Source organism: Megachile rotundata, chromosome 7 (genome assembly GCF_050947335.1).
Source record: "Megachile rotundata isolate GNS110a chromosome 7, iyMegRotu1, whole genome shotgun sequence".
Classification (NCBI taxonomy): Eukaryota; Metazoa; Arthropoda; class Insecta; order Hymenoptera; family Megachilidae; genus Megachile; species Megachile rotundata.
Window position 1 is genome coordinate 6,319,718 of NC_134989.1, and position 144,179 is coordinate 6,463,896.

The 144,179-nt window shown below is 31.6% G+C and overlaps 2 protein-coding genes across 11 annotated transcripts; one reads left to right on the forward strand and one right to left on the reverse strand.

The window, feature by feature from the left end:
- The first annotated feature begins 1,360 nt into the window (after positions 1-1,360).
- Positions 1,361-3,759, forward strand: LOC105662325 (uncharacterized). Of its 7 annotated transcripts, none has more exons than XM_076533823.1 (5): positions 1,361-1,591; positions 2,138-2,313; positions 2,404-2,543; positions 2,681-2,941; positions 3,187-3,759. In XM_076533823.1, the coding sequence occupies exons 3-5, from the start codon at positions 2,462-2,464 to the stop codon at positions 3,453-3,455; spliced, it is 612 nt and encodes a 203-aa protein (XP_076389938.1). In that variant the 5' UTR covers positions 1,361-1,591; positions 2,138-2,313; positions 2,404-2,461; the 3' UTR covers positions 3,456-3,759. The 7 variants fall into 7 exon arrangements, with proteins under 7 accessions (XP_076389938.1, XP_076389940.1, XP_076389939.1 ...); XM_076533825.1 differs by having other exon boundaries at positions 2,424-2,543; XM_076533824.1 differs by having other exon boundaries at positions 2,177-2,313.
- A 140-nt stretch (positions 3,760-3,899) lies between these two features.
- LOC100877118 (uncharacterized) lies at positions 3,900-65,225 on the reverse strand. Of its 4 annotated transcripts, XM_076533820.1 has the most exons (7): positions 64,931-65,224; positions 59,254-59,712; positions 38,728-38,886; positions 30,109-30,297; positions 28,249-28,385; positions 16,496-16,663; positions 6,167-6,285 (listed from the first exon to the last, which is right to left on the reverse strand). In XM_076533820.1, exons 3-6 carry the CDS (start codon positions 38,854-38,856, stop codon positions 16,507-16,509), a joined length of 612 nt encoding a protein of 203 aa, XP_076389935.1. In that variant the 5' UTR covers positions 38,857-38,886; positions 59,254-59,712; positions 64,931-65,224; the 3' UTR covers positions 6,167-6,285; positions 16,496-16,506. The 4 variants fall into 4 exon arrangements, with proteins under 4 accessions (XP_012139160.1, XP_076389935.1, XP_003699529.1 ...); XM_012283770.2 differs by lacking the exon at positions 16,496-16,663 and having other exon boundaries at positions 3,900-6,285; positions 64,931-65,225; XM_003699481.3 differs by lacking the exon at positions 6,167-6,285 and having other exon boundaries at positions 6,287-16,663.
- Between the last annotated feature and the right edge of the window lie 78,954 nt (positions 65,226-144,179).

Genomic DNA, 144,179 nt, shown 5'->3' on the forward strand with positions numbered 1-144,179 from the left:
TTGTATTATTTGCAGTAATAAAATATTCAATACTTAAAAGCTACTTCTTAAACTGGTACGGAATTTATTTATATTAATATACAGCATGACTTCCATAACCGCAGGAGATCGCTTTCAATCTTTAGGGGGTACTTAATCTTATTACATTATGCTAATTGAAGCCATTTTCGAAATCGATAAATAATCAAATATACACAATGCTTATTTTAAAAAAAGCTGTTTTATTGTATATTTTAGAAAGAAGATTTAAGAAAATATCAAAATGTTAAAAATTTTATTCATTGCGTTATAAAAAGGTTTACATTGTAGAATATAACGGTTTATTTTAAAGTAATTCATATAAAAACTTAAAAGTATTTTTATAGTTTCATTCTGGCATGAATTGTAGAATTTTGTATGCATGTTAAAGTTAATTAAGCCAATAAAATCAATTTTAATTGAATTTTTACAAAAATGGAATAAGTGGTGCCATCTCTCCGTCGAACAGGGTGAACTACACACTTTCGAAATTGCAGTTTAATTAGTTCCTATTTTCTACCGCTAGTTGGCAACATATAAGACCGAAATCCTCAGGCTAATTAGGATTCGTCTAACTATTTTAAAAAATTGATAATAATTTGGTAAAGTCAAAACAATTCAAAGATAATTGGCCTTGCACTACAACGTAATTTGATTCATATTATAATCAAATAAATTAATAAAGTCAACTATATTATGTATGCATGTAATTATTAAAGCCTTGAAATGAGCTCATTCGCCGAATTACATTTTATAACATAATAAATAATGATGTAATTATAAACATAACACTGATCTAGATATACAAAATTTATAATAAAATCTGTTAATAATAATAAAATCTGTATAATAAAAATCTGTATAATAAAAACTATATTAACCGAATTGAAACGAGAGAAGATACACATGGCGTCATCTATCGATAGTGTGTATGAACTAATGAAGCTGCTGTTTCAAAAGTGTGTAGTTCACCCTGTTTGCCGGAGAGATGGCGCCACTAATTCAATTTCCGTAAAAGTTCAATTAACACTGATTTTATTGTTTGAGTTCACCATAATATGCATGAAATTAAATAAATAAAAAATTATTTGCACGAAAAATATATTTAACATATATTCAATATTTAACAATGTTTTCCTACGGAAATTTCATTTAAATCTCTGTTATGTATCTTATTGCTTTTATACTATAAAGTACTTTAGTTTTTCATTATCCCCATAAAATATACCAATGTTCACTGTTAATATCAGGTACATCCTATATATAAAAATGTGTTTCATATTACGATATTGCAAACGTGCATGCGCGTTGCTCTTTATCGCCAAGCGTAGTCGAACCAATCACAATTAAGGTGTGCAGATCAAATGTGAACTCGTACACGTGATCTGCATTGTCCTTATGCCTTATAGTTTCTATTTAGAGAGTGGGTTTCTATAAACAATGTTCATTGTAGCCGTTGAACGAGATGTGATTGAACTCGAAACAATTTTTCATAGTTTACTGTGCACGTCTACGATTAGTTTTGAATATATTTGACAGCACGTCGAAGTACATCTACATAAAGTCAGAAGGGGTAGGTTTACGATCTTTGTTTACATGGATATTGTGCGATTAGTATCTACACTTTTTCTGAATTTTCCATTAAATTAGCTGAAAATGAAAAACTTAATTTACGGCGGATAAAGATGTTAATTAATCGTTTGTTTAATTGTTTACAAATTCAGTTCTGTAGCAGTTCATTTTATCCACAAATGCAATTTCGCGGTTCAAACATTTTGAAACAAAGAAACCCATATTTTTGTTAAACAATATTCTTCATGTAATTGTACATAGTACAGTAACGATTAAGCAAGATAATATTCTTTTACACGTTACTTTAATTTTCTAAAGTAATAAATATTTACTTTCATTATAGTAATGAAAGTAATAATTAATTATAATTAGTCATTTTTTTTAATAAAAAAATTAGTTGTAGTTGTTACTGTGATAATGTGTGTTGAATATTAATTAAGAATAGTAGGAACATTTGAAATTTTACAATGTTAATAAGTAATTACCAAGAGTTTAATATTATTTAAGGCAGAAATTTATTTATGCTTAATTGAAACTATAATTAAAGGTATCAAATAGATATCGTTGTTACATGACGATACTTCAGTGCCCTATTATTCCTAGATGCAAGGATAAAATAAGCTAAAAGCTCCGATTGATTTTAATGAACGAACGGTTGGGCCAATGACCATAGCAGTCGAGGCCCAAACGATAAAATCAACAACGAACGGTTACTGTTTGCAGGTAGAAAGAATACATGACTCCTATTCTAACCTTAAATCTCCTATTCTGCGACTGTATCGGTTGCAATCAATCAGACTATCTTCTTTTCAGCTGTTCGATTACACTTCTAGATTTCAAAAGAATTAACTTCCGATTTCTTCGTGCAACTATGTCCATCAAACTTCTCAGCGTTTTCCTACTGCTGTTCGTTGTACAGAACATCTATAATGCTGTGAGTTATGGTGAAAAAGGTTCGTAATAAAATGAAAAAGAATTGTTTAAAAGTTTGGAAAATGAATATTTTTTACATACAAAAAAAATTAACTACTTTAAGATCGGTAATGTCAAATGTGACTATACCATTAATGTATATTCGTTTTGTTGACAGATGAAAATTGGTTGAACTCCGTTTACTACAATTGGAAAACCGGATTAAAAGACAAGTTGAACGCCGCAGAATCTACCATATGTCCCCATAATGCTCCTTGTTACTGCAAAAATCTAACCTGCAATTGCTGCGCAACTTTGGACATACCGAAGATCGTTAATGGGAAAACGTGCGTTGCAGTTACCTACCTACCACAAGACCTTGGTATTAAAATACTACTGACTCTAGACGGGAAAGAACTTTTTTCACAGACTATTTCAGGTAATCATTTCTATTTAACATAATGTTTTTTAATATTCTTAAAATAAAAATTGAAAGTTAAATAATTTTCCTTCAGTGAAATTTACAGACTATTTCAGGTAACTCTTTCATCTTAATTTCTATTTAGCATAATACTTATTTGTTTCTCAATATTCTTCAAATAAAAATTGAAAGTAAATTTTCCCTCAGTGAAATTGACCAAAGAATTTGCTATCGATTTTATCAGCGATTTCAATTTATTACAGTGAGAAATCCACCACCAATTTGCATAGTGATTCCTTATGTACCAGTCGGAAAAGTCTGCGTTCGCGTCTACGATATCGAGGTCGTTGGATATAAAGTGCACATGTGCGTCGACCTGGTGGCACCACGGGTCAACTACGTACTGCATTTCGATTGCTTTGAAATTGGATTCGGCGGAATCCCAGAGCTGCTTTCTGGATACGCAAGTAACGTGAAAACGACGCAGGCAAAACCGCAAATTAGTCAGCCGGAAATTAAAATTCAACCGTAGCGAAATGCCATTACAGAATGTAAACGTTTTAGCCATCGATTTTTGAAAACTACTCTTATGCAAGGGATGTTCGTTTTCAAGTTTCACGATGTTACGCAGTACTTTTAGCAGTATTTTGCGAAATCACAACTGTACTTTTTATACTTTTATATATACTATAGCAATAATTATTAGTTTCTAAAATAAGCCAAAGTTGAATCAAAGATCTGATTTTTGTGTTGGATTATAAAATGTATTACGTTTTGAATATACGAATGTGTATAGATATAATGTAATAAACAAATCATTTTATTGTTCAATTTAATATTGATATCTTTATTCTTCTCTGTTATGAACAATAATTGTTTTTGTGCAGTTTGAAGTAGTTTAAAGATGACGTTAATGTTATTAAATAATAAGAAAATATTGAATTTGAGAAAGGTTTAAAAATGAGAACACGTGTCCTTACGTAAAACAGGGCTTGCAGAGGCCAGCTCATTTTATTTAGGAGGCATATATTTCCGTTTTGTACACAAATGTATACGTACACATGTATACTGAAAATGCTCTATACAATCTTTAAAATAAAGTTATCCATGTTTTCACTGTCATTAATGAGGTTTGTATTCGTATAATCGTCTAGATTCTAGACTTTAGCATAAAATTAACATTAACAAGAGTCACATTTCTTTCTTTCTTCGTATCATTTTTTTCCATTTTCATCTTTTCTTGTAACTGTATTCAATTTTCGTTCAGTCGTTTTTGTGGGTTCTAAAACTATCCGTTGAAAAATTAATCTAAACATCATTTTTAAATACAATTCTTCGAAGCAAGTGTAAATGTTAAAAGATCAATACATACGTACGATAAAAAAAAACAGTGCACCCTGTTACTTTCAGAAATTAAGTACCTTTAGTAACATTAGCGAACGAATCTGTTTAAAATTTCGCTTCCATACCGTTTACAATATGTCGGAAAATGTATATGCGTGTACTTTATATATGTATTTCTTAAAATATTAAATGAGTAGTGGCCGTTCGAGGGACAGTTTCTCGCCTAAGTTCTTTGAATACGTACGTGTACATACATATAAATTTCGATCAACACGTATTTCGCTTATTCCTGTATTCGCAACTTTTCCCGCTGGTGCAGGGCCGAATTAAAGCTTCTAGGGTCCCCAGACTATTGCAAACTATACACGAGTTTGAGACCTCAAAATTTTCTAATGTACAGTTTAAAATTCACAAATTTTTAATTTACAAATTTTGGGAATTGGGAACTTTGGAACATAGGAGATGTTAATATGAAGAGTTGGGACTTTAGGATTTTGCTATTTTGAAAAACTGGGTTTTAGAACTGTAGAATTATTAGACTTTGGGACTTGGTAAATTTGGGATTTTAGAATTTTGCTATTTTGCAACTTTGGCACTTTGGGATCTTGGAATTTTGGAATTTTGGAATTTGATAAATTTGGGGTTTTAGGACGTTGCTATTTTGGAAATTTGGCATTTCTGGACAGTGGAATTTTGAAATTTTGAGACTTGGTAAATTTGGGGTTTTAGGACTTCAATATTTTGGAAATTTCGAATTTTTGCATTTCGGAATTTTGAAATTTTGGGACTTGGTAAATTTGGGGCTTTAGAATTTTGCTATTATAGCAATTTGGATTTTTAAGACTGTGGATTAGTCAAATTTTGGGACATGGCAATGTTGGAACTATAGAACTTTACTATTTTGTAAATTTGGCATTTTAGGATCTTAGAATTTTTTAATTTTGGGATTTTAGAACTTTGGAATTTTTTAATTGTGGGGCTAGTACTTTTGGGACTTAAGGAAATGTTATATTGAAGATTTAAGACTTTAGGATTTCACTCTTTTGGAAATTTATGACTTTCGAACTCTGCCATTTTGGATATTTGGGACTATAAAATTAAAAGTTTTTAAACTTTGTAATTTTAGAACTTGAGGGCTCTACTATTTTGCAAATGTGGCTACATTTGGATCGTGGAATTTTCGAATCTTGAAACTTGGTAATTTTAGGACTTTACTATTTTAAAAACTTTGGATTTGGGAATTTTTCGGACTTGAGCATTTTATTATTTTAAACTTGGAACTTGTGGAATTTTTGGAAATGTACTTTGTAAGTTTAGAACCATAAAACATAAGTTTTACACATGACTTAAATTGTGGAATTTTCAAACACACAATTCACAACAAAAACCTCAATTAATGGTTAACCTCAACCTTAATGGTTAACCCTAATCTTAATATTTAATTCGGCCCTGCGTCGATAAACGTACGTACGCTAGTAAAATTCTGTAATTCATCAGGCTTGAACGAAATAGAATTTATAATAGTAACAACGGATATCGATCGACATTCGTTACGATCCATTGAAAATATGGCGTCCACTAAGTTAACACGTGGTTATCTTCCGCCAACTTAGCGGACACATTTTCGCTTTCCGTTAATCATTGAACGACGATCTTAATAACAAATAGAAAGCATAAATGTTCTATTACAAACACTATTTTCGTTCACTTCCCTTGCATTATTCACGATAAATAATGTCATGAATCTGTACCGTTAAAGAGTTTGTACGGTACATCGAACGACTCTAAATGACAAGAATTGTACTAACGTGATATTAAACAGTAGCAATAAAATATTAATAATATTAATAATAATAATAATACAAATCGTAAAATAATCATAGCAATAACAATAATATAGTGCGCGATAAGAACTAATATGTGGCATAGGAATATGTTTCTCTTGAAATATGCAATTCTGAATATGAAATGTAATGGATGGTAAATGTGAATCACCGTTAGCTTCGCTCGTTATTCCCCTAAAACAAAGTATAACACATTTATAAAACCATGAAAAATATGGCGCGGAACTTCTCGCATTCTCTACGATTCGAAAGATTTGCCGTCGATTTTGCACGAACGTTTTTCTCGCTGAAATAAGAAATGCTGGGAGAAAAACAGAGAACGATATTTAATCCTAAATGAAAATCTCTAACGCTTTTAAAATGTCGCGATAACTTAAGTTTTATTTGTTGCGCACGGAAGGAAGTTCCCGCATTTGAGACTCATTATTGTAAGACAGTACGTTTCCGTTTCTTGCATGGTCGCATCTATCATTTAAGCGTGCGGCTGTGTGAGTGTGCGTAAACAACTCTTTCCGCACACGTACCTGTGTTTACGAGTTCGTACACTGTCCTCGGATTAAATGTACACATTCAATAATCTCTTATAGCGTTGTATTGTGGGTACCAGGAACTTGTTCATACAGAAAGGTTGATTCGCTGCTTTCAAAAGGATGCGATCGTGAAATTAAATTTTACTAGTCTGATAATAATTCATGAAATATATTTTTCATATAATATCTTTGTTCCGTATTGAGTTTCAATTTTTAGATTTAATGTTTTCGTGTTTTTAAATGTGCAAATTTATATATTTTTGGAGTTTCAAATTTTTTAATTTGGAAAGTGGATTTTTAAATTGTTAACTTGCAAATTATTTCAGTCTCGAGTAAATCTACGAATTGCACAGATGTTAGATGCAGAATTTGCAAATATGTTAATTAGGGGATTTTCGAATTTCTGAACCTAAATTTTTATATACTCAAGTTCTTAAATTATCAAATTTGCAAATTAGTAACTATTTAAATTCCACAATCGAATTTATCGAATACAAAATTTTCCAATTTTCTAATCATTCAATTTTAAAATTTTTCAATCATTCAATTTTTAAATTTTCAAATCTTCAAATTGGAAAATTTTCAAACTTTTAAATTATCAAGTTTTCCAATTTCCAAATTCTCAAATTTTCAAATTTCCAACTTTCCAAATTCCCAAATTACTAGATTACCAAGTTCATAAGCTCCCAAATTCCCAAATTCCCAAATTCCCAAATTCCCAAATTCTCAAATTCTCAAATTACCAAGTTACCAAATTCCCAAATTCCCAAATTTTCAAATATTCAAATATTCAAATTTCCAAATTTTTAAGTTATTAAACTTCCAGTTATTAAATACAAAATTCTCAAATTTTCAAATCATAACATGTTCAACATTTAAATTTCTAAATTTTCAAATCCCCAAATTCTCCAACTGCGAAATTTTTAAATTTCTAAGATTTTAAATACAAATCATTAAATTTTCAAACTTTTAAATTATCCAATCCCCAAATTTAAAAATTTCCAAACCTTAAAATTTTCAAAAATTCTTTCATCTTTAAAGACGTTAGTTTTTAAATTCCTAATTTCTGTATTTTTCTATAACATGTTTAATGATCTAAGGAATTTATTGAATGTTTAGTACATAATCAGAAAAAGATTAAAAAAGGAAAATATTTACTTCGTTTAATGATATTTAAGAGTATCATGTTTTGAACGTGCTAAGTTCTGATAAGATATGTAGCATTTTGAATTCTTTGCTAAATTAAATCATGTATTTTAAGCATCTGTAGTGATTTTAAATTAGTTGGTATTGGAAGATGATGATTTATATTTTATATACATATATGCGTGAAATTTGGAAATTTTGGAATTTTAGTATTTTGGAGTTTTGGAGTTATGGAATTTTGGAATTTTGGTATTTTGGAGTTTTGGAGTTATGGAATTTTGGAATTTTAGAATTTAAAATTTCAGAGAATTTTGGAAATTTAGGGATTTATTAAATTGAGCATTTAGAAATTTACAAATTCACAAATTCAGAAATTTGAAAATCTAGAAATGTGATCTGAGAGTTTACAAAGTTGGAAATTTAGAAATTTGGAAATCTGAAAATTTTTGAAACCTAATAATGTGGGAATATTGAAAATCTGATAACTTGGAAATTTAGAAGTACGAAAATTTGAGTATTCAAAAATTCTGGAATTCAGAAATTCAGAAATTCAAAAACTCAAAAATTCAGAAGTTCAGAAATTTAAAAATTCAGAAATTCAGGCATTGAGAAAGGTGTAAATTTCAAATAGTAAAAATTTGGAAACTTCAAAAATTGAAATTTACACATTAGCGTTCCCAAAATGAAAAGTGAGTGATAAAACTCCTCTCCCAAGACAAATCGTAATTCAAAGGAAACTATCCTTGCACCCAAATGTACATTATGCATATAGAATTCTGTTAAGTTCATATATCTGTGTTTATATCTATTGTTTCCTATATTCTCTTTTTTAACGGTACAAACATATACGATATCTGTATATATTATATTGTATTGTATATATATATGTATATATATATATTTATATATATCTATACGCACAACCACTCTGTGTGTCCAATTACACACGGCTACATACAAAATCGTATGCAGAATATGGTCACTTATGAAATTCATCCGTTTAAAAAATATACATATATATGCATGTGCGCGCATGTGTGTTATAGATAATTCTGCGTATGTGTGTACACGTACATAATGTATGATACATGAAAACATAATTCAAGAATATATATATATATACACACTTTTCTTTTTCTTTATACTTATTTATATCTTATGGTATTTAGTGGGGTATAATCGGTCTTTAATTTTATCGATGAACACTTCTATGACGACGTTTAGAATTGTATTTCTATTCTTTATATTCCAAGTCCTACATTGTTTATACGTTAATATTTTTTATATTATTGTTTTCAAATTTTCTACTTTTTACCTACTTTTATCACTTCTGCATAAATTTATAGGTTCATGAATATTTTAATTTTTGAATTTTCATTTTGCAATTTTTTAAATTTAGGAATTCAGAAATTGAGACATTTAGAAATTATGAAATTTAAGAATTAAAAAATTTGGAAATTTTGAAAACTGTGTAACTGTAAGTATAGAAATTTGGAAACCTAGAAACTTAGAAATTAAAAAACATAGAAAGGTAGAAGTTTAGTAATCTAAAAGTCTAGAAATCTAGAAATTGACAAATCGAAGCATGTAGGAACTAAAAAATGTACCAACACCAAATTAAGAAATTTCCAAATGTAGTAATATCAGGCTCCCAAATTTCAAAATTATCAAATTACCAAATTACCAAATTACCAAATTATCAAATTACCAAATTACCAAATTACCAAATTACCAAATTACCAAATTACCAAATTACCAAATTATCAAATTACCATATCAAATTTCCAAATTTCCAAATATAAAAAATTGAAAATTTATAATATCGCAAATTGAAAATTTCTTAAATTTTCCTTTAGTGACTTGGAAATATAGAAACATAGAAATGTAGAAATTTTGAATTCTCAAGCTTTAAACTTCCGAATTTATCTCAAAAGTTTATCAAAATTTCTATATTTTGTTCTTCTTTCAATTTATATATCTTCAGCATATGTAAACATCGTCGAAGAAGTTTCTGCTAAATCGATTGAATCCACGTACATGCTTAAAAATCCTTAGTAATTCAATAGACACTGTTTATAACAATTACACAATAACTGTTACGCACAAGACACAATTCTCTTCATGATCTTTAAATACAATAAAAATAGTATGAAATACACAAAAATGATTTGATTCTTTCTTCAAACTCCTTTAAACTTTAAACGATCAATTTTCAATCAAGCATTATTTCAATCACGATTAAAAATTGAAACAATGATATTTGTTACTAAGGATTCGACACACGTAAACATAATTTTTTTCTCATATAAACAGCAATGTTATTGTGCTTCACGACGGATAAATGGAAGATTCGTTTTATGTTTCAATTTCGATCAAGTGACACCAATTCTCTGCAGTTCCATTATACTTATTTTAGATATTGTAGCATGATTAACACTTTGAGTGCCACTTTAAAATCATAGTAAACTTCTTCATTTAATTAGTTAGTGATTTAATTTTCAATGAATCTAATCAATTAATTTTAGAATGTGTTGTTACTTTTTATTGGACAAGCTTTCACGTATTTAACAAAAGCGTTCATAATTTATAATTCATAATTCATAATTTATAATATATAGTATATAATATATAACATATAATATATAATATATAATTTATAATTTTATAATTTATAATTCATGATTTAGAATTTAGAACCCATGAGTTATAAATTGTAGTCCGTGATTTATGATTTATAATACATAAATTATAATTTAGAATCCACGATGTATAATTAATAATACATATTTTATAATTTATAATTTATAATATACAATTTATAACTTATAAATTATAATTTATAATTTACGATTTGTAATTTATAATTTATAACTTATAATTTGTAATTTGTAATTTTTAATTTATAATTCATAAATTGTAATTCAAAATGCATAATATAAAATGTAGTTTAAAAATTTAGTAACAGCCCTAATTTATAATTTTTCAACGAAACAAACAAATATCATAATTTATATGTAGTACTCATGGTACTCAAAGTGTTAAAAGATATCGCAACAGTTGGAATGGTTAGAACTATCTGTTGTCTATGTAACTACGATCAAATTCACAGAGAATGAACGAACAAGCATTTATAAATAATATATAATTGAAAGAAGACGATTGCACGGTTACGGCGATAAGGCGATGCAACTGGATAAATTTCTATCGATATTCATCGTTATCAATTTCTAAGTCCAGCCATAAATGCTACTTGCACTTGTATATAAATATAGTTAAGGCTAGAGATTTCCAGGTATAAATTGAGTCTATTCAGAAAATTGTAAAATCAGAAAAGGTTCATGCAATGTTGGTGACATTGGAAGACTTGCAGCGATATGGAGACTGTTTTCATGTTTTACATTTTTCACGTTTTTCGATCATTTAAATTTGAGTTAATGCAAAATAAAATATTTGAAGATCAAGTCCTTTTGAAATAATATAATCAACTAATGACATCAATGAACTGAAAACTTGAGAATTTGGTTAATTGGAAATTTGGAAAATTGGGGATTTCAAGTTTACGGACATAGAAATTTGGAAATATGGAAATTATGGAATTTTTTAATTTAAAAATTCTAGGGTTTGTTAGGTTAAGGATTCGGGAAGTGGAGAGATTTGAAATTTCTAGATTTGTAAACTTGAAAAATTGAAAATTTAGGAATTTAGGTACTTTGGAATTTCTGAATTTAAAATTTTGGAGGTTTTGAAATTTAGAGATTTAGAAAAATAAGAAACCAGAAATTTCAACTAAGACACTTAAAAACTTGTAAATTTGAGATTTTGGAAATTTAAAAATTTTACAAATTAAGAAATTGATAAATTGAGAATTTGCAACTTTGAAAGTTTGAAACAATAGAAACTTGCACATTTAAAACTTTGGAAACATAGAAAGTGGAGCTATCACCATATTGCTGCAAATTTACCAATCATCAAGAGATAAATAAATAATTTGGTCCCTGAATGAAACCAACCGCAACGTTGAGAAGAGAATATTCTCATAAAAATGTTGAGTACTCTGAATCGAAACTCTGAGGCTCGGTTTATTCTTTCTCCAACAAAAAACCGAGATATCACAATTTTCATGTACCTCACAAGAAGTCACTGTGAACGGTACATTCTGAAATTTGATACAAACCTAATTCGTGGACATGATCGTCACCAATAAACTCTCCGCAGCATTCCTTTCACGAGACTTCTCGTGAGGCACAGTCGGCACATCGTGTATCGTGAAACGTAGCGATTTTCTCGTTACTTTCTTCGTATTCCAGCCATTTCACTTTCACTTTGGAAACTCGTTCGTTAACTTGAACTCACGTAACCGAATACTTAAATAATGTTTTTGCTCGCAACGAAAGAATAACCGCGAGCGATTCGTGCACTTGTATCGGAACGAAATTCGTAGACGTTCGGGTAGAAAAGCAAGAAGAATGAGCTCGAAGAAACGGTACGGCAATAGTTAAACGAAAAGTAGCGGAAATAGAAATTCGGGGCGATGAGAAGTTCTTACGTTATTTTATGAGTTTAGGAAGAAAAATGAAAAATCGTAAAAGTCTGGCTTCGTGCATCGGCCATCATGGCCAATTAAATGCATCGTCCTCGTCTTTTACCGAAGAAGGGAACGCAAACTTCTTAATCGATTACACGAAGCTAGTCGAAAGTACTTTTTATGAATCCCGCCATGTTGGCGAGATTTGGTAACTTAAGTCGATGTGTCTGGTCCCCGTTCTCGAGATAATAATACAGTAAGTTATTATATCGTCACATCCCTGATCAATATCTATCGCATTAATCATTAATGTGCTAATATAACACACACACGTATATATTAATATATATGTATATATATCTAAGGTACGCGTTATACTTCGAAGTCCGTGTTTTCGGATATAGTCCGTTTCGTTCTATTCGAAAGAAACAATTAACGGAGTTTTTACTTTCCCTTACACACCTTTCGTGATCGTTTAATGTACTTAATGTTAATTTACGAAACGATTTTTAACATTTACTGCGCAAGCTTAATGGTAGTTTGTATTGCACAAATTTTCGCGTCTGACATTTACAGAATTTTTGATATATATTAATTATGAACATTTTAATTATTCGGTGAAATAACTTTCAGTGATTCTAATAACTTTCATAGATTGTATTTAAAACTTAATTATTTGCCTTTAATTTTACGTTTGTCGAAGCTGATTCACGAAATAACTCCTTTAGGCGCCGCCATTTGTTAGCAAAATACCGCGAAATTTGATTCGTAAAGAATGATGTGTTTAAAAGTTGAATAGAGACGAATAATAATAATACATTATTCTATGTCATTGAAGTAACGTTTGATATAATTTTATATAATCAAAGTAACATTTAATATAATTAAAGTGGCACTTATATATATCAACAATTAGAAAAACAAATAACAATTGCGAATAATGTAGATATAGATATTAAAATGTAATTAAAAGGGTCTTTTAGTTTTCGTGTAAAATACGGTTTTACTCATTTGGAACCGTAAGTTGAAAATAAAATTGTCTGCAAAAATTTGTTATTTTTAAATGTAACATTGCAGTTTTGTTATTCTTAAGTATAACATAAGAAACATAACGAATAAATAAAATATTTTGATTGTAGATATGAGCAATTTATTATAATGTGGCAACTCCACTTTCTGCATAACAATAAATAAATTGTAAACTAAAATTTTATATTTAATAAAACGTGAAATAAAATTTTTATTATAAATGGAGTTGTCTAATGTTTGTAATAAAATACTCATATCTACAAAATGAATAAAATTTATTATTTACATAACATTGGAGTACACCATTGTTTATAAATTAAATTTCGCGCTATTTTATTGAAAATGGCGTCATTTAACTTTGTTGACTATTTTATTGACTCTTATTAAAGAGTTTTTAACGTTAATTTTTAAGTGAATTTTTGAAATATCCGCCATACTGATCTGAACTGAATGTGAACTGAGTAGCGGCAAAATTCAAATCTGTTTATGCAAAGATGAATTGTTATAGTGGAATAAATAAAACTGTTATAGTGAAATAAATATTCTTAATAAAATAGATGTTTGTTATTGATTTAATCTGCAATAGAATCAGTTTTAATCTTATATTAATTTCAACATTTGTATGTTAACGAAATTTTATAACAAAATAACAAAATTAATGTCTTTATCTATTTACAACTATTATTATCATTGATTATATAATAGAATAAATTTTAGTATTTATACGAAATGCTTCAATTTATTCTGTTATATTATCAATTTTGTGACAAAAATTAAATAATATTTTTGAGTATGCATTTATAACTCTTTTCTTGAATCAACGTTTGACCTCAACTTTTATCAAATATAAATTAAACCGATAATAATTTCTTTATCAATTAAAATGAATAAAGAAAATTAATGCTGTAATAAATTTTAGTATTCCATATTAAATTGATACATTCATTTTGTCACTTCGCTATGTTATCTAATAAAGTTCTTGCCATTTCTAGATTATCTAATCTTCATTATTCCTACATATATTTTGAGAATAATAACTAATAAAAAGACGCAAGAAATATTAAACTATAAGAAAGTTTAAAAGCATTATTCCATTAATGAAAAAAAACTTTTACTAATTGAATTATATCATTTAATCTTTTTTGAAACGGAAAAAACTTTTTGAGTTACTCGATAAAAATTAGTTCTCATAAAAACATCAAAACTAAAATACAAAAAAGTTGAACCAAGATTAAGACTGATTCTGTAAAGATTCTTATTTCATCATCTACAAAAATATATTTAATCATTCTATCATGAAAATTTCTATAAATTTGATTTGAATTTCCCGCCATTATATTCCTTCTGTGTCTTTCTGTTCAGATCAGTATAATGATAATTAATTAAAAACGTGGACACAGTTTCTTATTCCCTAGAGAATTACTAATAAGTTTGAGAAGTCATCAAACTTATAAGTTCTATAACTAATGCTGCCCGTCCGCTGGCGTCATCTTAAGGCAAACGCAGAAAAAGTACATTTAAAAACTCGACCGTGGTACTTACGAATACGATCCAAAGTGTGTCAGGTATGAAGTGTAAGCTGTGGCTCGCAACCGTAACTTGATATCATAATTACAATTACAGGGTAATTAAAGTTATTCTCCGTTTGATATTTAGGTCGCATAGAACGAACCGGATTTTCATTTCCGCGATCACTTCCACGTTTCCTTTTACCGTTTCTTTTTTTATTGTCGGCCAGTCGTCTTGTTCGGCGGTGAACATCTCCAACAACGATTCTTGGCTATCCAGCTCGCAGACCGTGGACAATTACCACAAAGAAAAAACAAAAGTATTTACGTAGTACAGTGTCGCGCGCAGGACGATGCGGAACGAGGTTCTAATACGAAATTCTATCACAGTTTCTCAAACTTTCGCGTCGCACTGATCATTACCGTTGCGGATGCGATCCGATCTTTCGGCGTCGACCTCGAGATCCTCCATATTGAAAGCAATCGAGGCGTGAACGTTTCGTGCGTGCTTCGAATAAACAATTATTCGAAATATTCGAATAATATAAATATTCTTTGTATTATGTTCTGGCTGTTCACCTTTGGCACGTGATTGACATATCGGTCATCAAACATGGCGGACTTTAAATTCGCGGCGAAGAAATCGACCAGGGCCTTCAATTCTGGTGCTTTCTGCAATTTCAAAAACACCTGGAAACAGGAGAAATACAGGGTGTGCTAATGTGCGAAGATATTAAAGATGGCAAAAATAGTATGATGATCATTTAAAATATTCATTTTAAAATTGCTACTTAATTCATTCAGTGACTCGTCACTGAAATTTTCAAATATTGTGACTAATTTCCTGAAGCCCTACTGAAGTCTTTTAGTTTCTTTTGGACTCAGTATCCTTTGTTCAGATATAATTCTTTCGATCGGCACTAAAACTCATTGATTTCACAATAAAGTGCCATACGTTTTATTGGCACACCCTGTACACTATAGGACAATAATATCATAAGAATAATTGCATTTCGTTTGCAAATGTTTTCAGCTGAATTTTATATTTATAAAAAAGAATTATTAATATATGTTAGGCTATTAGCCTAATTGTAAATGCAGCCCTGGATCGACGGTTTAATATCTGCGTCGCGTTTCAAGGTAACGGTCCAATGTCACCAGAAAAGCAAAAAAAAAAAAAAATACGATAAAAAGACCACGCGAGAGAAAAAAAAAGAGAAGAGAATCTTCCAGCCTGACTGGCCGTGAAGTCAGTCTTTTTTTCTTTCTCTGTCAACCTCACGCCTCGTTGGCCTTCGAAAGATCTCCAGAGGTCGACCTTGGACGGATCATTTCGTAAAAGCCGAATTGCATCTTCTTCGATAAATCTCGAACGGTTGTTCAACGACTACTTTTGCGACGACGATTCTCTATTAGTTCTCTCTACCTTCCCCTCCCTCTCCCCTTCACCGATCCTCTTTCCTTATTCTTCCATCGGATTCGATCAAGTCTTAATATCTTCTCGTTCTTCGCTTCTTTTTTTCTTTTCTTCTCACGAGATTCATTCGCATTTCTTTGCTCGTGATCGATCGAAAGAAGACTGTTGTCACGAATACGATTTATGGAATTTTCATTCAATCCAACGAGGATCGATCGATTTTACGTACAATCGAGCGAGCTACGGTATCCTGCGTTCTAAATCTTCGTGAAGCAAACTATTGTTGTTGGTTTCGTGCATCGATGCCGGGGATGCCTCTTCCGGTTGTTCACCGCCGCTTAGTTCTAATTGGCCTGTACTGTCACCGCTGCTGGAACCACATTCCCCGTCGACGAATCTGAAAATCAGTTTCTTCCTCTTAGTTTTCTGAACAAAAAGCTCGCGATATATGTTATTAATGCGTGGTTGGAACGTAGGATCTCTTTTCCTCAAACATTTTACGCTTCAACATAATAAGATCTTTGACGTTTCCATTTTCGCGACGGTGTTTGAAGAGATTTGTGCAAAAACATTTGATTGATGGCGAGAATTGTATTGTGATAGCTGATGTGCGAGAGACGGGAGTATTTGGAATGAGATTAAATATGCTTAAAAGATTTGAATACTTTTAATCTCGCATTTTTAATCTACAAAATAATTTTGTAAACTGCATTGATACTTATTTGATTGAAGTAAATTCGGGATTTTTTAGAAGGACAAAATATTTGTGACTATAGAATGAGTAATTTATTATTAGATTCCGAAGAATTTTTCAAAAGTCGACTAACTATTATTGATAACAATACTGAATTTGTTAATTAATTTATAGTAAACAGCACTATGTTTTAAGTGAAATTTAAATATTCTATAGTATGGAATTATTTGATGAATTCATTAAAAATAATTTGTAAAGAACGTATTGTATAAACAATTTTTATAAACATATAATATACTTTCAGAAAAACTGTATATAGAAATAGTTTTTTATACGTCCATATAAAATATATAAAATTATGTTAATATTAGGGGTACCGAAAAGTAATTAAAATTTTGTTTGCTGGCGAAAAATATTTATTTATTAAAGAAATCTTAAATCAACAAAATAATTTCCATCACTTTCTAACGCTTTTTGCCAGCGTAAATACAATTGTTCCCTACTTAAAAAAAGTCCTTCGATTTTTCATAGAAAAGCTTTGAAATCATCGAAGAAATTTTGATTACTTTTCGGTACCCCTAATATGTAAATACCGATTTCTATTATGATTAGTTAAATTATGATTAGTCAAAGTTATAAAGCATATTATTTTCTTTTCTTAAATAAAATAGGTGGAATTGTAAATTACTGTTTGAATGACATTTAACAGTGACAGTTTATTAATTGAACATTGCACAAATTCTATTTACTTGCAAAAAAGAATCGTAAAGAGTATTAAACCATACATGATCAGAAATCGAATATCGAAAAGTTTTATGTGCGTTTAGAGATATATATATGACGAAAATTGACATGAAAGTTGAATGATTTCACAGGGTCAATGAGGCGCGAAGATAAATTTTCAAAGTCAAACTTTTTCGGAGTAATTAAAATCATCGATGTCTTTGCAAACAAAGTTATACGGCTTTATCTGGTGAAAGATTAAGTTCGATAGTTGACGATTGAATTCACAATATTTGTGCCTATTTGTAAGAAAAGGAACGATAAAGTTGTTACAAAAAGTATCAACTTGTTTATCTTGTGTAACTTGAGTAATTAATTGGTCGATGTTAATATATGTCTGTACGTGCATGTTATAAATTAATATATTATTAATATACTATTAAATAAAATTGATATGCTACATTAATATATTACAAATTCATTTACGAGTACATTATAATACTGAACTTCTTTATTCAAAGTTATAAATGAATTATACTTCCATTATGATTTATAATGTTATAAATTAACACACATGGTATTATAATTTGTATATACGAATTAAGATATATGTTATATATATTATTAATTATATGTAATATATTTTATATGTTACATAATGTTACTTACAGTATTTTACATTAATTATATGAAGTAATATACATATATGTAATATATACGTAATATACATATATGTAATATATGTGATATATACATATATATATGTATACCTATATGTATATGTGTAATAAATATTAATTTATAATACTGTACATTACAATGTGCATATATCTATACATTATTGAATATGTAATAAATTACAAGTGCACATGTGTGCACACAAATATAATTTATTAATAAAAAGCACATATATTGTTTTAAACTAAAATACACAAAATTACATTTCAAAATACTTATCATTTGCATCTAATTTGTGTTATGATACCGTAAAACTTCAACCTTGAAAATTATTGCATATCTCAGACATACAAAATATGTATTCAGTTGATAATAGTAGATAATTATATCTGTATATAATTTGTTTTTTTACTTTCGTTTCATCAGATTACGTTTTATTTACAAAACTTTACGCATTTTATGTAATATTTTTGTATTATTTTGGATTTGTAAACAGAACGATAGTCTGTTTAAAGATGGCGGAATAAATGAAGATGTTTATGAGGTTTCTTTATAAATGTACTATTTATAAATTTGGAAGTGCAGAATTTTATAATTTAAGATTATTGGAAATTTAAAACGTTGAGGTCATAGAATTTTAATAATTTGGGACTTTGAAATTTTTGAATTTTGCCGTTTTAGGATATTTGAATTTTAGAATTTTAGGATGTTCAAATTTTGGAATTTTAGGATATTTAAATTTTTGAATTTTAGGATATTTAAATTTTGCAATTTTAGGATATTTAAATTTTAGAATTTTAGAATATTTGAATTTTGCAATTTTAGGATACTTAAATTTTAGAATTTCAAGATATTTAAATATTAGAATTTCAGGACGTTTGAATTTCTGAATTTTAGCATATTTAAATTTTATAATTTTTAGATATAAGTTCAGAAACTTGAGGCTTTGAGACTTTTAAACTTGTTAAATTTGGCGCTTAAAATACTTCTAAGGCTTTGGCCCTTTAGAATGTAAGCATTTCAGAAAGTTTCAAATTTTTGCAATTTTGGTACTTGGCTTGATGGAAGATTAGAAATTTTGACTTTTAATATCATTGAACTTTAGGGTAATTATTTATTTCTGTCAAAATATATTTAAAAGTAATTTCGTAATAATACAAGTTTAATTTATTATTTCTGTTACCCTAACAAGATTACACTTGTAAATTTAAAAATTCTGTAAATTTTATTAAAATCCTTTGTAATCCCCTCGCGTATTTCACAAAAGCCCATACGTGGTATAAGACAATATTCGAAACATAACGAACCATAATGGAATTAATTGCCGTGACCTTTACGCAAGAAGAAGAAAGAGGTAAACACGCAATAAAAAAAGAAGGAAAGAATGAAGTAAACCTATCTCTTGTTTTCCTTAGCGAACGTACTCCGTTAATGAGACTTGTTTTCGCGAGTTAAACAGCACCTCCCCGCGATAAATCGTGTTATCGTAACTTATCGCGGTTTACGAAAAATACTTCAAAATTATATTTCGTTAATTATTACGGATTTCGGAATAGATTTCGCGGTGCAGGCGAGATACGTGCGTTCGTTTTATCAGACGCAACCGAGAGCGATATAACCAGAGACATCGCAAACATTCGATCGCTCTTCGACTTCACCGTTTATCGTTGAATTTCTTTCGATCGATGCTTCTTCGAATCACGAAACAAAATGTACACGTGTCAGGCGACCGACTTTCGATATCGTTCAATATTTACCGCCGTTGCATTTCAACCTCGACGGCTGTGATGCAATTAACTCTGACACGACACTACTATCGTGCGTGGTATCTGCGATGTTATCTTTCGATCTTAATGTGAACGGGTTATTTTCGTCTTCCTTTTTTTTCATTGTTGAGTTGGTCAATCGGTAATGACGGATTCTTCGATAAGAAACAGATTGTAGCGGATAAAGTGGGCGGTGGAAACTGGGTATAGGGTCTTCGAATCGTGCGATATGACATAACGTGAGTTCACATAACTTTGAATATGTAAATTCGGGTGTAGCTAATTCTTGTATTTAAAGATTTATACGGTACTAGATTTCTAAATTCGTATTTACACAAATTTTCGAATTTGTAAATGTAGAAATTGATCGATTCTAAGATTTAGAATATTATTTTATATATCTAAATATATGTCTAATTTTTTTCAAATATTTGACTTTTTAAACGTCCAAGTTTCCGAAAATTCACAATTTTTTGAATTTTATTTCAAACTTTTCAAATTGCAACATTTCTACATTTTCAATTTTCGAATTTCCGATTTTATGAATTTCTGAATTTCTAAATTTCTAAAATTCCAAATGTCTAAATTTCTAAGTTTTCAAATTTTAAAGTTCTCAAATTTTAATGGTGTCAAGTTTCAGAGTTTCTAAGTTTCGGTGCTTTCAAATTTCAAAGTTCTCAAGTTTTAATGCTTCCAAGTTTCGATGTTTTCAAATTTCAAAGATCTCAAGTTTCAATGTTTTCAAGTCTCAATGCTTTCAAACTTCAAAGTTCTCAAGTTTCAATGTCTTCAAATCTCTATGCTTTCAAGTTTCAATGCTTCCAAGTTTCGATGCTTTCAAATTTCAAAGATCTCAGGTTTCAATGTTTTCAAGCCTCTATGCTTTCAAGTTTCAAAGCTTTTAAGTCTCAAAATTTTCAAGTTTTAAAGTTCTCAAGTTTTAATACATTCAAATTTCAAAGTCCTCAAGTTCCAATGCTTTTAAGTTTCTAAACTTAAAAATATCAAAGTTCCCAAGTTTCTAAGTTTTAAAAATTTAAAGTGTTATACTTGCAAATTTTCAAATTCTCAAGTCAACAAATTTTCAATATCCTCGTTTTGAAGTTCACAAATTTTTAAAAATATTCCATCAACATTGCAGTTCTCAAATGATTAATTTGTCAATTGTTTAAACCCTACATATATCTTCCATTTTTTAGATGTTCCATTTATTCTCCACTTTGTAAACATTTAAATTGTTCGAACTTTTCAACTAATCAAACTCTTTAAATGAATATTAAAACGAATAAAATTATTCGTTTTATAAATGTTCAAATTATTTCACTTTTTCAAGTGTTCTAATTTCTTAAATGCTTCTATTATACAAAATTTTTAATTAATTAAATTCTTTAAATGTTATATACAAGTTTTTTAAATGTTACATTATACGAAATTTCAATTATTCAATCTGTTTAATTACTTTAGTTATGCAATTTTTTCAATGATTAAAAATGATTTAAAGTTATAAAATTTTCAAGTTCAAAATTCTTATTTTTTCAAGTATTATACAATAAAGCGAAGTATATACGTTTCCATTGGAAGTGTCTGCGAACATTGATAAATTTCGGCAGGGAAAGTTTACCGAAGTCAAAAGTTGAGCAAAATGTTAATCAGGGTTAGTTTACTTCGGCGAGAAAGAAAGATAATTCTAGCCACGGTAGATAAAGTAAAGGTCGACGATAAAATATTGCTTTTACTTTCGAATGACGATTCGATATCGGTTAACGTTAACGTTAGTAAGTAATAATGATTTCTCGTACTTAAGACATATTTAACACGATTGTAGTGTTGTAGATTTGAATGAAGATCGAAATCATTTTTTATCATGGATTAATCAATACTTGACTCTCTAATTTTTCTATTTTAAAATTTACAAATTGACAAATTTTTTAATTTATAAAATTTTACATTTTTAAATTTTTGAATTTCAAATACACAAGACTGGCAACGTTTTGATTTCTATATTTTTCACTCCGTACATTCGCAAATTCACAAATTACCAAATTACTAAATTACTAAATTACTAAATTCCCAAATTTCCAAATTTCCAAATTCCCAAATTCCCAAATTAACAAATTAACAAATTAACAAATTAACAAATTAACAAATTAACAAATTAACAAATTAACAAATTAACAAATTAACAAATTAACAAATTAACAAATTAACAAATTAACAAATTAACAAATTAACAAATTAACAAATTAACAAATTCCCAAATTAACAAATTAACAAATTAACAAATTAACAAATTAACAAATTAACAAATTAACAAATTAACAAATTAACAAATTAACAAATTAACAAATTAACAAATTAACAAATTAACAAATTAACAAATTAACAAATTAACAAATTAACAAATTTCCAAATTCCCAAATCAGGGTCAGCAAGTCCCAAAATTTTCGAATCCTTGAATGCCCAAATTAATAAATTCCTAATTTCTCAAATGTCCTTACTACTGCACTTCCAAATTTTCAATTTTCCAAAACTCTAAATTCCCAAATTTACAAATTTACAAATGCATTAATCTCAAGATTTCCAAGTCTTAAAATTTCCAAATCTCCAAATCCTCAAATCACTGAATTTCTATTCTTTCAAATTTGCTTATTCCTACACTTACAAGTTTCCAATTTCATAAAACCCTAAATCCCCAAATCCCCAAATCTACAAATGCATAAATCCCCATATCATTCCCAAACGTCCGACTTTGAAATTTCTAACCTTCCAAAACTCTAACTTTTCAAATTCTGCTAATTACATGAAATCCTAAAATTCCTAAAATTAATTAATTCCTAAAATTCTGCTAATTACATGACACCTATTCCATATATACATACATACATACATGTATAATACATGTGCACCACAATATCTTCAAAGTTATTTTTATAAAACAAGATCTCTTGCGGTCAGTATACTATATTATATTTATACTTATCAGTTCCTACAATTTAACCCTATAGATTCTTTCAAAAAGTCGCGAGCATTTCCGTATAACATAGATATTTAATTTCTTTAGCAGATAAAAGCACAAAGCAAGTTGTGAATTTTCCTCGTTAGATAATCGTTTTACCATAATGTCTTCCTCCTTCTATTCACTGACTTGTAGTAGTGCGACAAAAATTGAGAAATTATACGATAAATCGATGTGAATATGTGAAATATAGATAACAGATTACGTAAGATAATTGAATAAGCGTTTAAATATCTGATGAAGTTCTATTTGACGAACTTGCAATTCAAGATCGTGAACTGTTTCGGCTATGATGGTGCAGTTGCCTTGAAATGTTCGTGATGCGAAAAACATGTATGCTTTAATCGCTTCTTCGAAGAGTGACATTATTCTGAAAAATTACATTAATTGCTTCTTCAACATTCGCGATTCGTTTAAAAATGGCTGTGAGAGTCTGAGAATAAAAACAGCTACTTTTTGTGTATAATGCATTGTATACATATTTGGAACAAGAGACTTCTGTTTTATAATTCAGGAAATTAGGTATATTAAAAGAATTAAGAAACTTAAGCGACATTAAACACGTATGAAGAAGAAGAAGAAGAAGAAGAACATTAAAAGAACTAAAAAATTGAAAAAATTAAAAAAATTTCAAAAACCTATTTTATAGCTTCATTAAGGGAAAACATTATTGTACATGTTTTATAAGCAACTAGTAGGGCATATACAATACTTCTTATGAACAAATTTTATAGCTCGTATAGTTCTTTATATACAAATGACATAGAATGTATGGTTTTTATAAATAAATGGTACTGAATAGTGTTTAAGAACAAATATTGTAGGATGTGTAGTTTTTTTATAAGTAAATAGTAAAATGCATATTACTGAAAAATTAAAAAAAAATGCAAATATTAACATTTGACAAATATGTGTTGTTTCTCATAGAATTGTTCAATTTCTGTTTCACTAAATTCTATTTAAACAATGCATAGCATTGGAACACATGTTTTGTATAAAAACAAACTTGAGGTTTGTAGAAAGTGTAATAAATTTTAACAAATAAAAAAATATTGTAATAATAAAATTGCAATAAATTGTAGTAGGACAGATGCAAACTATAATGAAATAATTATATATGTATACAATATACATATACAGATATGTGCATACATATGTACAAACATATGTGTAATAATGTATATGTATATATGTATACGTATACGTATATGTAGACATATACATATACATATACATATACATATACATATACATATACATATACATATACATATACATATACATATATACATATGTTTGCACATATGTGTGTACATATGTATATGCATGAACATATGTACATATATTCATATATACATATTGGATTATTAATATATATGTATAATATAATAAAACACAATATATGTATACATATGTATATCTCAGATATTTCATAAGGCTTTGCAGTAATCGTTTCATTCAGTTTAATCGAATCATTTTATCGAACTTAATTGGAGCAAGCATTTTATAAAAAAGTATGTTTCATTTTATCCGTTTACACACAGTAATCAAACTGAAAATTATTTCAGTACCAACTTCCTGTTTCTTTGATGATATTAGCTGATAATCCCGAGAAGATTAGATATCCATGTATTGTATAGATACAGTTTAAGTATGTATGGCTTCAATCCTCGAGATTATCTACTAAAATGTGTGATTTATGATCTGTAAAAAAATAACAGTGCCACAAAATACTCTTTGTTGAAATGTCTCTATTCTCCTTTATTTTTGAGAAATTTAATTTTGGGAAAATGTGTTTTGAACTGTAGAAAGTTATTATTCTTTAATTATACAATTTATACAAGTTCTTTGTGTGAAAAATGATTTTATAACACTATGAATGACGCATATTTAACAACATTATAAATGATATGTATATTTAAGAACAGTATACAACATTCTAAATGACATATATTTAGCAACAATATAAATGATGTATATTAATCAGATACAATAAGTCATACATACTTAACAATATTATAAATATTTAAATATGTATTTAAACAATTAAAGAAGTACGAGTTTGAATGCAAATTTAATTATATCGTAACAAAGAAGCTCTTGTTCAGGAAACCTTCAAAGAATGAAATAAAACAGATTATATTTTTAAGTACATTATGATAGAAACATAATGTAGAATTTATTAGAAGCAAATTTGAAATCCTTCGAATTATGCCACTATCAAACAGCGATAAATCCCGATCAGTTATGCGACGCATTTGACTTTAAGATCGTCAATAGGCAATGTAATCGGCAATAAACATTTAATTGATTTACAGTTAAATATCAAACAAATGAAATAAAATTTCGCACAAAGGATTTTATGTGAATGGTTTATTAGATATTTATATTATATTCTATGTATTAGATATTTAAGTAATGTCATATTTGGTATTTAAAACTTTCGATGAGCATAAAATCAAAATTTAGTTAAGATCGTGAGGTAAAAATAAAGACTTTAACATTAAAACTACCAAACCGGTCAAATGACAGCTCCATAAGGTTCTTATTATAAGGTACACATTTTGTTAACACTAGAACTACCAACCAGTCAAAATGGTTGGTGACTGGTTTCAGATTTCTCATTTTATATTACAAAATTTTATTGTCGTGATTTTATGGAAATGTCTGTCATATTTTGTTGAGGTAAAAACTAGTTCTATATGTTACTTGACGCTTTAGTATTTATTTATTTTCCTTTGCATTTTATTTTTCATTCTTCGATAAACGTGTATTTAATGTCGGTAGTTCTAGTGTTAAAGTACATTCCTTGAAGTCAGCATTGATTTTCATCAAGGTAAAGAATAAATGTGTGTACTAATTTATGTTTCGTCGTTCATTTATTTATTTTTTAACTTCATTTGTAATTCCAAATTGAGTACTCATTATATGTCGGTAGGTTTAGTGTTAATTCTGTCAATTAACAGTTAATTGATTAACATCATAATTAGTTATCTCAACATGTCAATTAATTACCACGTCACTCATATGTGGATGACTTTTAAATTTTCATACGAGTACTATACATTAAAAGTTTGTTTACTTAACTCACTGAAAATACTCATATTAACTATTTAGAACTATGAATAATAAATATTACAAAACACCGTGAAAATATTTGGTAAGATTTGTTAAAAATAAAAACCTAACCTAATCAAATTTTTAACTGCTTCAGTGCGATACTCAACATGTTAACTAATGAGTTTTCTTGCATAACCTTTACTATCTTTTTACGATTGCAAGTTTTGTTAAAACGGTAAAAAAAGAAGGATATCTCAAAAAATGCTAGTAGGGGAATCTAACGGACAAGAACGCACCGAGGCGTTGAAAGAATGGTGAAAATGTGAAAGAGATGCATCTTTGACCGTTTAATAGTAATCGGACATTGTACTCCAGCATGGCTACTTTCATGCATATGTATTTTGTACAACGTAAATGTTTATTATTTAAACAATAGGTCAAATTCTTTTCTATTACAAATTTTAATATTATTTCTCTATTCGTTGCATGACAGTTTTGCATATCACCCAGTTTTAATTTTTGCACATCACTGTACGTATTCCGTACAATTTTTATTATTTAAGAAGAGATACTTATTATTTTATTTATTTTACACTATTTATAATTTATTTCTATACAATTTTTATTATGTAAGGAACGATATTTATTATTTTATTTATTATTCTTTTTCTATGCAATATTCATTACTTAATTTTTAAACAATTATTAGTTCAATTATACAATGAAAATTACACATTTTTCCTATTCTTTTACAACATATTAAGATATATAAAAATCCATGAACAGATTTCCTAATAATTTTATTTACATTAACTCTGTTTCAGGAAAATGTTTACAACTCCATTAAGAAGAAAAAAATTGCTTGTTAAAAGAAATAATTTATACCATTTAATAAAAAAGAAAATCTGTATACAATAAAAACGGAATATTTTTAGCACTGCCATATTTTCATGACGTATGCGTTTGACGTAGAATATGGCGTAGGTTAAGAGTTCCTAATATCGTCTAGAACGTAATATCGCCCACTCGTAATATTTCACAAAAAAGAGTATTGACAGAAATCTGCAACGGACTGAAGTCCAAGTCAAATATTTACGAATAAAGAAACGTATTTCATTGAAGATAAAATCTTACTGACAACAAAGTCAAAACTTTAAGCACAACATATACAACAATATGTACACTGTGCGAAGTACTAACAAGATTTAAACTAGGAGATGAATCAGAATAAATTTTGATGATGAGCAAAAGAGTAAATTTCGTTGGTTCGCGTGGGTCTATTAACAGATAGAGACTTTTAGAAATTTGGAAAAACAGAAACTTTGGAATTTGGAGGTGTGGGGATTTTAGAAATATTGTAATTCGGACACTTGGGAATTTTGATAATTTGTGAATATAGGAATTTGAAAATTTTGGGGTTCCACGATTCTAAAATTTTAGGAATGAGGAATTTGGTAATTCGGGGATTTTGAGATTTGGGGATATGGAAACTTAAAAATTTGGAAATTGGGAACTTGAAGATTTGGGGATTTTAGACATTTGGGAATTGCAAAGAACTTTAGAATTTGAATATGAGTGTTTGCACATTTTGAGAATTTGAGAATTTGGAAGCTTGAAGATTTGGAAATGTGAGAATTTGGAAATTTAGAAATTTGGGGGATTCAAAAGTTGAGAAACACAGAATTTGGGGTTTAGGGATTTGGGAAGTTGAAGATTTGGGGATTTTAGAAATTTAGTTATTCAAGGATTTAGGAATTTACAAACTTAAATATATAAAAGATTAAAAATTTATACATTTTACAATTTAAAAATGTAGAAATACAGAAATTGAGAAGTTCAGGTATTAAAAAATTTAGAAACCTATAAATTTAAGAATATAAGAATTTACGAGATTAGAAGCTTGATAAAAATCTTCAAAAACTTTGTAAATGTAGGAATTAAGGAATTTGTATATTAATAAACTGTAACACTTGCAAATTCATACATATACATTAGCACCGAAGCATAACTTAGGTAAATAAATACTAATAATGAAATGAACTTACGTGTATGGCTGTTCTTCACCCCGCATTTCACATATGACATTCGTAAGTGCCATTATATAATTTTTAGCCAACGTAAGCGTCTCTATTTTACTGAGTTTCCTTTCCATTTTTACGTGTGGTATCACCTCGCGCAGTTGCTGAAAAAGATAACATTGTTGCTGATAAGATTGAAAATTCAATTACTTCGAGTATCGATCGTGCTTGAAATGTGTATACGTGTTTAAATAATAATCGAAAGAAATCATTTATTACGTTTCTGTTGCATCATTTCAATTAAGATTCCTTTACTTGATTTCTGTTCGCTTAACAAAGGAACTTAACTATCTTCAATTTTACATTGTTAAAAATAAAAATTAGGAATTCTACAAATTCAAAACAAAGCAGAACAGTATTATAAAAAAGAAATACAATCAAACTTATTATTTGGAATTTATCTGTGTCATTGGAGAAGAATATCAAAATGGCGGACGACACTCGATTGCGATCAGAAGCATTTTTCGTTTGATTACTAATTTGACTCAAAAAGCGAATAGTAAAGTTCTGATTTTGTTACTCAGATAATAATTTAGTAGCTTGTAAATAATAATTTAGTCTATATACATAATAGTAATTTGCAATAATTATAAGATTTTATAGGTTATTTCATTCAAAGTATAACATGAATGTTAGCTTCTTTTATTCTGTCATAATTTATAATAGTAATTACAGTAATCATAATACTTTAATTCCATATTATATTTTGAAATAAGGTTTTAAGGAGATATACAGGTTGGACAATTTAATTTCAAGCATTCAAATATTTCTATTACTTACACTTACACGAAAAAAGTAAAAATAATTATACCATTATAATATTATACCATTTTAAAGAGTAACAACAACGTTACTTTTCCCAAAAATTGCAAAGTCACTTTTAAGACATTAAACGTTCCTATTTAAATGGTCTACCTGTATACCTACCATCATTCTGGCATGCTTCAGATCACACATAAGTATTCAGATCGTAGATAGGATTTAATAAAGATCGCATTGAAGAGCAATCTACCAAAATCATTCGGGTAAGATATCTTTAAACGATTCAGATTATAGATTGAAAGCAACAGGTGAACAAGTACGGCTTATTTATAATCAGATAGATCGAATCAGAATGATCAGATAGAAGATAATATTATAACTATATCGAGTTATAAGAATAATACAATGTTTTGGATAGACATGAATGGTTGAAGAAATCAAGTTTTGTAAATATAATAATCTGCAGAAACAATGCATTTGTTTGATACTATCAGTGACTTTTTACTATGAAAATTCTGTGATTGAATTATCAAATTTATACGTATGTTATACATATATTAAATATATATGTTATACATGTTTAATGTGTTCAAATAATAAGTGCTCATATATAAAATACCTATGTTAAAATAATATTAAATAGTACATATACATATTTAACATTAAACATAAACATATTTAATAAACGTATTTAATATTAAATAATATTACAATAATATTAAATATGTTAAACATATATTATTCTTTTAAAAGATATTTAAGATATAAATTTCGAAAACTGTGGTCAGAGGGGGACAAGAGTCTCAAGATAAAATTACCCTAAACAAATTAAAAGTTTGCTTTCACGTCTAAAATATTATCTATTAATTATTGACAACTGTAATCTAACCTTAGTCCATTTAGAAAGGGGAAAATCGGACTTTTTTCTTGTAGAGTAAAAGTTTTCTTCAAGGATGAAAGCCACCTTTTTCTCTTTGGAGGGGACAAGTGCCATTCTCTGACCCCCTTCTGGCCACATTAACGGTTTCAAGTAAATTTTGCTGGGCCGAAATATTGGGAACTTACCTCAAAAGCGTCATTTAGGGAATGCATCCTCATTCTTTCTCTCTCGTTGCTCTCAAGCCTCCTGAGGTTCCTTTCTCGCGCGGAAATGCCACTTTTTCGTCTCCTGGTGGTCGGCGGTCCACCACGATTTCTTCTCTTTGCTTGTTTTGGACTCCTCTCGCTACCGCTACTATCGCTCTCCTCACCCACCTTTGCAATCATTTCAATATTCAATTTACTGACAAATTATGAACAATGAAAAAAGTGTAGCATATTTGAAATAACAAAAAAGACCTAACGCTAATAGTAAAGATGAATTATCTATTAGTCAATGATTCTTCTGAGAAAATCTCAATTTTAATATTTTGAACTAAACTTTACAAAAGAAATTCGCGAACATGTTTCATTCAGTTATTGCAATAATTAAATTACGACAAAATTTTAGAGTAAATCAATAAATCTCATTTGCATATTTTGAATTGAACCCTATAAAAATTTTTTGAAAATTTTCTTGAAAAATTCAATTATAGCAATCATTAAAATTTTGGAGTAAATTTAATTTGTAGATTAATTGTGCTGTTTCGTGAAATTTCGTGAAATATGCAATTTTTTTGTGATAGAATTTTAGGTTTCGATAATGAGAATATCTAATTATGATAATATATGATTAACACTTAACGGATGAGTCACGTTTTACGTTATTTCTGACGTCCTAAGGATGTAGATTCTTCTACTTGAATTTTTATTAGGCTGCGTCAGTTTTACATTTTTATGCACATTGGGTTTTTTCTTGTTACTGTTATACTATCTGTCGAATCTACTGCGTAGTTTTGTTTTGGGTATTTTTTAATAATTTCGTGACTATAAAAATGACAAACACGAAAGAATTTACGAGATATACAATATGTCCATACATGACATATGTTAATATAGTGACTAATTTTGTATATGTCAATTTTGTCAGAAACACAAAGGCGAATAAGATTTGTATAGAATACAAGTTTTATAAAATATCACACTGCTAAGGAATATTCGACGAATAAATAACCTCGTAAAGTTTGATCGGAAACAGTGTGGATTTAATAAAATTGTAATTCATTCAAAACATATACAGGGTGTATAAAAAAGGTCGGAACCCTTGAATATTTCGAAAAATATAAGTTTTATCAAAAAATGTTTCATACAAAAGTTGTAGGGTTTAAAAAGTTCTATTTACTGGCAATATCATTTTGACCTCGAAGAGTCACTGGAAGGTCACGTGAAGGTCACTTCAATTTTTTTAAATGGAACACCCTATATATTTTTGCATATTCTTGTAGCTTACCTCGAGAGCTTTCTAAAACACTATGATAAACTATTTTTTGATTAAAAACTTTTGCAAATTTGCAACACAAATTTATTTATTTTTTTTAAACAATTGTGTATTTTCTTTACGCCAGTCAATTTATCTCATTATTCTGTGCATAAAAGTATTAGGGTAAGATTATTGAAAAATGAATATTTTGTAAGATATTTTGTAATTTGTCAAAATATTGGAACTTTCAAACCTTAATAACTTAAAAAGTTTTTAACTTATAGGTGGACCTAAATTTTAAGTTGAAGAGTATTAAACATTTGAGTGAAGTTTGAACATTTAAGCTGTGAGTGTGTCACCAGACTAAAGTACCTCTTGCCAAAGTACAAGAGGTTAATTTTCTTAAAAAAAAAAAGAAACTGAGAAAGATAGAAAGAGAAAGATGTATGCTAAGTGTTAATGAAATTTAGAATATTCTGAAACCGATGCTTTTGTATGTTGAGCTAACTTCAAAAGAAGAGTGAGTGCAGTGTTTCATGCGGACACATCGTGAACGTACCAGTTGTGACCGCTTCTATATTGCGACTTCACTCGATTAGATCGTAAAAGAACAGAGATTTATTATCTACTTTTATAATTTTAAAAAAGGTAGATTACTTGAAGTATCATTGTTACATATTATCTGTAAAAGCGATTGTAACAAAATGAACAATTGAGACAAAGTTCTAGATACCTTTCGTTTGTTATTATTATTGAAAGTCTTAAATAAGAAAAATTTTTACTTTCCTATGTACTTTTCCCTATGATATGCAGTTTCAACATTGTGTTTCAAATATGCTACACTTGTAATTATTTGGAAGTTTTCAAACAAACATGTTATTAGGGTTATCTTCTAACAAACTTTGAAGTATTCCAAAAGTATGAAACCTTAGAATTAAAACAAATGTAAAATACATATCTTATCACCACTCTGTTTTAGTTTTTGAAGTATAGTTTCTTTAAGGAATAATCCTAATAATATAACATACTTAATATTTTAATATGGAATACTCTAATGTATCCACGTATTGTATCGTCTAATATTATATAAATGCCTAACCTGAACAATATTTAGTTGGTGTTTACATTAGAATTACAGCAATCTTCATATTAGGTCATATGAATATACAGGGTGTCTCACAATTAGTGTAGGTCCCTGAAATGGGGGGTAGCTGACGTGATTCTGAATAAAATTTTCATTTGTAAAAATGGGGTTTGAAGCTTCGTTTTTGAATAATTAAGGAAAAACACGGACCAATTAGAGCGCGAGGATTACACGTGCGAAGACGCGAGAGCGACAGCTTCGAGTTTAGCGGCGTGTAGTACTTCGATGCATGGTAATTCGGCGCGTGGTAATTCAACACGTAGTAACTCCATGCGTGGTAACTCGGCGCGTGGTAATTCAACACGTAGTAACTCCATGCGTGGTAACTCGGCGCGTGGTAATTCAACACGTAGTAACTCCATGCGTGGTAACTCGGCGCGTGGTAATTCAACACGTAGTAACTCCATGCGTGGTAACTCGGCGCGTGGTAATTCAACACGTAGTAACTCCATGCGTGGTAACTCGGCGCGTGGTAATTTAATGCGTGGTAATTCCACGCATAGTAATTCGACGAGAGGTAATTCAACGCGTGGTAATTCGGCCCGTGGTAATTCGACGCATGCTGATTTCACGCATAGAAATTTAACGCGTGGTAATTCCATGCGTGGTAATTCGACGCGTGGTAACTCGACGCATAGTAATTCAACGAGAGGTAATTCAACGCGTGGTAATTCGACGCGTGCTGATTTCACGTATAGAAATTTAACGCGTCGTAATTCCATGCGTGGTAATTCGACGCGTGGTAATTCGACGCGTGATAATTCGACGCGTGGATTTCGACGCGTGGTAATTCGACGCGTGGTAATTCGACGCATGGTAATTCACCAATCAGAGAGCAAGGAAAACGCGCGCCACTAGATTCGAAGCTGTTGCTTTCGCGCCTGGATGCGCGTAATCCTGCTAATAATTCAATTTTTTCCTAATAATTCAGTTTTTTCCTAATAATTCAAAACGAAACTTCAAACCCCATTTTTAGAAAAGGGAAATCTTATTCAGAATCACGTCAGCTATCTCCTATTTCAGGGACCTACACTAATTGTGAGACACCCTGTACTTGCTATACCACAGGTATAACAATATCAGTATGAGTATATTTACTATAGTATATTTACACCATAGGTATAACAATATTAAAACAGTATAAAACACCAATCCGATCACTCACTCTCGTATATAAATGTACAAGCTAAATTGTGCCACGTACGACTTTTTGTCAGAGAATCAAGTTTTCTTAAAATAGGTCAAAACCCTCAGAAAAATTGTCAAAAGTGCCCCAAAGTGGCTACCGGGTAATTTGAGGAACGAAGAAACTCCTCGCCAGTGAAAGCAAGAATTGAAATATACTTAGCTATATTATACTAGAGAGTTTTTTAAAAATAAAAGCAAACAAATGGCTGGATAGATATCTAGCAGCAAAATACTCCATACAGTACAGTACTTGTGCTTTGATAATCCACACGTGCTTATCAAGCACCTGCGTACGGAACATAAATTTAATTGATGTTTCTTGCGCATATCAAACCAAGGTCAAAGAGTTAAATATCTGATCAACATTACGTGAGAGGTTGATCTGGATAATATATTTCAAGGTCATCAAAATCGGACAAGCGTATCTTTCTGCAAATAAATTAACGCATTGAAAATTTTCCCACATCTTTGAAATTAAGATCGAGTGGCGGTAACAATTGAAAGAAATGATATTCAGCATGATAACCTTGATAACATATTTCAAGGTCATTGATTGAAATCAGCGGGGATTTCTCTGTTCTATAATTACCAGCTAATTACCAGCTTATTATCAGATAACTAAGATAATTTTGCTGATTGTTTTTTAAAAGAAGCATAGAAAAATTTATAATCGCAAAAATGCAAAATTTTATTTAAAATATTTGATATCTCTTATTGATGATTATCTACATATTTTTATATCGATCGCATTTTCTTTTAATAAAAATAAAATCTCTTCAAGTAGTACTTTAAATTAAATACTCTTATCGAAATGTATAATCTGCAAAAAATATTTGTATATGCGACAGTATCGTGCAACAATTAGTAAAATATTGATAGGATAATTTTTATAAAATAATAAGTTGGTACTTTCTGAAATTTCTGACAAATATCAGCACGCGTCGAATTACCATGCGCCGAATTACCACGCGTTGAATTACCTCTAGTTGAATTACCACGCGTCGAATTACCACGCATGGAATTACCACTCATTAAATTTCTATGCGTGAAATCAGCACGCGTCGAATTACCACGCGCCGAATTACTACGCGTTGAATTATTATGCGTGGAATTACCACGCACCAAATTACCACGCGCGCAGTTACCACGCATGGAGTTACTACGTGTTGAATTACCACGCGTAGAATTACAACGCGTAGAATTACCACCCATCGAATTACCACGCATCGAATTACCACGCGTCGAATCACCACGCGTGGAATTACTACGTGTCGAATTACCACGCGCCGAATTACTACGTGTCGAATTACCACGCGCCGAATTACTACGCGTTGAATTACTATGCGTCGAATTACCACGCGTCGAATTACCACGCATGGAATTACCACTCATTAAATTTCTATGCGTGAAATCAGCACGCGTCGAATTACCACGCGCCGAATTACTACGCGTTGAATTACTATGCGTGGAGTTACCACGCACCAAATTACCACGCGCGCAGTTACCACGCATGGAGTTACTACGTGTTGAATTACCACGCGTAGAATTACAACGCGTAGAATTACCACCCATCGAATTACCACGCATCGAATTACCACGCGTCGAATCACCACGCGTGGAATTACTACGTGTCGAATTACCACGCGCCGAATTACTACGTGTCGAATTACCACGCGCCGAATTACCACCCATCGAATTACCACGCATCGAATTACCACGCGTCGAATCACCACGCGTGGAATTACTACGTGTCGAATTACCACGCGCCGAATTACTACGTGTCGAATTACCACGCGCCGAATTACCACGCGTCGAATTACCACGCGTCGAATTACCACGCGTTGAATTACCTCTCGTTGAATTACTATGCGTGGAATTACCACGCATTAAATTACCACGCGCCGAGTTACCACGCATGGAGTTACTACGTGTTGAATTACCACGCGCCGAGTTACCACGCATGGAGTTACTACGTGTTGAATTACCACGCGCCGAGTTACCACGCATGGAGTTACTACGTGTTGAATTACCACGCGCCGAATTACCATGCATCGAAGTACTACACGCCGCTAAACTCGAAGCTGTCGCTCTCGCGTCTGCGCACGTGTAATCCTCGCGCTCTGATTGGTCCGTGTTTTTCCTTAATTATAACTGCTGGCTTTCAAAACACTTTGTGTGAATTATTAGTGAAGTTTGAAGAACTCAGCTTATGTTTAATAAAACTTTACCATTGAATTATTTATTAATCTTCATGAATTTAATTAGTAAATTGCAAACGAATTATTTATTTTTATTTACAGAGATATTTAACAAAATACGATATTCCGTGATAATTGCAATGGAAAATTTATTTTATTCCGTTAACTACATACTGGTATTCCATGATAATAATAGGAACGGAAAATTTATTTTATAGCGTCAATTACATATTTGTAAACCTAACCTGTCTAGTATAGGCAATGTAGCGTGTAGTATTAATTAAGCTATTTTCGTACTGTCTTGAAAATTCATATTAAGTCACATTCTACAAATTTTATTTTACCGTTTAATTTGAATTTTTAGATGTATCTCATTAACATCATAAATTAATAAGAAATCCAGAAAAATTAGTATTGATTTTTGATCTAATGATTTCGGAAGTGCGAGCAAATTTATTTCCTGTACAGCATTAATTAATCGTCCCTCGTTAATTGCACATTTTCATTGCGTATAAGATACACTTGTATAATTGCGTAACGGATCGTACTCTAATAACCGTTAGTGTAGTATGTTTCTTGTAGGAGATAAGCTTAAGATTGCCGCGATATTTATGATATTAATACAACTCACGTGAACGATTATATACAATACTGGGCATACTTAAGTACTTGATCAGATTCTCAGATTTAACAAAACCGAAGTCGATCTAATTTTCTGCTTGATTTCAACCGTGCATTATCCGCGTTATTTAATTACTGGAGTATTTTTATCTTTTCGTTAACTGATCATCTGATAATGTTTATGATATTAAAAATATAATTGTCGTTTATTTAATGAATCGATGCGCAATAATAAGTGGAAGTTGCTTTCTTTTAAGGCTTTACCTAAAACCTATCTTTATAGAGGAAAAAATGTTATATTAAATAGTTATATATTTAGTATTATATTATATTAAATTGTATTACATGAAATATTAAGTAAGTATAAGGGAAGAATATTATATCATCTAGTTACTATAATCATAGGATGCAACTATGTACTACATTTTAATTAATAAATTATATACCGATCGAGGAACATAACCGCGAAAATGGTTGATATTATCACTAGATATTAAGGCAGTGAATTTTTATATATGAGTTTTGGAAGAAAAGGCTTGCCAGCTAGAAATGAATGTAAGAATTCATAAAATATTTAGTAGTATGTATATTTACAATTTTACGATGTGACATATTAAATCTTTTACATCTCAGACCCGTGCAATACTTTAAAATATGCTAGGCATATATTAACATAAATTTGTCGCGGAATGGACTACTTATTTAAATAAAAATATATAATTTAAAAAGTGAAAAAATAAACTGAAGTGCTCTTTGTGTTCAAATTCTGTTTTTTCGGTTATTGCCACGATATTTCAATAACGAATTAATCTCATATTTTACACAGTAAGTTATTAATCTAATAAAAATTTAATAAAATCCCACAAATTTCTCTATCTTGTGAAGTATACCAACATCGACAACAGTTTTCACTTCATCACCAAAAAAGATTATTAATTATATTAATATCATCTTTAAGCGACTGCTATATTATTAAAAAACTTGACAGTACTTTGTTCAGTTCACACGGCAGCCATTTTGTTATTGTGTTGTTTCGAAACCTCAACCATGCCAGCAATTAAAAGTGACACGTTGTTGAAAAACTATTACAATTCCGACAATAACAAACATAATTGTTTGATAATTTGACTGTTATCTTGAAACATGATCAAATACGTGTACAAAATTTCTGACAATAATTCTCAACTTCATAAATCGTTTAAACTTGATAGCTTGAAATGACTTCTTTAATTCTTTGCACTCAAAAGTGAGTCACACTGTTGAAATACGTAATTCTGAAGTAGATCCATGGGATGTTTAAAATTAGGGTGTCTAGGTGACCTATACATTTAGGTGGAGTAATCAAGTATACATATTTAGACTTAGGAGTAAACGTAGGGATGAATCTAAGGGTATAACGTATAAACTTAAGAATAAACTTAAGCATGTACGTACAAACTTAGAGATAATCCTAGGGATATATTAACTTATTGTTAGAGGCAAACTTAAGGATGTGATGTACCGACTTAGGGGTAAACTTAGGTATGCGACGTTTACACTTAGGGGTAAATCTAAGCATATGAAGTATAAACATACGAGTAAACCTAAGGATGTAATGTATAAACTTAGACATAAACCTAGGGATGTGACATATAAATTTAGAGTCAAACTTAATGATGTGATGTACCGACTTAGGGGTAAACTTAGATATGCGACATTTACACTTTGGGGTAAACCTAAACACATGAAGTACAAACATACGGGTGAACCTAAGGATGTGATGTATAAACTTAGGGATAAAGCTAGGGATGTGACATATAAACTTAGGGGCAAACTTACGGATGTGACGTACAGACTTAGGGGTAAATCTAAGGATGTGATTCAGACTTAGGAATAAACCTACCGCCAAAAGACAAATAATAATTTCAAAAAATTTCATCAAACCCTCCAACCCAAAGATGTAACAATTAAAAACCTTCAAGAGCAAAGAGTAAAATATCGTTAAATAGTTTTAAATAGCTTCAGGTGTTCAGATAGTTAGGCAAATACTTTTAAACTGTGTTAGATATTTTACGTGGTCAGATGACTAGTTTTAAATAGCATTAAGAATTTAGGTAGTTACGTAAATAGTCTTAAATAGCATAATAACCGTACAAATTTGAGGGACTTGGTGAATTACTGACGTGATTATGGAGAAAATAGAAGTGGACGATTACCTCCGCGCTAACGACATGGTGCCGGCTACGTTTCCCGGTAAGCGAGTCAACGGAAGCGTCGTCCAGGTCGATATACATCTCCTGATCGCAGTCTTGATCGCTACCTGATAACCTCTCCAGACTTCGCATTATCCTGAGGAAAGTTACGCCGTGGACCCCCTGTAATGAAACACCGATACGTTAATCTTCTTCCTTTATCCAAGATAATTGAAAATATTTCACGAGCAGCAAATTCTCAACGGTAAATTGTTACGTCGTATACGAACGATGACATCTGTTCATGTCGCTAATTGCAGTTCCTTAGTTCGATATAGATTGCATTTTTGGAGTTAGGGCAGTGATGGACTAACCAATTGTATAATTTCAAGGTTTTTAGAATTGGGAATCTAAAAATTTAGGGTCTTTGTAAGTTTGGAACGGTTTCGAGATGTGAAAGATTGGTTATGTGGAAATTTAGGGGATTTGGGGGTTTGGGGATTTGTGAATTTAGGAATATGGGCATTTGGAAAATTGGGAATTTGAAGATTTAGGGATTGGTAATTTTGAAATATGGCGATTTTGAGGTTTGCAATTTTGGGGATTTGGAAATTTAGGGATTTGGTAATTTCAGCATATGACGATTTGGAGATTGGGAAAATTGGTTCTTTAGGAATTTAGGGATTTGACTATTTGGAGGATTGGAGATTTGTTAAATTAGGAATTTCAGCATTTGGATGATTGAGAATTTGGGAATTTGAAGATTTAGAGGTTTGGTAATTTAGAAATATGGCGATTTTGAGGTTTGCAATTTTGGGGATTGGGGAATTTAGAGATATGATAATTTGTTTTTATATTTAGGGATTTGAGCATTTAGAGGGTTGGAGGTTTGTAAATTTAAGAATCTGAGGATTTGGAAGATTGGGAATTTGGGAATTTGAAGACTTAGAGATTTGATAATTTTGGAAGATGCGATTTTGACGTTTGAAAATTTCAAGATTGGGAAATTTAGGGATTCGGTAATTTTAGCATATGACGATTTGGAGGTTAGGGAAATTGGTAACTTAGAGTCTCAGGGATTTGAGCATTTAGAGGTCTGGCAATCTGAAAACTTTGGTAATTTTAAAATTTTACGAGACTTCTTTGAAAATTTAGGATTTTAGAACTTTGGGATTTTGGGAATTTAAAATTTTGAAAATGTATGAATGCGGGTATTTAGATATTTGAAAATTTGTGAGTTTGTAAATTTGAGAATGTAGAAATCTAGGAATTTAATCATTTGAAGATTTGAGAACATAGAAATATGGGAAATTTGAGAATTTGGGGATTGGAGTATTCGAAAATTTAGGAAATTACGAATTTAAGGTTATAGGAGAGTGAAAATTAAAATTTTTTGAAATTTATATATTCGTGGCCCTTAGAAAACAGAAAATTTGTAATGCTTTTACAGAAAAATTTAACAATTTGGAAATCTTTAATTTTGCAAATTTAAGAATTATTTGAATTTGAAAAGTTTTCAAAATGTGAAAATCCTGAATTTTGCAGATCTAGAAGTTTCAATACATGCAAATTTAAAGGTCTGAAAATTAAAAGATTTACAAGTCTAAAAGTTTGTAAAGTCGTAAATTTGTAAATTTGTAAGTTTGTAAGTTTGTAAATTTGTAAGTTTGTTAATTTGTAAGTTTGTAAGTTTGTAAGTTTGTAAGTTTGTAAGTTTGTAAATTTGTGAAGTTGTAAATTTGTGAAGTTGTAAATTTGTGAAGTTGTAAATTTGTGAAGTTGTAAATTTTTAAAGTTGTAAATTTGTAAATTTGTAAATTTGTAAATTCGTAAATTCGTAAATTCGTAAATTCGTAAATTCGTAAATTCGTAAATTCGTAAATTCGTAAATTCGTAAATTCGTAAATTCGTAAATTCGTAAATTCGTAAATTCGTAAATTCGTAAATTCGTAAATTCGTGAATTCGTGAATTCGTAAATTCGTAAATTCGTGAATTCGTCAATTTAAGCAATTTAAAATCTTGTAAACATCTGTATCTAAAACTCGAAACAAAAAAATTCCAAATGAATCTTAAGATCATGAAAAATGATAAAAAATTGTTACAAGTTCTTACAAACGTCCTCTTAAATCAATGTCTGATTCAAATACATTTAGCGGGGAAATACCAATGTAAGCGTGTGTTTAAACAAAGATAAGAGCAACACATGATAATAATATGTCGGCAATTGATGTCGATGTATAAACATGTCAGGATAATAATCGAGAACTGTTTGGATGAAAGAGACGTTTGCGGTAACTAACCGACGAGATTAACCTAAGACGATCAAAGTGGGATATCCCGTTTTCCCTGACTTCTCTTGATTCAATGCCAAGAATTCTTCGCACACAATTACGTTACGTTGTTCTGCATTTTACGATCTGTGATTAGGTAATTGCGTGTATCAACGTGACGATGTAAGGGCAGTTATAGGTCGAGCATTATCGGGAAACGAGTGCAACGCAACGTTAACTCTCGCATTTTTCGCTATTCATATTCTTATTTTGTATTCATTTTATCACATTTCCCGATTATACGTCCATCTTTTCTTTAATTAATCTTTTTTTTTCACGAAGAGAACTTGAAGTCGTACAAATGCGAAGTGCGAGTAACATTTTTATTTATAAAATGTTACGAACGCATGCTACAAGATAAAACGTGGTTAGGAAATGTAACATGATTTTGACGCTGCATTAATTAGTCGGATTTAATTCCAATGAAAATTTATGAGAATTGTTGAATAACATTTTTTAAAGATGTATCTGAACTGGTTTATTAATTCAAGCGTTTGATTTATTCTTTCAGAAGTAAATGTACGGTGATTTTGGTGTATGGCACACTCGATTCTAGTGAGAATTTACGAGAATTATATGTCGAATATCATTTTTTAAATATGTATCTGAAATGCTTATTAATTCAAGCGATTGATTTATTCTTTCAGGAGTGAATGTACGGTGATTTTGGTGTATTAATTACTGTCACACTTCAAGTGAAAATTTATGAGAATGCTGATATTATTTTTGAATACGTATTTCTTTCATAACATTTTACATTTGAATGATTAATTCTTTCAGATCACTGAAGTTGATAAAATTATAACGGGTCTTGGGTTTATGAAAAGTTTCATACTCTGATTGGCAAATTGATATAAAATAGTAATTTCTGAATTATTGGTATACGCTGTTTAAATCGTTATATCAGATGCAGTAATAATTTCCTTAATTAAAGAGTAATTGAATTATTTTATTTTGCTGTTATCATATATTGTTTTTTTTTTTTTTTTAATGTAGCATATAAATGTGTTAAATATGTCTGACATTTTTAATCACCACATTCTGTACCAATATTATGAAACCATGCAATTTACGTAAAATATAAATAAAGTTATTTTTGTCAGTGGATATGATGATATAAAGTTACTTTATTGGTGTGTGGAGAGAAAATATATTGCAATTTTATAATAGTTTTTTCATGTCATTTCAAGTTTACTACATTATAATGCAAAAATTGCAATAGGTGATATGTGTAAATAGGATGTATATGTAAAAATTATAATATAAAATGTATGCAAAATTTACAATATTAAATGTATGTGAAAATTATAATATTAAGTACGTGTCAAAGTTAAAATATAAAGCATATGTAAAAATTATATATATATGTGTCCCTCTGTGAAAATTACATATATTTGTTTAAATGTGAAAATGTATCTTAAAATTATAATATTAAATGTATGTAAAAATTATAATATTAAGTATATGTCAAAGTTGAAATATAAAATATATGTAAAAATTACATATATGTGTCTCTATGTGAAAATATATGTGAAAATTACAAATATTTGTCTTTATGTGACAATATATATGAAAATGACATATATTTGTATGTGAAAATGTATGTGATTATTACAATGTCATCTCGTGTTTTTACAATACTTTACGAATAAAATTTTTTGTATGTTTTCGCATTGTGCTGAATGATTATTTGCATTTATTTTGACGCCATAACGAAACTTGTTAAAAATTGATGTTATGGACAATAAATAAATAAACCAGAAAATATATAAATAAATCAGTATACTAAAGCAGAAAACAAGTAAATATTCGACAAAACCAAAAAACAAGGAAAGTATACGAAACCAGAAAACAAATAAATAAATATAGAACCAAACCAAAAAACAAATAAATATACGATCAAACCTGAACAGAAACAAATAGATAAAAACAGAAAATGAATTTTGTTGAAATTTGAAAGGTATAACAAATATCATAAAATGTGCAACTACACTGATACAATGTTTATAATCTTATTGAAAAAGGAAGAAAGTGTAACGTCTGATTAACGGCATTGCAGCATTTGGTTTATTTGAAGAAAGAATAAACGTAATTATGAATGTAAGGTCGTCGTTCAGGGTTAAGGCTTAAGATAATTTATTACCGAGATCGAGTTGATATTCACTGAACGCACTATATATTTAGGTAACAGCTCACTGAAATTCTTAGTAGCAGTATTCATTTATTTTTGGAGATTCAGTTTGAACCTGTTCTATACTAATACGAGTACCAATCCATGATCTTTATGATTTTCAAAAATAATTATTTATAGTAATTTATAATTTCATTTTATAATCTTAATAATTAGTGCAATAAGAAGTAAAAGAGTAACAAAAATCAAATTGACAATATTAATAAAATTGGAAATACTAAATACAATTTGTTTGAAAGAAAATTACATAATTTTGCAAATTTGCATTATTCTGTGATGACACAATATATGTAATTTAAAAGTAAATTATCGAAAGTTACTGCTATTTAAATTAGGGAAACATTAAGTGAATACGAGTACTCATCCATGATCTCTACAATTTTGAAAAATAATTATTTATACTAATTTATAATTTCACTTTTCAACTTTCATAAGTAGTACTGTAAGAAATAACAAAGTAACAATAATAAAATTGACAATATAAAATTGAAGGTTAGGTTAACTAGCCACGAGTACCCCCCATGATCTCCATTTTAAAAACCAATACACAATTTAATTTTCATAACTAATACTAATAACAAATGAGAAAGTAATAACAATAAGATAAAAATAACAATATCAAGTGAAATTCATTTTAAAGAAAATACATAATTTTGCAAATTTGCAATATTCTGAGAAGACACAATACATGTAATTTGAAAGTAAATTGCAGAAAGAAGTATTACAGCTAGGGAAATTTAAATTACGGAAACGTTAAGTGGATACTGGTAGAAAAGATGTACGAGGTTTTCTTAAGTTCCAATATTACTTGTTTCTTTAAAAGAAAAAGCAATGAAGACAATATGGAGAGAAAGCCTGACACGACAGATCCTTTCTTTTGAATTGTCCAGTTGGCTTTTCTCATTGCATTGCGTCGGGGAAACCGCCTCGTAAAAATTCTATTTCTATCCTTTTAACTCAACATTTCTCGCGTGAGGAACTAGAATACAGCGTTTACAAAGTTGAAATAGTTCTTTCTTTATTTGAAAGTAGCAGACGCTTTGGGTTAGGATACGTTAAGGAGGAAGACGTTTGTACTCCATTTTGAGAGATTAGATAATGGTATTCGAATTATCAAACTTACAAGGTACCAAATTTTTTAATTTGTGAAATAACAAATATTCAAATTTCTAGATTAGTAAATTCTTGAAGTAATTTTCAAATTTTGTTCTGAAATTAAAAAATTCTGTGAAGTGTAATTTTCGACTTTTTAAATGGACATTTTTCAAATTTTTATATTCTTATATGTACAAATTGCTACATTTCCAATTTTCCACATTTCCAATTTCCCACATTTCCAATTTCTCACATTTCCCATTTTCCATATTTCCGATTTTCCACATTTCCCATTTTCCATATTTCCGATTTTCCACATTTCCAATTTCCCACATTTCCAATTTCCCACATTTCCAATTTCTCACATTTCCCATTTTCCATATTTCCGATTTTCCACATTTCCCATTTTCCATATTTCCGATTTTCCACATTTCCAATTTCCCACATTTTTAATTTCCCACATTTCCGATTTTCCACATTTCCAATTTCCCACATTTCTAATTTTCCACATTTCTCATTTTCAACATTTCCAATTTTTTACATTTCCAATTTCCCACATTTCTAATTTCCTACATTTCACATTTTCCACATTTCCAATTCTCCACATTTCCAATTTTCCACATTTCTAAATTTCTAAATTTCCAAACTTCCATATTTTCAAATTACCAAATTTCCGATTTTCTATGTGTCTATATTTCCAAATTTTCTAAATTTTACAAACTTCTCAAATATCCTAAATTTTCAAATTGCGTAATTCTCAATTTCCCAAATTGACATACATCTTAAATTTTTCAGATTCCCAAATCTCCCAAATTTTTTAAATTCCTTTCTCCCAAATTTCACAAGTATTTCAATTCTCCAAATTTCACAAACGTCCCAAATTTTTGAAATATCCTAAACTTCTCAAGTATCCCAAATCTCCATACTCCTTAAATACCCTAAATTCCCCAAATATCCCAAATCTTCAAATACCTTAAATACCCTAAGTTTCCTAAATATCCCAAACTTCTTAAAAACCCTAAATTTCTCACATATGCCAAATGTCCAATTACCTCAAATAGCTTAAATTTCCCAAATATTCCAAATCTCTTTAGTTTTCTAAAGGCCTTAAATTTGTCAAATAACCTAAATCTTCAAATATCGCAAATACCCTAAATTCCCCAAATATCCCAAATCTCCAAACTTCTTAAAAACCCTAAATTTCTCACATATCTCAAATATCCAATTACCTCAAATACCCTAAATTTCCCAAATATTCCAAATCTCTAAATTTCTTAAATACCCAAAATTCCCCAAATATTCCAAATGTCCAAACTCCTCAAATACCCTAATTTTCCCAAATATCCCAACCCTATAAATTCTTAATCATCCAAATATTTCCAAATCACAATTTCCCAAATGTCCAGCTCTCCAAACATTTCGAAGATACGTATCGCACACGAACCATAAATTTAACCTCATTCCTTTCACACTTCATCAACTCCATTGATACGTTCTCATCAAACATAATCTCGTTAGATCACTATGTACATAGGCACCGAGCCAAACGGCTTCTCGCACACTTGTTCGGAAGTTGTCAGAAACTTATCTAGAAATTGTCGCGCGTATGCGAGTGTACGAGCATATCTATGCGACAATGAAAAAGATCCTTCAGTGATTACTTTTTTGCGCCGTCATCGACCTCGAAGCAGCGATTCTGTTAACGACATTCACCCAAGAGTACATATTCTTACTCACGGTCGAGTGCATGCTTGCGTATAATGGCGCCTAATGCGAATATATTCTGCGACTTTATTAATGACGAACCGAGACATAACATGTGTGTGTGTATGGTATCACGTGGGACTATTACACCGTGCAGAAACCATGCGTGTGTTACGTTACCGTGTTATTTAGATAACTTCGACTCGGGTCGTACAACGTGTCAAGTATGTACTTCGAGTCGGACGTGTATCTATTCATTAGCGATATAATGCGATAGATTATGTTGTTATCCGTATACATAGAGAGATGTTCGTGTAGGTACGTACACGTGATCGCTATTGACACGCGAGCAAAAAAGTGACCAGACGAAAAATTTGACAAGGAATTGACGTCTTTTTAGCTGCATAAAATGGGTTTATTGTTTTGACGTGAAGGGTTTACTTCGGAGTTGTAACGATTGATTTTGGGAAATTTTTATTGGGTTTGACAGAATGCATTTGTTTAGTTAGTCTTTGAATATTGTTGAGGGATTTGAAGTTCATTCGACGGTGAGTCGGTTTTCTAATTTGATGACTTTAGGTTTATTGTATGTCTTCAAAAATTTTTAGATTTTTTTGAGTTCTCAAATTCTTAAATCTTCAGAGATTGAAATCCCTAAATTCTCAAATCTCCAAATCCCTAAATGCTCAAATCTCTAAATTTTCAAATCTCCAAATTTCCAAATTCTTCAAACTTCAAATTCTTAAATCCACAAATTCTCAAATACCCAGTTTCCCTAATTTCCCCTGAGTTCACAATTTCCCCAAATTCCCCAAATTTCCCAGATTCCTCAAATTACCCACATTCCCCAAATTGCCCAGATTTCTTAAATTCCAAGTTTCCAAAATTCCCAAATCCCAAAATTCCCAATTTCCAAAATTCTCAATTCTCAAAATTCCCAATTCTCCAAATTCGCAAATTCGCAAATCCCCAAATTCTCAAAATCCCTAAATTCTCAAAGTCCCCAAATTCTCAAAGTCCTTAAATTCTCAAATTCCCCAAATTCTCAAAGTCCCCAAATTCTCAAAGTCCTTAAATTCTCAAATTCCCCAAATTCTCAAAGTCCCCAAATTCTCAAAGTCCTTAAATTCTCAAAGTCCCCAAATTCTCAAATCACCAAATTCTCAAATTCCCATATTCTCAAATTCCAAAATTCCCAAATCTCCAAATTCTCAAACCCCAAATTTCCAAATTATCAACTCTTCAGATTCCAAAGTTTCGAACTCCCCAAATCTTCGAATTCTCTAATTTAAAAATCTTCATACCCTTACTTTCAATTCCTGTAAACCTTCGGAATTTAACAGTTACATTCTTGCAATTTTGTATCTTTGAAACAGTATTCAATCAACAGATAAACGTTACAAGCGGTATGCAAAGTGTTTGTGTCAATTGACGTAAAATAGTCACGACCGTTTTAAATATTACATGATCAGACAATAAAACCGCACACTTGGTTTTTTTTGTTCGATCATATCAACAACTCGCGAATGTTGCGATATCTTCACGTTGAAACGTTAATTTTTTCACGCGAGATTAACAATGACCCTCGCGTGCGTTGTTTCCTCTTCGTTTTCTATGGGCGGAATATTTCTTTCGTTTTTCGCATCACCTTCATTTTTATCGTCGTTTACAATTTTTAATACGACTTTTATCTTGTATATGTTGATGAATATGCGTGAAATATTAAATATTTACGTATCATTCTGAGTAACAGTTTCGAGAATGTACACACGTTTATATAATGTTAAACCAATTACAGGAAAGACGTTTCTTAGAATAATGCGTACATTATAACGACACTTTTTCTTGTTTCGTCAAAACAAGACTTCTATAATTGTAAAACGATTTGTCTTTAAGAATAAAATCTAATTAAGATTATTTTATCTTCACATTATTTTATTATTTATATTTTTGTTAAAGCCTTCAACTTTATTTATTTAAAGCTTCCAGTTATTTTTTCTATTTTTGGTAGCACTAAATCTATATTTAGCGTATTAGTACATTTGATAATTCATATGCTTTGAAGGAGAATCCTTATTCGATAATCAGCTTTGTTATCATAAGAATGAATTGCAGTTGTACAGTATATTGTAATTTTTATATTTTTACAATGTATTGTCATTTCACTGGATATTATATTTATAATACATCTATTTTTACTTTTGCTTAAAAGATACAAAATAAAAAATTCATGGTTATTTTCATATTTTGTGAGCATATTTTTAATAAACTTGAAGTAATAAGTTTAATAAACTTTTAGGTATAAATAAAGAATTTGTTCAAAATTAACTAAAAACACTATACTGTTAACATATATAAACTGTTAACTCTGTTAGATACGTTTTGTTACATACAAAATAATGACAATAACTTTTACTCGATAATATCATTAAACTTTGAAATATTATAAATAAATTGACGATACGTGATTAATATTTTACAGAATACAGATATAAATACCGTAGTGGAACATTAAATGGTAATAATTTTATATTTCAGAAAGTAATGATAATTACATGTATGCATCTGTTGTGGCGAAAAATTTAAATTTACCTTCTGACGTCAGGATTTGTATTTTTATTCTAATACTAAGAGTATTTGAATAAAATAGAATATTGTACTAGAAGAAATTCTAGAACATTGAATTAACTTATTATGGAATAATTTAATAACTTAAATTACTCAGAAAATAACGGTGGCTACGTGTATGCATCTGTGGCGGTAAATTTGAATTTACCTTTCGAACCCAGGGTCCGTATTTTTATTGATGCCAAGAGTATTTGAAGGAAATAAAGTATTATACTATAGGAAATATACTAGAACATCCAATGACAATAATTTACATCACTCAGAAAATAACAATAATTAAATGTATCTGTTGTGGCGGCAAATTTAAATTTACTTTCCGACGCCAGGCTTTGTATCTTTATTCTGATGCTAAGAGTATATGAACAAAATAGAGTATTATACTAATGAAAATATACTAAAACATCGAATAATAATTACTTAAATCACTCAGAAAATAGTGATAATTAAATGTATGCGTTGTGGCGGCAAATTTAAATTTATCTTTCATCAGCGCCCACATTTCCACAGCTACCAAAAGTATTTAAACGAAATAAACTTCTTAATCCTCAAACTAGAATATTCTTCGACTACCTTTTTACCTACTATACTTTCAACCACTTTCGTCGATATCTAGACACGCATATTCACAATTATTTGGATAATCCTTCGAACCGCGAATGGAATTTTAGAAAGCACCGTGTTTACGATGCGAAACTGCTTCGAACACGACACGACTGAAGAAACAGCTGATAGATGCAAATGTTTCGACGAGACAAGCATTTTCTATAGAAATACAGAGTCAAATTCTTTAGAAAGGCAGGGAAAATTGATCGGAAATTCTGCGTTATCCATTTTATCAAACATAACCTCAAGGATACATGTGTGTATACGTTTAGTTCTATTTTAAAATTCATCAACCAATGACTACACATTGTATAGCCATTATCTGCGTTGGCAGTGCATTATTAACGTTACTGCTAGTTTTTATTCGTTTAATTGATTCGCAAGAAGTAGAACGTGATTAGATTTTTCTTAAACGAGTCATACCTGAAGAGTTTCATGTCGTATATTTCATTAACGGTAATATTTCCATTAAAAATATTTTTACGCTAACAGGAAATAATAGCGGTTTCGTTCTCCTCAGAGATCCGGTCTGTGAATTCATTCACGTGGAATGTTACCGATGTCCTTCCTTCAAATATTAAATATTTCTTTCTGAAAATGCTGCGCGCGCAGAAAGAAAGGTACAACGCTGAAGACGAGTTCCGATCGGTAATTTGTATTTAACAAATTGACAATTTTAAAAATGTGTAAACCATAATGGAGCTTATTTTCATAAAAAAAAATTACTACAATTTGTAACACTTGGATTTGAAGGTGTAAATTGAAAACTGACATTAATTTCCTAAAAAATAAAAAAGAGTCGTTTAATAAAAAGAAAAGAGTTCTATAAAAAAACCATTTTGGCTTCGATAATTATTCAAGGAAGTTAATGCAAATGAAAATGTATTTATATTAAACTAAAACGGGAATTCGATAAATAGCGCTCAAACAAATTAATTAACGTGTTTTTCATGCAACAGACTTTTAGCACTCGAGAAATATTATTCCGTTTGTTGGAGGTTCATTATTTAGGTGCAATAACATGTATGCACAGCGAAATAAAATTCAGAAATGTTTCGAAACAAAATTTTTTGCACTTGAATAATTAATCATGTTATTTTGGGAGAGTTCAGCTGCACTTCGTTAAGGACTCTTTCGATAAACGAATTATTTTCAGCTCTGATTAGTACCTATTGTCAAAGATAACGCTGATAAAAACAAGACATGTGTAACGAGTTAAGCGACACGCGTACTCGGAATAGCTTTTAAATTTGTTTTCGATTTTTGAAAAATGTTCAGACGTCTACCATTGATTTTTGGGGATTTATAATTAGCCAGAACATTCAAGGGCAATTTGTATCTCAAGAAGATATTTGGTTTGAAGGTAGTACATAACCTATAAATGCAATTTATTTTGATTATGTGGCAGTTATATTTATACAAGGAGCATCATTCATTTTTTTGAATATTATAGTAAAGAATATAGAGATATTCTATAAATATTCTATATTTCATAAATTCACAAATTTTTCTAAGGTATAAAAATATTTTTATTTCCAAGATTTCAAATGTAAAAAATTTTTAAATTTCTTAAATTCTCAAATTCCCAAATTCAAAAATTCCCAAATTTCTGACATTCCAAGTAGCTAAATATAATATAACAATTTTCAAGGCTATACGTTTTCCAAATTTAAAAATTCTCAAATTCTTAAATGTTAAAATTACTAAAATTTTAAATTGTTAAATTTAATGTTTCCAAAGTCACAAATTTCACAAACTTCCAAATTTCGTGATTATTCTATAATTTATAGATTTTAGAATTTCAAAAATTCCAAATTTGAAAATTTCTAAGTTTCCCAATTTACAAACCTACAAATTACAATTTCACAAATTTACATATTTTCCTACTTCTAAAATTTCAAATTATTAATTTTTTTACTCTTCAATACCACAAATTACACACAAGTTTCTCAAATTTCTTGAATTCCTTAAAATTCCTCCAATTTCACAAATTTCACAAATTTCCAAACTTCTATACTTAAAAATTCACAAATTCTCAACAAATCTCCAAATCTTCAAAATTTCTACCATGGAGTGTAACATAACTAAAACAAGTATAAGTTAAATAACAAAACAAAAATTCAGTTATATGAACATCCATTTATAATTATAAACTGCTATATATTTTTCATTGAAAGCAAAATAAGATTGATATGAGGTTGGTGTATTAAAACTTGCATTCTATGCCCATTTCCTAACCTAAAATATTATGTACTAATTTATGATACCTGTAATTCTTAATACCACAGAATACTCGTTCTTAATTATTAAACATTAATAACAATTTTTTTCAACATTAGAAAAATTATGTCCATGTTTTAGTTAAAAGAATTGATTACAAATAGCAAACAAAATAAAAAATAAAAAGAAAAAAAAAATGTTTTAGTTATGTATCAAATTCATTGAGTTACAAAGTAACATTTTTTAGATACATTTTTATTTGAGGTCGTCAATGCTATGCGAAGGTGAACGATTTTTTTAAACTTAAACATTTAAGTGACATAATATGAAATGCGAATTTTGGACAAATTTATGCAAGTCTCGTTTTTGTGTGTTTTGACAAATGATTTTAAGGAAGCAGAACGAAAACGATATTATCAGACTGTGCGGTTTCCTGACTTCGAGCCAGACGCTCGTTATTATTGTGACATGAGGCTTGGTAGTAAGTAAGTCTGTAATCTAGAGCCGGTCAATCCTTCGTATTATTTGTGCATCTCGCCGTTAAAACACGCTATTCTACTGTTGATTTGTATCATTAATATTAATTACTTGAGATAATTGGTGTAATATATCAAACTTTCCTACTTTGAAATTTTAAGAAGATTAGATATTTAGACCATTGAATTTTTAAGATTTTATATTTCTAAATTGAGAAATACAGAAATTTAGAAGTTAGGAATTCAGGAATTTGGAAAGACAAAACTTTACAAAATTAGACATTTGCATATTTGGAAATTTAGAAATTTGAAAATTTGGAAATTTGGGAGTTTGGAAATTTGGATATTTGGATATTTGGAAATTTAGAAATTTAGAAATTTGAAAATTTGAAAATTTGAAAATTTGGAATTTTGAAAATTTGAAAATTTGAAAATTTGAAAATTTGGAATTTTGGAAATTTGGGAGTTTGGAAATATGGAAATTCGGAAATTTGGGAATTTGGGAATTTGGGAGTTTGGAAATTCGGAAATTTGGGAGTTTGGAAATTTGGAAATTTAGAAATTTAGAAATTTAGAAATTTGAAAATTTGAAAATTTGGAATTTTGAAAATTTGAAAATTTGAAAATTTGAAAATTTGGAATTTTGGAAATTTGGGAGTTTGGAAGTATGGAAATTCGGAAATTTGGGAATTTGGGAGTTTGGAAATTCGGAAATTTGGGAGTTTGGAAATTTGGAAATTTGAAAATTTGAAAATTTGGAAATTTGGAAATTTGGAAACTTGAAAATTTGAAAACTAACAAATTTGGAATTTTGAAAATTATGGAAGTTAGAAATTTAAAAATTCTTCGAAGTCAGAAATTCTTTTAGAAATTCGTAAACAGTCACATTCTCAAGCTTCCAAATTCTTTATAAACATACAATCTTTCATATTCTAGACTTCCAAATATTTTTAAAAGTTCAGATCAGAATTGTTTAGATTAAAAATTTTGTCATGTAGAAATTTTCAAATTTCCAAATTTTCAACCACAAGAAGTTTTTTTTAAATTTACATATTTTGAAAATTAGAAATTTCAAGTTAACAAATTCGTAAAATTTCAGAGTCTCAAATTTACAAATTTGCAAAATTTCAAGTTTACAAATCTACAAAATCTCAAAGTTGCAAATCTACAAATCTATAAATCTACTTTACAAATTTACAAATTTGCAATTTAAAATTTCAGAGATTTTCAAATCTTCAAAAGTCCACATTTGAAAGTATTACAGCAAGGTCAGTCACACGTGTTTTGAATACATAAAAGATAGGCGTGCAAATACTTTTAAACGATAGTGTGTGTATATATGTGCGTGTATATTGATTTACTCACGTGTCGCGAATAGTAGCCGATAATAATCTGACCACAAATGAGATTCTGTTTGAAATATCAAAATCGAATGAAATGATAAGAGGATGTTTTACTTGATTATTAATAAAGTACAGAAAAGTATGAATTTAACAAATGAATTAGCATTATATTGTGTAATTGTGTTATCAGACGCTCCATAATTTACATTATTAAAGATAAAGATAATTAATTGTATAAATTCATCTTCCTATTTGCGAATATGCATTATGCGTTAGTATACTTATTAAGAATACACGAAAGGTTAGGTATTTTGCTTTTTATTTATTTGCTAATTTTGTTTAAAGTAGCTCTTATGTTGGTGACCAACGCGACACTCATTGCGTTAATTTGATTTATAATTATTAAGTTGCAAAGTTTAGAAGCTATAGAGATTTGAATACTATTGAAAATAAAAATTCTCGAAGTTCTTAAATTTTTCAAAATTCTTAAAATCCTCCAAATTCTCCAAATGCTCAAATTTCATAAAATTATCAGATTTCCCAAAATTCTAGAAATTCTCAAACTTCTCAAAACTTTCAGATTTCTCAAAATTCTAAAAATTCTCAAATTTCCCCAAAACTCTAAAAATTCTCAAACTTCGCAAGATTCTTGAATTTCCCAAAATTTTAGAAATTCTCAAACTTCTTAAACTTCTTAAACTTCTTAAACTTCTCAAAGATCTCAAAATTCTCAGATTTCCTAAAATTCTCAAAATTCTCAAATTTTTCTAATACCCCAAATTGCTCTATCTCCAAATTTCATTCTTTTCAAACTGATAAATTCGCGCATTTTTAAATACCAAAACCTTTCTATATAACCTAGAATTGCATTTGACTGTACACACACGAACAATGAATCGTTGAGTCTCCATATGCAAATTCCGGGGTACTAATCCAGGCCAAAAGTCGTTTCCCGTGTTCTTTTTAATGGGTTAATCGTGTTACCAGATCGATAGTACACTCGAACCCCTCTATATCGTAATTTCAAAACTTAGTATGTGCCACCTACAGTTGTTCTCCATCATATAAACAGCTGGGTTCCCGCGATAACGATAACAAATCCACGTAAAAAAAATGATAACGCACTGTTCCGAAGAAGAAATTTTCCTTTCATCTCCCTTCTGTTTTTGCGGTAATGTGAACAATGTAAGCAAAATTTCCGGCGTCTTTTCTTGAGACTCGATTAAAAACAACGAGAAAGAAAACTGTCTTAAATGTACATACGAGTTAACGGGTTCTTCGTAAAATGCCATATTATCGAAACGTATCGCGCTACCGATTAAAATTATCTTTCATTTCGAAGATACAGTTACCTTGAAAAGTAAATTAACGACAAGCGTGCTCAGGTAAATGAATAGAAAGCTTGATGAATAATAATGACAAATATTTTGACAACCTATATTTATGGGTGCTTTTTGTTTATTTGATATATTGTAATATGGAATCTTACACAGTTTCAATAAATAAGTTACAGAATTTAATAGTATTAGTTTTGCTAATGGATTAATTTACAGACAAGTTAATTTTGCTTATAAATTATTATTTATGATAGTTTGTTAAAACTTTGGATATAAATAATGTGTTTGTATTAATAGTTCAACTTCTGTAATACGAATTATACAGTATTATATTAATATATTATTTTGAAATATTCATCAAATAAATAAATCATATTTCACTCTTTTACAGGAATTGTCAGATCATTTTACTACTGTAAAATTCCATATAATAGTCATCAAATATAACAATGTCTTTTAGACATTCTTCATAACCTCAATAATTGTAGCAACTTGAAAGCACACACTAAATCTAAGAAATTTTCCAAATTGAACATGTTAGAAGAAAGTTTGATCACCCGATCGAGTATCTCACTTTGCACACTGAGATTTCGTTCAATGCACATTCCAAAAAGTTGAAAAATCAAATTTCCCTTAATTATACAGATCATTACATAAATCGTAATAAATGCACAACGGATTGCTGTTTCGTCTAAATTTATTGCAAAGTCGAAAATCTAACGGTAACCGCAAAAGAATGAAAAAAGAAGTATTTACTTTTTGGATACTGATAAAATAAGTGCGTCCAACGTTTTTACTCTATACACCAAAATAACAGTTACAACTTACTGCATCGCCATATTGCAAACATTACCTTAAGAACCAAGAAACGCAGAAATGTAGTCAATGTATTAACAATGACACCTTTGGTATCACGTATCCCTAATCAACTATTTCACCTTTCATATATGTACATTTCCCTACATTCTTATTACATCTTTTCACGTAATATTATAAGTGTTTACAAATCATCGTTCGAAATGTCGGAACTGTTGAGAATCGTAATAGTGCCGTAGTCACGCTCCACAGTGTGTACACAAATGTTAATCCTGTATACTTTTAGCAGTTTTAGTATTAACATCGCGTTCGTGACTGGATCTTATGGTCATCCTAAGACTTCTAAAATAATCCAAACGAACCTATCGGGGTTCTTTGACCTCTCCTTTAGAACCGGTTCCCGACCATCCTAAATTAGAGAACTCGTTACTATATCACTGTATCGCGAACGCTACCTTTGAAATGCAAGAATATAGTCAGTATATTCATAATTTCTTCGCAACTGTATATCCTTTTTGATCAACTGTGCCACCTGCATTGTTCGGTAACGCGTTTCTTCATCGAAATTCCTATTCGCCTTAGAAAATCTTGCACTCATCTAAATCGAGAGTCGGAGAAAGTCGAGCGAACGGATTGCAGGTGCATGTAACGTTGCGCGTACGATTTTTCGACGCATCCTATACGCTGCACACCGGAAAATATGATCATGCCACGCTAATCCAAGCAAGTATTCGCGAATATTTTTCGAGAAACGAAAGCGTGGAACGAAGCCTAATCCTTTCACTGCTATCGGCGATTCGTTTGTCTCGCGCTGTAGTCGTTTATGGGCGTCCAAGTAATTTCACTGATCATAAGGCATATCCGTCGCTTTAGAGTTCTTGACAGACACCGTTTAACCCCCGTGTCACTACTCGACTAACTGGTTACCCATTTTCATAGCTGTGTGCAACAATTGATCATGTTCACGTCGAAATGACTAGGTATTTGAAAAGCATTTTGGATTTTTACTCTTCGGATTCTCTCATGTAGTTTCGCTTCTAGCGTTCGGTAAATGGCACTTTACTTTTAAATTGATTTTGCGAACTTTTGAATTTTTAAATGAAGACATTTTTCAACTTAATTTTTGATAGATATTTAGATATTCTGGAATTTGAAAGTCTGGATATTTAGTCTGGAATTTAGAAGTCTGGATATCAAAATTCACAAACTTAGATATTTAGAAATTTGTAAAGCTATAAACTTACAAGCTCAAACTTTGAAATTATGAATCTCCAAATTAAAGTTTTCAAAATGACAAATTCTCAAGCTCAGATTTTCAAAATAACGAATTCTCAAGCTTAAGTTCTTAAAATTTAAACGTTTGCAACTGTAACTTAAAACATTTTTCTTGGCCATAAATCGTCGCACAGTTAATCAAAGAACGTCACAGTAAAACAATACGTTACAACATACGTTACACGAATGACAACGTAACGTTTTGGGGGTGAAATCACTCGCAGCGAAAGTTGACTTGAAAAAGAATTGACAGGAAGATAGCTGGCAACGTTGTCGGGCCAGGACCACAAAATGGTGAATGAATGATCGAATGGCTGTCGATAGCGAACGATAACCTCTGTATGAACGATAAACAACGAAGTTTATCGCGGTTCTTGTAATCCGCAGTATTGATACAGTAAAGCTACTTTTGTATTTCATTGCAACACTGTGGTAAATGAGGTAAAGTGAAAATTGAAATAATACCTTTGACGGTGGTGGGATCGAAAGTGAAACCGATCGGCTCGGGGAGTGAACCGTTATGTTATAGTTGCAGGAATCGAAGAACGTTTCACGATATTATTCATCATGTTTAGTTTTATGATTTCATTCGTCATTTGTGTTTAGCTTAGTTTCATGATTTTATTCATTTTAGCTTACTTTCGCAATTTTATTCGTCATTTTCAGCTTAGTTTCACGATTTTATTCGTCATTTGTGTTCAGTCAAGGACCCAATTTTTGATTATTCTAAACGACCTTCATCCACAAATAAAAAATGTAATTCAACAGGTTTTTTTTTTACACGCAAAAATACTTTATTATTAGTCTGATGTTTAAAAAATGCAATAGTAACATTAATTAAATTGCAATTTAACTTTCAGAGTGAAAATGTGAACTTTTAATCATATAAATGACCTTCGTAGATCGTTCTACAAGTTTTTTTCTGATCACATCAGCATTTTGATGATATAAATTTAAATGTGTGAAATGCAAATTAGTTCATTAAAATAAAATACATATTAGATCATTGAAATAATATGCATAAAGTTCGTCGAATTTATCTGGTAACTTTATTTGTTTGAGGCATTAAATGAATAATTAAATATACGTTTGAAATAAAATTTAGGTTTATTCTATACTTATTTAATTAGTTTTATATTTTGGTTTTAAGGAGTTTTTTAACGTGTACTATAGGCCACATCATCAAAGTGATGCGCTTTTTATATTTAATAGTACTATTTGAGGTTATGTATCATGAACTGTATTAAAGGAATAATATATATTTAGAATTGTATGATAAAACAAAGTTTCTATACTGTTTTATCATACAGTCAAAAGTTATGGAATGTCTATAATTATCATTTAATTTATTTAATAATTGACCACTCATAATTAATCTAAATATTTCAATTTGAAAATATAACATTTTTGTCTTTTTAGACTATATTATAACAAATTTCTTTGGTACTTTTCATTAAAATAATCTGCTAATACATAAAAGACAGTTCAACCTCGTGCATCACGTTTTACGAGTGAACCATTAATTAGTATGAAGTTCTATCAATCTTTATGAATCACAGACAGCTCAAAAGTAAGAAAATCATGATAATTGCAGAGCCCAAAGCTGGTGCAATGACCATAACCGGTACGTCTACCCTAATCGTAATGGAGTAGCAATTGACTAAACCGGTCAAATAATTGGTTCACAAGTTTCTTATTTCAAATTACGGAATTTGATAAAACGGTTTTCTTGAAATCCGTGCTGGTTTTTATCGAAAAAAAGAACTAACGCGTGCAATCGTATTCCGAGTCCATTTATTTCTCTCCCTTATTTTTCACTTTAAATCATTTATGCATTATATATTGCTACTTCAAATCTGAACAATAATTTTCATTGAAATGTCATTTTTTATAACTCATTCAAGGTACAAATATTTTCGATGAAAGAAAATTTTGATCGAGGTGCAGAATTAATGGATGTATTTAATTGTGTTTCGTCGCTTACCTATTTGTTCTTTTACTTTATTTTTAGCTTAAAATTGCACTTTACTTTAACTTTACTTTAAATTTAATTTAACTTAACGTTAAAAGCAATTTCAGCTGCAGTTACCAAACAAATAAGTTTACTATAACTAAATTTGTATGCAAGGTACAAATATTTTCCACAAAAAGCGACAAAGCGTATTCAAGTAATCCTTCCATTTTTAATTCTGAATTATGCATTACACATTCAGTATTAAAAACAGTTCTCATTGTAATTAAATAACAAATAAATAACTGTTGTCTTTTCCTAAAAAAATCGTATTTCGATCAGGAATTGGGTCCTTGACGCTAATCGAAGGAAAACCTGACGCATGCTCGTGCCTCGTGTCTCTTCCCTCTCTTTCGCCATGTTTTTCTGTTCGCCTCGAGAACGTGCTGTCTCGATGCAAAAATGCGCATTGCTATGCAAACGTAGGTGAATGCACGCGTGCACGGTATTTCTGCTCGATCAGAAACGCGTGGGCATTAAAGGTGAAACGGAACGAACGCAAAACAGGTGCTATATTTACCTTGGAAGTTGGCGGTCCTGGGTGAGGTACGCGCGATTATCTTCGACGCGTGTCCATGGAAGATGGTTACCAAATAAAATCACTGACAAATTCCGTGGCAATAAAATCGTTCAGGACTACGATAAATATCCTTTCCTTTTCCGCTTCTCAGTTACCCGAACTCACACTTTTCAATTGGCACTGTTTATTATTTACTTTTTTCTATCCTTCAGTTTTCTTCGTTAATTCCTTCCTGGTTCTACCTTTTGACGGTTCAACACACGACACTTTTCCTTTTCCAGGTTCAATTTTTGCACAAGCTTCAACCGGTTCACTTAAATCCTATCGAACGAGCGCTGTCCTACGTCCATTACTTTCAGCTACCAGCTCGGTTGATCCATGTCGCTGATCGTGTTCCATTCGGGCGTTCCCTCGGGCATCCGATAAAATTACCTTCGATCGTCAGCAGGAAGCCGCTATCTGAGCAACACGTGGAAATTATTCGTGGTTGATCGAGAGAAAGTCGCGAGGAAAATGCAACTTTTATGCTTTATTTTGCGCGAACAAAACGACAGAGACGGAGAAAATTGGACCCGCCGTTTGATCGACGGGAGACCTGTTGCGCATCACAGTTGTATTTCGTTTCTGTTTGAAACTTTTCAACTGCTAGATCCTGGATATTTTTATGCAAACGAGCAGATTTTTCGAAAATGTTTCAGTATCGAATTATTTAAACCTATCAGTTTTAACCTAGATTGTTTAAGTGTCAGACAACTTGTTGTAGTGTAGACGAATGTTTGAATGTTTGGATTGCATACGGTGATCATTGGTGGAATCAAAATTAAAATATTCGATCGTGGAGAAAATATGAGCCAGATTCGTCGCATTCGAGTTATGTGCGTCACATGTGGGAAATACAAAGCAAGGTCACTGTGGTTAGTAAAAATTTGTATCGACGAAAATAGAGCAATAAAAGTACATGCTGTGTCACCTTGTAATTTTTTACTTACATTCACAATGAAAAGTAGATCTTATAAATTCATTTCGAATGTCAGTTGTCAAAGCACTGTACTTATTGTATTTTTCAGTTATATGTGAAGGCAACGGGTACAAAAAATGAGCTTGAAACCCCATTAAAAAGTTACCTGGGTAAAAAATCAGTTTTTACATCCATATAATTTAAATTTGTTTCTTATTTTTAAGGTTAACTTTCATTTGAATAGACCTATGTGTACGAATTGCATGTTGGATTTGACAGCAGTGAACTATTTATGAATTATTATTATTAATGAAGTATTTTGTATAGTTTTTGAAGCCCTTAACGAACGTTATCGATGACGATGCATACGCGAAACAATGTTTATGAATGAAAACGTCGTTTGTACACGAATGACAATCAGGAGGCACGTTCACGCGTTGTCATCGTTGATTCGTATTCATGAATGGAAGAGGAATCTCGTGGAAACGACGAACGGATCGTGCCTCGTACGAATAGCGGGATTTTTCCCCTCTTTTCCCTCCACCGTTATTGCTTTCTTTCGCTTGTTTTTCCACTTCGTCGTTGAATCCAAGGAATTATTGTATAACTCAATACCGTTCCGGTATTTTTAGTTATGGTGTTGCGTAATCGTTTCAAATACACCGCCACTCCGTAACGGCGAAACGCGATTTAAAACATTTCGAGCGAACGTTGGGAACGGCGAATCCGATTTGAGATTGTATCGAGTGACATTCTGATACGAAAAATCTGCTTCGACCACAAACTTCTTTAACATAACCCGTTAAGCTACTATGATAATCATAAACATTTTAGAACCTAACCTCTTCGCCACCATGTTCGCAAAATAATTTTTGAAACATATATGTGTTTGCTATAATCACGACTTTTTATTGCTTATATTACAGTGTTATTGTTTGTTGCAATTTAGATTTTATAAACGTTATGATGTATACAGCGTGTTGCAGTAAAATATATTGTCAAATAAGTTTACGAATAAAATAAACAGAGCTATGTTGCCTATTTTAAAATTACAAATGTTCAAGATAGTCATCCACAGTTATTGACTATTTTTGCGATCACAGTTATGCTTGATTAATATTAAAAATTAGCATGTGAGAACGCCTTTGTATGTCTGTATGCTTATTTTTAAAAATTTGCTTTCTGGACAAGAGTGAACTAAAAAACATAATACGTAATATATGCAAGAGCCGTTCTTTCTATACCGATAACTTGAAAGCTGTAAATTTTGAGTTATGTTATCACACAGTAAATGAGCAATACGTGTGCGGTCGTAAAGACCTTCTGCAATTCATAAATCTCTCTTTCTAGCGATTTTATCTAAATTTAAAATCAACTGTTGTTATTTCCCTAAATTTGAACCAAGTATTTGGAAGGTCTTGCTGCAAAAAGATGGCAATTTTTATTTAACGAATGTTATAAACTAATCTTAATGTCATGTACCGTTTTATTCTCTTTGAAAAAAAAAAATTAACTATTTTTTGGTATGTTTCATGTTTATCTTTGTAGTCTATTTTTGTTTAGTGCAAGTTTTCAAAAATATCTTTATCTTTCGAAAGTTCGTAATGATACTTAATTGGATTTTTATTTTAAAATAGAAAATATATCTCTGTCATTTCTTTGAAGATAAGAATATAACTTTATATTTATATAATGACTATTAAATAATCCGTGACATAACATTTTTATCCACGCTAAATAATTTTGTATGTTCTTTATTACCGTAGTAATTATATTCGAGTGATAAAACTATAATTATTGTTTCGTATTACAGAAATATGTAGAAATAGAACACTTAGTAAAATTTGACTCTTATATTTCAATTTTTATTGTAACTCTCTCTAAGTTGATACATATTTATTAATATTACTGATCTATGGAACAATTTCTATGAACTGTATGTAATATACCTTTAAGCAACAAAGCAGTAAAAATTATTAAATAATCTTATGTGTCTCATAACAAAAATATCGCTTACTAAAAATGATCTGACAACTGATAGATCTCTCTGCAAATATTTCCTAAATAAATTAGCTACACTTCACACTCTGAACATTTTTGTAATTTTTTTATTCACACTAGTTGATTAATGTCTAATTTTGTTTATGTGACGTTGAGAGTTGTATCAAAAAGTTTCACTCAAAATTATGTGAGTGACCAAATTATGAGAGCCCTAACATTAAAAGTACATTTTTTATGTTTGACAAATAATATTATGTATATTGTTATCAGAATATTTGCATTTTGCTGATGTTAATATTTCATAAAAATGATTGATTCCTGAATTGAAATCAATGAATTCAACTTAATACTCATTTAAAAATTTATTGTTTTAACATAAAATCGTCAATGGAAACAAATTGCTCTAATAATTTGATAATTTACTGTCTTTTATATTCGATTAATACAAAAATTAGTATCAAAAGTGGGTGATCAATTATTAGAGACATATCATGAAAAATATATCTTATGTTCGTCAGAGATAATGTTACCTTCAATATTTCGAAACATATATTTGTAACTTGTACACATCAAAATTTTATAAAAAGATAACAGGTCCATGTCACAAGACTAATTACGAAATTAACCCTTTATTTTACGATTTTTTTAATTCTCAAAAAAATAGATGTGCTTTTCAATTCTCGAAAATAATACCAATAAGAAAATTGTAATAAACAAATATTTTTATAAGAGAAAATAATGTAATAATGCAAATTTACATTTAAAACAATTTTCCAGAATTTTTAAAAAGTTGTAATTACGGAAGATAAATGTCCTCAATAATTTTTTTAATCATGAAATTTAATATTTATTGTTGTTTAATATAAATTTACAATTTCATAGAATATTATTTCATTTCTCAGAATGCAACGAAGATTACAATCGTACATTTAAACTTCAATTCGACTGAAATAATTCACTTTTGTTTTACACGTATAAACGTAATTAAAACAAGACAAGTAAAAACGAAATACAGTATGATTAAACAATTTAAATAGCATTGAATGAACTATTACAATTATTTTTACATATTTGTTAAACAATATTCCATTCATCACTGCGGACTGTTTAAATAATCAAAGCTTAAACGAAATTTTAAATCGAATTTTATTATAAAGAAATAGCAGCAGTCAAATTCAGCAATCAATCCAGCAGAGTCAAATGTGAGCCCGAATTAAAAATATTAAATTTACGCTTAAAACCCTAACCCTAATCCATAACTCTTCAGTGTATCTTAGGACTTCTACGATTTTAACTTTCAGTTAATTTTTCTTCCTAATTAGTTTAATGTACAAATGGTAATTATTGTGGCTTTAACAATTTAATTACCCACTGCTCAAAAATGCCCAAATACTCATGTAAACTATACATACAAATCACCATTACATTTTTGTATAATTTTATCAACCTTCTCTTTTTTGAAACTACCGAATCAAACGAACCAGTTCACATCATTCTCAGTTACAAAATTTGTGAAGGTGATTTTATCGAAATCTGTATCAGTTTTTATCAAGACAGAGTTAATCGCGTTCAACGTCTATACACGTCAATCAAAAACTTTATTTCGATCGCATCGAATCGTTAATTTCTTATCGAATTTCTTTCCTCCTTTTGTTCGACCTTCTTGAAATTTGTTATAATTGATTTCAATTACGCATCGCGAAGGAAATTTGAATAAAAATTCCGCAGTTAACCGATTACTGTATACATTGATTTGTTTTATTTCTCGGTTTTCAATTTCAAGGCATCATGCGCTGGTAAGTATTAATACAAAAATGTGAATTATTACCACATTGCATCCACATTCCTTTCCCGAATTCAGATCGAAACGGCGCACTGTGCAGGCACGAAAAGAAGGTTCGCGGAAGCGACAAACCAGATCGTACGATGAGAAAGATTTTCTCTTCTCACCGTTGCACTTGTTAACTTGCCCCGAAACTCGCGGCCATCGTCCGTTCCCATGAACGCGAACTCGCGACGGCGAAGTTTCTACCTACGTTCCATCCTCGTTTAAAAACCTGAAGCCGGACCAAGAACGTTTCTCCAGTCACGTGCCCGGAATTCCCTGCGAGTTAGACGTTCAAAGACGAGCAAACGCCACGCTCGATATTCGGGAATTCCTGTTTCCTGCGGACGCGCAACAAGTGAGTCAGCGAAGTCCGCGTCGCGGAAAAATAAAAAATCCAGCAGACGATGGGAACGCAGGGAACATCGACGGGGGACAATCTGCCATTTACCATTTTCCATTTCCATCGAGATCGTCTCAAAGTCCTCGGCGAGCGTTACGAGGTCACATCCGCGTACGAGTGACCGTATCTACTCGTCGGCGTGCATTCTTACGGGCAACGAAGCGTCGCTTTCCTTGCGGCGGAAACAAATTGTTTACCGTGTTTCTCGCGATTCGATTTGCTCGGAGGCGAAGATAAACGAAAGAGGAATGTATCCGGAGATAGGGGGTGAAGAAAGTTACGGGCCGATACGACTCATCGGAAAGTGTTACGACGGTCGTGGAAGGAACGCGGATCATAAACGTCTACCATGACGACTTCTAAACCGAAAAGCGTCCGATTAATTGTGCACGATGAACCCACGAATGCCAACAACGATGACGTACGCATTCCCCGGCGCTGTCGTTTCGTCCGCGCTATCATTGCGTCTGCTTTCCACCAGTGCGTGTACCGTTAATTGTGCTCGATTCGATTTCGAATCGCGGTTGCACGAGATTTCGTGAAAACTGGTAGCCACGGGAGAGGAACCGAGGCCGAGACAGCAAGCGGATCCTGCGGGGACGATGTCGCAGAGGATGACGTACGGAGGTGGACGGACACACTTCACTCTCGGACACGATCGCGTGCTGACGGCGACGTCGCGTTTAATACCGGCTCGACAAATCGGGATCGGTCGTTGGAGTTTCGCCTGGCACAAAGTAGTCTCGGCTAACCGAGCGCCCGATCCGGACTGACTATAACTGTAAACGATCACTTGTCGCTGCCAAGCTTTCCCCCACGTCGCGACGCGTCGCCGCCGCGAAACGGATCGCTCCCCACCATTTTGTGTCGATGTAGCGTCGATGTAGCGTCGATGTGGTGCAGCCTTGCTGGCTCCCGCAACAAAACCAGTTCTACCGATGCGCTCCGCCATTTCCACTTTCGTCGGCTTCGCTTCAGAAGCGTTTCCACCTGCTGCCGGCACCGACACCGTCGCGACGCTGCCGCAGCCAAATCCGAAGAGAAAGAACGCGTTCTTTCTACCTTGAACCGGCTGGCCGAAATTCAAACGAGAATGCCGGTTGCCTCCGGTTCCAACGCACGGTTTAACCTCACGACTCGGCCTGCATACAGTCGCCAATATATTTCACTTACTTTAGGAAAATATGGTTATCGAGAGCGAAAAAGCCATTTACTTCTTTACTTCAAGTCTTTACTTCATTTTTAGCGATTTCTGGAAGTTTGGACACTTGGGGATGGGTTGGAATCATGGACTATGAAGTGTATGGGTGTGGGTCTATGAATTTGGTAGTTTGGGAGCTTGAGGACTTAGGTGTTTGATGATGTTGACATTTGGGTGATGGATATTTTGAGAAATTTGGGGACGTTAGGAAATGGACACTTAGGATTTTGAATACTTTGTAATTTGGGGATCCGATACTCACATACAAATACACACAAAAAAAGCTTCTTGTCAGAGCCATATGATGTGCAAAATTTGTCCAGCAACCTCTCCGAGGTGCATATCGGGTAATGCTAATGCCGGCGGTATATGCTATAAACGCAAGGGTTTCTTTAAAGTTCTGTATCTTTACGAAAAAAAATGGTAGCGGTTTTTCACATACTGGAAATTAAAGATAAAGGTTTGGATTTTATGCTCCTGTAAACAGTATCACCTAAAAAAAATGTGGCAAGTGCATGCATTTCGTCAAACTTTGTAATTTTCAATATTGCAAACATTACTTCACATTTACGGTGTTATTGTGGTAGGGATGCATCAAATCTAAAATCAAACTACAGGGTCTTAAAGTAGAGATCTCAAGTTTTAATTTAAAAAAAAGAGCATAAATTTGCAATGAGTTTTCACGGAGTTATCATCAGTCAAATTTGGCCAATTTTTGCCTAAATTTTTTCTATGTCATATTTTTTTTTGAGCAGTGTATATAGATAATGTCCATTCTGTACAGTGCTGAGTTTTTTTTATTCGAAACGTTTAACAAAAGTTTGATTTTTAAATTAGTCTTAGTTTGTTTAAATTAATTTTTGTGAATTATAATTTGTATGGTTTTTAATCGCTATAAACTGTGTTCAGAGCATGTTGTTGATTGATACAGCGTCAGATTTACTTTAATTTTAATTTCAATTAAATTTAATCTCCTCAAGAGTTATCATCCTTTAATGATACGCTGATAAACGCAAAATATTGCGTTCAACTCTTGCAAATGTGTTTATTCTGCAATTCTCTGATTATGTTGAATTTAATTTATGGTATGAAGTATGAATGAACAATTTAATTAATTAACATTGCAATTAACATCTGTCTGTAGTCTTTAATCATTTTATTAATAACAAGTATGATGCTTACTTTTGAACATTTAAATTTCTGGAGAATCTGTTGCATTAAAGTGAACTATAATTTCTATTGAATAAATTTTAGTAGTTATCATAATATTTTATTATTGATTTGTCGTCGATTACCACTCTTATATTATTTTATATTCCAATGCTCATTAATCATACATATTTGTTAACTTAAAAATAAAAAATTACAAAAAGATAATTCAAATCTATTCATTCATTTCGGTTCATTTTGAAATCTAACTAACCTAACTTGACATCTAGCTGTCGCAGTAAAAGTTACTTATTAATTCAACACGTTTACGTGTTCGAACTGAAGGTAAAATTCGAGACGAAAATATTCAGTTATATTTAACTTACGTACTTCTTTTCATATCATATAACAAAGAAGATATAATTTTTGGTTAGAAAATAACTGAGCATAAATCATGCGATCGGAGTAAGGTCAAAATTCGCTATCGTCCAAATAATTACGCCCGATACGTGTTACTTTCCTTTTTTAAATTCTTATCAGTCACGATTGTATCGTTTGCAAGTACTTCTTGCTCGGTTACGAATAAACAAACTTTTTATCGATGTTTAGTTACTACTGTTTGCGAAATGTTGCTGCATCGTTAAGATTATTCATTTCTCCGCGAACCGCTCGAGCTGATGAGATTCTGTTTAAAAGTACGAACCAGATCGTGAGAAGCGTCCTGGGAAAGTAGAATACCGGTGAGAGGGTTAAATAAAATCGTGTTAACGCGCATTCCTCGTTCACAATTAGACAGGATACCTATGCAAATTACAAACTCTTTGTTTCGGGTTAAGAGTTTGTCAAGAGGCTTGTTAACGAAAATGTAGTTAGACTAATTGAAATATGCTGGTTTTGTTCAACGAGGACTTTTAGATCTTCAATCTCTTGTTAGGGAACAAAAGAGAAATTTTAGCTTTTTGCTACTTTTTCTTTAAGAATCATATCTTTTTTGAGATGTTCAATGCTTTCATTTCACTTTATTTAGGAATATTGGTAAATATTAACAAGTTAAATGTTGTCAAGTTTAAATGTTAAATATTAAATATTAGCAAGTTTAAATATTAGTAAAATATTAATTATATTAAGTTAAATATTAATATTTATCAAGTTTAAACACTAAATATTAAATAATAGCAAATTTAAATATTAAACATTAAATATTAACATGCTTAAATGTTACATATTAAATATTGACAAGCTTAAATATTAGTTAAATATTGATTACGTTAAGATAAATATTAACAAGACAAACATTATTAAGTTTAAATATTAAATTTTCAGTATTAATAAGTTTGTATATAAGCTAAATATTAATTATGTTAAGTTAAATATTAACATCGTTAAATATTGACAAGGTAAGTAATATCAAGTTTAAAGGTTACATATTAAATATTGACGAGTTTAAGTATTAGTTAAATATTGATTACGTTAAGATAAATATTAACAAGACAAACATTATTAAGTTTAAATATTAAATTTTCAGTATTAATAAGTTAATATACTAGTTAAATATTAATTATGTTAAGTTAAATATTAACATCGTTAAATATTGACAAGTTAAGTAATATCAAGTTTAAAGGTTACATATTAAATATTGACGAGTTTAAATATTAGTTAAATATTAATTACGTCAAGGTAAATATTAACAAGACAAATATTATTAAGTTTAACTATTAAATTTTAAATATTAACAAGTTTATACACTAGCTAAATATTAATTATGTTAAGTTAAATATTGACAAGTTAAGTAATATCAAGTTTAAAGGTTACATATTAAATATTAATTAAATATTGATTACGTTAAGGTAAATATTAACAAGACAAACATTATTAAGTTTAAATATTAAATTTTCAGTATTAATAAGTTAATATACTAGCTAAATATTAATTATGTTAAGTTAAATATTAACATCGTTAAATATTGACAAGTTAAGTAATATCAAGCTTAAACGTTAAATATTAATTACGTTAAGATAAATATTAATATCGTTAAATATTAACAAGCCAAATTTTATCAAGTTTAAATATGAAATATTAAATATTAAATATTAATCAGTACAAATATTAGCTAAATACTAATTACGTTAAGTTAAATATTAATATCGTTAAATAACAACTTGCAATAAAAATAACACCAGTCACATAATCAATAATTCTTAAATACATTTTTCAATAAAATCCAATAATTTAAAAGTATATAAACTCATAAACTTCAATCACAAAATTCCAGAAATGGCTCTCTCACTCAAAAATAATAAATGTCTACACTCACAATAATTAAATAAACAAAAAATATTATAATAACAATTTTGTTGAAGATGAATGCATTAAATTAATAAATACAACAGAACTATAATCACCGTAAAATAAAGCACAAATTCACTTAACACCGGTAAATGTACCGTGAGGTCTAAAATATTTGGAGTTTTGTCTGTTACCTCTATTATTAAATTCTGAATCATTTAGTCGTATAGCAAGAATATCCGCAATGATCCAAGTTCTCGTTTGGGCGAGTATTAAAAGCCGCGTTCGGTTTCAGTAATCAAATGCATGATACAAAAGAAATTTAATACTATAGGACAACGCTTTTCGTTTTAACAAACTGTTGTAATAATCGAGATCACCGTACATTTTAATGAATAACTAATTTATTTCAAACTTTGAGCTTGAATTCAAGCTATTGAATTCTACTTGAAAATGTCGTAGAATGGTTATTTAGAACTAATGTACGATTTAAATGTTAATATAGCGAATTTATGTTTATTCATTTTATTAATCACATTCTTATTGTTAATCGTGACTTTAATTTACTGTATGTTTCTATATAATAAATATATATGTTTAATAGAATTTTTATGAATCTCAAATAAAATTTTACGAATTCCGTACATAGTAGAATTTTACAGATTTCCAAATTTAAATATCTTCGATGCTCAATTCTGTAAATTTCAGAATTTTTAAATTTCACAACTTGTTAATTAAAAAATGTTAGAATTCGAGGAAACATAATTTCTAAATTTCTGAGTTCTTACATTTTGGAAGTTCGAAAGTCCTTACACTCTATAATAATTTAAAAATTTTCAAGTTTTTAAGTTTTCAAGTTTTCAGGTTTTTAAGTCCTCAAGTTTTCAAGTTTCCAAGTTTTCAAGTTTTCTGGTTTTCAAATTCTCAAGTTTTCGAGTTCTCAAGTTTTCAAGTATTCAAGTATTCAAGTATTCAAGTATTCAAGTATTCAAGTATTCAAGTATTCAAGTATTCAAGTATTCAAGTATTCAAGTATTCAAGTATTCAAGTATTCAAGTATTCAAGTATTCAAGTATTCAAGTATTCAAGAATTCAAGTATTCAAGAATTCAAGTATTCAAGAATTCAAGTATTCAAGAATTCAAGTATTCAAGAATTCAAGTATTCAAGAATTCAAGTATTCAAGAATTCAAGTATTCAAGAATTCAAGTATTCAAGAATTCAAGTATTCAAGAATTCAAGTATTCAAGAATTCAAGTATTCAAGAATTCAAGTATTCAAGAATTCAAGTATTCAAGAATTCAAGTATTCAAGAATTCAAGTATTCAAATATTCAGGTATTCAGGCATTCAAGTATTCAGGTATTTAGGCATTCAAGTATTCAAGCATTCAGGTATTCAAGTATTCAAGTATTCAGGTATTCAAGTATTCAAGTATTCAAGTATTCAAGTATTCAAGTATTCAAGTATTCAAGTATTCAAGTATTCAAGAATTCAAGTATTCAAGTATTCAAGTATTCAAGTATTCCAGTATTCAAGTATTCAGGTATTTAGGCATTCAAGTATTCAAGCATTCAGGCATTCAAGTATTCAAGCATTCAGGTATTCAAGTATTCAAGTATTCAAGTATTCAAATATTCAGGTATTCAGGCATTCAAGTATTCAAGTATTGTAGTATTGTAGTATTCAAGTATTCACGTTTTCAAATTCTTCAATTTATATAATTAATTTAATTTATATTTTAATTTATATTTATATTTGAAATGTAGAAATCTACAGACTTTCAAACTCGTTTCAAACTTTTCTAAATTTACAGGAAATATAACTTAAATTAATTAGGTAAATTACAAACTTTTATGGTTCGAAAATTATTAAATTATCGAGTGCACAATATAAGCACTTCGGAATTTCTAAAATTTGAAAATGAACAGAAATTTCAAAATTGTTAGTACACGATAAACGTGACAGCCCATAAGTTGCATAATATTCACGCAAAATTTTCCATCAAAGAAAAGAAAATTGCCAGTGCGTTTATTGAAAGTGCCTACAACGCGTAGGTTTTAATTTGTTGCATATATGTATCTGGAATATGATTATAATTAGGTTCGTTTAGCGAGACAAATCCTGTATACAACGCGGCTAACATGAAACAAGTTTGTATTTTTACATGAGAAATGTAGATTAAATCGAACGCCGATCAAACACGAACCGTGAACAATTAGATAGCAATTAAATTAGCGATAATAAACGAGGTTTATAACGTTTCTTATGGTCCGTAGAGCCGGAATTTTAATAACAGTGACTGGAGAGTTCCACTTATTCGTTTCTTAGATCCAGTATGAAATACGAAAAGAATAACAAAATAAAAGTGCCGATATAAAGGTGGTAATTATTGTTCGCGTTGATAGCATTATTACGCAACGATGAATATCGGTTCTAACACGTGTAGGCAAGGCTAACAATAAGTTTGCATAATGTTTGCAATTACCTACATAGTCGAAAGTATTTTGTTTGAACGTGAATTAGAGAATTTGATAAGCCTAGATAATTCGAGAATCAATTAAAACTTCTGATCAGAAGTATCTGATGCATTAACACTTTTTACAAAAGGAATTAAACGGCAATTTTTATTACATGTTTCCCGTATCGAGAGGCTCGATCGGCTTTCACAATTTCACTGTACACGATTAAAATACAGAACTCCGATTCAAGGCGAGATCCGTGATTATCTGCAATCAAGAAACGCACTCTTTCTAATTAAAGCTGATTATTATTCGACGATAAATCAGATTTCTATAGATGTTACATTGTATCGGGTAGGTACATTCGTAAATGCTTAATCATAAGTTCGATTCTGCGTGCAACGTTTAATTAGTTCCATGTGTACGTTCTGATTATTCAATTAAACTTGCTTGCTTGTTAACGTTGTTAAACTTAAACTGTGCTATGCGCAAAATTCAACGCTGTATATAAAATAATGTTTCATGTGACCGAATTCTCAAAATTATGCCGTGCAGTGACTAACTGCGCGTTTTTATTTGTCACGCTTTCATTATCGCGGTATAAAAAAAGTAATTGTGATAAAAAAAAACACGTGCGAGATGAATATTTTCCTTTTTTTGCACGAGAGTTTTAAATCTGATTCATAAATATGATGATAGGTTATTGCTACCTCGATTTTCAAACTTGTGCTACTTATTGTTCTAGTCTGGAAGATTAGATGGTGGGAAACTTGGGTATGATTAGTTAGGAGCTTGGATGTTTAATTATTTTGTCACATTGTCGGCGGAGATGAAAGAAATATGAGCATGGTTGCTATTTCTTTATATGCCTATATTTCTGCAAATTCTACACTTCTATACTTGTACATTTCAACACTTTGACCTTTCGAAATTTTGACATTTTGAAATTCCTACATTTCTACATTTCGACACTTTGACATTTCTACGTTTCTAGAATTTTACAATTGTACGATTCCACAATTCCACAATTCAACAATTTTACGATTCTACAATTCTATGACTCTACGATAACACAATTCTGCGATACTAAAATCCGACAATTCCACAATTCGACAATTCCACAATTCCACAATTATACAATTCCACAATTCCACAATTCCACAATTCCACAATTCCACAATTCCACAATTCCACAATTCCACAATTCCACAATTCCACAATTCCACAATTCCACAATTCCACAATTCCACAAATCTACAATTCCACAATTCCACAATTCCACAATTCAACAGTTCTACTGTTCTACAATTCTACAGTTCTGTAGTTCTATAGATTTACAATTCTATAATTTTACATTTTTAAGTTAATAATTTTTAAATTAAAAATTTGTGTAATTCTTGAATTACTGAGATCACAAATATTAAAATTTCCATATTTTCAAATTCTAAAATATAAAAATTTTCAAATCTCCAAATTATAACATTTCCAATCCCAAAATATCCAAATTTCTTGCTTTCCAAATTCAAAATTGCTGAATAACTCAAATTCTGAAACTCCTAAATTTTCAAACTCTTTATATCTTAAACCCTCCAACTCTTAATTTCAACAATCCTCAAATTCTCAAATTCTCAAATTCTCAAATTCTCAAATTCTTAAATTCTTAAATTCTCAAACCCCCACATGCCCAAATCTCCAAATTCTGAAATCCCCACATTCTGAAATCCCTAAATTGTCAAATTCTCAAATCCTTAAATCCTTAAATCCTCAAATTCTCAAATTCTCAAATCTTTAAATTCTCAAATTTTCAAATCCCCACATTCTGGAATCTCTAAATTCTTAAAGTCTCAAATTCTCAAATCCTCAAATCCCCAAATTCTCAAATTCTCAAATCCTCAAATCCCCAAATTCTCAAATTCTCAAATTCTCAAATCCTCAAATCCCCAAATTCTCGAATCTCCAAATTCTCAAATCCCTAAATTTTCAAATCCCCAAATTCTCAAATCCCCAAATTCCCAAATCCCCACATTCTGAAATCCCAAAATTCTCGAATTTTCAAATCCTTAAATCCTGAAACCCTCAAATTCTCAGATCACCGCACTTTCAAATCAACAAATCACCAAAGTTTCATATTCGTAAATCTCAAAATTTCCAAACCCTGAAATCCTGAACCCCTCAAATCCCAAATCCCAAATTTCTAAGTCTACAATTCAGAAAATTTAAAGTTGTCGAATATGGATTCAGGCTCCATCAAGCTATGGTTATATACCGTTCGAGAAGTACCGACAAGAAAATGAACGAACCGATTATGTTTATAAAGGCCAACGGAATAATCGATCAATAAATAATACGGCGTAATGACAGGGTATCGAATTATTCAAGTACCGAAAGAGCGATTATCCAATCGTTCAACTCCAGCCCCATTCAAAATCAACGAAGCAGTACGACAACCGGTGACTTTTCACTTTGAATTCTGCGATATACGACCCCGCATATTTTACGATTACGCTCCCACGTGGGAGTGCGTGATTGTCCAATACGATGCTATTTTATACCCTCGTACAATCATTTATTTATTTATTGTGTATGAGTGATCTTTTTATTTTATACATAAATAACAAACTTAACTGCAAATGAGTTTAAGTATAAATCCGTTATGAAGAAGATTGAGAACATTATTTTTAACGTTTATTCTACAGATCTATAATGTATGCTTATTTTGAAATCAGGATTAAAATAGAAAAATACATAACGATATGTTACGTTCCGAACAGGAATCTTTTTCAAAATTTCCTTTGTAGTTTTGACCGACCGGATGTGTATCGATAATGCGTATTGCATTCTGGGAGCACCCTGATCGAACGCAGTAACGGTCTTTTAATGTTATTAGATAGACTATCTTTTGGTGACTAAACTATGATTGTTAATATAACACATTCCTTCCTTGAAATCAACGTGGTCCCACGGCCAAAATCTTAGATCATTTCACTTCTCCGAACCGCCGAATATAAACGGAAGTCACACTCGTGTGGTCCGATAACGCCAAGCGTTCTGGAATGTTCCTCAAGGGCCCGCGACGCAATATAAAATTATAATAGAAATTGTCTTTGTAACAGTACAAAATTATATAAATTACCCATAGTATTTCTTTATACCGTTATTATGAATACGCACACGTCAATCAGTTCCACAATAGTTACAGTACCGAGCGCGATTTAACTTTAATAATTGTAAAATGAAATAGATAATGTTTTATTCTAAATTTTTATAATATGTACAGATTAACATTGTATACTGTATTGGTTATGTATGTAAAATTATTCAACAGCTAATTAACAATCCATAGCTCAAGGGTAAAGGAAAGAACTATATAGAAAGAGAGGAAGATAAGAGCTGGACAAGGGAGGAACACATGCTACCACCATCACCGCCTAATTAACGAATCACGGTCTCTTACGCATTAGCCTCGCAGCCTAATTCGATAGGCGCATATCAATGCAACATAAACAATTTCGGACTAGGCCCACTCTGGTTTTCTCCGAGAGGTGCAAGTTGCGACACTCTTCGGTGTATAATCGCGAGGTGCGTGTCGAGGGTCCGTGAAGTGGTTTAGAGACGAGTTTGTTCTTGAATTTGTTAAACTGCAAAATTCAGACAAAGACTCTATCTTCACGTAAAGCTTTCATGTTAAATAATCACGTTAATTATCACATTAAATTTTCAATTCAATTAATTATTCTATTTTTCTATTTAATTATATTCAATTCTATTCTTTTAATTTTTAAAGTATAATTTTATTTTATAGTTTAATTGAATTTCACGATTGGTCAGTTCAAAATTCTCATTGGTGGAGCGCTTACATGTGTGTGTGTTCTTCCCAGGAACCAGGCGTAGTTGGCATTTCACATTTTGCAAAAGGTTGATTAATTCTAAATTCATACAAGTACAGACATTTTGGTGAGTTGTTTCCTTTATTCTTCCAGCTATTTTATGAACTTTTCGGCAAGTAAATCAGTAGTTAATTATTTAACTTTGGGATTTCCCTCACTGAATTATAATTTTATTTTGTATTTGAGTAATTGTTTCTCCTTCAAATCTACGAATTGCGCGTCTCGGATATTCAGAATATTTTTGTTCAGTTCATTGTAATTCACATTATATCATATACGCTACCATTCTAACTACTCCATATTTTATTATACAAAATATAATCTTTGAATATTTTAATTAGTTTGAATTACATTTCTTTAATTGCCTCCGTCAATTCCTTTAACATTGCGATCTTGTGAAAGGGCCCGTATGGGACTAGCGTATCTCCGGATCCACAAAACATTAAGTCCCGTTAACAATTAATATTGTTAGGGCAAACTAATCTTCGAGGCTTTATACGCGCGCTTCCCGCACGTAACAGATACAATATGTATAAACTGTGTATTAATTTGTTTAGCTTGATGAGAATATACACAGATTTCAAAAATAGCACCTTAATAATAAATTTTATAATTTGCATTTTAAAAATTCTGGTTAGGTTACTAGTTTAATCTAGTCTAACTTAGTTAAACTGCTCAAATGACTGGTTTGGTAGTTTTAGCGTTGAAAGACTTGAGAGAGTCACTGAGGACTCCCCTTATTCTTTGACTTATATCATGACACTATAGTTCAGATACAATAAATTAAAATTATATTTGCAGCTCGAGTTTGGAATTTAATCAAGGATTCCAACAGTCAAAATGTACTTTACATTTCATCTTCCTCATTTGTCCTAAAAACTTATACGGGGGTAAACCCTTAAGCTATAATATCCAATCAGACTCGTGACGCACGTTACAGTTCAAATGTGACAAACCTAAATCGTACGTGCATAAAGATCAAGATTTGAGTGCTACAATTGCAGTTTGTATAATTAACCCTTTGCACTCGAAGCTTTTATTCATATTACTAGCAACTTGAAACATTTTCAATAGAAAAATCATCTTCATATGTATAAGTAAATGCTATGTGTATTAAAAGAAAAGTCACTGTCCTTACATGCATTAGTTCTTACATTGAATTGAAAATTATTTGCATTGTCTTCATAGCGAAGCCCTCAAGTTTGAAGATAAATTTGAATCCAAGATATACTTAACATTTTAACATTCCTTATCTACCTTAACGTTGCAGTAATAAATTAGACAGCTCTGACTGACGCACCTATCTAAAAACTTGTAGTCTAAGAAGTTAATAATATTTCTCCATATAAAGTACCTCCGTAAGTACATCAATAAGATTTGACAATCCGGCAATAAAATTAGCCAAATTTATTTTGAAAGCGGGGCCATTATTAAAAGAAATGAAGATAACAACAGATAAAACTTAATATGACATTTTTATCTGTAAGCAATCTATAGTCAAGGTACTTGAAGTTCGCTAACATGTGGCTGATGGAAGTTTGGCTGATTAACGGTATTGAAAAGATGTCTCGAGGGTGCTGGTCGGAATCTCACATTGCCAGAGTCTGGCCTCCTTTTCTTAATTTATACAGTTACTCTTCATTTTAAAAAGTTATCGTACACTTCGACAAAAGCTTCATTTCTCTGCTTTAAAATAAGCTGTGTTATTTTAACGAGCAAGAAAGTATTATTAAAGCAAGTATAAGTATGTTGATTACTATACTGAAGCAACTGAAAATTGTATTAGGTTTCTAACCTTATCAAATTTTTTCAGAATATTTTGGTATATGAATTATTCACAATTTCAAGTATTCAATATGTGTATTTTTAATTGGATAAGCGACAAATTGTAAATATGTGGCATATTCGTATGAACACTTAAGTGTCACATACACTCAAGTCTGTGAGTATTAGATCATTTAAAGTTTAACTTAATTATATTAAACACCTTAAAAATTAGATTAGTTAATAATTTATTACTTCTTCACACTGAATATAACTTTTAATTACACAAGTATAAAACTTATATGTATAAGGCTTTTCTCGTTAACGTATGGTCTGAACAGGTCATCTTCGCAGCAATTAAACTTTAGAATTTTGTCTACCTCATGAGTTTATGAATAGCATTTTTTAAAATAAAAGTTTGACATATAAAATGCCGGTTCCCTAAAAGCCGTAGCTATTTCTACTGTTATATTTAAGTAATGACTAACAACTTAGAATTAATTTAAACAGTATTAATATGACCCTTTAAACAGAAACCTATAAATGTTGAATACTCCTAAACTGTTCTAGCCATACCAAAAAACAAAATGTATATAATTCTTGAATCATTACTTGACCAAATACATAAAACCTCAAAAAATGCCACAAAATATAATTTTGTATAAAATTTTAATGTGTCCTATGTACGTGCATATCTGAATATCGTGTCAAAGTGTTAAGCACTACACAAAAACCCGCTTAATATTCGCCGGAATTTCTTATCGAATCAGAGTTCGATGACGTTGGCCAAAAAGTGACAGGCTCTCGTTATATGGGAACGATAAGGCTCTGGAGACTTTAGTCGGTCGGTCAGTCCGCTTCGAAGGAATAAATCCGTCGAAGGACGCGTGAAAGTCCTGCTTGTGGTCCCGGCCACGTCGTTGTTATCGACTTTGCTATGCCACATTTCATTCGTTGTACCTCGTGGCCGGTATTGGCATTCAATGCTTTTTACCGAACGACGTGAACCAGATCCTTTTGTAGCGGCGTGGCATGGCGCGGTGCGGCGCGACGTAAAGTTGCTTTTAAACGGCGGCCAACGCCTCGACTTTCTGCCGCCTGTCCATTTGCGGTGCTTTGCTATGTCAATGCAAATGTTCTTCCTGACAATGTAGCGACGCCGTGCAACGAGGAAATACCTCTTTCGGATATGTTACCGATGCGATTCGGCTTGGGAAAATCCTTTTTTTGATCTGGACGCGAATTCCGTAAGATTTAACTAGGAACTAGGTTTACGGTGGAGCGATGGATAGAGATCCTTTTAGCCGATTTTGATTTTCGAGATCAGGAAGTGCGGGATTTAGGGGTGTAAGGATTCGGAGGTTGGAGGATATGGGGACTTGGGTTTTAGGGATTTGAGAGTTACAGGTATAGGAATTTGGGTAGGTTAGGTTAAAGGTTAAGGTATTTAGGGATTTAGGGATTTGGGGATTTGGGAATTTGGGAATTTGGGGATTTAGGGACTTAGGGATTCAGGGATTTAGGGATTCAGAGATACAGGGATTCAGGGATTTAGGGATTTAGGGATTTAGGGATTTAGGGATTCAGGGATTTAGGGATTTAGGGATTTGGGGATTCAGGGATTTAGAGATTTGGGGATTTAGCGATTTAGGGATTTAGGCAATGTAGGAATGTAGGGATGTGAGGATTTAGGAATCTGGAGACGTGAGGATCCGGAAATTGGAGAATGTGGGGACTTGGATTTTAGGGATTTGAGAGTTATGGGTAAAGCAATTTGGATATTTAGGATTTTAGGGACTTAGGGGCTTAGGTATTTGAGGATTTGGGGATTTGAGAATTTAGGTATCTAGGGATTTAGGAATTTAAAGACTTAGGGATGCATGTGAGTATGGATGTAGCGGTGTAGGGATTAGTGGATGTGAAGATGTAAGGATTTGAGAATCGGATGATGCGGAGATTTGGGTTTTAAGGATTTGAGAGTTACGAATATAAGAATTTGGGTATTCAGGATTTTAGGGATTTGGGGATTTAGGAATTTAGGTATTTAGGAATTTAGGTATTTAGGTATTTAGGTATTTAGGTATTTAGGGATTTGGGGCATAGGGACCTTGAAAATTTAGAGTTTTGGAGAGTGGCGAATTTGAAAATTAAGAATACATGAATTTAGAAATTTTGAGTTTTGGAGATTCAGCCATTTAGAGTTTTAGAGATTTGTGGGCCTGGGAACCTGGGAATTTAGGAATTTAGGAATTTAGAAAATTAGGTATTTAGAGAACTGGAGATTTGGAAATTTCGGGATTAAAAAAATTGAACATTTAAAATTTGGAGATTTGAGTATTTGAAATTTAGAAATTTGAAAGTTTGAAAATTTGCAATTTGAGGATTTGAGGAATTATAATTTTCAAATTTAAAGATTTAAGAATTTGAAATTTAGTGATTCAACAATTTAAAAAATTGCAATTCTGAAATTCGCGAGATTGAAAATTTGACCTTTGAAGATTTAGAGCATTGGAAACTTGGAATTTGGCTAATTAAGAGTTTAAGAACTGGAAACTTATACATTTGATAAAGAATATTTATCAGTCTACGTTTTTCATTTTTACTAGAAAATAATTAGTTATAGACCTTCTTCTTGTTACCGTCGTTACTAACTCTTTGAACCAACCGTTTTACTTCATGTAGTATTTTTTACCAACTAACAAATTAACTCCTACTTTGATTGCGATACATAAATACACAGTGAAGAAGCAAGTGGCAATCACTAAAAGCATCCACAAAATGGATGTACAACTGTTTTTTGATCGTTACGAGAATGGTTCGTGCGGAATTCATTTCGACAAAAATTTTAACGAACCGAGCCATAAATGGGGAGTCAAAAATGGACGGACATCATTAAATTTACGATATAATTGCATCCAATTGGAGAAGAGAGCAAGAAAGATCTGTCAGAATTTCTTTAGTGATGCACCGTTCTACATCCGAGCCGGTTACACGTATTATCGTATTCGTATGAAGATGACCTGCATCGTGTGTTTACCGATAATCAATGATATTATCCGTGCCATTGTTACGTGCAAGGACTCTTGTTCGAACAAAATAAGCAGTGTTAGACTAAAGCCCTGAAGTGCCTTCAGCAATTAAAATGTTTTTAGATACATTTATATGGAATGGTTCTTGCAATTATATTCATGATTTTTGTTGAAAAGAGATTTTTAACAAAAGTTAGATTTCAGGTGGTATTTAGATTGCAGTATTTGGTAATTATTCATTTTCTTCATATTCTATTTGTCTAATTTATCTTTTCTTTAAATTACCATTTTTAAATTTTCTCATTTTCCAAATTGCCAGTTTTCAATTTTCTAATTTTCCAAGTTGCCAGTTTTCAATTTTCTAATTTTCCAAATTGCCAGTTTTCAATTTGTCAATTTTCCAATTCTTCAATTCTTCAATTTTTTAATTTTTCAATTTTCCAAATTCCAGTTTGCCCATTTTGCCATTTTCCAAATTCCCGAATTTCTTAATTTTCTAATTCACTAATTTCATAATTTTCTAACTTTTTCAAATTCCTTCATTTTTTAATGTTCTATATTTTCAATCTCCCACTTCCTCAATTTTTTTTTCCATTTTCTCATTTTCTTATTTTTTCATTTTCCAATTTTCCCATTCTGTAATTTCTCAACTTTCTTCGTCCCTAACTTCTTCATCTCAAGTTTACGTAGTTTTCAAATTTTTGAATTTCCCAATTCCATCCACAAATTTTCAACCACGTGCCCAAATTTTCAAGTCTTGTTATCAAATTCTCAGACTCCAAAGTTCTGAAACTTTGAAATTTTTAAGTTCCATTTTCCAAGTTTCCACAATTTCAATTTCAAAGCTTCATCAATTTCTAAATGGTGGATTAATTCAATTCAACTCTGCAAGTTTTTAAGCACTATAGGGATAAATCTCTTCCTATACATATTGTGAGTATAGGCATTTTTCTATTCTGACCAATTAAAGCCGTAGCTCTTCTAAACACCTGGGTCAGCCTCTTCATGCGCCAACTTGTGAGTCGACATTAATACATTCAGTAATACTTCTATAAATTAATAAACAAATTCACTTATTACACTGCGTTGTTACGGTTATTACTTAACCTGTCTGCGCGTAAAAAGAAGAAATGTTTAATTAAATGTAATCATCTCAGTCACCTCAAATATGTATCAGAGTCTTGCAGAATTCTCAAGCGAATAATAAATTGTATAGGAGCAAGGACACACGACAATTCAGGTATTTGCTGAAATATTTGGAAGCTTGTTAACAGTCCAGTGTATCAGAACCGACTTCTTTGTTTTTCTCAAAGCTGTACTTTCACGGTTCGCAAAAGTCAAGGAAACCGAACCGAACACTCAATAATAACTATTTTTCATGCGTTTTAAAAAATTGAACTGTCCAATACATTATAATTATTACTGTGCATTTTCCGTTTATCAGCATTTTATGAAATAATTGACACCGATAAAAGCATTATGTTAATATTATACGGCAGGAAGTATTTGCGTAACGAGATTGTCGCCGCATATTTCATAACTGAAAGTGCACTTGTTGATATTAGCGCAGGAATGATATTCGGGGTGCCCTTTATAACGTGTACTACGTGCCACGCTGAAGCATAATTTACACGGTGGAGCATGATTAGAAAGTGTTCGGTATAATCAAGCATTTTTATCAGTTTGTACATGATACAGTAGTAATAAAAAATTAGGTGATAGATTTACCTTTCGATTGATACTGTTTGTGTGATATAACACGTCAATCAATAAGTCCCCAGTCTGACACATATATGGCGACACTGGTGACAGACCCACGTTATTTTCGAATAATACTAACCTTCAAACAGTACGTGTCAAAATTTCATGGTATTCTGACCAATAGTTTAGAAGTTAAAGTCACTTTAGTACCCCCAGTTTCGTAATTTTGAAGACAACGGATAGAAAGGAATTTCGTGTGTTGATTAAACACTGTTTTTTAATCGGAAAAAATACTGTTGAAGCCAAAAAGTGACTTGATAAGCATTATAGGGACTCTGCACCAGGGAAATCAACTATCATTGACTGGCATGCTTAATTTAAACGCGGTCATACAAGCACCGATGATGCTGAACGGTCTGGTTGCCCAAAATCAGCAGTCGTTCCGGAAAACATAAAAAATGTCACAAAATAGTTTTAAAGGGCCGTAAACTTAAGTTGTGTGAGATAGCTGATGCCTTGAAGATGTCAGAAGGTAGTGTCTTCACAATTTTGCATGAAAATTTGGGCATGTGCAAATTGCTTTCAAAGTGGGTGCCGCGTTTGCTGTTTCACGAAGGCAATGCGCCGTGTCACAAGTCGATGAACACGATGGTTCAATTGAATGAATTACGTTTTGAATTGTTTCCTCACACACCGTACTCCCCAGATTTGGACTCCAGCGACTACTGGCTCTTTGCAGATATGAAAAAAATGCTCCAGGGAAAGAAATTTGGCTCAAATGAAGAAGTGATTGCGGAAACTGAAGCTTATTTTGGGGGCAAAGACAAATCGTTTAATATAAAGGGAATTGAAAAGTTAGAGGAGCGTTTGAATCAATGTATCACACTGGAAGGAATGTATATTGATGATTAAAGTGGAATTTCTAAAAAAAAATTTGTTTTTCTTAGTTAGACCGGAGACTTATTGAGTGACGTGTTATATGGGGTTGAACTTTGGAATAACTGGGTTTGGATGCAGGAAACATTTTTTTGTTAAAAAAAAGCTATTTTTTATAAAGCAGAAGCATTTATTTTGGGAAAAGATTGACAATAATTTGGGAGGGAAGATAGAAAAGAAATGTAAATTAACAAGTAAGACTTCATCGTATTTAAATATATTTTTTTCTCAATTTCGAAGGGAAGTCTTTATTGGTGCAAATATTCAGAAATATATGTTTAGATTGTCAAGCTTTTAATTCGTCAGATTTCTAAATTTTTAAACTTCTATACTTTCGAGTATCGTAATCTTCAAATTTTTAATTCACAAATTTTAAACTTTTCAAGTTACTAAATTTTTAAACTTCTAAACTTTTGAGTTTCGTGATTTTCAATTTTTTAAAGTTTCTAAATTTTCGTATTTTCCAAGGTTCTAAATTTTCAAATTTTTACATCTTCAAGTATTTTTCAAATTTGTGTACATCCAAATTTTCAAGGTTCCAAATTTTTACGTTTCATTATTTTCAAATTTCCAAATCTTCAAATAACTAATATCTTAAACTTGCAAATATTCTAGTTCTGAATTCTAAAATTTCTAAATTTCCAAATTCTCAAATTTTATAATTCTCAAACTTTTAAATTTCGAATATTGAAACAAAATATTAAGGGAAGGGAACAAGAATTTGTCTTGAAAAATGTTCGTACTAAGTTTACCTCACAGTGACTTGAGTTCAAGACCATGCCGTCGCTCGTCAACAGTAATAAAACTATAACGTGTGGTTATTAAATAAATGTCTTGACACTGTCAAATTGACAAAGTATGTAAAATAGAAAAATTTGGAACTACCAATTGTCCGTGATAAACCACTGCAAAAGGCAAGATTTGTTCAAGAATATTTTAAAAAATAAAAATAAGCTTGATGGTTATACAATTTTAAGAGTGCACCGCAACAGTTCACCGCGCAGTGTTGCTCACCCACTGCACACCCTGTCTCTCCCCACCCTGCGTTCACTATGTCGAGTACTGTTTTTAACGCTACTAGCATTACGCGAAATATTCCCATAAAGTTATCATATTCGATTGAAACGTAGCTAACGAATGCAAGAAAGTCGCAGTCGGTCGCGTTCGCTTGAATAAATTAAAGAGGCGTGGTTATCGAGAAACATTCGTCTCGAATCGATGACTCACGATAACGTTTGAATAATTTCTCTTATTTTTATGATATACTTGTTACCTACGAATAAATATTCAACTCTCTATTACAACAGACAAAAATTCGCTTTCATTTACATACATTTTATCGTTGATTGCCGCAAGTTCTGCCTGAAATAACCGTCGATACAACGGTTGAACGACTTTGTTACTGTACAATTTATCCAATTTTTTCACGGTAAACGTTATATTAGAAAATTCTCGAACGCCGATTAACGGAAAATAGCGTTGCGTTATTCAATTTCGCAGGTTAATACCGTAAAGCAATTAAAAGCGAGTTTCGTTCGGGTTCCAATATGGCGGTGCGCTCGGGCGCATGGGCTTTCTTTGAACGAGGACGTAAATTTCAGAATTTTCTTATTTTCGTAATACGAAGAAATGAAATATTAGTTTAATAATCAACAGCAATGCAAAAATTTAACTGTCTTAACAGTAAATATTGTAAAGAAAGGTCAAAACCTTACTAGACGCGAATAGTATCGATTAATCGTATCATTAAGAAATGAATCTTGTGTTTGAGAATTTCAATGAAGAATTCCTTGATCAGGAAAGAAACAAACAGTAAATAACGATGCACGCATAAAAATGCGCCTAACAGGTTTGACCTTTATGTATTAGAATTTATAATGAGCAAACTAACGCATCGTTTTTATTAGAAAAAGGGAAAAAACCGACTTAAATAGCAGTTCCGAATGTTACGAGTTCCCCAATTTAGGATGGTCGGGAACCGGTTCTAAAGGAGAGGTCAAAGAACCCCGATAGGTTCGTTTGGATTATTTTAGAAGCTTTAGGATGACCATAAGATCCAGACACGAAAACGATGTTAATACTAAAACTGCTGAAAGTACATAGGATTAACATTTGTGTACACACTGTGGAGCGTGACTACGGCACCATTACGATTCTCAACAGTTCCGACATTTCGAACGATGATTTGTAAACACTTATAATATTACGTGAAAAGATGTAATAAGATTGTAGGGAAATGCACATATGTGAGAGGTGAAATAGTTGATCAGGGATACATGATACCAAAGGTGTTATTGTTAATATATTGACTATATTTCTGCGTTTCTTGGTTCTTAAGGTAATGTTTGCAATATGGCGATGCAGTAATTTATAACTGTTATTTTGGTGTATAGAGTAAAAACGTTGGACGCACTTATTTTATCAGTATCCAAAAAGTAAATACTTCTTTTTTCATTCTTTTGCGGTTACCGTTAGATTTTCGACTTTGCAATAAATTTAGACGAAACAGCAATCCGTTGTGCATTTATTACGATTTATGTAATGATCTGTATAATTAAGGGAAATTTGATTTTTCAACTTTTTGGAATGTGCATTGAACAAAATTTCAGTGTGCAAAATGAGATACTTGATCGGGTGATCAAACTTTCTTCTAACATATTCAATCTGGAAAATTTTTTAGATTTAGTGTGTGCTTTTGAGTTGTTACAATTATTGAGGTTATGAAAAATGCTCCAAAATACACTGCTGTATTTAATATCAATTATGAAATTTTTAATTAGTGAGATGACAATTTTCTTGTACATGTTTTGAACCGATTTTGAACTTTATGCGCGATGTTGTCACACATTCTTCCGTTTTCATAAATTTCACGAAACAATGAAAGTCACAGTTCGTTATTATAATTGTACGAAAATGTTCATGCGACTGCGGCACGGAATAACTGTTCATACGTGAACAGACGTGAGAAACGACAAAGGAGCGTTTACTAGGTAATTTCGACGTCATTCAACTCGAAACGTTAGTTTAGTGATTCCCCGAATTAAAAGTACTGATACGTGTTTAGAATATGTTTAGGGATTAAAGAATTTCTTTAAAATTCGTCACAGATTGTACATATACAGTGTGTGATAATAAAACATATACGATCTCTATTATTACATAATTTAATAATTAAAACGATCAAAGGTTACATTAATATTATTTTAACTGTTCTAAAATAAATATTCAATATTGCCATTTAATACCTACACTTTAATATTTACAAATGTTTAGAGTTACAATTTCTATACTTTTAAATTTTAATTAAAATTTACTTATGTCGTAAAATTTTATTTAAAATTGAACAAAATTGTCATTCCAATTTCTTTACTGTTAAGTTTTCATTAAAAGAAAAATTGCCTTGCCTTATAAAAATTTTAAATAAAACGCAAACAAAATTAATTTTACTTTACTAATAGTTTCACTAATTATTTTATAAATTAAAATTTACTTTAATTAAAACATCCTGTAATTAAAAGTTTTGCTCTCTTTTCAAGTACCCCTAATTAAAACGACTTAAATAATTAAAAAATAAATGATTAAATGAATAATTGAATAATAAATAAAGAAATAATCTAATCTACCTTAACCTACTTTTTCCTTCGAATGTATCGAACTATCCTAATCTGAATTTACTTTAAGAATGAGATAAACTTGAATAAGTAGTACACAAGACCAGTAACCATAAGTAACTATAAGCTTATTTGAACGTGTTTGAAAAGAAAGAGAAACAAATACCATAATATTTATTCGATTAGTTGCAAGTAAGTACACAACTTTTACTTCATGACGTAAAAACCGTCGAATGTAAGGTGTGCAAATTGTAATTCGATAGGTTGCTTTCAACTCGTGGCTTGCTGCCAAGATACGATCCTGTACGTCCAACTTGCATTGCAACGCTGTTAAATCACGCAAACAGTGTCTTTTGTTTTATCAGTTTTCCAACGTGTCTTACTTTATCTTGTTTCATCTTAAGCCTTTTTCCAATTTCTTTTTGTTACTTTTATTGTAATTATTTTTTGTCAGGATTAAAATTAAATATAGAAGTATATGTTTTTAATTTTAGATATTTAGAGGCTTTCTGATTTATGGATTTGGAATTTTACAATTTTACAATTTTACAATTTTACAATTTTACAATTTTACAATTTTACAACTTTACAATTTTACAATTTTACAATTTTACAATTTTACAATTTTACAATTTTACAATTTTACAACTTTACAATTTTACAACTTTACAATTTTATAACTTTACAATTTTATAACTTTACACTTTTGCAACTTTACAATTTTGCAATTTTGAACATTTAGGAATTTTGAAACTTGAAGAACCGAAGATTAATATTTTTCACATTCATAAAGAATTATTTATAGTTCTTCCAAATTTGAGGCTATAGATTAAAATATTTAGGATCCCTCAAAATCAGTACCGTACATTCAAAAAATTGCAAAATACAGAATGTAGATACTCGACACCATTTCAATATTTACCACATGTTCATAATAGCTAACGTACAACTAACAACCTTCTACAATTTTCCTAACCAAATAAAAGCCAAGAATAATATTTCGTTTTCGTTGTAGATTGATTACGTATCAATATTTTCTCAACAAGTTTCACCTTTTACCATTTTCTGTCGTTCAGTTTCTTCTCCGTTAACCGGCACTTCGAGATCAATCCTCAAAGTTCAGGTTCTACGTATGATCCTTGGATACCGGGTAATTGTTCGGATTATAGTGCTTAGCTTACCAGGAACTTGAGATCTTATCTAGGATTCTAGGCTTGTGTTTCTTTTCAGAGTAATACAATCGCGTTAATACGATTAAATCGCTGGTCGCAAGTTCATCCTAGATTCGAAAGTTTCGATCTCCATTTCGTATTACTTTCCAACTTCCTTTGCTTCTTTATGATGTACACGGTGTCTCAAACCGTTCATACAAAATAACTTTCGTAAACATTCATACTTAAGGAATACTAATATTCTTAATAAAAATTTTTCTTTGACTCACATTTTATTTTATTTCTTCACTGAAGTCAATTATGATTTTGAGTGATTCTGATAACTATAACAACTTTGCGACAATGATTGTTTTAAGGAAGGATGCAAAATTAACGGAAATTATGACAATTGTAATGAAGGGAGTTATAATTGCTACTTATACCCAAGAACGTGGATATTAAAGTGTTTATCTCGTTATCCAAATATCAGTACTTTAAATTTACAAATTATAACTTGCGATAATTACTTAATCTTTCACGTTGGTTCCATTACAATCATTACCCACATTCACCTCGGGTATGTTTTAGCAAAGTAATTTCAACAAAAATCCGAGCCCAGTTTTAGGTCCAACACGCAACCTCCTGGAAAAACCGGTTCGGAAAGTTTCGAGATATTTTTTGAACGGGGATGCATTCGAAGGAAAAAAAAAGAATCTATCGCGGTTTCGAAACAAGTGATATTTGGGTCTTGTTTTTCATGTTAACCAAGAATCAGGAAGCGACGCTTCGTTGCGTAATTTAATAACTTCCGCGAAACGACGAAACAGCCGAGACGGTGGGACCGTAGTCGAGACTGCGGTTATCGTTATTACAAACAAATTATTGGCCATGCAAGTGTATTGTTCTAAAGCCACGGAGAAGAAAAGAGGATAATTCCGGTAGGTATCTGTCGTTGTTCCCTTTTGTTCTCATAGGATCGGTGTGAGAGAAAAAAAAGGATCTCCATCAAAACTTGGTCTCACCGTGATTGAAACCGCTTTCTCCCGCGTGTAATTGCTAATAATGCGCGCAACAAATTGCTATCGTGCTCTTGTTTCTGTAAAATCAACTTCTTTTCTTGCTGTTTGCTCCTTAACGGATTAAAGCACGGTTTCAGCTAAAATTACAGTGGTTTAACTGGAAAATTATGCAGAATTAATGAAATAATTTATACATTTCTTCAGCTGTGTTCTAATTTGAGGTTATGTTAAGTCACTGGTCAGGTCATTCATGAAGGAACATTGTATGAACATTTGCAATATTGTCTATTGTTGTTAACAATTAGGTGAAGTTTACAGTAATAATATGTTTATTATTAAATAAATTGCAAAATTTTAAAACAACAAAGTGTTTGTTATTTAAACAAATAATTTTGTATTTACCTTAGACATGCTAATAAGTCTATACTACTGTCACAAAATATTAAAATTTAAGATGTTAAATAAAATATAAAATTCTTGACCAGAAGTATGAACTTGAACATAAATTTATATTTTATATGCACGTATGATAAAGTTAAATGAATAAAACATAAATTATGTTTGAATAATATTTTAATTAACTATTTTTCAATAATGGTTTCATCAATTTCTGTCTCTCACAATTTAAGTGAAAAGTAAAATTTTTAACTACTTTTTTAATCGCTAAGTAAACGTAAATAAAATTCATTGAACTAATTCTTACTATCAAAGAAGTAATTATAATTATCAGTATTACTATTAATTCATATAAATGAAAATTAATACTTATAATAATTTTATTTACTCTCCCTATTTTATGTAATATGCATCGTTTGTTGTTAATGAATGCGATTTACCTAAAGTGCAATAACAAAAACGGTAAAGATATCCTAAAACATAAATGTCCAACATGTTTTTTTTCTCCTTAAGTAGAGAACGTTCAATCTATTCTTTCGTTTCATACGTATGTAAAGACGTTGAATTTTTGTTCCGCTCTGTTTTCCTGCTGTTTTCCAGTTGCCGCGGGTGAACAAGAATTTAATGAACTCCTTGCGACACGTTCGAGCCATTCGATAAGAATTGAAACATTTTATGTACGCGTGTAAGTAAAGTAAGTACGCAAGTTTATACGCAGTAAGTACACTGAACGAGAAAAGTATTCAATGTAATCGTTTCAGTGCAGAAGAATTTTAGTAATAGCGGATGAAACGGTTTGAACGATTCTTGAGACGTCAGAAAAATTTACATTATACAAATGCGTTTGTGTAAATCTATTTCGATGAAATTTTTTATGTTTTTCATAACATTTGTATTAATATGTATTATCGTGAATATGTATAAATTTCTAAATCATTTATTAAAAAAAGTCTGTTTACAAATCCCTGAGTTTTCACATTTTCATGGTGTTAAATTCTAAAATTCGCAGTTTCAAATCCTTCAAAATTTCTACGTTTCCACACTTCCTAAATTTATATTTTTTTATACATTCCCGAATTCCTAAATTTCTAAAATCTTGAATTCGTAAATTCCCGAATTTCTGAATTGCTGAATTGCTGAATTTCTGAATTCTTTAATTCCTAAATTCCTGAATTTCTGAATTTCTGAATTTCTGAATTTCTGAATTTCTGAATTCCCGAATTTCTGAATTCTCGAATCCCGGAATTTCTGAAGTACTAAATTTCTGAATACCTGAATTCCTGTTTTCCTGAATTCTCAAATTCCAGAATTTCTAAATACTAGAAGTACTGAATTCCTGAATTTCTGAATTCCTGAATCCCTAAATTCCTAAATTATTGAATTCCTAAATTCCTGAATTCTTAAATTTCTGAATTCCTAAATTGCCGAATTCTTGAATTCTTGAATTCTTGAATTCTTGAATTCCTGAATTCCTGAATTCCTATGGTTCCCAATTTCTACATTGCCAAATTTCTAGCTTTCCAAGTAACTAGATCTCCATATCTGTATCACTTCAAATCCCTCATTTCTTATATCCGTATATCCTTAAATTCGGATGTTACAAATTTCTTATCTTCAAATCTTCAAATCTCCAAATTTCTGGAGTTCCAAATTTCTAGTTTTCCAAGTTTGTAAATCTCTACAGCCATATCCCACAAATCTCTAGATTTCTATATCCATATATCCCCAAATTCCAAGGACAAATTTCTGCGCTTCAAATTGTTCAACTCATTTCTAAATCTTCAAATTTCCGAATTCATATATCCCCAATCCCTAGATCCCTAAATTTCTATATCCTCCAATTTTTAAATTTTCAATTTTCTACTTTCCCCGAATTTCTATATTAGTATTTCTCAAAATCCCTAGATTCTTATATCTACATACTCTCAAATTCGAAAGTTCTAAAATTCTCACGTTTCAAATTCCTCAACTCTCTTCCAACTCTTCAAATCTCCAAATTCCCATATCTCCCAATTCCCAAATTCCCAAATTTCCACATTTTTAGATTCCCAATTTCCTAGTCTCCTAAATACCTGAATTCCTATATTCGTGCACCTCCGTATCCCTATATCCCTACAACCACATACTCCCTAATTCCTAAATTCATCCACACACCCCAAAATCACAATATTCTCTAATTTCCAATTCCCAAATATCTCAACCCATTTCCAACTTTTCAAATCCCTAAAAAACCCCCAAAATCTGCAAGTGGGACACCTCTCCCGTGTGACTGTGTAACTGTCCCCAGGTAATCCAGATTTGCCGTGGACTGTACGTCCGTATCGTGAAACCATTGTGAAAATAGTTTCGCTGTCCGTGCCAACAACGTCGTTGTGTTCGTTTATTGATCAATCGTCGTAGTGGATTGGCCGTTCTTATCCTCGTAGCAGCAAGATCACGACATAACGGTACGGATAGACATTCCTGGCTAAATGAATCAGTCCCCTTGTCCGATTGTTGTCCATAGCTGATGGTCACGCATCGGTTCGGTCAAGGCCCTTCCTCCCCTCTTTTCGCCTCCTTCGTGCTTTCCCTCTCCTCAATTCCCGTTCCACTTCTATGGCCGGCCTCTTTCACCTTCCGTTATTTACGTTCCTTAATTATGCATTGTCTAACGTAATCGACCGAGATCTCGTCCATCGAGTTATCGCGGTGTTTGGAAATTGAACCGTATCAACGTCACTGCGTTTCTAACACATGTTTCAACATTCTATCCGCGCTTTAAGCGAAATCGAATTTAAACCTTAACCTCTGCTCGTGCTTTGAGGAGTCACATACGTAACGCACTTACAGCTCAAATGTGACAAATCTTACTTAAATTTTGAAAACTCTTCAGCTTGAAATTTAGGTCCAACTATAAGTTGCATTATCAAGGATCCCTGAATATAAAATAGTTACAACATTTCAATTTTCTTTGTCTGTTTTAATGTTTTAGCCCTGAATAGTTAGTCTTGACTGACGCACGGAAAGGGGTTAACACTGGGGCTTGAAACCCCAGTCAATTTAGTCTCAATTTTACCCATTTTATATCCTGAAAATATTTTTACTACGTTTTCCTTCAAACTGTTACATCTCAGGAATGTTCAGCTACAATTTTAGCTCGGTACATTAAAATTGAAAGAATTTTTGAATTTTTCTGTGAAAATCGTCATTCGTTTAATTTCTTCATTTTTCTGAATTTTGTTCATATTCAAGCAATTATGAAATGCAGTAAAATTTCAAAGATTATTTATAATTTTTTTTCGAGTTAAAATAATGAGTAGCTTCTCTGTAATAAACATTATCAGCTGGGATCTTAAATGTCCTAGTGTGTCATTCTGATGAAGTTACGAGTTAAATATCTCTGACAATGTGGATGATTATTATCACATTCGTGAAAGACATTAGTTATTAGTACGTCGTTCAATATCGTGAATGATTTTCTCAACGTGGTATTTATTCAATTAACAGTAGGGTTACGAACGTTCGATGACCAGCTACTTTTAGATTGAAAATAAAGTTTAATCATTTTCAGTCAGATTCACCGATCGTGCGGACGATTGAACTTTTCACGAGCGGAATCTGTGTCGAATCAGAATTCCTTCGGTATTCGTAAAAGAACGGCGAGGAGAAATGAAGTTCCATTAAGCGAATCATTAATTACGGATTAGACGCGTAACATTTTTTTAATGACACTTTCGCGGGTCAAATTTGAAAAGAAAATGGCGGTCAACGGTAACTGTACTTCACCAGGTGGAAACGATTAATCTTCATCCATTTTATGCTAAGCTTTCTCGTAATCTTCATTATGCTTAACATTTAACGCTTTGCTGGATTGCATATTTCATGAAATCAGTGACATTTATGATTTCGTATCGGAAAAATAGGAAGATTAGAAACGTGAATTAGGTTACGAGTTATGGGACTGAAGACGTAACGTGAAAATTATGTTTGAGAATTTTAGAAACGTATGTTATGACGATATTTTTAAATTGTAATGTGTGGCACAATATCGATATAAAAGGTTAAGTGTATCGTTAAAATGTGAAGTTATGATATGGACACCATAAAAATATAAGGTTAGTACATCTACTGTAGTACACATTCAAAAATTGTGGAATTTAAATAAAGGTATGAAAATATGAATCCTTTATATTCTTGCAGGTACAAGACAGTTTATAGTAAAGAAAATTGTTGCAATTAAAAAATGGTAATTTAATGCCTAGTAGACGTTTCATATTTTTGAGACCACTCAACTATTAATTATCGAATAATGTTTTGTTACAACAAAATATACTGTATTAATAATAAATTTGAAACTTTTATGATTTAAAGCTACACAACATTTTATAATAAAGACATTATTTTAATTGAGAAGAAAGCACTAAATTGTTTCGTTAGGTTAGGTATACCATCAATTTTGTTTTTTACACTCTAAAGAAACTAGTAAATAATATTTCACTACACCGAAATAAATTGTACTATTAATAAATGTAACTTGCTGATAATGCGAAGCAACAGAGCAAATTATAATAAAGACATTGTTTTAATTGAGAAGAAAGTACCAAAATGGTTTGCTAGGTTAGGTATAATATCAACCCTATATTTTAAGGACACTGTAAAGAAACTAGTAAATAATATTTCACTACGACGAAATAAATTGTACTACTAATAAATGTAACTTGCTGATAATGCGAAGCAACAGAGCAAATTATAATAAAGACATTGTTTTAATTGAGAAGAAAGTACCAAAATGGTTTGTTAGGTTAGGTATAATATCAACCCTATATTTTAAGGACACTGTAAAGAAACTAGTAAATAATATTTCACTACGACGAAATAAATTGTACTACTAATAAGTGTAACTTGTTGATAAGGCAAAACAACAGAGCAAATTATAATAAAAACATTATTTTAATACAAAAAAGACCGAATTGTCTTGTGTTAAGTTAGGTATACCAACCTTACATTTTTAAAGTTACCACCCTTTATATAATAATACTAGAAGTTATATGTTAATATTAGTTCCAAAAAATGTATATTAATATCAGAAATACAATAAAATGTAAAAGATACTTTCAATAATTTTATTCATACCTTTTGTTCAATAATTAACTTGGTTTCGTAGCAATTTATCTTTTCTAATCACGCAGCAAGTATGTCCGCTATTTTTTAAAGCCGTAGTGATTCTTTTAGCGGAGAAGGTGAAAGTATTCGTCGATGATTCATAAACAGAAACGGTGACAGAATAAACAGCCTATTTATCATATCATTAAACAACAAGAATTTTTTATGTTTATCGGGAAAGGAATTTATTATTATCTATAGTCTCTTCCTGCTATGTAACTCGAAATCGAGGAAGGAATTTCTTTCGGTTGAAAAATTAACAATTCATTAACGTCAACATGACGTATGGACACGCCAAGCGCAATTAAGTAATTAACTCTATCTTTGTGGAGCCTTAATTTTTCAATTTGATTTTTGGTAATTGGTAAGCTTCCGTATACATTTAAAATGAATTAGTAATTAGTAATTAATATTAGTAATTTAGTCTATAAATCGAAATGGATAAAAATAGTCAAATGTCTACGAAATGTCAATATGAAGGTCTCCTGAAATTAAAATTATGAATCTATGAAAGAAAATTAATCGAGTTAAAGATGCTATTGAAAAGAAAATTCCGATAATACGTCCATGAAATTCGGTTGTTACAAAAAATTATTCTAAAAATTCGATCATTAATACAAAATGTCGGTGCATAATATTCCATGAATTGAATAACGGAAGAACTTAAAGAAGAACTTTTCAATTATTAGAAAACTAAAATAATATTTAATGATAATAAATAAAATTAATAATATATAATGACAACAAACTTTCTCGATATTTCTTAATAAACAATTATGTCCTCATGTTAATGTTATTTTCGAAGTAATTAAAATGAAAAAACTTGAAATAGTTAAAAAATTACTGTTCAAACTGCCAAATCCTTTATCTCTTACTCATTTTGCAACTTTACTTTTAGTTAAAAATTAATAATAAAGCCAGCGTTAATGAAATCTGAATCACCACGAAAGTTCAATTAACGTAAGAAAGTGTAAATGTGTCAGAGACAAAGGTTTTCTTCGAAAGTTCGTCGACTTCCGTTGTCGTGACAGCGAACGCCGAGCGGTAGGTACTAAAATATGGACGCCATTTACGGCGTTGTTCGCTGACGTAACATTACGTCAGGTATTACCGTAATGACACCTCGTTGGTTCGTCAATTGTTCGTTAGGGAAGGATAATACGAAGCCGAAGGAGAGGTACGCCATCGGTTGTTAGACAATACGTAATTAGACGACACAGACCATGAAAGGTGAAGGAGGTTGACCGAACGAGTATAAGAAGGAAGAAGAGAAGTATGGGAAACAAGGAAAAAGGATGAGAAGCCTTGACCGACTATTCCCTCACGATTCCCCTCTAATGTTCAGATTTATCCTCAAATATAAACGGTGACTAGATGAATTCGATTCCTTTCAAACAATCATATAATTTAGGTGGTCAACAATAAAAATTTCTATTTATTAAATTTATTTATTGTTGTGATTCAACAAGTTTATTTTTTATGTTTAAACAACAAACAAAAATTTTGACGATAATACTAATTTTTTATATTGAAACAAAATTTGCAACCTTCAGTATTAATGTTTGTTAAAATTGTTTATCTAAAACTAGTCATAACAATTTGTGTTTATTAAATTTATTTATTATTATGCTCGAATAAATTTGATCATTATAGTGGTTAAATAAAATCTTATTTATTATGTTTAAGTAACAAACCAAAATTGTGCTGATAATACTAATTTTTTATATTAAAATAAAATCAATAACGTTCAGTATCAATGTCTGTTATAATTATTTAACTAAAACTAGACACAACAATTTGTGTTTATTAAATTTATTTATTATTATGCTTGAATAAATTCGTTTATTATTGTGGTTGAATAAATACTTACTTATTATGTTTAAATACTAAACAAAAATGATGGTGATAATACTAATTTTTTATATTAAAATAAAATTTGTAATGTTCAGTATTAATGTCTGTTTTAATTCTTTAACTAAAACTAGACACAACAATTTCGATTTATTAAATTTATTTATTATCATGCTTCAATAAAAACTTATTTATTATGTTTAAGTAACAAAAAAAAAATTATGGCGAAAATACTAATTTAATATTAAAATAAATTAGATGAAATCAAAATTTTTTATATGAAATAAAATCTGTAACTTTCAGTGCAGATGTCAGTTGTAATTAGTTAACTGAAATTAAACACAACTTTAACGAGCAATCGACAAAATAAATAATTGTACAGCTGCTAATTGAACCTAACCTATACAATCGAACCTGACCTAACCTATTTCAAGTACATTTTCGAACAAACTCTGTTTTCGAAATTGTATTTGATGCATTCGCTTATTTAGATAGGAAAACTTGACAGGTAATAAAGTAATGACGCAATGACGAAAGAATGGGGAAGGTATGGTCTTCCTTGCTTTTTCCTATTCAATGTAACATTCGAAACGATTATGCTGTTGGCATTCAGAAGTGCAATCGACGTTTCTCTAGAATGGAGATTTTGTAAAAATTTCAAAGGATTACGACACGTTGCAAACATTGACCTTACATCGAGATTGATTATCTTCGACTTTGTAATCCGTTAGAAATAGATTTATGATACCGTGTAATTCTATGATAATATTCTATCGCGTAATTTTGTTGTGTAAATTAAATTTTATTGGACAAGTATGCAATTACATGATAATTTTGTGGCTACAGGTTTGTTGCATGGTTGAGATTTGAATAATACAATTATTGATTCTATAATTTTGTAAAATATTAATCAAAATTAATTTAAAATATTAGTAAAATATAGTAGGAGAGAATTAATAAGACATAATATTTCAAAATAAATTAAATAAACATAGTTTAAAAAAAAAAAATTGAATTCTATTCATAATTTGTATTCAACACTTACATAATGACATATTAAGTACAGTGTAACGATATTTTTTAACAAAAAGTTTGACTATTTGGTTTTATTGGTATTTTTTTCAAATAGATTTTTTATAATCTTTCATTAAAAAAATATTTTAATTTTCTTCAATGTTCTTTTCTCAACTCTCTTTATTCAGCATTTGTTCGTTTCTATCTTCTTTTTCATTTCAGCTGGTATATGTAGTCTCTATAAATATGTAGTCTTTATAAAATATGTGTCCGTTAATATAAAATGTCTGTTATTGAATACATTTCAAAAGTATAGTCATTTTTAAGAAAAAAGTGAAGACCATGATAACAATATTTTCATTTATACACAATCCACAGTAAAAATAATTCACATTTTCTAATATTCAGATACAAATTTAGAAAATACTCATATCCTCGAGTTTCGAGAATTTGCTGAAGCACAAATTGAAGTTTGAAGAGTTCCAAAATTTGATAAAGCTTTAAATTGAAGTTCGGAGAGTTCCAAAACAATGAATCTTCAAATTAAAGTTCCAAAAAATTAAAAATTCGGTTTAAACCCATCTCTACTAATAACGGAAAGAGAAAACACAATGCAGAAGGTGAGAGTCTGCACAAAGTGAGGTTAGGTTGGGCGAGGTTAGTTCAGTTATGCACAAGGCTGGACGTTCGCCAAGGTCTCGTAGAAAGGGGACGGACAGTCTTGACCCCACGGCCTCTACACGGAATTACCAACGCTCATTTCCGATATACCTACATATTCTTAGATTAGTCGTATGTCGTTTGTGAAATTATGTCACTATATACGCGTGGAGGACGGAGAACGAATATAGGATATCCATTTTATTCTTTGATCAAAGTTCCAAATTGTGGTACCGATTATTTTTGGTGCTTTTTGTGCAAAAATGAGTAATTAAATCAGGATTAAATATTGGTAAGCAGAATGCCTATTGTGTTAGCAGAAGGAAGGTATTTTTAGGGTAAAATGGAAAGTTTTGGTTTGAATCTATTTTATTATTTTCGATGAATTATATACTACACACTATACAGTATATAGTACACACTATGCACTATACACTATATACATTATACACTATATACTATACACTATATACATTATACATTATACATTATACATTATACATTGTACACTATACACTATACACTGTATACTACACACTATACACTATATACACTGTATAAACTTTATACACTTTATACCCTATATACACTATATACACTATGTTACATTATTCACTATACACTATACACTATACACTATATTTTATACTATATAGTATATTATAGTCACAAAGTATCAAGAACATAAAATCTCAAATTTTGGAATTCTACAATTTTAATATGAGATAAAAGCTTCAAAGCTTCAACTATCTGAAATTTTGAAATTCTAATGTGCTAAAATTAAAAAATTTCAAAATTCCAAAAGCTTCAAAATACCAAAATGTTGAAATTTTAATTTTCTACAGTTTCACATCAAAACATTCTAAAATACCAAAATTTTGAAATTCTAAATTCCTACAGTCTCAATTCAAAACGTCTCAAAATATCAAAATTCTGAAATTCTAAATTTCTAAAGTTTCATTTCGAAATGTAAAATGTTATTCTACCATGTACATAATAAAAGGAAAAATTGCAACGAAACCGAAAGCGTTTACTGAACAAAGAAACGGCAATGAACAATAATGGTCATTATTAGGAGGGCATTATGGTCCTCATAATACCTAATTTCCAATTATTGTCAAAGATGCGAGTATTGTACGCGAATCAAAAGCTTAGTGTCTCATATTTCCATCTTATTCATATTCGTACATTCTCCTCTGCCAGAAGCAATTTGTACAAAGAAACTGTTCAGGAGAAGTTGCAATTGAATTTTTATTCGATTACGCACGTGATAGGTTGACATCGGTACGGCGCGAACATAAAACACGATATCTTATGACAGAAAGCCGTAGAAACGTTGTAAGGTCGAACGCATTTTTCGAATATGCTCGTGTAGAAACGTTCGGATATCGTTATGCAAATGCAGGTATTATTTTGTAGATTGTAGCTTCTCTGACACAATGTTCGTGGCGGATGTCGATGTTTTAGAATGCGCGTCTTGTAACCATGAAATTATACATCGAAATTGTAAGATGCATAGACAGCACGTGGAAAATGGTAATCGACGACCTTCTACTAATTTACTAGAATAAATTCAAAGAACTTTATTAATTAACGATTAATGAGTACGATTAAGAATGTTTGATGGTTTATTGTTAATAACGGTATAAGTTGTCTACTGTGAAATTTTAGGCTACTTGCAAACTTGTTTTTCTCAATTTTTTATAGTATATAATTAGCAAATTTGGAAATTTATTTCGGAGATTTTTAAATTTCTCAAATTTTTAAAAATTTAATTTTGTAGATTTGACGTCAATTTTAAGCTTACTAAATTTTTAATTAGATAACGTTTTTGAATTTTTCATATAGTGGAATATGTAAACTTGTAAATTTCGAGGTTGCGAATTTAATTCGGCGATTTTTAAATATCAAATTTTTGTAGAATGGACTTCCATTTGTGGTTGAAAAATATTAATGACTTTCAATAAATATCAATCGTATATTTCTCTTATTCAAAGCATACTACCTCGGCAATTCCCGATTCTCACTTCTTTTAACATTCATATCAACTTATAAAATATCTCAGTAATACCAACTTCGCTCACTCAGCACTACTGCCAACCTCATTCAAATAACACTCTTACCAACTTATTATACTGTAAAACCAACTTCACACAAGTTCGACATTATGACTGTCTAAATTTTTCCTAAATTCCTAAATTCCTATGTCCCTAAGTCCCTAAGTCGCTAAGTCCCTAAATCCCTACATTCCTAAGTCCCTAGATTCCTAAGTCTCTAATCCCATAATTCCCTAATTCCCTACTTCCTAAATCCCTACTTCCTAAATCCCTGCTCCCTAAATCTCTAAATCCTCAAATCCCTACTCCCTAAATCCCTATTCCCTAAATCCCTATTCCCTAAATTCCTATTCCCTAAATCCCTATTCCCTAAATCCCTATTCCCTAAATCCCTATTCCCTAAATCCCTATTCCCTAAATCCCTATTCCCTAAATCCCTATTCCCTAAATCCCTATTCCCTAAATCCCTATTCCCTAAATCCCTATTCCCTAAATCCCTATTCCCTAAATCCTTATTCCCTAAATCCCTATTCCCTAAATCCCTATTCCCTAAATCCCTATTCCCTAAATCCCTATTCCCTAAATCCCTATTCCCTAAATCCCTATTCCCTAAATCCCTATTCCCTAAATCCCTATTCCGTAAATCCCTATTCCCTAAATCCCTAAATATCCAAATCCTCGAAATTACAAATTACAAAAATTAGTAATTTAAAAAATTTCACATCAATTACTTTCAAACTAGTTTTATTCACAAATTTTCAAATCGAAAAACGTACGAATTTTCAGTTAGTAATTTTAAAATTTCAAAATTTCCATACGATTAATCATAATTAACGTTTTAATTTCTACTGCAGCGAATGCATCATAAAATCGTAATTAACAAGTAAATGAAGTGTTTCAACCATCAATTCAATCAGTGATTAATGACAGAACCTTCTTTATTTCGAAGTTGATATTTAAGCGTACATATAATTATTAAAGACCTTCTCCTTTAGGTATCTGTTAAAATGAAGCAAGACAGTAATATTTCAATTACGTATCTTTACTGTAACATAAAAACTGATTCATCAATAAAAACGACGGGGATAATCGCGGCGTATGTAATTTGCCATAAAGTATACGTCAAACAGAATTTGTATCAAATTTCGATTAATAATTAGCAGCCGGTGATCAATGATTAACATTCGCAATTAACAATTTATTAATAATTCCATCAATCAGTTAAATTAATCGTGATCGCTTACGATTAATCGCTTTTGAACGTAAACCGTAATAAATTAATCGATCGATCAAATTAAGAATTTTAATTAAATGATAATCAACACTCGATAACGAGTATCGTACGAATTATGAGTACACTCTTGGTAAAAAATCTGAGGCCATTTTAATACAAATTATATTTTACGATATTTAAAGTGATACGCGTTTAAGACTCGTCAAATAATTTGTATATATATGATTATCTAATTAATTATTTAACTACTTAATTGTAATTTTAATAATGTTATATTATAAACTGATACAGTATTTGAAAATGAACGAATTAGCAGATTTAAAAATTTATCAATTTAAATATTTGTTCATTTTTCAAATTTCAAATTTGTTAAAGAAATTTTGATTTAAAACATTGTAACATTAGAAAGCATATTATTTTTTACGTTTTTAAATTTGAGGATATGTGATTTTTAACATGTTTAAATTTGGGGATACATGATTTTAAATATTCTTTTTGGGGATGTATGATTGTGTATGTTTTTAAATCTCAGATTTTGTGATTTTGAAAATTTCTCAATCAATTTTTAGTTCGTGTATATTTTTGAAAATATACACCTTTTCGATTTTATGAACTTTTTAAAATTTCAATTTGACCATTTGGAAATGTCTACAATCTTCAACCTAAAAGTTTGTAAATTTCTCAAATTTTCGATTTAAGGTCTTGTAAATTTCTAAAATTTGAAAACTTAAGGGTGCGTAAATTTCTAAAATTTGAAAACTTACGGGTTCGTAAATTTCTAAAATTTGAAAACTTAAGGGTTCGTAAATTTCTAAAATTTGAAAACTTAAGGGTTCGTAAGTGTAAAAATGACATGGCTGTAAATTTAAAAATTAGAAAATTCAAAATTTTGAGAATTTCTAATTTTATAATCTGTAAATCAAAAAAATGGACTAAATTTGCCATCATTCTTTCAATGAAATATAATTACAAAAATATTTATTGCAATCCTAATACACGTGTTAAAATATCTTTACATCATTGAAAGTAGATGTATATAAAAAGTTTGTGAAAATTAGTCCGCTGCGAATGTGTCAAGAGAGTTAATTACAAATTTCTGCAACCCGAGTCGTAAATTACGGGTCAACAACGTAGTGCGAAAGCTCAATCCGGTAGGTGATCGTACAAAGATATCCGGAAAAGTCGCGTAGGAGGTGAAAGAAATAGTGGGCGCAGTTAAAGTGTCAGTAGTGCCGCACTCTCGTTGATCTATGTTCTTACGCATCTCATTGATCAGATAGTAATCCGAACGATCTGATCCAGGGTGTGGACTTCAGCGTTAACCCATTAACTGTCAAATCTGCATTTTAATTTTACCACACGGGTTGTAATTTATGTGTCTAATATTGTTCCCAGTTAGAGTACATTGGAACAAAAGATAAGTGTCTATCGAATACATGTTTTATTGTTAGTATAATACTATTGCAAAGGAACTATATATTAAAATTCCCATTTGGGGATCGTGATGTAAATGGATTAACCTTCTGCACTCCTATGTCGAGTGCGCACGTGTCGACATCACATTTCTTTTGGATCATATAAATAATTCAGATAAATAAATTGGTTTAGATTACTACTTATAATAAATGAAAAACGTACTTGTCACATACTCGCAAGGTTGCGATACATTCGATTGAATAATTCTTTCTTCATCTATTTTGTGAATTAAGGAGCTGGTAGATAAAAGAAATTAAGGAATGCAAAGGGTTGAGGGTGGAACAGAAATGACCTGATGAAAGAAAGGCGCCTGTGTCCTCTTAATACAATTTGGGATGCATTAAAAATGTAGTGGAACTGTAGCACAGAAATACAATTGTATAATTATATCATAGAATAATAAAATAATAGTATAATAGTGCAGTAGAACAGTGGAATATGCACGGTTTATATAAATAATAGAGTAGTGGAATAGTGAAATAGTGGTATAGTGTAACTGTGTAATAGTGGAATAATGCAATAGTGAAAACGTGTAATAATGCAACTTCAGACTAATGGTGCAGTGAAATACTGAAATAGTTGAATAGTAGAATAGTGAATGGCGAAGTAGTAAATGAAGTAGATAATGAAGTAGATTATAGAAGAATAGTAGAATAGTACAATAGTGAAATAGTACAGTAGCAGAACGGTAGAAAAATGGAACGATAGAATGGTAGAATGGTAGTATCGTAGAGTGGATAGATAATGGAATAGTGCAATAGTAGCATTGTAGAAAGGTTGAATGGAAGAATGGTAGAATGGTAGAATAGTAGGGTAGTGTGGTAGAATAGTAGAATGAAAGGAAGATAGAATAGTAAAATAGCAGAATGATACTATGGCGAAACAGTAGAATAGCAAAATGATAGTATGGTAGAATAGCAGAATAGTCGAATAGTGCAATAGTGGAATAGTAGAATAGTGGAATAGTGAAATAATAGAATAGTGCAATAGTGGAATAGTAGAATAGTGGAATAGTGAAACAGTTGAATAGTGGACTGATAAAATGGTAGAATGGTAGAATGGAAGAATTGTAGTATTGTAAAATAATAGTTCAGTAGATCAGTGAATTAGCATAACAGTGGAATAGTGGAATAATAGAATAGTGCAATAGTGGAATAGTGAAACAGTTGAATAGTGGACTGATAAAATGGTAGAATGGTAGAATGGAAGAATTGTAGTATTGTAAAATAATAGTTCAGTAGATCAGTGAATTAGCATAACAGTGGAATAGTGGAATAATAGAATAGTGCAATAGTGGAATAGTGAAACAGTTGAATAGTGGACTGATAAAATGGTAGAATGGTAGAATGGAAGAATTGTAGTATTATAAAATAATAGTTCAGTAGATCAGTGAATTAGCATAACAGTAGAATAGTAGAATACTAGAATGCCAGAACAGAAGAATGATACAATAATATATAGAATAATACCTGAAAGTTCTGTGCGTTACTAATCCTTCACCCAGGTATTGTAACTCATGTCACATTAAAATACATTATACATATACCATATAAGCACAGTATATGAGCAGTATATTTAAAAAATTGCAGTACACGCGTTTGTACGTGCCAGTGATTGCACACGCAAAAACAGTTAGAAACAAGGAGATTAAATCTATCTCACATTTCGCTGCGTTTTTGAGAAACGTGACATATGCAGATAGAGATTTCTTGAAACGAAGTGGGTGAAAATAATACAATAGCGATAGAAAAGAAGGTTTCTATTACGTAGGTATTTATTAGCCGTATTTCATTTGACCAGACAGGGCAGATCACAAGAACAAGAGCGACGCAAACGCGTTTCGTTGTGGTGAAAACAATGCGCTCGTTGCATCAGAACGAACGAACGAATGCCGATTACACTTGTAATGATCTCCGACGAATAGCGATGTCGAAATGCTCTTTGCACACCGTGACGTGTCCGAAGTGATTTCTCTCTAATCGCGCAGCAGCCCACCGTGCATGCCCAGAAAATTTGCAACGGATTCATGCGACTAACGTTCCGTCACGGAGATTTGCATCTGTACAGTTTATGCTATTCCTTTAGAAAACTATTTCTTCCTCGAGAAAATTGTATCTTCAATAATAATTGTATCTTCAAAAGTGCTCTTCAAATCTCTTCCTATCGACGAACCTTTTTGATTGCATAAAACAGAAGTTTACTGGTGTTACAATTACGAACTACGAAAATGGTCTTCTGAAGGAAAATGGTGATGCTTCGTTGTTCATTTTTAGTTCCTCAATTCTCGAAACGTTCAAACTTAAAGTGCGACAACTTGAAAATGTAGGAATTTGTAGACTTTCAAGTCATGTCAGTTCTCGAAATAAACGTTCGAAGTTAAAGATGTAGAAACTTGGTTTAGGAACTTTAGGAAGTTTACATATCTGATTCCTGAAAATTGAAGGAGAATGGTAAAAGAATACTTTTGTTCAGACTATGATGGCTAAGTTTGATGTACAAAAGGAATTAGTGAATTTCAAGTTTACATGTCTAATTCCTAAAAAGTGAAGCAGAGTAAAAGTATATACTTGTTCAGAGTATGATAGCCAAAATGTACAAATGTGGCAGTTGTTGAACTATCAAGTTCGTATATTTGATTTCCCAAAAATTGAAGCAGAGTGGTAAAAGGATTCACTTGCTCAGATCATGATATCTATATTTCGTCAATGAAGGACAATCGGTATGAATCATTAAACAGTGATTTGAAGCTTCTGATAAAAAAGGAAATCGAGAAGGCGAGAGAAAAAGCAGCTCCGTAGTTGTTGTTACGAAAGCAGGAAATTATTACTCGCGTCATCGTTGTAAAATGTCATCGCCTGGTGGAACATTAAACCATTTCTCTGCTGTGATGCACAGAGAGGACGATTCCGGGCCATTGAACGAGGAAGAGAAGGAGGGTGAAACACGGGTTATTGACGTTTCTCCTTGTTTCGAAAGTGTATTTCAATTAACGGATGATTAACGATCGACGAGACGGACGTTTCCAAGATGGATGCCATCAGATTTGAAATTATTTACCGCGTTTGTACCTAACGACTCTTGTGATCGATTATTCCCTGAAACTAATAACTTATTTTCCATACTTTATTCCGATATTTTTGCATGCGAGCATGAAACAACGCAATCTCCTTCTATATGCAAATACTATGTAATCAAGTTTTTCAACGAGTTTCATTTTTTAGTAGGGTGTTCTGTTGTGAACATTAAAAATATGAGTTGTAGCGAAAACGAGTGGTCGATAATATGCTAAGCAGGTTCGATTTGTCTCTAATCAAGACAAGTTTTCATTTAAGACCTGTTCTGGATCTCCCGACACCTTATCACGTTATCCGAATGAAACGTGTTTCTTTTATTATATTGCATAGAAATTTTCTACATTTGTAGAACATAGAAACATTGGTTAGGTTGGTTGGTACAAATCTGCACTTTATTTTCTTCTTTTCAATGCATGAATCCGCTGCTTCGTCTAATAATTCTGTCAGTTATTTGACATTACCGGTATATCAAACACAACCGCGTCTCCGTCAATTAACTTTGCCAATTTCTGTCTGCGATAGGAAATTTTTCATCTTCCTTACATAACATTTTGATAATAATGCATAATGCTTATAAACGAAGCGACGGACTTTGAAATTTCTCTACGTATTCATCAACTTCATCAACATTAATTATACGCTTGTCTGAATATCGTCGCAATTATCTTCTCTTCTGGTCGATTTTCATGAAGTTCGAGCTAGTGATAGTCTTTATTATCTCTGGTTGTTAATCATTAAGGCGCATCTTAAGTGGCACTCCCTTGATACGAACTTCCTTCTATGAAACGGGACTGATTACCGGTTTTATTTTCCACCTAATTACTAAGGACACGATTTCGGTAACACGAACTCGCTATGAAAAGCATCTGCGATATAATATACGGCTCTCTTTCATCTCTGAACGTTCTTGGAATGTTGTGAATGCAAAGATGCTGTATCACGTATCGACAATTCGTGGAAGTTTCAGTTTTTTCTTCATTTCTTTTCTTTATGCTTTAATAGGCATGTTCTTATTCCTGTGTTGTATATTCATTCCGCATCATGCACGTTTCTGTATCAATCAAAGTCAATCGATCCCTTTTTGAGTTTATTATTATTCGCTGTACAATGGAAACGTGATACGCGAATACATAAATACTTGTGAGAGAACTTTACAACCATTGACACACCGATTATATTCAAACTTCGTACAATTTACGAGAACATAAGTATTTTTAAAATACCATAAAATTATAAGAAAGAGGTGTCCACGAAAAAGAACTGATTTCTTTAAAGACAAACAATTCATAAAGAAATTCTTTCATTCATCTGTTTCAAAACTGCACTTCTTTTACACTGAGTGAAATCGTGATCATTCGTTTAATGTAGAGCAAGCAAACCAGTAGAAAGACAGTTTAGTTAATTCCGAAGTTTACATCGATATTTTTTTTTAGAAATATAGGAGGGAATACGAGTATGTGCAAGAAAGATATGTGAGAGAAAGATAGCACGAACGAGTGTAGGTGAGTGTGTGTGTGTATGCGAAAGAATGCGGGCAAACACAAAAGAAAACTAAAACTCGAAAGTCAGTTAAAAAGCGATCCGCGTCGCGATTAGACCCGTTTCAACGCATTCCTGTGACCATCCCATAATTATTTCTAATTATTCCGTCTATTATTAGATTCAATCACATATTTTTGAATACCAACGTGTTACGAGCCTCAGACCCAATCCTACATACATATGTTGTAAAAAGAATTGAAAGCTTCGTATGTAATGATGCTGAAATGTGAAGAAAATATTAATTTCATGTAAGAAAATTGCTAGCGAATCGAGTTCATTACCAATAGTTGGATACATTTAAGACTTACGAAATTAGGAAACGCAGAAAAGATAAGAAAATCAGAGAAATTCAAGATTTGGAAATTGGAAGGTTGTCAAATTTACAAATATGCAATAGCGAGGAGTTTTGGTACGAACGATTTTTTCAAATAATCGCACATATTTGAATGTAGATGAATCAAAACTTGCAATAGTTGACACGTAGAACAATGTCGGTGGAAATGCAATAAAAAATCTTATTGACACTCTGCCAAATCGAATTTGCGATATAATTTGTGGTAATGGGGACGCGATAAATTATTCAGTTTCGTACTTTTGTATATAGAACACGATAAAACAGTTTTTCTTAAGTGTTTGGTATATTTATGAAACATCTAAAAATTAATTCGTATGCAAATCAGCTGAATATTTATGTTAATACGCCAAATTTTTTTTATATAATTATTGATTTACACTATAAATTAGTATTTGAAGAATATAATTATGAGAAAACTCAGATAAATAAGAACAAGAAGAAATGATATATTTTTGTGACACACTGTAAGAGTCATTTTTTGTTATACACGACGATAATCGTTGAAAAGCAGAAATCTTGTATTTAGAAGATTTTTTACTCAATACTTTTCCTACAGCACAGGCATTGCTTTGAGTGGCCGGTTACAAAGATAGTTTAGAAAGCGAATTCTTTCAGAGTACGTTTTTTGTTCACTCGCTCTCGTTCCTCACCCCGCCCTCTCTCTATCATGTTCCTTAATAAAACAGCATAACCTTTCGTTACATTCGACTCGATGGCGAAGCGATTAATCGGAGAAACTGTTTTCAGAGAAGTGCATGACTGCGCACGAGAGATTTCGTGCCGCAATTTGTGGCCGGAGCGGTTCGATGAACGTAAAAGACACTTATCTATTGTCGAACCCTCCAGGGTTCCACGATTCATAGAAAATGTCGAGAAACTTGTATTAAATTTAAAGTCTTTTCTCTATTTGATTAATCGCTGAAATAGCGCAATTATAAACCGATATCGATCGTTGAATATCGTGAAAGTGAAGTTTTCGTACTACTAGCATGCTACGTTCATTTTATGTCTCACGTGTAACTTCAAAGCCAAATCTTACTTTTGTAGTTGTTTATGTTGAACCTTTAGTTTAACTCTTAACTATAGTAACTTAGGAAAGTTTATGAATTAGTTCAAAGTATATACAGATCTTGTTTAAAGCATATACAATGCCACTGTATCAGAAGTGAAATCTAGAAATTTCACAATTTCTCAATTCCGGGAGCCAGAAATTAGGAAATGCATATTCATGAAACACGTCACACAAAAAAAATGAAAATACCCGTTCCGTTTGTAGATACGAATAAAATAATGACACGAAGGATATCGTTCGCGGACAGTTTCGCAGTGACAGACATTAATAACTGCTGAATATAATGGTCGAATGACATATAATAAATATATAATGGGCGAATGACATATGACCCGCCACAAGTCCAGTATCGTTGAAGCAGCTTGTATCTCGATATCGTTTGACTAATTATTGTTATTACGAGCGTAGATATATCGAGGAGCGAGAGTTAATGGCCGTCGCAGAAAAAGCGCAGGACGAAAGTGAAAAATCCAAGCTTGAAACACGAACGGGTCCAAAACCTGTTCAATAATTAGCGAACTTCATAGTGTCGGTTAGAAACTGGCGACATTAGCAGGATTATAAATTACGGTATGCATTCACACCGGTGGCTACACAGAATCTTCCGCTATCGGCACCTTACCGGTTCTAGCAATTTTTTCAACGTCACCCGACCGTTCTGGACAAACAAATCAACTTGGAGTCACTGGCTGGGTCAAATTCGTTTTTCTGTCACGGACGATTTGCTTGCAAATATCCGCAGCGAGACGGTGTTTCAACAGGCCTCTAGAAACTGGTTGTCAGGTGCGCGAGTAGCTTAAACGTTCATTACAGGGTGAAAAGGAGTAATTTCAGTCACTTAACCGATAATTGGATTAAAGGGCAATATGTCAGTACGCCTTCATTTTTTTTCATTAATTTTTCATGTGAAGCTAGTGATATCGAAGATGTGCCGATAATAATAATCTTCGTTCAGAGCGGGGAATAATCTTCGGAAGCAGAGCGTTCCTGAAACTTAAATCCCAGACCTAAATACAAAATATTTTCCTATAAACAATTTCCTTGATACACAATATACAAAAAGTAGTTTCAGCATTTGTTTCAAGAACACAAAAATTACTTTATGGAGAAAATATTTTGACAAAACGGATGTTTTCTCCAAATTGTATGTTAATTTTTTTCCCATTTCTCTTTACAAGTCTATTTATGACCGATAATTTAAGAAATATTGCTCTAAAGTACATAATTATCCGAAGAGGAAAAGTTCAAATTCAGTCTACAATTTCATTTCGAACTTACTTCATACTTATTTTGTCGACAACATTATGACGTGCAGGACTTTGGTATTTTACACTTAATTTTTATTTTTATTTTTATTTATTTTTTTGTTTTATACTTTCATGTAAATGTATGTAAATAATGCGCAGATAGTAAAACTATTTTGTGAAGGACAGAACACAATAATCTGGTGATTAAAGAACCTTGTTGTCAGGGTACGGAGCCATTTTGGAAGCAATGCATTGTTACGCTCTCACGGAGTTCTGCGTGGCATCCGAACAGGTCGTTGGAGACGAAGATAATGGACTTGGTGCCTGCAGCGTTCATTTGACTCGGCAAGAATTTAACTCAAAACGTTAACTGGTCGGTACACACCTCTTTTCTGCATTCTAACGTTCCACGCGATCGTCCTCGTGCATCTGTATACTGCATACGCGTCCCGACCCGCTCGAGTATCTCTGCTGATGTGACGCTGGCACTTGTGAATATTTGGAATTTTGAGAATGTTAAGACTTTGCGATTTGGAGATTTAGAGACTTTGAAAATTGATGTGGGAGGTGTTGGAGCTAGAAATTTCTGGAGCTGGAAGATATAGAATCTTTGGAACTTTGGGGCTTTGGGAATTTGGAGTATTGAATGTTGAGACTTGCGAGTTTTGGGATTTGAGAACTTTGGGGTTTGAGGTTCTTGGAGTATTGAATTTTGGGACTTTTGAGTTTTGGGACTTGAGGACTTTGGGGTCTTGGGCTTTCTGGAATATTGCAATTTTAGGATTTTGGATGATATGTGATATCTGAAACTTGGGGATTTTAGGATATTATAATTTTGAAATAATAGAATTTCAGGTCTTAAGGACTTTGGGGTTTTGGTTATTTGAGGTATTGAAATTTTGGGATTTTGAAGTAGTTAGGGTATTGGAATTTCGGGATTTTGGGGTATTTGTCATATTGGAACATTGAGATATTAAAACTTTGGATTTTGTGGATTTAGGGCTTGGGGTACATAGGGTACTAGAAATATGGGATTTTGGGGTATTTGTGATATTGGAACACTGAGATATTAAAACTTTGGATTTTGTGGATTTAGGGTTTGGGGTACATAGGGTACTAGAAATATGGGATTTTGGGGTATTTGTGATATTGGAACTTCAGGATTTTGTAACTTTGAGATATTAAAACTTTGAATTTTGTGGATTTAGGGTTTGGGGTACATAGGGTATTGGAAATATGGGATTTTGGGGTATTTGTGATATTGGAACTTCAGGATTTTGTAACTTTGAGATATTATAACTTTGGAATTTGATGGCTTTGGGGCTTGGGTATGTGGGATATTTGAATGTAGGGGGATTTTGGGGTATTTGTGATATTGGAATTTTGGCACTAGAAGACTTCAGGCTTTTGGGGTCGTTATGATATTAGAATTGTGTCATTCTGAGGTATATGTAATATTGAAACTTCAGGATTTTTTAATATAGTAACTTACAGATATTTCAACTTTGGGACCTGATGGCTTCAACATTTTGGAATATTTAAGATATATGAATTTTACGATTTTGTAACATTTAGTATATTGAAACATTAAGGTAATAGAACTTTGGGACTTTAGGTCTTTGAGATTTTGGGCTGTTTGGGATATTTGAATCTTGAGGTATTTGATATATTTAAATTTTCGCATTTTGTGACATTTAGAATATTGAAACTTTGAGATTTTAAAACGTCGTTGTTTGGGACATATTTTGTTATCAAATTCATATTTCCAATACGTTGCGTGTCACAGTGAAAACTGACGTTTGTGGTCAGACACGCTGCAATATGGGAGAGCGGGAACAAAAGTAACAGCCCGATGAAAGTGACACGCCTTTTTCCTGCTTCTATAAACGTGTTTAGACAATTTGTTTATCATATTTGCATGAGCATAATATCTGTTTTGTTCTGTTGATTGACACTGAGCCGTAACATGAATCGCACACGGTGGTTAAACTGCATTGGTAATTCAGATCACTCAAGTCGATTTCTGTTTCGACTTTCATGATAATATTCGTAGTTAAATTATTTGTAGTAAAACAATTGTTAAATCATTCTAGAAGATAACTTTACAAGGTACTATAGTTAATTTCGATAAATTATGTATAGTTTGTAGGATATAACTTCTGTTTTGGAAGACACGGTTGGGTAAGTAACATGTTACTATGAGGACAAAAAAATTGTGAAAACTGTACCAAGGGTGATGTTACACACAAAATAACTACACTCGGGAATAGATAAATAAACCACGTACGTAGTACCAAAGAAATACTCGAAGCTAGTAATGCGTTGTATTGTTCGTTTAAATGTACGACTATTGTTTTCATCGTTATTTGAAATATAATATGTTTATTTAAGTATTTCTTTTTATTATTTCTCTGAATAAAAACTATATTTTGCGTTAAAAAAGTATTTTCAGGTTCATTTTGGGTGATCGTGGAAGTTAGTGAATTTCATTTGTTATATCTGTACAGAGACGATATACATACCTCTGCTGGAGAGATTAGACATACACGCAATTATCTCCTATATTACAGTATTCCCTTGTTAATTGATCGGAATTGACCTCATCGAGTCTCCGCTGTTATCTATGTATACAGGAACATCAAGAATAGTGCAAATTTATATACAAGACCCAGATTCGTTTATCACTTTCGAAAAGTGAAAAGAAACTTCTCACGATTTCTTATAACTCCCTTGATAACTGATCGGTTTCGGCCCAGAACTTAGTTAAGTAAAAAATTTGTCACTCACGTATAATACGATTAGAAAAAGTATTTTACTTGATTCTTTACAAAATGAAATCCCGTGCTAAATAGCTGATTAATTTGTGCAACAAGCTCGCTTATAATACCAAGTATCAATTAATTAATTGCCTTTAAGTAACTGTAAAACGATTATCGATGGCTTACGGCAACTTTCGCGGGATTTACGGGTACAGTTATGTAAATTGCATATAATTTACGCTTGTATCGATCAAAAATCGCTGAACGAGTGCATCATCCGTTCGCCACGATTACGCGAGTGCACGAGTGGCCGAGTGCAAGAATGCACGTGCAGGTGCACGTGCACAGTTTCGAACGTGTAGGATCGCTTTTCTTTTGATTCGATCGAGATCTCTCCGGATAACGGGACCGAAGACTATACTTTAGATTGGAGAAGCATGGTTCGACTTCTTTCATAAATCACGGATAAATTGTTTTAATTTATCGAACGACCTCGGTTGAATATTCTAACACTTATGAGAACACATATTAGAGTACTGTGAAACTTAATAATTATTTTATCAGATGCACGGTGTTAAAATAATTCGAAATATTATATCCTTGTAAAAGTATTGAAATATTTTATTTCTTTTTTTTTTATATGTATAAGTTCCTTCAAGCAAATTATTTTGTGTACTTGCATTAAGGAATACATTTTTTATGAAGCACTAATTCAAACAAATTGAAAATCAATATTTTCAAGTTTATTCTATATTACAACGCTCCTAACATTTAGCTCTCGTACTTTAAAACCAATAATTTTCATAAAACAATTGTAATTAATAACTTAATTTTTGACTTAATGATCTTAGCACCTACAGGAAGTATAACTGGAAGTTACTTAATATTTTCGAATTATACTATAAAAGTCAATAAAAAATTTAAATCATCCTTATTCTTCATTGCTATTAATTATAATTTCATTAAATAATTTTTAAATTGATTTATTCCTTCATATAAATTTTTAGATTCTTATAAAGTATATTATAGTTTAAAAAATTTGTTAAAAGTAATTTTCACTCTGTTAATCTTTTAAATTTTAATTTCAGAAGTTACTTTCAAGCTTTAAAAAATATAATTTATCCAAAATTCAACGAACATCTCTGACACACCTGCTCTCTCAATGCTCTAAGCACATATGTTACTGAACAATTACTCCACAGTTGATTAAGTATAATTTGCTTCTATAAAACGCACGTCAGAATTAATTAATACTTACATAAAAAGTTTGCATTTGCATAATCGATCTAATAGACACATGCAAATACATGCATAAACGCGTATTACAAATTGAATGTATATGCATATTTTTTTCAAACCTATTTCAATTCTGTAATAGATAAGATTAATCAAAATTTCACTTCATTCTTAAATCATAAAAATTATAAATATTCGTAATAAAAATTATGTGTAGTTTACAAATTAAAAATAACAACAAAAACAAACATTCCATTATAAATGGTAATTAAAGAAGAAAGAGTATTCTTTCCTTTCGGCTCACATTGATCATATCATCAAACCAGGACGACGTTAATTTCTTTTTACAGTTAGTAAGGGCAGTCACGAGAAACTGTAACGTGGGCCAATTATTTTTTATCGCTTTTAATTACAATCGAAATTGTTTGATCTTTTTCATCCGTTTCATTATGAACTCGTTTCGTAACGCTCAGTTTGATTGACGAACGTCAAGCTTTCGTCTTCGAGTCGGGGATAATGAAGAGAGAGGTACGTCGGAATTGATTGAGCTGGCCGAGAAGAAAGGTAACTTCATGAGAAAACTTGCGATTAACGGGTTTATATGTACTTATGGCAGTGCACGCGAACGCGTGTAATGTATAATGCAACGTATAATTAGTCAAATTGGTGGAACAGGGACGAGAGGCCCTGCCACGATACGTTCACCAACTTAAACGAACTTAACCGGCTGAATTTTCTCCTTCGACTCGTCTCTATCCGTTTAATAAACTCGTCCCAATCCACCATGGATTGAAACCACCAGATGTCCCAAATATTTCAGACACTTTGCCGATATAATGTACGCGAGCACTAATCAAAATGGGATTTTGAAATTTGGAATCTTGCAAATTTTTGATGTATAATTTTAGATGTATAATTTTGGCATTCGAGGAAGCTGCGAGTTTCGGATTTAAGAACATTGGGACATTGCAATTTTGAGATTATCGAAGTTTTGCATTTTTGGATTTTGGGACTTAAGGACTTTGGAACTTGTGTATTTTGGAACTTAAGGACTTTGGGGCTTGTGTATTTTGGGACTTTGAGACAGTGTAAGTTTTAGACCTTTGGATCTTAGGATATTAGAAATGGGAGTTTGGGAGTTTTAAACATTCGGATTTCTATATTTCTATATTTTAGGACTTTGGGGTTTAAAGAGTTTGAAATTTTGAGACATTGAGGACATTGGAACATTGGGACTTTGGGACACTTGAGACACTGAAACATTGTGACTTTGGCATATAAGGACTTTGAAATTTTGAGATGTTTAAGACATTGAAACATAGGAACTTTGAGGCACTTGGAACACTGAAACATTGGAACTTTGAGACATAAAGACTTTAAAATTTTTAGACATTTTGGACATTGAAACATTGTAACTTTGAGACACTTGGGACACTGAAACATTGTGACTTTGAGACTTAAGACTCATTGTGATTTGGAGACTTAAGGACTTTGGGATTTTGTAATATTTGGTATATTGGGACTTTGAGATTTAGAAAATTTGAGTTTTGAAGACATTTGGATTTTTGGTCATTTAAGATATTGAAACTTTGACATATTTGGAATTTGTAACTTAAGTATAGTATAGTAGTTTGTGAACTTGAAACATGTATTGAAATTTTATAATTTCAGAGGTATTGGCACTTCCGTGATTTGAGATATTGGTACTTAGGGACTTTTAAATTTGTGACATTAATACTTAAGGTCTTTAGGACTTAAATACCTTAGGATATTCGAAATATTTGAAATATTGTATCATTTGATTTTTACAAAGTTTGTGATATTTCATTTCATTTCTGTTGCTATTGGAATCCCTCTAGACTACAATAAGTTGGTAGCTATATTGCAATGTGCATTCTTTTGTTTATTTTAGTGTTCGTTGTATGGCAGCCGGTGATGCATGTTGCCACGTGCATTTAATGCGTTTTATATTAAGCATGATTGTTAAGTTAAGATTGTCAAGATTGTTAAGTAACATCTTTCATTAATAAACCATTTTGATTCAATATTAATACATGCAACTCTGTCAATTTAATTGGTACCATACAAATAAAAAATCTTCAAAAATTTCAAACTTCAAATTTCAGAAAAATTTCTGAAATTTTAAACTGTTACACATCATCACAATTTCAGCGGTATGAATATAAAAGTTTTCAAATTTAAATATCTGAAAATTGTGGAAGAAATGATCCTCGTAACATCGAGCAATATTAGGTTCCATGAAACGTTTCTGTGTCGAATACCACAAGCACGTGCTTACTTTGTTTAATGACTACTCCAATGCTTCGACCGATGAGTAAAATCAATGTTATGTAAATTTGACTCGAGTGCTTATATCACTGGTGTAACATTTAACGTGTTATTTTCATTATATAGCGCCGACAAATGTGATACAACAAGCACGGACCTCTTCGATATCTCTGTGTTAACTTCAACTTTATCTTTCAGCTCGGCCCATAAATCTTTCATTGCTGAATTAATTTCCTCTCTCGTTTGCCGCGTACGTGTCGGACAGTTAAGCAATCGGTCAATTAAACATAAAGGTGTGCTAATACATTGTATTTGGAAAATCGACTTCGTGAGTACGGATAATGGGTTAATCGCATCTCGTGTTCCGTGTTCGAACGTTTCGTACACAAGATCATTACTGGATGATTGAGAAAATTGTTTTTGTGCCATGTGAAAATAATGAAGTATCGATTCCGATATATCTTGTTTCGTGCATACTTGTTGCTACGTAGCGATAAATTTCACGACGTTAGTTTTTCTGACAATTAATCTGTACACGAAGCATGCTGTAATTAAATTACATTGTATCTCAGGTTCACTGTTAATGAATTATACTCTAAATTCATTACGTTCCATTTTAGTTAAATCGCGAATCATTTGTACTTTAATTAAATTAGTTGGTTATACAATTTAAGTATATAATTTAATTTCATTAATTACAAAATCAACTTATGTAAATCACTGTAATTGGTTAATTACAAAATTTACTTGTGTTTAATTACTGTAACGTGGTTTAATTAATTAATTGTATCACTGACTTACGTAATTCGTTTTGATTAATTACTCACAAAATTTGAGTATGTAATTCAATTTAATTAATTACAGAATTTACTTGTAATTCAATTGATTTAAATGTACGAATGAAATTAATTGAAATAATTAGTAATAAAATTTATTTATGACAATTAATCTAATTAGTTAATTATATAATTTACTCGTACATCGTGGTTTAATTAATTAATTATATCATTTACCTACGTAATTCGTTTCGATTAATTACTCACAAAATTTTAGTATGTAATTCAATTTAATTAATTACAGAATTTACTTGTAATTCAATTGATTTAAATACGGAATGTACGAATGACATGATTCCAGTTAATTAATCACAAAATTTATCTATTAATTCAGTTTTATCGATTAATTTACATATGTAATGCATGAAGTACACAATTTATATATGCAATTCAATTAGTTAATTACAAAATCTGATTTAACTCAAATTAATTAATCATGAAATTTACTTACGTAACAATTAATTAAGTACATAATTGTTTAGATAATTACATTTAATTAATTGCATAATTTGATTGTACGAATAGCGTTAGATTTATAGGCGTTTAATTGAAGCTTACGAGATCTTACCTGCGAGATTCCGAAATTGTTCAACTCTTGAAAGCGAAACTTCAGAATTTTGCGACTCGTCCAAAATTTGATAACGTGTTTCAATTTTTGAATTCCGTGACATCGAAACTCCGAAAAATACAACTTAACACGAAAACCTACGTTCTTTTGATTCAGGTTTCAACGTCCGTTTCACTCATTGTGAGACCGGTCTTCGTACATGGTCATCCAGAAGGTGAACGACACCATCTAATAAGGTAGGTACATTCATCCAACTCGTCCTCGAGGGCTGTATTCTTTTTTTCCGTGGCTAGTACCTATACCGATTCTCTTGTTGTGAAGCGGCTCTTGCCTCTGAAAGCCGTTAATCGATCTTGTTCCCTTGAAAATGTTCGTTCGCAGCAACAGAGGAAAAAAGTACGGAGGAGGAAGAAATATTTGAACGATAACGATACGAGGTTGGAGATTGACTTGACAACGATCGATCTTGACCGAACTGGTTTCTGGTGATCGATAGTAAGGTAACTGTACCTAATATGGAACACTCAAATTTAATCGACCGCTGAAAACGAAGACATGCCCTCCTGTTGACGAAGCAAAGGTGAAGGCACATCAAAGTTAATATTCGTATGTTATTGATTTAATATACATAAATTTAAGTATTTCGATGTTATTGTTAAAAGTATTAAACTGAACCAGTTGACAAAATGGTGTCTAATATGGTACTAAATAAATCTCAAATGATCTTTATAATTCATTATGAAGATCTAAATAATAAAAAATGAATATTTGGTTTTATAGAAAGGATAAGTAAATAAATACCATACCTTGTTTGCAGTTTGTATTGTGTTATGTTACTCTTCATTTTGTACACGTTGGCTACATGGATGACGCATCTGAGGTACAACTCTGTTCATGATCTTGATGAAAGCAACGAATACATTGAACCCATTTTTCACCGTTAGTGCCATTTTTATAATTCCCACCTCAAGAAAAGCATTCTGTGTCGTCATCACCAGCTACATTTTTAACGTCGGCGTCTGATGACTCTTGATGCAACATTTTTACGTTCATGAGTCAACTTCTCGAAACTTTTTTCCTTATTATTTCTACTCCTAAAATTTTTTGGTCTCTTGTTGATTCACGTAAGTTTTCTTCAAGCCATGTTCTGCAAAATTATAAATTAAGAACGCAAGTTAAACCTGATTCTACTTCCATCTATCATGTGTACAACAACAATATTTACATAATACTATGTAATATACAGTAGTACAATGATATGGTTTATTTATGGTAGTAAAAATATGGCATGTACATAGTAATATTAGGTAGTATTGACACGAATGTGCAACCAATGGATGTTGCAGATAAGTAACACGTTCCATATTACGTGCAACGTATTCCACATTGTTCAAATACCTATATTCACCACTAAATTTATAAATTCCCAAAATTACAAATTCACAAATTTCTATGTTTTCAAGTAGCAACATCTCAAAGTTTTCGAATCGTTTAATTTTTACATTCGCAAATTTCTTGAGTTCGCAAATATTATAATGTACGAATTCTTAAATTTACCAGATTATCAAAATTCGAAATTTCCAATTTCTCAAATTTTGAATTCATCTTATTCTTGAATACCTGAATGTCCAAATCTTCAAATCCCTGGACTCATAAATTCCTAGGTAAGTTCCTAAACTGCGGAGTTCCAGCGTTCACAAATTCCTAGGTCGTCCATTTTGCAGATCCTGATTCTCTATATCCCTAAATCTTAAGTTTCATAACTTACTAGATCCTAAATTCCTAATGCCTCTAAATATGTGCCTAAATTCCTAGCTCAAAATGTCTACATAGTAAAATCTCTAGATTTGCAAATTCTGAAATTTCCAAACTTGCAAACCTATATATCCTTAGGTCCCCAAATCCGAAAGCCCCCAACTTGCAAAGTTCCAAATTCGTGGGCCTCTAAATTCCTGTATGTCTAAATTCCTAGGTCCAAATCCCTAATTAGTAAAATCTCTAGATCCACAAATTCTGAAATTTCCAAACTTGCAAACCTAGGTATCCCTAGATCCCCAAATCCGAAAGTCCCCAACTTGCTAAGTTCCAAATTCGTGGGCCTCTAAATTCCTGTATGTCTAAATTCCTTGGTCCAAATCCCTAATTAGTAAAATCTCTAGATCCACAAATTCTGAAATTTCCAAACTTGCAAACCTAGGTATCCCTAGATCCCCAAATCTAAAAGTCTCCAATTTGGTAAGTTCCAAATTCGTGGGCCTCTAAATTCCTGTATGCCCAAATTCCTAGGTCCAAATCCTTAATAGTCAAATTTCTAGATCCACAAATTTCTAAGTTTCCAAATTTCTAAGTATTGATATCCCCAAATACCACAGTCCATAACTTATGTTCCTAAATCCATGTCCAAATTTTTAAGTTCTCATATTCCCAAACCGTCAAATTTCCAGATCCATGAATACGTAGATTCACAAATTCCTAGGTCTCTAAATTTCTGGATCTTGATCCACAGTCTTCAGATCTTTAAATCTCACGTTCTTCACTTTGCCAGATCTCAAATTTGTAGACCTACAATAAAAATCTCTAAACTCCCAATTTCCTATATTCCTAAATCCATATATTTCTAAATCCCTAGGTTCCCAATTTTCCTAATTCTCGAATCTCTAGATTCCATTACCTGTTGACGTCCAAGTCGTAGAACCTTTAAATCGGAAGATACATAAATTCTCATCCCATCCCCAAATTTCCAATTTCTTAAAAGTCTGTGGAATTCAGTGAAAGGCATCTCCCCGTTTTATTGCCATATTTTTCTTCGGTAAACCATGTTTTCTATTTAGTGTACATCAATTTTCGATAAAGAACAACGGGATCCGAGGCATTCTAGGTGCGGTGTCCGTTGTATACATTTACGGGCTGTTTCTATTCGAATCTCGTGCCGGTCAGCAGTTCTACACGTTCTTACACCTGAGCTAACCTCCTTGCAAGATGAATGTTCGAGTACTCCTTCGATCCTTCGTTTCGTGCCAGGAATAAAATCAATTTCCATGTGCGTATTAAGCTCAAATGGAAGAAGAATTGTCGACCTTCCAATGTGAATTCTTCCACGAAAACTAAGGACAAGACAACGTGCTATGAAAAAATTCAAACGTGCTCCAGATGTTAATCTACATTAATGCAAGAGTTTGGAAATATTCAAATTTGAAAATATATCCTAATCTGATTATTTAACTTGCGACATTTTATAACAGGAAACATCCAATCTATTAGGTTGCTAACTATGAAACGGGCGTTTTTTGTTTAGTCTGTGTTCTTTGAATTGTTTATTAACCTTAAAAATAAAGATTTTTTTCAAAAAGGCACATATGATTTGCCCAATCGTTGGTAAAAAGTCGTAGATGCCAATGGAAATTATTTCAACTGAATATAATAAATAATGCGAAAAATTGCGCTTTTCGTTTTTTATTTTCATTCAACGCCCGTTTCATAGTTTCCAACCTAATATTTAGCGTACTACGTTTATGATACAGAATGATTAACATTTCTTAGATTAAATTTGTTGACATTATGAAACAAATTGACAAAATCGAAAATATATTTTATAATAGCCCAATTCTTCATAAATAAAACAAAAGAAAATGTGGTTAAATCGAACAAGTAGTTTCTGAGAAAAAAATTCGAAAGTGAAGCCTGTTTTTGTTAAAATGATCAAAAATTGCAAACAAGGCTTGTTATTTCTTAACAAACTCGAAATAGACAGAATGACAATTTCTCTTAATTTCACATGGACTATAATATATTTCGATTGAAACTAAAGTCATTTGTTGAGCTTACCAGATGGTTGCAGTCCACCTTAGAAAAAGTGTTCGTTGTAGACGCACTTCTATGCTGAAGTCTGATATCAAGCTGTATTGAAGTCCCTCTAGCCTTACTTTACTTTATCATTCTTGCAATAATGTATTCACACCTAAGAACTGATAAGTCAATCCTTCAAAGTATATCTAATCGATACAGCTATTGCACATTTTGCAATCATAATTCAGAAATTTTCAGATTCGAGTCTTAAGAATTTGAGAAAATGAAAATTTTTAATTTGAGATTTTTAATATCCGAACTTCTATAACTTGCCGTGTGTTTCATTGTTGCGCTTCCATCTAACAGATAAGAGAGAATGTGGACACTGCAAGAGGCGCAACATAAATTTCAATTTGTAAAATATAAATTGTCGATGTATAGTGTAACGTGATAAAATTATATTTCAAAATAAAAGGAAAAGTTTACTGTCACGAAGGATTAGGAAGTGAAATACTTCCAAAAGGGACTCATACGACACTTTGTACATTTATACGCATGAGAAATGTTACTATCGAAGTACACCTTGATCATCCACTAATAATAGTACCGGAATTTTTTTATAATTTAATTAAAATCGCATAAAATTAAGACTAGCAAGTACATTTATTTTATCTACGTATTGAAGCTCTCTTAATCAAATAATCTCTTTTTCTTGCAATTTACATGAATATAGCGATGATCATTCAGCATCGTGGACACGGTTTCCTGTCGCTCGATGGAAATTCGCTATAAACATTTGACGTCACGCACTTTCTACAATAACCGATTCCTGATAAAACTTCTTCCGAATACGTGGCGTGATACGTTACATGAAAAGCATCGAAAGTATCGAGAAACACACGGTTTACATCCAAAGAACGCGTGAAAAGGAACAGTGTCTGTGCAATCGTCGGCATCGAGTCTCGCGACTGTGTTACACGACAGTGCTGAATAGAAGAAAAGCGAAGAAAAAAGAAAAATGGACGAGATTCGAATAGCCCGATTTCATGGCTGCGATTGAAAGTTGCCGTGAAATTTTTTCAATCGTTAATTGTATAGTCTGTCAAGGTCTTTTTACGGTGCTGCATTCCATTCGGACAAGCAGGCAAAGTGCTTTAACGTGCGAGCGATAGGATTTTTAACCTAACTAATTGTAACACCGATTGAAAGGACGATAAAAGCTTCGTGTAACAATTAAGCAACTTCGTTTTCCTCTAAGAACCATGCGTCTATAATTAATAGAACTATTTGTAACAGTCAAATATTGTAATTTATTGAGAGACATTTTACGCTTTTGTATTTCCTGAAATTTAACACTTTGACGGCCATTTCGCTCATATGTGGGTGACACTTCCATACTGATCTATATTATTAAGAACTTGTTGTCTAACTGAAAATACTCATATTAATTTGTTGGAATTATGGAAAATAAATATAACAAGGTTTGTTGAACATGGAAATACTACTTAATATTGTTTTTAACTGCTTCAGTGTGGCAGTCAAAATGTTAAAATTGTTGGTAAAATTTATTCTTGATGGCTACCAATCACTTTTTATTTCGTTTTAATTTTACTATTTACAATAATAGACAAATTTTGAAGTATTCGATAATGTGTGTTTATTATTTGAGAGTGTTTAAAGTACTGGCTAAAAAAGCGGATTTATTATACCCAAATCGTCATTTTTAAAATTAATGAATTGTAATCGTTAATTAAAGGGCATAAATTAAATTGTTCAGTTATTCTCCTTCATTTCCTTGTATCATTTCATTACCAATTCTCACGAGTCTTGTTTCTATAAACATAATTTTGGCACCACGAAATGGAAGAAAAATAATTTTATAAAAATAAATTGCAATAAATTTGATGAAATAGAATATATAAATCATCCCCTCACAATAATAAATAGAAAAGCATTGTACTGTCACAATATTAATGCTAGTAACTGCATTTCAAACACCACAGTACGTAAACAATTCAACAGGAGAAGCTCTTTCGTAGGTTAGCCCAGATGTGTTGAATCGCGTCATAAACTGATACAGTCCATTTCGTCTAAAAATACATGTATCAGTGCAAACAATAATTTCTAATCATACTTTATAAACCAGTTGACGGTGGAATTTAGTTTCAAAACAGGGTGCGGAATTAAAAACAAGGAACGACATGTATACATGTCGAACGCAGGGCAAATGGTACTATTATACATTTTACGAAAAACCAGGAAGGATTACATTTTTATTCGTCAAAAAAACTAACAATTCGTTTCTGAATACGTTATTCTTAAAAGCTTGAAAATTGTCAAGAAATAATACTATACATAAGCAAGTCTTGTGTAAAAATGTATAGGACTTTACCTCACAGAGCAACGTGCCATTATTGGCCCTGCTAACTGCTGACGCAGTTTCTCCGCAAATCAACGCTGGCCGTCCAAGTCGCGGGTTAGGTATGTAATTAGTTTTGATACGCAAGCCTCAATCCATATGAAATATTAGGTCTACTGGAAAGTTCTGTCCGTTTTTAGAATTAAGCTAACCATTCTAAAACGGACAGAACTTGCCGGTAGACCTAATATATCACTTTAGGTAGACCTAAAGTGATATACACATATTAAAATCTAACCTATCCTTACCGGTTACAACTGGCTTTAAAAAATAATTTATTACGCAGTGAACTGAATTTTTCAAAAACGTTTCTTTATTATTCTCACTACGCGAGGAAGATTATGCTGTAACTAAATTACATTGTATCTCAAGTTCATTGTTAGTGAATTATACTCTAATTTCATTACATTCTATTTTAGTTAAATCGCGAATCATTTATATTCTAATTAAATTAATTGATTATACAATTTAGAGTACCATGAGTGATTACTAATATACTTTTCAAGGTATCAACAGGACCATTTAATCGTGTACGAAGTCTTCTGGTGCAGTTTTGAGACAAGTGATATAAAACAACCGATCATAACCTACCTGAAACGGAGGTGCGCCGGATCCTTTCCCAGCTTGTAGAGACGTCAATCTTCGAGGCTCTATCGTTCTGAAGGACTCATTTTAAAGGTGAAGCTTCAAAGAATGTGACCATATTTTTTCAAATTTTAACCCTTTACGCCCCACATTGAGAAAAACGCAAAAAAAGAATTTGTTTAAATTTGCCAACATTTTATAAGAAATTGACAAAGTTAAAAAAAATATTTTAAAATAGCACAATCTTTCATGAATAAAATGAAAAAAGTTTTAGCTAAATTGGTTGAGTAGTTTCAGAGAAAAAATTCTTAAGTGCACACTATTTTCGCCAAAATGGGCAAAAATTGCAAACTTTGAAGGCTTGTCATTCCTTAACAAGTTCGAAACCGGCAAAATGATGATTTAAACCCCCCCTAATTTCACATGGTACAACATATTTCGATTATAGGAAAATCGGAGATGGTGACTTTTAAAAGTCATCGATTCGGCGTGGAATGACCCATATGCAATTCAACTAGTTAATTACAAAATCTACTGATTTAATTCAAATTAATTAATCATAAAATTTACTTACGTAACAATTAATTAAGTACATAATTGTTTAGATAATTACATTTAATTAATTGCATAATTTGATTGTACAAATAGCGTTAGATTTATAGGCGTTTAATTGAAGCTTCGAGATCTTACCTGCGAGATTTCGAAATTGTTCAAGTCTTGAAAGCGAGACTTCAGAATTTTGCGACTCGTCCAAAATTTGATAACGTGTTTCAATTTTTGAATTCCGTGACATCGAAATTCCCAAAAATACAACTTAACGCGAAAATCTACGTTCTTTTGATTCATGTTTCAACATCCGTTTCATTCATTGTGAGACCGGTCTTCGTACATGGTCATCCAGAAGTTGAACGACACCATCTAATAAGGTGGATACATTCATCCAACTTCGTCCTCAAGGGCTGTATTCTTTTTTTCGTGGCTAGTACCTATACCGATTCTCTTGTTGTGAAGCGGCTCTTGCCTCTGAAAGCTGTTAATCAATTTTGTTCCCTGGAAAACGTTCGTTCTTTATTATTCTCACTACACGAGGAAGATCTGAACTAATAAATTAATACTGAACTGGTTTAAATAAAAGACTGGGCTCAAGAAAAAAAATCTATCTCAGTAATTCTTCTCACAGTGCAACAGAGACCGGAATCGAAAATGCTCACTGTGGAAATAGGACACGAAATTTGAAAACTGGCGGCTGTCCTTTGCTTGCCACGGTTCGCCTTTGTCGGCGGTGGCAAAAGCGAACCGTCGCTAGCTCGCCGAATAAGTGAAATAAAAGACGGCGAGACATTAAAATGTCTGACAATATTCCAACAGTGTTTCCAAAAGCAATACGGGAATTGGATCTGGGAGGGATACATTGTAAAGTGAGAATTCGATCACGGTTCTCAATTCAATCTGTTGGAGTAATCCATTTTTTAATGAATGTTAAATATTATCCAAATTATATGGCGTTTGGTCTCATTTTGCAGATTTTCTGCATTTTCGGCATGATTTTTTGCATTTTCTGTTTTTGGTTAACAAAGTTTGCAGTAAAAAAAGTAGGCCCAGAAAGAGACGTTTTGCACTGTTGGAGGAAAACAAGTGTTACACTGTGGGAGGATTTACTGTATTTCTTTCCTGAGATACAAACTGATACTATGAACTTTTTTCTTATCAAACATCGACTAGTTTCTGTTAAACATATAAACCAACATAACCTAACCTAATCTGACATAACTTACCCTAACGCCATTAACACTGGCGTTAATGGAGGACTACTTTGTTTCATCTTATTATGTTTTTTCGTAATGGGACAATGATGCCGCTGCAAGTAGAATTGTTTAGAGACTTCAAAAGAAAAAAGGAAACACGGATACCACTGAAAAGAATTAAGGGAACAGAAAAATTTCTGGAAGGTCTAAGAGTATGGCCACCAAGATAACAGTATTTTCCTTACTAGATATGATGCCTACAATATTTCTCTTCTTAATTGTTCATACATCGTTCCTTGTGTAGTGAGACGAGATTGGCACTAACGATAACACATTGCTGAACGGTGAAAATCAATTTGCCTACAACTATAGTTAAAGTGTCTTAAGCAGTCGATAACAGAAGTTCCATTCTACAATTATATTCTCGATGTTGAGAAAGTTAAGCTGCAAATTGATGTGGTATTATTTCGGATACGGCTATTAGAGAAGCCTATAATATTTCTTTTCTATAGAACTTTCCGATATACCAATTTTATAATAACTACTTTTGTCTCAGAACAGATAGATAATTAGATATTCATTAACCCCTTGCACTATGATGCTTTTCTCAAGTGCGTCAGTCAGAACTGACTAATTTCAGACATAACAAGAAAACAGGCATAGAAACTTGAAATGTTATGTGAATTTGGTATCGTGCAGTCGTTGACTATGCACATTATAGTTGGACTTGAACTCTAAATTGAAATATATTCAAAATTCGAGTAAAATTGGTCATAGCCGAAGTATGAGTGCGTCACGAGTCAGACTCGTCAAAATAGTGTAAGGGGTTAAAAACGGTTATATTTAAGAATAAAAAACACAATGTAATGTTTGTGGCCGCTAAAGTGTCGATTCCTTTTAATACGTGACAAGATTAATGTTTCGCATAGGTAGACAGCTACAGACGATTAGAGATCTTGAAATTACAGTAGACGGGCTATTGCTTAACCGATGGAGACGTAATGCTCAGCTTGCACTGTCTAGGATTACCTCGTCTATTTCGACAGCTGTCTACTATGAAATCGTGGTAAAGACGATAATATTTGGAAGCCTGTTTGGGGAAAAAGCGAGTTAGGGACTATGTCAGAGAGTTCAGCGAAAATAGTTTTGGTCGCATGATTAAAACGAATAGTTTTCAAAAATATGGCCATAACAATTTTTACGTAATTTTGTAACACCTAATAACTTTTATGTTCCTTGTCAAATGATTTAATTCTTGAATAAATCCTTTGTTTCTTTCCTATTAACTCAAATTTTAAAATAGTTCACATGTATACACATACAGGACATTGAAAATGTATATATTCACACTTCATATACATTTCACACTTTACATGCATGACCTATTTCACTCTTTATATTTTGTCAACAGGCGTACATACACACACTCACACACTTTCGTAGCGGCTGCCATTCTTGACTCCTACATTCATGACTCTTTTATAAGCGAGCTTCTTGTTTTATCCAATCTACAAATACTTTCCTCGCAACGAACAATAATTCGTTGCATATGTAATAATCGCAAAAAGGGGTAATGGTATTATTCATAAGCAGGCGTTAGACTAGTAGCTGACAATTAAATGAGCTTATAATTTTGACCAGCAGTGTATGTTGGCTTCGGGATTTTCTTAGCCTCATTTCTTTACGCGGCGTTTATTACGACTTCTAGGAAGAAAAAGAGATTTACGGCGCGATCAACTCTCTACTTAGTACGTTTCTCGCTTCACTTTCTTGTTTTCTCGCGGGACACTCGAAACGAAACTACTGCACAAGTTACCATACGAAATCGATCGCTAGATTTCATCAACAGGGCTTTCCAGATCGAGTTAAACCGCCGGAAAAAAGTGCCTGTCCGCAAGTATCACGATTCGATTCACCATGGATCCGTTTGATCGAGATCAGTAACCTAGCAGACAGTCTTTTTATCGACGATACCTCAACATATTAAATTATTGCATATTAAACGCTCGATTTCGAAACGTCACAAATCATTGTGATTGGAACACTTAAAATTCTGAAAAAATCAGCTCGAATTTTTCGAAGAAAAGTACATCAATGTATTCTTTGTTTGATTTTTGTATTAATGCGGTGATCAATGCATGGTATTTATCTTCGTTATTTCGCCGTGGTTCAAGTTCATTAGTTTTATTCGCCCATATCATTCTTATTCTGTAAAATAAATAAGTAACACTTCGAAGCTAAGTCATTTCGACTTCTAGTAAAACCAGTTTATTCATCTATAGTAAAAACTATGGAAATTCTGTTATGCTGTATAGTAATTGGTTTCTCTGCCCTCACCAGTACAAAAAACTTTTCAAGCAAATGAAAATGGAAGCTTGTCAAATGTCTTTTAAATTTACGAGTATTTTGCATAGAGGGATGTTCCAGACGCGGAATACTTTTCACACTTCACAGGGCGACGTATTGGGTATCTGCAACATTGTTTTTCCTCTCATCGCTGCATTTGAATATTTCTGTATGATGGAGGATCTCCTTTTTCGAGAAATCCTACACCGACACGAAATGACTCCTTTCACCCGGATCCTACCAACAGAATGCTATCGTTGAAACGAGAAGGAAATGAAAGGCAGAAAGAAGCGCACGAATAAACACGCGCAAAGATGCCTTTGACTGGCCAAAAGAAATAATACACGAAGTGGAAGTATGTGTAAAATCATTTTGACGAAAGTGAACGGCGTAATTTCACCGTGTAACGTCATCGTCTCTTCTCGATGTCGGAAAATACAATGCGTTGCATAAATATACAATCGCTCCTTGTTTTTATTTATATGAAATTTCTAATAATTATATTCTTTAAACACTAATTCCTAGTGTGCAAATGAATAATTACATAAAAAGGATTTGGCGTATTAACATAAATATTCAGCTAATTTACATACGAACTAATTTTCTGATGTTTCATAAATATACCAAACACTTAAGAAAAACTGTTTTATCGTGTTCTACGTACAAAAGTACGAAACTGAAGAATTTATCGCATTCTCATTACCACAAATTATATCGCAAATTCGATTTGGCAGAGTGTCAATAAGATTTTTTATTGCATTTCCACCTACATTGTTCTACGTGTCAACTATTGCAAGTTTTGATTCATCTACATTCAAATATGTGCGATTATTTGAAAAAATCGTTCGTACCAAAACTCCTCACTATTACATATTTGTATTGTAAATTTGACAATCTTCCAATTTCCAAATCTTGAATTTTGCTACTTTTCTTATCTTTTCTGAGTTTCCGAATTTCGGAAGTCTCAAATGCATCCAACTGTTGGTAATGAACTTGATTCGCTAGCAATTTTCTTACTTGAAATTAATATTTTCTTCACATTTAGGTATCATTACGTATTAGGTCATCCTATTAGTCGTGTCGCGTTTTCTCGCAGTTCATATAAACATCCGCATCTTGTTTGAACGAAATGTACACGAAAACTTCCCTCTGGACCTTTCAAGAGGTACCCTTTCTTCAGTCTAAAACGTGCATTCGAAGTATTCAGAACGATATTTTCAATATAAAAAATGGAAACAATGAGTGTTAATGAAATTCATTTTCGGCAATGCATGCTGTATGAATTGAGAAAAGGCAGTTCAGTGAAAAATGCAGTTAAGAACATTTGTGACGTGTATGAGAAAGGGCTTTATGTGTAAGAAAATGTCAAAGGTGGTTTTCTCAATTTAGAAATAGGATTTTTGACCTTTCCGATAAACCACGGTCCGGTCGACCAACAAAGTTTGACGTGCAAAGTTTAACAGCTTTAGTTGAAGCAGAACCCTGTTTATCAGTTGAGGAAATAGTTGAAAGAATGAACAGTAGCAGTAGTACTGTACGTGAACATTTACATGAAATGGGAAAGATATCAAAGCTTGGTCGGTTCCGCACGACCGCACATAGCAAAGACAACTTTACAAAAAATAAAGAGTTATAATTGGGAACATGTACCCCACCCATAATACTCACCGGACCTTGCACCAAGTGATTATCACTTATTTCGATCATTGCAAAATTTTTTAACCGGTAAAAATTTGAACGATGCAGAACATGTTAAATTAACAGTGACTCAGATTTTTAACTCAAAACCACAAAAATTTTTCGAAAATGGGATCAAACAGTTAGTGGAAGGATGGGAGGAAGTCATTGAAAACGATGGCCAATACATAAATGATTAAAGACAAATGTAAGCATTATTATTTTATAATTAAACATAGTGTTAAAAAACAACACGACTTATGGGATGACCTGATACGAAGCTTTCAATTCTTTTTACAGCATACGTATATATGTAGGATTGGGTCTGAGGCTCGTAACAGGAACGCGTTGAAACGGGTCTAATCACGATGCCGATCGCTTTTTGACTGACTCTCGAGTTTTAATTTTCTTTTGTGTTTGCCCGCATTCTTTCGCACACATACACGCACTCACCTACACTCATTCGTACTCTTTCTCTCACAGATACGTTTGTACATACTCTCTTGTATCCTCTCATTTGCACATTCACATATATTCGCATTCCCTCATATATTTCTAAAGAAAAATATCGATATAAACTTCGGAATTAACTAAACTGTCTATATACTAGCTTGCTTACTTTACATTAAACGAATGATCACGATTTCATTCAGTTTGAAAAAAATGCAGTTTTGAAACAAATGAAAAAATTTTTTTACAAATTGTTGGTCTTTAAAGAAATCAATTCTTTTTCGTGGACACTTCTTTTTTATAAGTTCATAGTATTTTAGAAATACTTACCTTAATAGTGGCTTTGGGTGCTCGATTCGCAAACTGGCTAACTTGACCTCCGTCTGTACGCAAAATGTATAAATCATAGTAATGTAAATTGTGATCTCTTAGGATTGTTTGCGATACATATTCCATATTTTCATAAGCACAGACTCCTGAGAATTAAGCTTCATACCTGCAAATTAAACATTTTTTGCATTACTTTGATGTATACGTGATCTATGTATCATTTTCGCTTATATCGAATGTGTCTAAGCAAAAATTCAAATCCGTGAGATTCGGTTAATATCGAATGTTGTATTCCACCCATTAATTTGTAACATTTGTGAAGCATCGTGAAAAAATTCATTGAACAATTAAAGTAGAATATTTTTGAGTTGCTACTTACCAACAGCCAAAATAGCATCAAATGTAAAAGTTTAAATAATATTACTGTTAAGCACAATAATGATAGTATTTTTTCGAAACCATATTTTATAATTATAGACGACTCAATAGCCAGTGAGATTTACAGCCTTTTTTAGTCAACATGTTCTCAGTTTTGCTCATTCAGAATATGTTCAGTAAATTTTAAAATTTTACAAAACGATAATTCATAATATTGTTTCCTTTATGTAAAAAGTTTATGTAAAATTTTCAGATTCGACAATGGAATCTAATCTGGATTCCCTGGAATCTGGGCTCGCAATGACTACCTCACACGATAGGAGAATATCAAGAGCATCGATTGTAAAACTATACATACATTGGTTTATTAATATATTTATTAGGGATATAATATCCATGCTTCTAAAAAAATATATGGATCCTTACATCGATCAATACTTCATAAATTTTACAATCACCGAAAACTATGGTGAAATACAGATAATTTTAATTAAGTTTGTTTTTCATTTTATTGTTTTTGAAATACTAAATTTCATTTGCAATAGTATTTATAACATTTTTAACATTTTACCAACACGTATACATGAATGAGTACTTTTTGTGATTAGGAATAATTTAATGCTATTAATTATATTTTATATTCTATGTTATTATATCATAAATGAGAGAAATGATAAGAAATACGTATTTATGTGCATTACATCATTGTTATATACGGCTGCTATTATAATCATGGAAATACGTATATATCAAATGTTTGTACGAAGTCATACAATTGTTCGCATTTATTAATACTAACTTAATTTACAATAATGAATAAGATTGTATAATAGAAAAAAATAAAGAATAATATTTTGTTAAAACATCTGAGATCAAATACTTAGTTCCAAATTTTCCTCAAATTCTCCAAATTTTTAATTCTCAAATTCCTAAAATTCTAATTTTAACTGACACGTAACCAGTCATAACTGAAGTGATAATTTGTTATAACTAAACTACAGTGGATGACAAAGGTATTCGTACACTTGAAATATAGAAATAAAAAGAACAATATTTTCTATATTATTAAGTATATTTAATCATATACATGTACATATACGTCCCGGCGATTTCTCACAGTCTCGTGAATTTCAAGTCATTTCAAGTTACTAATTGATATTAATGCCTTCGGTTTTGGGTCATTTGTTGCTGTAAGTGTAATGTTTGATATACACTTATATATGATTAAATATACTTAATAATATAGAAAACACTGTTCTTTTTATTTCTACATTTCAAGTGTACGAATACTTTTGTTCTCCACTGTAGGTACATAATACAATCGACCCTGTCGAACCTAACCTAAACCAAACTTAACTAAGTGAACAAGTTTTTTAAAGTGTTACGCCCTTGCCTATCCGGAGGAAACTATTTAATTGTTATTCATCTCCACGCCGGGGTAAATAAGAATTATAACTGTAATGAGGTTGTTGCGCCACCAGAGATGCTCATACACATGGTAATCTAAATCTGCACCCAACACGTACTCGCACACACGCAGTCAGATCTTTTTTTTCGAAGTCAGGAGTGCTTACAATCGTTTTTTCGATCTGTAATCACTTTAAATTTAAAACTTCGATGATCTGGGGAGGTCGGCCCTTCCTTTTCAGTAGTTTGAAAATACTGACCTTTTTAGTGGCCTCGGATGATCGATACTCAAACTGACTGTCTCTACCTCATTGTCAGTCTGTCTTAGGATTTTTAAGGATTTTAAACGGTCGTTGAAAGTATTTACAAATGGACATTTGGATTACGACATTCCATACTTTCATAAACGCAGACTCCTGAGAGTTAAGCTCCATATCTACAAATTAAAATTATGGTATTACTTTGAACTGTACGTGATATGCATGTATGTAGATCATTTTCGCTTATATCGAATTTTTACTTTATCAGCTAAAGTTCAGTCCAGTGAGATTCGCTTTGATAGATTATCGATTACAGTTTGTTACGTGTAGAAATGCAAAAATTATAAATTTAGTTTAATCATTGAAAATATTTTCTTTATCTGCGTTGTTTTAATTATTTGTTATGAGAAGAAAAGCTATTTCAGTTATTATGCATTTGTGCACCTTTTGCATTATTATTAAGTTCGAAAGCCATGTAAAGGAGCGAATGAAAAACTTGAGAGAAAGGCAGAATATTGGTAGATTCGCGTTTAATTGGCTACCTGGACGGTGATCTCTTTGCGTGCACAGGGACGCTTTTGCGAACCTGGGGCCGTTCAGGCCGTGGCTAGGGGGGACGTTTTTCGACGGACCCCTGAGGCCTCCATCGACCCCGATTTCGACGATGCTTTGCATCTGGCGAGGGTCCGCGGACGGAAAAATTGCATTGGTAATTTTTCCGAGACGTTCAGGCTGGTCCTAAGAGCAAAGCCGCCAGGTATTCGCAATTGTATAGGCCGGAGTGGGGGAAGGGCCACGTGATAGCGCGGGGCTCGGGCCGCTACGGCTTATCTATTGCGAGCATTCTTGCTTTCGATGACCGTCCTTTCGCTCGGTTTGTTCGTTCGCTCCTCGATACAAATCGTTACTTGGCTACAGATAATTATTAATAATTTAAGATACGCTTTGAGTTGCCGTTAAATATTATATTCGAAACAGATTTGATACTGATTTGCAATTTCGTTTCGTTTTGTATTGTAAATTATCTAATTTGTTTTCGCCAATAAATATTAAATAACTAATTCCTTGAGTCCGTTATTCGTTTTGTTGTTTATATCCCTAACACAGTTATTATTATCAATTAATAGCGTTATTATTCGTTATCTTGAAAAATGTTACAATATATGCATTATTTTCTGTTATTTGCTCGTCGTTTATTATGTATATAAATATTATTCTTTTCATTTAGTTCTAAATACACGTTCACATTAAACACTTATATGTAGGAAATGTGATGAATTTTGCGAAACCCAACAGGTTGTGGGCCCAACTCACGAGCGAGTTTATTAAAGAATAAACGAAATCAATTATTAATGATTAAACAAAAAATGAACAAACCTAGAAAATTTGCAATTTTGGCGAAAATAGGCTCCACTTACGAATTTTTTTCTCAGAAATTACTCGTGGAATTTACCTACATTTCTTTTTGTTTTATTCATAAAGGTTTGGGCCCTTATAAAATATTTTTGCCACTTCATCAATTTGTTTTATAACATCGAAAAGTTTCAACAAACTCCTTTTTTCAATGAATCCGAGCAACGACACCTTTTTTGTAGAACATAAATAATAAATAGGTACTGATTTGTTCAAATTTTTCGACCTTTTATGACAAATTGGCGGATTTAAAAGAAAAAATATTTTAAAATAGCCTAACCCTTTATGAATAAGACAAAAAAATTTAGTTAAATCGGTTGAGTAGTTTCCGAGAAAAAATTGGTAAGTGAAGCCTGTTTTCGTCAAGATAACCAAAAATGGAATATAGAATGATAATTTGAACCTCCCGTAATTTCACATGGACTATAACATATTTCGATTAAGGGGGGCAATACCTTTAGAATCTTAAAAAATCACAAAATTTTTTTTTCTATAAAATGTTAGTGTAACATCTTAAGAATATTGTCTCAAAATTTTAAAGTGAAATACGAAGCCCTTTTGAAGTTATAGCCGTTTAGCGCCGCGGGTATACACGCGTTCAATGCGGAGAACTGAAACTTTAAACGCGTTTTTTTCAAAACTACATTTTTACAATTGGTGTGGCTGATATCTCAAAAACTAGTTTATCAATCGCGCTCAAATTTTTTGCACATATCCATGACAATAGTATCTAACATATGAACCTAAATTTATGAAATAAATTGAACATTAAAGTCCTTTTTTATTGCAAAACATTGCAAAAATTTTCAATAAAATTCAAAGTTTTTCTTTAAAAGCGCGCCATTTCCTCAATTTTACATATTTTGCACATTTATAAGGTTCATCTACTAACTGTGAATGTTAGTTTTCGAAACATTGTCTGCAAACTTGTTTCAGACCAATGGATCTAAAGCTAGAACCCACACCGATTCACGAGACGCGTCCAAACACTTCTAGGAAGGACTGTTATAATGCCACCATTTTTAAATGTATTTAAAAACAAAAAATATTGTGTAATAGGCAATAGTTATAATAAATTATACCTGAAATTTCAAAAACGCAAAACAAAGATATCCTATACAAAAAAATTCACAAAAATCAGCTTATTTTCATCAGTCTAAAGGTATTGCCCTCCCCCGCTTAAAGCTACAGTCGTTTGTTAAACTTACCGGGCAGTTGCTATTCTACTTCAAACCAAGTACATATTAAACTCATTTCTGGCCAGTACGCCAGCAGTTTTGATCCCTTCTTGCTTTACTTTCCATTATCAGAGTAACCTCTTGAAAATATCTTGAATGACTCTGAAAAATAATTTAATCTAGTCTTATCTAATCCAATCGAATAATACAGAAATTTTATAATTACGACTTTGAAAATGTGGACAAGTAAAAGCTGTAACTCTTCGAAACGCCTGGGTGAATTAACTCCTTTTACAAAAAAAATTCTGATGCCGACAAAAATTTGGGAAATGTTCTATGTACAATTATTATTGTGTGTAATTGTTTTTTACAGATTTTTTAGCTCGAGTATGACGTGTGACACTTCTTTATGACGTATTTTTAGAAATTAGTCTTTTGCACTCGGTTGTTCCTTTTGAGGGGACATTTAAAATGGCAAAATAAACGCTAATGCAAAGGGTTAGGATTTTAATCTCCTCTAAAAATCGGTACTGGCTGTACCGTTTTCATGCGTTCGAGTTCCATGATTGTTTCCCGATGGTGTAAGACTTGAGACATCGAGTAACCACCCGCGTCACGCATCAAAACAAGAACAATAGAAGCCGATTTTTTCTAGAATGAAAAACAGTATTGCCATGCACGCATCATTTTTCATCGTCACTCGAATTGTCAGCGTACGTCCGACATTATGATTTGTCACGAGCGACACGGACGGCTCGCGTGCTTTCGAAATGCCAGACAAATGTCAAACGTAACGTGCGTTTTCTTCTACGAATCGGTCGCGTAGAACAGAAACAATTCGATGTTATCGATTCAGATCCGATTTCACTCCCAGTAAGGTTTGGCGTTCCGTTGCAACGATAGTTTATTTTGCTTCATAAATTTTCATTTTCCTGATTAAATGTCTATGAATTTTTCCAATTTTCAATTCTCCAATGACTTTAGCGACGAAGTTCGCTTCCAGCCACATTGAAAGCCCCCTTCTGACACTTTTTATTAAATATCTTCGACAGAATTGACTGCAGAGGAAAAAGTTTCAAACAAAAACTGAAACTCTTAACAACTTCTACAAAACATGTTCTATATATTTTTTATGTATACCTATTATTTTGACTATCATGAAGAAAAAACAAGTATAATACATACACACGCACGCAGGAATGCAAGGGGAACCTTCGTCCACACTATTCTGTGTCATAACAGCCAAAATAATAGGTTTATGCAGAAAATGTATAGAATCTTTCTTGTAGATCTTTTTATGAGCTTCATTTTTTGTTGCGAACTTTTTTTTCTAAAATCAATATTTGCGGATATATTCAGTAAGAACTGTAAAAAAAATTCGAGGTAGGTTGGAGAGTAAACGAGACTTTGTCGCCGAGAATCTTTTTAGGGATTTTTCATTTCTATGTAGTTTAGGTACTTTTTATTTCATCGATGGAACTGTACCCCAAACTTGTAAATCCTTCAACTATCAAATTCTCCAATTTCTCAAATTTTCCAATTCCCAAATTTAAAGTTCACAGGTATCCCATTTTCTAACCTTCCATATTCACAAAGTCAAAAATTTTCGAATCTTTGTGAACTTGCATTGTGGTAGCCTCTTTCTGTCCACGATCGGTGAAAAAGGTTCGTTTGTAAACTCACGTGGCGACCACGCGCGCCATTTTTTCTGTGCTTCGTTTTCGCTTGCTGCACGCTTGTTGTTCGATCAATGAAAGGTCACGCAAATCCGGATGTAAAACCTAGTATAGGGGAACGAAAAGACGTCAAAGACTAAGAAACGTTGTCCGTGTGCTATGTTACTTTTTTTTTTCTACGTTCGCGCTTGGTCAACCGGAAAAAAGTGCAGTTCTCAATCTGTCATTCCGCAAATGTGAGATTTCGATTATATTTCTATGCAACGTCCTCTTCGTTTGAGCTTCATCCATATTCTCCAAACTATATTTTTGGGAAGCTTGTTATAATACTTAATGCTTGTTATAACGCCATTTTCACTGTGTTACAGGACGCATTGGCAAAGAGCAGAAAATTTGTTCTTCCTTAATTTTCAGAGAAAGAAATGTAGATTAATGAATCAGTGAAATCGCGTAGAAAGGTGGATGAAAACGGGAAATGATACCGAAAGGCACAAGGAAGGTCTGTCAGCTTAAACAACCGATGGTGTACGAGATTATGTAAGATTCTGTTAGAAGAAACGATTACCAGCACCTTGAATACGACTAAACATCTTGGAGAGGGACATTCTTCTTCCCTGTTTTTGTCTGGCATCAGCGTTCCACGATCAAATCGTAGTTAGATGTCACACCAACCAATGTTTGCTGTACAATCAATCGCCGATCATTTCTAACGCGCGTTCGCGAAATGCGCTTCAAACCCGTTAATTGTGATCCCGTACAAATCAGTAATACCAAAGTGATTAAAGAGTAGTGATACAACAAAAGGCGACACTACGGGCGGCACCTTTGATGTTCAAAAATTCTGTCCCTTTAAATTGGTTGTGCAAATGAGCGGGAAGTTTAAATCAAATGAATTTCATGTCAACCTCTAATAATTAGAAATGTGTCGTAAATTTTCTCTATAGTACTAATATTGATTTTTGAAGTATTTGCATCAATTTTGTAGCATTGATTTGAAAAAGAAAGACATACTAAAATGATTACTTTACACAATATACTTTGAGCATATATATTACAGAAATGATTATTATAAATAACTTATAAAGAAATGAGCTATGTATCACAAGAAGATACAGATGAACGTGTTACAGAGAAATGACAAAATATTTATTACAAATAAATTACTGCAATTTCAAACCGTTCTTTGTCGACCGCCATACTTACACGCTACGCGCATGCGCATTTCAAAATACCGCGAAATCTTACCCTCGGTTCATTTGGCTGAGGGATTTCAGTAGAATGTGCCCTCTATCTCTCTTTAAAAAGTAGTTTCCTTACTGAGTGTTACCTCTTATTGTATCTCCACTTTTTGAAGTGATATCTTTAATCATTCATAAATCACAAATAATTCTTATTCACAAGAATCACATAATTCATAAATCTGCCACAAATACTTTTTGACTCCTTTTTAGCGGATAATTATAATGATCGATTTGCGACTTTGAAAACTAGAGAAATCATACTAAAATAATACTTAATCATTATTTGTTCGTAAACAAACCCGTCAGAAATCCTAATACTAGTTATTTCTTTTATTCACGTTACTATAAGTAATATAATTGTGATAGGTTCTTACACGTTCGTTATGTGTTGTTACTCGTGATACGTCGTTAGAAGGAATTTTGGTTAAAACGCAAAAATAGAAATACCTCGATCGAAAAAGAAAGAGAGGCAAATAGCAGCGGCTACTTTTCTAGCGAGTTCCACATAAAATTTCCGCGTTTCGTGCACACGGAGTGGAACAAATTAAAATACCAACACACCAATTTCCAGGCGCAATTATAAAGTCAAAAAAGAGTTCACTTTCTCGTGTTCCATTCCAGTAACTGGCAGGAATTTCCTTCCATTCGAGATATCACAAAGCAATCGCACTTTGTAACGTTCGAATTCTTACCTGTTGCTGAAACCTAGGAAAGGAAAACAAGAAATCAATAATCGGTTTAAAATGTTCGAACGCGAAAAATTCGAAGCTGGACGATTGCGAAGAATTCAGGTGACCTTTTCTAGGTGACTGAAAACTAGTACGTTTAAGATGGAAGGCGCTTGTACAACGCTGAGATCTTCCGGCAGTGTCTTAGCAGTAGTGTTTCCTGGGGAATTTGGAAAAATTGTAATTGGAAGCTTCGGAAACTTCGAAATTTGCAGATTTGGATGTTTAGCAGTTTACAAATTTAGAAATTTAACAATTTGGAGATTTGGACATTTAGAAATGTAGGAATTTGGCAATTTGGCGATTTGGAAATACAGAAATATTGCAATTTGGAGATTTAGAGTTTTAGAGTTTTAGAGTTTTAGAGTTTTAGAGTTTTAGAGTTTTACAGTTTTTGGAGATTTAGAGATTTGTTGATTTGGCAATTTGGCGATTTGGAGACTTAGCAATTTTGCAATTTAGCAATTTGGAAATTTGAATATTTGCTAATGTAGGAATTGCAAGACTTGAAAATTTAGAAATTTCACAAATGAAGTTTGCAACTTTTAATACTGGAGACTTAAAACTATACAAACTTAATAATTATGTGGTCTGAGAATTTAAGAATTTGAAACGTCATTTGAGGTTTTTATGAGCCTGTAAATTTCACAATTTAGAAATCTGAGACGCTGAAAACTGGAAGATTTGGACATTTTCAAATCCAGAAATTCACGAACTTAGAAATTTGAAAATTTAGAAATTCCGACTTTAAAATTTTAGCGTATCTGAAAATCTAACGACAGGAGAATTCGACAATTTAGATTCTTGGTAATGCAATAACTTAAATTTTCTGATGTGTCCTTTTAAATGTTCACAAACAGAATTCCGCTTCTCATCCGAATACTCAACTAATTATCTCGATAACTATTACAAAAAACTAAATATGAACAAATGTGATGAAAATGTGAAGGTATTCAGGAGCTTTTCTATCGGGTAAGAAGCGAGTACGTGTTTGCGAGCACGATCGATCGATCTCGTGCGGCTGTGAAATTACTACGTTCAGATTAAATGGCAAAGGGATACGTACGGCTCGGAGAGCAAGCTGATTGTGACTCAGCATCGAGTGAACAGTACGGTGATTACAACGGCATGTAATTGCATTGCGGCTCGTTTAACATCGTCGCCGCCGAGCGGTGTCAATTATAGGTGTTTGATAATCACCTACAAACGTATACTAATCCCGTGGAGGATGTGTTGCGAATCGTTGGCTCGATGCTGCAAGAAGATACAGTGAACGTTGCTGAAGGGTCAACTCTGCTGACCGAATACTCCCATCATTTTTGGGAATTTTTCAGGTCCAACTTTTTGGTCTGATTTCATTTATGTTAAAAAAGTAAGTCGATTGAGTACGTTCAAATTTTAAGATGTTATTACAGGATATGGTACAAAAATTGTTGCACCATAGTCTAAACATAATCAAAGTTTAAATTCAAGAGAACTATAAGATTTGTATTAATATGGAATATAAGTATACAATATGAAATTGTATATTCAATAAGTCTGATTAAATTTAATGCTTTCAAAAACAAATTTCTACTTATAATTATGATATGTGTTTTAGAACTTTTGGACACGGACGTAGCCGAACTACAAGGACGTAGTTAGGAAACTAGTCAGGGTTAGTTTTGACTCCTAAGTAAAATACAAAGAGTAAATGATTCCTGTACGTGTCAATGATTTTATAAAATAAGTAGTATGATAACTAAAGTAGTGTGATTGTATGTGCGTCGCAGCATCCCCAGCAGTAAGTGATGATTAAACGATGCGTGGAATCATTAGGATCCTGAATAAGTAAGTGGACTGTATTTAAGAAACGAATTTGACTTAGACTAGAGTTTATTTTGCCATGTACTTGATCACTGTACAAGAGTGCATCTTTGAAGATTTTTTACGTTTTACAAAAGCTCGGAATGGGCGTCAATTTTGTGACATTAGTGAGGAAAAACAGTTTCTGATTTTCTATAGGCTTAACTAAAATTCGGGTGAAGATGGAAATGCCAGTGTCCTATGAAATGGGTTTTTTTTTCTTCAAAGTGACAGTAGCATGTAATAAAACCAAGCAATACTACAACATGAATCGAAAACTGCAAACAAAAGACTCTACTGCTAAGGTTAAGGATTCTGACAGCCAGATGTGATTAATAATAAACCAAAAAATACTCTATAGAATTTAATGACTCCTTGGGCCTTATTGCCGCTACAGGTAAAGAATTGATTTGAAACTACGAATGTGAAGGAACGAAAAACCGTTAAACTATTGTATTGCTAGAAATTTGTACTGAGATCTCTCCCTGCAATGTGCATTCTAAGACCTACCAATGATAAAGTAATCATCCGTTGCATACAATAACAAATACAGAAGTAGCGCAGTGTCCGGATATTATCGCGAGTAACTGTATTTACAAAAGCTATAATTTGCAACTAAAGCAATGATCGAATGTTGAGCAAGATTTTCTAAATGTTGCAATTTGAGAATAAATTGGCTGGTTCGATCGGAGTGCAATCGGTCGTGGAGAACCAGAGCGCGTTCCTAGTTATTGCGGTAATAGTGTTACAATTTTGTAACTCATTCGACCTTTTCCCACTTTCTCTCGTTCGGTTCGCAACGGTGCGAGCAGAAAGGACAAACATGTCTCGCTGACAACTTGCTGCCAGAACACGTACGGCCTTGCCGAGGAAAGTTGGCCACCGGTTCTACCACGCCCTACTCTGGCATTCCCTGCAATCGTCTACACGAACACGCACCCACACGCACCTACGTGCACCCACACGTGTGTCCACGGCTCACACGACGTGCACGCGATCTCCTACCGTCGCTGAATAATCGAGTCGGTTCGCTAGTTTCGATTAATGGCCAAAAGTGGGCTAAACACGATTTCCTGTACCGACTGGACGATCAACCGTGATTTCACTTCGCGCTCGTCTCATCCGTGTCTTTGTCCGCCCACGATCTCGATGCCGGATGTATTGGGAATTTGGTAGTTCGCGTACTTGAGACTTTTTGAAATTTTGCGGTTTAAAAATATCTGATAATTTGGAATTGTTGGAACATGGAAACTTGAGAAATCGAAAATTTAGAAATTTCATAATCTGAAATTTGATAGCTTACAAATTTAGGAAATTGGTAGTTTGGAAACTTTGAAATTGAAAATTTGCAGATTTAATAACCTAGATATTTAGAAATATGGACGCGTAAGAATTAGAAATGTGGAGATTTGGAATTTGGAAATTTGAATGCTTGAAAATTTGAAAATGTAGACATCTGCGAATTTGCAAATATCCCAAACTTTATAACTTTAAAATTTGGGAATATATAAATATGTAAACTTGCAAAATTAGAAGTTTTAAGATTTGGAAATTTAGAAGTCCAGAAATTAGAAGAATTAAAAAAGTGTTGAATTCAATTTTCTCCAAATCAAATTAGATACCAACAAATTTTATTTTACATTTTACAATTTTCTTTTACACTTTCTACTTATTATTAATTTTATACGTAGAATCACTTTTTTCGCGGTTGTATTACCAGTTATGGAACGCCCTGTACGATACCTTTTACTTAATAACGTTTTCCATTATTTTGGATCCCCGTATCATGCGGAGATCATGAACGCTACAAAAAATGCAATGTAACTCGATTCTCCAGGGTCCCAAGTATTCGTGCAATCGTAACAGTGAAAATTTTCAATCCGGGTATAAAATGTCGCTTAACCACGACGAACGGGTCCGGACTGGATTAAAAGTTTCCTTTCTCGATGAATACGTTGCCATTGTTGGACACTTGATGATCGCAAAAAAAGCGAATGACCTCGAATATGAAATTTGCTACGTTCACCGTACTCTTCGAATACGTCTTTCATTGGCACTCATCAACGCTTTTTCTGTCGCTCGTTCAACTTTCTAAAAGAAACTACTGTTCCCGATCAGATGTAAATAAACGTTTTTGGAATTCGTAGCCATTGCGATTGTAACGCAGCGCGTTAACCAATTTCTAATCATTGCAATCCGCTGTAGTCCTTGCATTCCTTAATAAAACTAACGATCAAAATTATTACCTCTTTCACCACGAATTATTGTATTTAAAATAAGTCTCTAGATATATTATATATATTATATATATGTATATATATGTGTATGTGTGTGTGTACATATATATTATACTTATTATTGGTATAGTATATATGTGTATACATATACTATACCAACATTATCATAATTGTTCAGAATAAATGACTATCGAAATATTTTTTGCTGGGTCCTACCCTGGTAACAAAATACGTTGCAACTAAAGATGAAAACGTTTATAACCGTAAATACGTTCGTAGACAACTAAATACTGCGCTTATCCTCGACAAAGAAACCTATGGAAAAATTTGTATCAGGAACGCGTTCGCTCCCTTTCGAATCCAAGACAATATTCGCGTCCACGAAGGGAACAGGTTATAATATCTATAATTTGCCACTCGTGCAATTGCACGGCTGCCGTTAGAAAAATCTGCCTATCAACGAATCGCTAACTGTATCCGTGTAACCCGTTTTGCACAATGTAAAGCACATTCTCCTGTTACAAATTACACGTTTCACGGACGTCAACGCGGTCATTCTGAACCGTGATAATAATCGTGAGCGGACAATATGTGCCGAGGAAGATATTCGAGTAACTGCATGAAACGTGTCTGTTTTTCTTTACTAGTTTGTGGAGTATCATCTTTCTTGGGGGATAGGGTTGTCACTAACTATTTGATAACGGGACAAATACACTCGGATGAAATACTTTGAGTATGGGTACCTGTGTGCTCTTGATTATGAAAGTGGTCTAAGAATGTAAAGAAAGTAATTTTATTATTTCGCATATATTATTCTCAAACCATTAGATTTACTGCTCATAGATTTCCAAATTTCCATAGATTCTCATATTTACCGAATCTGCATATTCGTAGGTTTCACTATCATTATATTATCAGATTTTAAGGTTTCCAAATATATACACTATTAAATCTATCAATTTACAAACACCTAGGATCTCAAATTCTATGGTTCTCAAATTTCTGGACCCACAAATTCCTGTGTTTTCAAGTT

Bases quoted from the DNA above. Each gene is read 5' to 3' on its own strand.
- LOC105662325 (XM_076533823.1), top strand. From the start codon at position 2,462: ATGTCCATCAAACTTCTCAGCGTTTTCCTACTGCTGTTCGTTGTACAG. The intron at 2,544-2,680 runs GTTCGTAATAAA...TTTTGTTGACAG, and splicing joins TGTGAGTTATGGTGAAAAAG to ATGAAAATTGGTTGAACTCC. The intron at 2,942-3,186 runs GTAATCATTTCT...AATTTATTACAG, and splicing joins TTTTTCACAGACTATTTCAG to TGAGAAATCCACCACCAATT.
- LOC100877118 (XM_012283770.2), bottom strand. From the start codon at position 38,856: ATGCGAAGTCTGGAGAGGTTATCAGGTAGCGATCAAGACTGCGATCAG. The intron at 30,298-38,727 runs GTAATCGTCCAC...ATGATTGCAAAG, and splicing joins ACCATGTCGTTAGCGCGGAG to GTGGGTGAGGAGAGCGATAG. The intron at 6,286-28,248 runs GTAAGTTCATTT...ACTTTGTTTTAG, and splicing joins GGTGAAGAACAGCCATACAC to GGGAATAACGAGCGAAGCTA.